At 45.6% G+C, this 122,878-nt stretch overlaps 2 protein-coding genes across 2 annotated transcripts; both read right to left on the reverse strand.

Moving 5' to 3' along the window:
* Positions 1–5,306: 5,306 nt before the first annotated feature.
* Positions 5,307–76,897, reverse strand: LOC120514361. The gene is made up of 18 exons (XM_039734679.1): positions 76,766–76,897; positions 64,192–64,240; positions 63,930–63,974; positions 62,210–62,270; positions 58,238–58,433; positions 53,616–53,771; positions 53,278–53,449; positions 53,022–53,122; positions 52,731–52,953; positions 19,030–19,214; positions 18,261–18,324; positions 13,545–13,605; positions 8,327–8,522; positions 7,969–8,139; positions 6,242–6,397; positions 5,880–6,051; positions 5,618–5,718; positions 5,307–5,540 (listed from the first exon to the last, which is right to left on the reverse strand). The coding sequence occupies exons 2-18, from the start codon at positions 64,232–64,234 to the stop codon at positions 5,322–5,324; spliced, it is 2,322 nt and encodes a 773-aa protein (XP_039590613.1). The 5' UTR covers positions 64,235–64,240; positions 76,766–76,897; the 3' UTR covers positions 5,307–5,321.
* A 13,051-nt stretch (positions 76,898–89,948) lies between these two features.
* pcsk9 (proprotein convertase subtilisin/kexin type 9) lies at positions 89,949–100,184 on the reverse strand. The gene is made up of 12 exons (XM_039735181.1): positions 99,825–100,184; positions 94,186–94,377; positions 93,947–94,070; positions 93,743–93,876; positions 93,516–93,657; positions 93,085–93,281; positions 92,828–93,011; positions 92,574–92,744; positions 90,895–91,043; positions 90,625–90,805; positions 90,369–90,550; positions 89,949–90,283 (listed from the first exon to the last, which is right to left on the reverse strand). Exons 1-12 carry the CDS (start codon positions 99,999–100,001, stop codon positions 90,083–90,085), a joined length of 2,034 nt encoding a protein of 677 aa, XP_039591115.1. The 5' UTR covers positions 100,002–100,184; the 3' UTR covers positions 89,949–90,082.
* Positions 100,185–122,878: the final 22,694 nt, after the last annotated feature.

Consider the following 122,878-nt stretch of genomic DNA (forward strand, 5'->3'; position numbering starts at 1 on the left):
GGCCCACCTGCCAAGTTGTTTGCCTGCCTGTGGTAAAGTCATCCCTGATGGAGGATCACAGGAAGCATGGGAAAGAGGGGTCCTTTCATGAACAAGCGTTTCAGCCGTGGCATGGCCAAATGGGGAGGCAGCTAGATGGATGAGGTCTCAGGACTCTAAAAATATCCAAACCTAATTATGTCATATCATCTACTGTTAAACCGTACTTCTAAAATTTTATTATTATGCTGTCTTAAGGAATTGTTCTGTTCTGTGTATTGTGTTGTATTGACCCCCTTTTTCTTTTTGACACCCACTGCACGCCCCAACCTACCTGGAAAGGGGTCTCTCTTTGAAGTGCCTTTCCTGCGGTTTCTTCCATTTTTTCCCTACTAGGTTTTTATTGGGAGTTTTTCTTTGTCTTCTCAGAGAGTCAAGGCTGGGGGGCTGTCAAAAGGCAGGGCCTGTTAAAGCCCATTGCGGCACTTCCTGTGTGATTTTGGGCTATACAAAAATAAACTGTATTGTATTGTATTGTATTGTATTGTATTGTACAATAAGGTTTGGGATGAAGACAACTTTCTACCTCCGTCTGACTGCACCACAGTAACAAGCAGAGAGTTGTAACCGAGAACTCAAAGAAACAAAACAGAAACAACTTTGTACCCGAGGCTCGACACGTAAGAAACATAACAGTGACGTGGAGATGGCAAACATTTAAAAACCGATAAGCGTGCGCAACTGGAGCCGAAAACGTAAATCTTAAATTGCAGTGAAAAGACAGAGCCACAACTCAATAACCAGACATTTTTCAAAATGACTGCAGAATAAGAGTTTTGATGTTTGAGGTGAATCCAAACGAGGACACCCAGGACGTGCCCTTCACCCCCTTCAGCACTTCTGCTTGACTGGCCCAGCAATGGTGTGGGAGCCGACCACAAAAAGTCCTTCAAATGGTGTTGTGGGTGATTGTCACTGATTTCCAAAGTTGTTAGAATTGTATCAAGCACACAAATAGATGTGGTGACAAGTTTCCCTGACCTCTAAAACTCCTAAATCAGAACAATTTAATTTATTTAATAGAACAATTAAAAGAAGAAAAAAAACAGAAACAAAAGGTGACACTTGTGTCACACTGGGGATGAGCAAGCTGCTGGGTGTGAAATGCGATTTAACAGAATTTTTAGACTTTAAATATGTGCAAAGCTCATGAAGGATACTGGAGCCGATGTGGACAGGAGATGATGACTGATCTGCAGAGTGTGGCGATTGATGTTTTGTGGCCTTTTCCCTTAAGAGAAGCCCTATTGTGTACCATTGTCAGGGTCATGTCCTGCATTTCTAGGGCGTGGTCTCCGGGGTCATGACCATGACTCAATCAGCAGCCAGCCTATCGCTGTGAGCCTTTCCTGATCTTCTAGTGTGATTACCTTTTCTTGGCTCTCATTTTATTGTGTGCTATTTGTCTTTGATTTTTGCCTCTCATCTGCGTTTCGGTCACTTTGGTTTATTTTTCTTTTCTTTTCTTTTGCCTTTTTGCTCACATCTCCCGGTTTTTCTTAAGAAGTCAGTTTTCTATTTTTCGGCCGAGTCAGGACACAAAGGTTTATGTAACTGTACCACAGATTTCAGTTTCAGTTGGTGCTCCAAAACTCCTGCCACTTTTAAAAAGCCTCAAACTCGTGTGGTGCTGAGGTGTCACCCGTGGTCCTAAACTGGGATCCTGAGGTGGGTCGCCATGTGGTGGGTGTGGCATTGCACTGTATTAGTGCATGTTCCCAATCTGCTCCTCCTCCTCCTCCTCCTCCCAAACCAGTCCAGTAAATTGCGTCAGGTCGTACCATCGTGAAGATTTCAGGGCCATCTCTCTGTCTGTGTTCTTAGCCACCATCCACCATGTATTTGTAAAGGTGTTATTTCTGTAGTGCTTATAATCGTGAATTTGTTGTTAATTACTGTGAACTACACGTGAGCTTTGGTTCTGCCTTTGAGAAGATTGAAGCCTTTCTGCCTGTGGACACACACTGAACATGCCACCTGTAAGGTTCCCAGTCTGAACTTTCAATACTGGCGAGTATTCGGTTTGAAGTTAAGTTTTGAATGGCATGTGACGCCCATGAAGCTCCGCTGCCAGGCCTCTGAGGAGCAGTAAGGAGCAGAGCTCGGCCTCTGACGTCGCTCACGTACTAACAAAGCCCCTTAGCCCCTGAGGTTTCATTACAAAGCACACACTACCTGGGTAGACATACAGAAGGTGACTGTCAGCCATCGCCACGCTTCTCTCTAAGGGTACACAAACAATCAACAGTCGATGCAAACTCAGATACTGCAGGAACTTATCATCAATTCATAACTTCCAGTAAAGGTAATCTTTAAATATTTTAAATAGATGGGAGTCAGATTAAAAGATCAGCATCCTTATTCCATTTTTGGTTAAGTGGAGCAACAAGTGGGTGAAATAAACAAGTAAAACAATAGCCGTAAATGCATAGTTCATAGATATATACAAATTAAAAGCCAACTAATAAGGCCATCAAGTCAACCTGCATTAATAACTCAACACAAAGTAAAGCCTGAAGCAGCAATGGCTCTTAACGTCTGTGTATTTCCAAAATGGCCGCCATAACCAGAGGATTGTTGTAAATTTAGTGTAAGAAGAAAGACGAGTCCAAACTGATCCCAAACCGATTTATTTGTTTTCTTGATAGTTGCCAGTCAGGTGTTAGATGTAATCATAGCACAGAAACTCTTTTGATCAAAGGACTTAATGACATGCGGCACATTGTGTGTGCAAATGGGGAATAATAAAATATATTCAAAAACAGAGTCATTAATTGAAGGACTCTCCAGCAACGAAGTCTGCAGCCAGGAACTTGAACATTTATACCAAAAATTAAAATCCTAAATGCCAGCCACAACTGCACTGAGCTTTTCTTTGCTGAGGTTTACAAACTCAGATGACCAGGAAGTTCATGACGGTGACTTTTTATCCCATCACAATGATGAGATCAGTGCCACACACACATCTGGGTGATGTTGTATAGTAATGTTGTGGTCAAAAAATGGTGGTGCCCAGGAACAACAGGATCAGGAAAAGACATAAAATATTCATAACTATCTGAGAACAAAGAGAGAGAGAGGTTGGGAGCACACGTTGATACACCACAATGACGCACCCACCATATGACAAACCACCTCAGGATCCCAGATTAGGCCCTGAGTGCAGCCACATAGTGGGTGACACCTCAGCACCACATTAGTCCAGATGGGATTCAACAGTGGGAGATTTCATGAGGTGGCTGGAGTGCCAGTCCTGCCACCAACACCCATGTTTTCCCTGTAAGTTGGAGGAGCTGCTTGCAGGACTGGATGCAAGTTAATGTCATAACCAGAAGGAAGCAATTGCAGGTTGAGGGCCTTGCTCAAGGGCCCAGCGGAGTGGAATCACTTCTGGCGTTTACAGGATTTGAACCAGCAACCTTCCGATTGCCAGTGCAGATCCCTAGCCTCATAGCCACCATTTTGTCTGCTGAAAAAACACAAAGCCCTGACTAAGAACAATGCTACGAATGTGTTCTGCGACCCAAAAAAAGTACATATTAGGATATAAGATTACAAAAGAGTTCAGGAAAACGTGCAATAAAATAATAACGAACTGGGATGATAAGGATGCCCCTTCTATCCAGTAGTACAGCATCTTCAGGTGTTTCGGTCTTTCAACATCGCCCACTCCTGCCCAGCTGACCCACCGTGTTAAACGCAATCCCAGCAGCAGCCGCCTCACATGAATTGGTTCTCTTGATCCATACAAGTGGCTTTCTCTTACAGCATTACGGCCCTCCTCTTTGTAGACCCTGTTTCTCCCCGGTCAAGATAACACCCTGCATGGTGGCTGCCCTGCAGAGCCCCGACAGCCCACCTAGATCAGCTTACAGAAAGCCCACCAAGCACTAATCTGCCTCTCCTCCACGAGCTCTTGGTATTTCTTTCTTTCATGTGCCTCATCCATGTGTTCATCCCAGGGCGTTGTATTGTAAGTTTAAATCTGATCAACTATTTGGTGGCCTCTGAAAAGATAATCACGTCTGTGGAGTCGTTTGTGTGATGTGGTCTGGAAATCTTAACTGCTTGTCCAGATCTGCTCGGATCTGCCAGTCAGAGGCTGTAGTAAGGAAGCCGGTCATGGATTTTGGCTGAGCGTGGGGTTGGTCTCCTGCTTTGATAAAGTAGGTGATGTGGTGTGTGCTGGTGGTGACTGCAGTTGATACAATGTTGGCGACTGCCATCAGAACTGGGTCATGGCACCAACGGCATCAGAACTCTTCAGGTGCCTTATGGAAGCTACTAAGGAGGTTTTCTAATGGCCCATTCCCAGTGCAATTACAGCAAACAGATGTCTCACCCGTCCCCCAGATAAGGAGGTTTGTAGGACTTGGGTGGACGTTGTAAACAGCTTGGTCAAGGACCTGAATACGATGGGGGTCTGCCTGCCAGATGTTCTCCCAGGTTATCGTGCACTGGAGTGCACCCTCCCACCATCCTACCTGCTTGGAGATCCTCTTTAAGATGGTGTCTCTCTTTACCTTGGTCTGTCCGCCTGGGTTTTGGGGACGAAGCCTAGGCTGGCTGTCCCCCTTGCCACCATTCCCATTGGAGCTTTCTGCCATATGCCGGATTCTGCCAGTTTTAGCGAGTTATGTTCCCTCCATTTCCTCCCAGTTCATACTTCTGCTCCAGCTGTTGATAATAACAGGTGAGTGCTGTTCACTCAGACACAAGCACTGGTTTGGTTACCACAGATCCTCACATTGTCCTTAAACAACACTTGATTGGCCTTTCTGGTTGCACTTCAAACTGGTTTCAGTTCTGCATAACAACGAGGACATTTTTTGTTAACATTGGCACCTGTGCGTCAAACATGGCATGTAGTGGGCCTCACTGATCTTTTCCAGGCTCTTTATTATTTTCACTTTCCAGATTACTGTTAAGAGAGATCATTTCTAAACAGAATGGCTACCATATATTTATTTATTTATTTATTTATTTATTGCACCAGATGACCCCAAGGCTCTTAACCCTTTAAAGTGAGAGTTTGACTAACATTACAGAACAGACAAGCAGAAATTGCACACCATGGCCAAGTTTTTGACACAACTGATAATCAATTCTAAAGCTCAGTAATTGAACGACTACAGAGTCTGCATTTGACACCCAGGGATGTCCTATAATGACCAAAGAATGCCACTTGGGCTCTACTTCTACATTCATAATCTAAATGTTAGGGCCAATTTGCTTTTCTGTGAAGGAAATAAACTGCGATATGAGACCCTAGCTGAAGTGAGTCATGGAAACAGCATGGAGTTCATATCATTAGGTGTCACCGTGAGCCGCTCATTCAAATTCAGATTTTCAAAGTAGGAGTCGGCAGCTCTGAGCATCTGTTGCAGGGCGCCCAGGAGGAGGACGTCAATGGCGTCACTCAGCTCCAGCTCGCTCGAGTAGTTCTTCACTGCAATGATGCGCGCCACTGGGACACCGAGCTCCTTCTCAAGTCGCTCCATCTGGGAAGAGACAGAGACAGTGGGTGCCTGCAGAGACGCCAAATCCAGAACATCACTGTACGGTCATTGTTACTCACCCTCTCTTTAATGTAGCTACTCTTGTACACGTTGTGCACATCTTTCTGTACCTCAATGCAGGCCAAATCCACCTTTGTGAGCAGCACCAGCTGGGGAATCTCTACATATGTCGGACACAAAGGAAGATGACTTCAAACCATTCATTTTTTATACAGTGCTTTTAAGGCACGTTCAAGTCATACTCACAGTCTCCTAACTCTCCTTAACCAGGGTGAAGCGGGCACACGGCTAATCCCCTGTGCAAGGCTTCCCGTGACTTACCCAGCTCATTGACCTTTAAGCGAATGGCATTTAACTTTTTCAGCACACAGGGTTTCATTTCAAGGGGTGATGAGGCATCAATAACGTAGACCACACAGTGCACTTTATCAGCAAGTTTTGGGTTCTTCCGGAAGCGGATATCAAATTTTGATATGGCATTTAAAGGATTAAACTTGAAGAAAGAGAAACAGACAGTAAGACTAGAGAACAACCATCCAAACCCCCAGAAGGTGGGGTCTTCCCCAGCTGTCTCAACACACATCATCAGTAGAGGGCAGCACTTTTGATATTTCAGAGAGTCAGGTTTCCAGCTGAGAGTCTCACCCACCAATGTACCCGCCTCTGAGCCGAGTCAGACTTACTGTATAATCGTGAGTGACGTGCCCCTCTATGACACTAAGAATGTCTTCAGCAAGAATTCCGCTATTTTGAATGCCCTCTTCCAGGCCCATGGTGTCACACAGGATGAGAGGCAACTCCATACCACGTCGTCCATAAAATATGGGATATGACTTGTACTGAAAAGAGAAAGAGCACAAGGCACATCGCGGAGTGTTAGAATGCTTTTCACTCCGCTCACAAACTTGTAGCCATTTAAAGCAGAAATTTGGCGTTTTTCTTCAGTTATTTCTTCACAATTTTGGCATACTCGTATAATAGTTTGTCACCTTCAATTGCATTCTAAAGTGAAGCGTATTTTATACACTTTAAAAATAAATAGCCCACTTTATACTTGATTTATAATGAAAATAAAGGGTACCAGAGTCCTATCATTACGAAAAGCCTTAAAACTTATCAAATGCATCCACTTGGAAGCAGCAAACATTTCGATTTCAAAAAGCATGCCTTCTGTGTTTCTAAGGCATTCTGCTCATAATGAAAGTAATTGGAAAATAGTACAATTGATCAGAGACTCTTGGTCCCATTTCCTCAAGGTAAGGGTACACGTCTTGCTCAGAGATATGACAACCAAATGGCAAGCCCCTGCCAGCCCATTACATTCTGTGTTGTGATTTTAGAGAGTGAGATGCAAGGTGAGTGGTCGCACATTGAAAAGAGCACATGAGAGCTTCATTGTACTTTGTATAAAGAACAATACATAAGAACTGGATTGATTAGTTAAAGTCTTGGACTTCAAAAGCTGAGGCTGTGGGTTCAGATCCTGCTACTGACACCGTGCCAGCTGGAAAAAAAAAACCAAAAGAAATGTAACCAATTGTATCATAAATGTTGTAAGTCACCTTGGAAAAAGAAAAAGCAGAGTGCACAATAAACTGACTGAAGCACCACAAACCAACTGAGAATATGGTAACAATGGAACTGAGCACAACATTTCTAAGAGTAAATTCACTGACCCTCACTGCTTGCAATTAGTCCATAAATACACTGGAAGAGCATGAAAACAGCAGCCCCCATGTCATTTCTTTGTCTTTGTTGTTGTTGTTTGCTATTTTATTGCTATTTTTTGATAATATGGGGTAAAGAGAGACAGAACACAAAGAAAAAGGTTGGAGGATCCTACTCATATATTGTGAGGTTTGTAGGGAAAAACGAGATGCGAGATACTCCGCAGAGTAATCTAAAAAGACTGAGACCAAAACTGGACTGACTGCACAGCAAGGCTGTTGGTTTTTATAACTGAGGAAAGGGAAGAGGCGGGACATCTGGAAAGAAAGAGGTCATCAGAGGGCGTGGTCTGGAGTCAGAGGGGGGAGGAGACTAGGTCTTACTGCTCCTGTAGGGAGGAAAGAAGAGGAATTAGCACACCTGTAGCTAGACACCCTGCTGCCTCCCATTTGCACGTGTGTGATAATGGAAAATGTGAAGATGGTCTCACACTCACATGCGACAGCAGCTGTTGGATTTGAGCCGAAGCACTGGAGTTAATCACGGGGCTGCCAGCAGAGCTACAGTGGAAATGGTGGAGGAAGAGAGCAGGTGCCCGACTTCGCAAAAAAAGAAGGTACAGACCTTAGCTGCCTTTGATTATCATGAGAAGCGTTAGATTGCTGGTGAATAAAATGGATAGGCTCTCGGCACTGATCAGCAGCTAAGGGAGGTACAAACTCAGCAGTCTCCTGTGCTTTACCAAGATGTGGTTTAGAGCAGAAACACTGGACGCTGTGGTTGCGCTGGATGAATTTAAAATCATGCGGGCGGACAGAAGAAGAACAGAAAGAGACCACTTGGATGGCTGACTGTGTGCCGCAGCAATCCAGGTGGCCACCAGGGCCTGTTGCACACCAGATGGTATTTGCATCTAAGGATAAGAGCACATTGAACTGTGCTAGTGACTTTTTCCTCTCATAAAACAAATGGGGTTTTGCCACAAGCAAATTTTGTAACAAGAGCAGATGCATTGTCTTCTTACCTGCTACCTTTTTCTCCAAGCGCAAAAGCATTACATTTTTTCTAGTATAGAAATTGAGGATTTTCTACTTTCTTACCTTTTTGCTCAAGCTGCTGGTTTCCATTCCACTCTCAGCTTGGTGGATCAGGTAGCCTCTGAACACAGAGTTAATGGAGTTGAAGAAGCTGGACTTGCCAGCAGAGATCTGTCCAATGAGCAGGATCCTGGGTTTTGGGACATCTTCTCTCAGGGACTCATAGGTTTGGATGTCCCTCATTATTTGTCCCCTCTTTCTGTTGAGTGACAAATGTAGTAAGAGTAGCGAGAGAAGAGACAAGTGGAAATGGTCAAATAATAGCATGCCATCTCTGCTAAACCATGGGCACAAGTAGACTCTATTACCTAACATATAGGACACTAAGACCATAGACACCCCTTGCAAGCTTTCCCTAGTAACTCTTGCACCTTTCTGCTTTACAGTATTAAAGCAAAACAGAATATGAGAGTGTTTGCGGTATCAGATGTCCAGTACTTCAGACTGTTTGAAATGGATGCGTTTGGAAAGTCACTTTTTGGAATCCTGCAAACAATGTTCAGATATGTAAGCAGGACTTCAGTCATTTAATGCTTTATATGTTAAAAGGAGGATTTTGAAATCTGCCCTAAACTTAACCAGGAGCCAGTGTAAGGATTTAAGAACTGGAGTTATGTGTTCGTATTTTCTAGTTCTTGTAATAATTCTTGCAGCAGCATTTTGGGTTAACTGGAGGCTGAATAAAGAACAGTTTGAACAGCCAGTGAACACCGCATTGCAGGAGTCAATCCTATTAATAAATGCAGCAAATAATTTCTTAGTATCCTGAAAATTCTTTCACTAATGACCATGGACATTTCAATGAGCCTTGGCAGAAGTGTTTTCTTAATGCTAGGAATGTGTTATCAACCTAACTGACAACCTTTCCAGAAGAAGGTGTAACATTCCCTTCTTCTGTTAGAGAACCTTCATCCAGACCCCTTGTCTCACTCAGAGCAGCAATGTTATAGCTCACCTCAGCTGCAACCAGTGGTGTTTGTCAATGAGGCCTACTGGAGCCACCACAGAAGTCCAGGAGATTCTTCACAATCAATGTTATCAGTTTCAAGATATGTATTTTCTTATTTTTATTTTGAATGCATAGACGGAATGACCTGGCAGGTGTGGTAATCTGTCCAGAACTGGGTTAAGAGGGCAAATTTTAAGATACCTTTTCTTGGCCTTCCCTAGCTGGGGTGACCAGTGATATCCCTGAACAGACAGGCTCAGTAATCCTAGCTGTCAGTGACCCAATATACTGTGCCACTGGAATGCAGAGTTCTTACTAGGAGCTCCCTGTTCATTCACACCAACACCCATCACCAGATACCCTATCACTGCCAAGCTTTCACCCAGTGCAAGGTCCAGGTATTGTTTATTGTGGTCAGACGTGGAGACATTAGAAAACATTACAACACTCTAGACGAGAACAGGCCATTCAGCCCAACAAAGCTCGCCAGTCCTCTCCACTTATTTCTTCCAAAAAAACATCAAGTCGAGTTTTGAAAGTCCCTAACGTCTTACTGTCTACCACACGTGAAGGCGCTATATAACCTGACATTTTGTTAGCCTTCTTAATGGCTTCTGAACAATGTCTGCCAGTGAGTCCACTATGACTCCTAAATCCTTCTCATAAGGTGGACTCGATTTTCTGACCACCCATTGTGTATTCAAACCTCACATTTTTACTTCCTATGTGTAATACTTTACATTTACTGACATTAAATTTCATCTGCCACAAATCTGCCCAAGCCTGTTTGCTATCCAAGTCCTTCTGTAATGATATAACGGATTCCAAATTATCTGATAATCCACTTATCTTGGTATCATCTGTGAACTTCACCAGCTTATTACTTATATTCCTATCTAAATCATTTATATATATTAAAAATAGCAGCGGTCCCACACTGCCCCCTGCTGGTCACCACTCTTAACATCGGCCAGTTCTGATGAGGTTCCTCACACCATCACCCTCTGCTTCCTGTGTCTGAGCCAATTCTGCACCCATCTAAAAACATCACCCTGAACTCCCACTTCTTTTAACTTTATGCCCAACCTCTCATGTGGCACCTTATCAAATGCTTTCTGAAAGTCCAGATAAATAATATCATAAGCTCCACTTTGATCGTATGCTTTTGTTGCAACCTCATAGAATTCCAACATGTTAGTAAAACACGACCTCCCTCTTCTGAAGCCATGCTGACTGTTCAGAATAACTCCTGTCCTTGCCATGTGTTGCTCAATCTTATCCTTAATAATCCCTTCCATTAATTTTCCTGTGATGTTTCATGTTAATCTTACTGGCCTATAGTTGCTCTGATCTGCCCAGTCACCCTTTTTATATAATGGGATGATATTTGCCATTTTCCAGTCCTTCAGAATCTCTCCAGTGCTCAGTGACTTCCTAAAAATATGCGTCAAGGGTTTATATCTGAACTCACCCTCCTTCTTAAGAACACGAGGATAAATATTATCTGGGCCTGGTGATTTGTTTGATTTCATCTTATTTAATCTGAGCAGCACTTCTCCCTGTTTATTTTTTAATTTTGTATTAATTCCAAATTTAGGTCTGTATCTGTCCTGCATTACATTTTTAAACCTGTTCCACTGCTCCTCGACTGTCTCCACATTTAAAAGCTTATCCCAGTCGCTGATAACTTCTAAAAACTCCTCTCTTGTGCTCCTCCATCTGCAAGGTTATCCCAGTTAATATTTTCATAATTAAAGACCCCCATGACTATAATATCCCCCTGTAAACTTGCCTTTTTGAATTACTAAAAAGATGTGTGTTTAAATGACTGTCTGAATTGGGTGCTCTATAACACACTCCTAAAATAAGACCTCTTTCCCTAATATTTTCCAGGCGAAGCCACACATCCTCACTAAGATGGGGCTCATCATCCAACTGAAGATGACTTACATTTAAACCCTGTTTGGCATAAACAGCAACCCCACCTCCTTTTCTGTTCTGTCTCTCCTTCCTAATAATGTGTATCCCTCTATGTTACACTCATCCCCATCTTTGTTATTTAGCCAGGTGTCCGTTATTGCTGTAATATCATAATTATGCTCTGCTACATACGACTCCAACTCACTTACGATATTTTTGATACTTCTAGCATTAAGGCAAGCTATTTTTAATGTGTTACTTTTTCTACATTTACGTGTTTGCTAGAATTTACATTACTATGCATTTTTATTTCTACACCATTGTTTGTTCTTCCATGTATAGATCTAAATCTGGCCTGTCCTAAACTCCCTGCCCCCAATCCTCGACTAGCCTACACATACGCCTCCCCAATCCATTGGTGCCCCTCCAGTTCAGATGTAACCCGTCACAGTCTAACAGGTCCCATCTGTTCCAAAAGGAGTCCCAATGCCCCATAAACCAATACCCTTCTAACCTGCACCAAGATTTGAGCCATGCGTTAAGCCTTCTAATCTCCTCAATCTTACCTGGACTGGCGCGTGGCACAACTTTGGAGAAGACTACCTTGTCAGTTCTGCTCTTCAGCTTGGCACCTAACTCTTTGAATTTGGATCGCAGGACTGACAGACTACCCTTATGTATGTCATTTGTTCCAACGTGGACAATGACAACTGGATCCACCCCCGCTCTGGCCAAGCGTCTATCCACCCTTCCAGGGAGGTCTCCCATCTGAACTCCCAGAAGACAACACATCGTGCGAGACTCTCTCTATCTGGAGCACACCTGCGCTTCAATCCCCCTAATGATTGAGTCCCCAACTATCACTACCTCTCTCTTTCTGGGTACTGGTTTTGAGGTGGCCCGTTGGGGATCCTCATCTCTGCCTACCAACTCAGAATTATCAGAGTCACCGTCCAGCTCCGCCAGGACATGATAACGGTTAGACACTTCTAACTCTGGGGTTGATGCCCCCGGACAGTGTGCACCCTTTATCTTATGCCTTGTGACCGTGACCCACCTATTCCTACCTGTCTGGTCTGGAATCTCCTCCTGCGCCACCTTAGGGGTGCACACTATCTCTCTAAAGGACACCTGGGCCAAGTCCGCCAATTCTCTATTACAACGCAGGTCAGCCAACTCCTCCTCCAGTTCAGCGACCCTGAGCTCGAGGTGCTGGATCAGCTGGCATCTCTTGCAGATGTAGCCCTCATAGACAACTGGCTCTTCCAAACCATCATCTAAAAAGTCCAACATCCAACAGGACTTGCATTGCACTGGCCTCATTATTAAAATTTGATTTGGGATTACTACGCTGCCTTAACTTTTTTTTTTCTTAAAATACAATGTCTTCTTCTTTAAGCTACACCTTAACTTAAATGGTAACATTAAGATCTGCTCCAGATATTTTACACCTTCTGCCCCCTTAAGCTCCTGTACTTGCTAAAGTATGTGTGAAGGGTTTATATCTGTACTCATTAGCCTCCTTAAATACTCTGTGGTAAATATTATCTGGGCCTGGTGATTTGATTTCATTTTATTTAATCCCAGCTGCTCTTCTCTCTCTTCAATTTCCAGATCCCTCAGTACCTCCTTAGTAGTCCCTGTTACTGCTCTGAGGTTATCCACTGGCTCACTTGTGAACACCTCAGAAAAATGTAAGTTTAGGGCGTCTGCTATTTCACTGTCTGTGTCTTTTAATTCCCCTTTAATATTCCTGATGAACTTGACCTCCTCCTTAACTGTTCTTTTACTACTAAAATACTGAAAGAATCTCTTAGGGTCGTCTTTCGCCTTATCTGCTATATTCCCCTCCAACTGTCTTTCAGCCTCCCTGATACCCTTCTTAACGGTTGCCCTTTTACCACTGGAAGGCTTCTGTGATGACAGTGAAGCAAATTTACTGTCAAGCCGACTTCTTCTCCAGGCCTTAAAGAAGACACAGGAAGCCACCACATACCATCTGATGAGGTACAGATTGGTCTGACTGAGCTCTGGAGCTTTACAGGGGCTGTGTTTATGTCTGCCTGGAGTTTCTGCTGTCGTGTAGTTGGCACCTTGTGGCTGTTGGTTCATTGACCCTACAGGCAGAACTACGATCAGCTGGTTAAGAACTGGCATTTTGAGCAGCTTCTTTCTACAATTACAAATACTGCTACCCTGAATATGTTTACAGAGACATGGAAATGAGCAAAAAGGATGCATGTGGCTGAATACTGCCAGGTCAACTGAGAGACAAAAGCAGAGAGACACACATTCATCCCTCTCTTACACTTTTTATTACTTTACTCTAAAAGTAAGTAATGAGTGCCTTACTCTCGACTCCAGTCCATTGGCCTCCAAGGCTCCTTTAGGAGTAGTGCAGTGGATTTGTCACCTGAAAAACATGGAAAACACAGGCATTGGATTAATCACAAACTGTATCAGACCCTCGGAATACATTCTAACGAGGTGCTTCTCTTAGCGGTAGCGACCTGTAGCAGATACCATCAGCCATGATATACCGCTGTGAGGCCTTGTCCATTTTTGTTTGTTTCTAGGAACCCAAGGTTGCCCAAACACCATAATTGCCACTTTAGTTATCACTTACATTTCTGGCCCATTCTGCATATTTTTTATTTTCTGTTAAGACTGTTAGTTTTGTCATTCATTATGTGATGTCATTTTGGGTTTGAGATTTCATCATGAGAATTGTGATTCACTAGCAATTTTCCAACCATAGCCATTGTGTTTGTCATGTAACTGCTGTCACTGCAGCACATGATGCCATCCAGTTCAGAGTCGTTATTATGAAGTTTACAGTTTTCCTTGTCTTTTTCAAAACCATTTTGTTTCTCTTCAATGCACTGCTGTGTCAAGGTTAGTGTGTCACCTGTTGTTATGGAAATCCATCCCACTGCCAACTGGGCTTGTGCACCCTAATTGGCACAACTACTTAAAAGTCGACCTGTCCCAGAATATAACCACAGATGCTTAAAGCTGATACTCCTTGGTTATGCCACTCGCCAAGCATTGATGTGTTACTCCCACTGTACTACTTTCTGTTAGAAAGCCCCCTTTTCACTCCTGATTAACCTACTGTTCCCAGCCCACAGCAACCCATAAAAATGATGAAGTCCATTTCTCTGCTAGCATTTTATTCAATTCTTAGTGCCAAAGCCAAAAGCAAATAAAGTACAGCAATCCACATCATACAGCCTCTATCAGCTCTTGGCAGACTTTGACACCGGAGCACCTCCATGTCTATGTGCTCAGGGGGCTGTGACCTTGTGTTTCCATTGTGTTGGTTCAAGTGTGGGCTGACATTGCCTCTGTTTTCCTGTTTGTCTTCTCCTCTCTCTTTCTTCCTGTCAATGCTAGAAGCTACTGACATTTTAAAGTCTGCTAGAGCATGAGGTGAGCACTCCTAGCCCTACTCCGTGTCCAGTGTCATCTTGACAAGCCGTGCCAGCACATGTTGGTGCTGGCTGCATACATGAAAGTGGCTCATGACATGTGGCCTTTGCTTTAGGGCACACATACCCCCATGCTTCACACCTTGAGTAAGTGCAAGACTGTTTTGGCTGCATGGGCTCTTCTTCTCTATATTTAATTTGGAGCATCCCATATTAAGCTTGAAGACAGTTTACATTTGATGTCCAAGCTTAAGGGAAGCATCTCAGGGGTTATTTTTAAGAATGTGAGTGTAGGTGTGTTCTTATTAGCGGAGTTGGCTGATTATTTGTTTTCATGCCTGATAGCAGTCATCACAGCAATCCCTCATTAGTGCTCCAAGGATCATTGAGAGTATCTACAATCAAAATGATATCAATATTCTGAGCAGGTCAGTGAAAAAAGAAAAAACAAGACTAAAGAGAAAACCGAGGAGAACAAAGAGATAACAAGAGCAGGATTGGCAGGTCGCAGCAGAGATGAGGTGAGATGATCACAATATCCAGCAGTGTAGTGAGGAAATCAACGCTGCAATGGCTGATCCCTCCTGCTGAAGAGTGGAGAAGGAGCAATCAAGCACCTTGAGGGATCTGTGGTGACCAACAGAGGTGAGAGGATCAGGCAGTCAGCCTTAGTGGGTTCCAGCAGATATCAAAGGAGGTTGCTGGGACGTACAGTCATATGAGAAAGTTTGGGAACCCCTCTCAGCCTGCGTAATAATTAACTCTCCTTTCAACAATAAAGATAACGGTGGTCTGTCTTTCATTTCCTAGGAACATCTGAGTACTGCTGTGTCTTCTGAACAAAGATTTTTAATGACGCAGTATTTAGTTGTATGAAATTAAATCAAATGTGAAAAACTGGCTGTGCAAAAATGTGGGTCCCCTTGTCATTGTGCTGATTTGAATGCCTGTCGCTGCTAAATGCTGATTACTTGGTATGATGAGCGCGTTAAGCCTTGAACTTCATAGACAGGAGTGTCCAATCATGAGTGGTCAAAGGTATTTAAGGTGGTCAGTTGTAAGTTGTGCTTCCTTCCCTTTGACTCTCCTCTGAAGAGTGACAGACAGCATGGGATCCTCAAAGCAACTCTCCAAAGATCTGAAAACAGAGATTGTTGAGTCTCATGGCTTAGGGGAAGGCTACAAAAAGCCATCTGAAAGGTTTAAACTGTCAGTTTCAAATGTAAGGAATGGCATCAGGAAATGGAAGGCCACAGGCACAGTTGCTGTTAAACCAACTCAGGTCTGGCAGGCCAAGAAAAATACAGGAGTGGCACATGAAGAGGTAGGATTGTGAGAATGGTGACAGACAACCACAGATCACCTCCAGAGACCTGCAAGGACATCTCGCTGCAGATGGTGTATCTGTACATCGTTCTGCAATTCAGCGCAATTTGCACAAAGAACATCTGTATGGCAGGGTGATGAGAAAGAAGCCCTTTCTGCTCTCACCCCACAAACAGAGTCGCTTGTTGTATCAAATGCTCATTTAGATAAATCAGATTAAATTGGGAACAAAGTGCTTTGGACTGATGAGACACAAATGGAGTTATTTGGTCAGAACAAAAAGCGCTTTGCAAGGCAGAAGAAGAACACCGCATTCCAAGAAAAACACCAGCTACCTCCTGTCAAATTTGGTGAGGTCCCATCATGCTGTGGGGCTGTGTGGCTAGCTCAGGGACTGGGGCCCTTGTTAAAGTCGAGGGTCGCATGAATTCAACCCAATATCAACAAATTCTTAAGGATAATGTTCAAGACTCAGTCACAAAGTTGAAGTTACTTAAGCAGGGGTTGGATATTCCAACAAGACGATGACCCAAAACACAGTTGGAAATCTACAAAGGCATTCATGCAGAGGGAGAAGTCCAATGTTCTGGAATGGCCGTCACAGTCCCCTGACTTGAATATCATTGACAATCTATGGGATGATTTGAAGCAGGCTGTCCATCACATTGAACTGAACTGGAGAGATTTTGTATGAAGAATGGTCAGAAATACCTCCATCCAGAATCCAGACACTCGTCACAGGCTATAGGAGGACAGCATTGAGAGGCTCAAAGGAGCAAAAGGAGGCTCAGCTAAGTATTGATGTCATATCTCTGTTGGGTGCCCACATTTATGCACCTGTCTAATTTTGTTATGATTCATATTGAATATTTTCTGTTAATCCAATAAACTTCATGTCACTGCTGAAATCCTACTGTGTCCATAAGGCATGTCAGATATTAAAAGGAAGTTGCTACTTTGAAAGCTCAGCCAATGAGAAACAAAATTCCAAACAATTAAGAGGGGTCCCCAAACTTCTTCATATGACTGTAAGTTGGATGGTTGGCCACATTCGCCAGCATCTCGGCCTTGCTGTGAGACCCAGAAGGTAAGCAGGGGAGAAGAGAGGGAGACACAGGGATGTACTTGGGACTAAAAACCAGGAGGCAATTCAGGTTCTGATTTTATTTTTGGTTTTATCTATTTCTTGGATTTATTTCTTTGTTTTATCTTCACTGCACTATTTTAAAGTTTCCACCACACTTCATGAACACTGCTTGCACTTTGCACCATGATCTTATGGTTCTGTTCACATTCTGCCGTATTCTATCTTGGCTATGACTATTGATGTTCCTGGAAAAGAAGGATGCCCATGGCTGTGGGCACTGAGGGTATCCCACCCAGTTATGACTTTTTGTTTGTTTTTCAGCTCACATCTCTTCTTCCTGTCCTTATTTAAAAAAAAACGTTCTTTCAACCCTTCAGTGGCAGAGTAGAGGCATGAGTTTGGTCCCATCTTAGTGCGCTTCTCAGGCAGGATGATTTTTACAGAAGTAATGTAAGAATAATTTAGCCAAAATAAATGTTTTCAGCATACAACTGGACTTCTCACATACTGTATGAATTATACGATACAAGGAAGTTTACTTTTGTGTTGGTATTTCTTCAGCATTGGTCCCCACTTAAGCTCATTGTGTCAGAAATGTTGTCATCTCCATAAAAACATGAGATTGCACATTTTTCTTAGCTATCATTACAAACAACATGAGGTAAGTAACAGATGAAAAAATGATCATTTTTTGGATGGAGTATTCCTTTAACACCCGGTGCTGCATTCTGATTTTCTTCTTTGTCACTTCTGACGTTGAGACAATTGAGTGGCACATCTGAGCTGTCAGTGTCCGCCCTACCGATCTAGTCATAAATAACTTGGAGACATGCAGAGTGTCAAGATAATCTAAAGGCTGGGATGACCCCTGACCCCATGACACCCTGTACCCATGTGACTTTCACAAAATGAAGACAACTTGCCTACCTGCAGTGATCTGACTCTTCAATTCGCTTGCTGTCAATAGTGGAGCGGCAAGGTAAAAGGTCAAAGGTTATTTATTACCTGTGCATGGTTGGCCTGGCAGGTGACAAACAAAGCTGTAGGACAGAATTGAACACAGCAGGTAACACAAAATCACAAAATTCCAAAGCAAACATCAAGAGCTGAAGTCACCAGAAGAAAAGGCAGAGATGTCCAGAGAGAGCAGACACGGGCCATCCAGCAGAAAGTGAAAGGAGAACAGCTGACGTGAACCTCACCTCCCGTTCAGGACATACTCACTTGCGTCTATAGGCATATTGTATGCAGCTTTAAATAAGTGATTGAGAAATGAAAACACAGTGTCCTATAAAAAAAAAAAGAAACAAACGAGATTTAAAAGAGTTAACCAGGAGGAATTGGAAATTTGCTCAAGAAGCCAGAACTGCTTTGTGGGCCTAGAACGCCTGCTACGAGGTTTGTAATGGCACCTCAGCCGTGTTTTAATATCAGCAAGAGGCTACGTATTCCACAGGGGTCTGCTAGCAGCAGTCTGATTCCAGTGGGAGACAGTCTGTCCAAATTAGCCCACTTTTAATGACTTTGGTTTGGACCATTGGAAAAGGAGTACAGCATCAGCATGCGATTACAGCATTGGCGTGATGGACTTTTATTTTGTGACTCACAATTAACCATGAAAAGGAATGAAATGTCAGTTAAAGTCAAGACGCTGGTCACCAGACCCACAGGCCAAATTACAGCAACCTCTACCTCAAAGTGTGTATCCGCCAGCCACTGAAAGAAAATAAAATACAAAAGTTGAACCCAAACCTCTATCCTCAGCAATGCTCAAATTACCAGCAATGTTTTAGCCTTAATTGAGGACAAATCACAAGAACGTTGACTAAATTGAGTAATATTAAAATAACAAAACTCAAATAAGGTGTGGAGGAAGGCCGGGGCCCTTGCCTGGCCGGGACGCCTCCACGCTGGAAGGACTGGGGGAGCAGCACGCCAGAACGTTACCTCCCCCGGCACGCTAGATGGCAGCCCCACTGGGTTGCAATGGTACCTCAGACTTCCACAAGGCTTCATGGGAGTGGGAGTTTGGTGCTGCCCTGTTGGGATCCGTGGGCACTGACAGGGAGTGCTGCAGCTGAGATAGGTGGTGCTGAGCCTTGGAGAGCAGCTCTTCCACCACACCTAGAAGTGCTGCCAGAAAGAGGTCAGTGAGCACCTGGAGCACTTCTGAGTGACCTGTATCAGGGACCAGAGTCGGGATGAGGAGGAGTGGAGGAGAAAAGAAAGGGACTAAGAGATAAAGAGAAAATAAGAAAGCAAAGATGAAGAGTAAAGAAGATGTGTGTCTGGGCTGTTGCGAACATTGTAAAATAGAATTCATGTGTGCTTTTTGGACTTGTGCCTCTAGCGTCTGTTTGTGTCGGGTTAGTAGCACCATCTGTCTTCCACAAAGGAAAGCTGGAATTTGAGCTCAAAATCCACATAATTAAACACAATTAAAAGACAATGTCCTATTAAACCAAGCAATGCATTCATCTGCACCATCAGGCTCATTGTTTTTTGTTTTTTTTTAGCTAATAGCTCAGCTGTCCCAACATCTCCTCCAGATTCTTCTAAAAGGTTTCAAGGTTTCTGCTTCAACTCTTCGTCTTGGTAGTTTTTTGCAGACTCCCACAGCCCTCTGCAGTCCTAAATGATCCACTGGTCTCCTCCAGACTATAATTCACCCTCGAGCTGAAAGAAAGTCGCTGGATCTGCTGTTTCAATACCTTTGAAGATCTACCTGGAAGAGATCCTCAGGCAGTCTCCTCGGCTTTAATTCTCTGAGTCTTTCACAGTAGGACATGTCTTTCAGTCCCATGATGCACCTGGTTACTCTCCTCTGCACAGCTTCTTTCTTGCACACAATACACCAGATGCAGTCTTACTAGTGCATTATATATTTTGAGCATAACAGCCCTTGACCTAAGAACAACAGTTTTTATGTTCTAACCTAACATTTTTAATTGCTTCTGTGTACTGCTTATTTAATGAAAGTGTCCTATTAACATAAACCCTAAATCCTTTTCAGAAGTCACTTCCTGCAGCTCAGTGTCTTCCACCTTTTGTTGACTAGTAGCACTTTACACTTTTCTTCATTAAACTCCATTTTCCAGACATTAGTCCAGCTCTAAATGTTGTCCAAGTCATTTTGAATTCTTTTTGCTTTTTCTTTTTGCCATTCTTCTAATTTTAGTGTCATCTGCAAACTAACTACAGTAACTGTGACAGTAACCACATCGAAACACCATTATAGCAGCTGTCATTTCAACTTATTTTTCATGCTAACGTGGCACATGTTGCCCACCCTCGGTTGTGAGGTTGGGAATGAAGTTTTCTAACCAATTGGGCAGACAACAGAGGCTGCCAACATCACAGCTAATGCATCTTTCAAACATCTATGAGCGGAGTTTACCTCAGCACTTATCCTGACTGGTGTGACATTTATTATATGAAAGGCCTTTGGCATTTTAGAGGCAGAGATGCAGGAAAGATCCAAAGAAAAAAAATCAATGAGAATCATGACAAGGCCGTGTTAGATGTCAATTTATGGGAAAGTTTTAGCTTTAGCTAAGGATTTAGGAAAACGGTCATTTATGAATAAACTTAAAATTACTTACCATTGTGATGCTTGTAGTAAGCTCACCCCAAATCTTAAAACTCAAGGCTTTATGACTTCCTCAGCAACTGTAAGGAGAGCAAACACAGCTCCTTATTAACAAACAAGCCAAACTTGTATTGTCCATATCCTCAGACCACTGTCTCTCACAAGATGAATGGTCACTGCCAGCAGAGGACATCAACTTTTTTTTTCTTTTTTTTTACCTTTGTTAAAAAAGAGGACAATCTGCTGGTCCACATTGACCTATTCTGACACCATTAACTTTAGTAATCCCAGGATGTGTTTCTGGACCCCAATGTGAATTCTTCCAGCTAGAGTGAGATGAAGGGTTGACCATCTATACAAGCCTTGCTTAATTTTTTCTTGCAAATCTTTCTTGATAAAGAGCTTTATGTTTACTTGTGATGTTTACCCCGAGGTATTTAAACTGTTCTGCAATGATAAAAGGTAGGGTGTCTAATCTAATATTATATGCTTGAGAATTCACTGGAAAGAGTACACTTTTAGTCAAATTAATTGTGAAACCAGAGATCTTTAGAAATTCTGTGAGGTGCTGTTAGGACTGCAGGCACAATATTTTGTGGGTCTGATATCTACGTACCATATCATCTACATAGAGAGAAATATTCTGTTCCAGTCCTTCTCTGATAATCCCCTTTATCTGATAAGCATCTCGACATGAACTGCCAGTGGCTCAATGGTGATTTCAAAAAGTAGTGGTGACAAGGGGCATCCTTATCTGGTACCACGTTGTAGTTTCAAGTAGTCTGAACAAATGTTGTTAATACAAACTGAAGCTTCTGGACTTGTGTACAGTAGTTTGATCCAAGCACAAATGATAGGACCAAACCCAAATTTCCCCAATGTAATGAAAAGAAAGTTCCACTTGACCATATCAGATGCTTTTTCTGCATCCAATGATAATAATATCTCTGGGGTGTTTGACTTTGTGGGTGAATATATCACATTAAACAGGCGTCGTAGATTAGAAGATAAGTGTAGGCCTTTAATAAATCCAGTTTGGTCTTATGATATTACCGAAGGCAGCACTTTCTCAGTCCTTCTAGCTAGGACTTTGGAGAGTATCTTAGCATCATTACTCAGAAGTGACATTGGTCTGCATGACACACATTGTAATAAGTTCTTATTTTGCTCAGGAAAGACAGTGATTTAAAGCTTGGCAAATTTGTTAGAGGTAGAATTTTATAATCTCTAGCTTCTGTGAATGTTACAATCTTAATCAAGTCTCCTGCTTCAATGCTTGTCCCTTGCTGCAAGTGGATGAGCCCCTCGAGCAGCTGGGTAAAGCCCAATATTTGGCCACTCTTGACATGATGAAAAGGTATTGGCGAGTTCCTTTAAACTGATTCTGCCAATATGGTGTCCTCCCGTTTCGGTTACACAGGACACCAGTGACCATCCAGTGTCTGGTGGTCAGAGTGCTGCGGCACCACAACTGTTTCAGTGCTACTTACTTGAATGACATTGTCATCTATTCCAATACTTGGAAGAAACCATTACAGCTTGTATAAACCATGCTTCTGATATTAAGCAAAACCAGACTATGGATAAATCTCAAGAAAAGCTTCTTCGGACTAACAGAGGCCAAGTATTTAGGTTATCTAGTGGACAGGAGTACGGTCCAGACACAGTGCTCCAAAGCTGAGGTCATCCTAAATTGGTCCCATCTGATAACAAAGTGGCAGGTCCATTTTTTTTTTTGTAGCTACCCCCAGTTTGTAACCCATTTCTCCAAGGTCACAGCACCCTTGACAGTCCTGACAAAAAAGTGGGCCCCCAACATGATGTTATGGAACTAAAAAGCAGATACTACATTTCATGAAACAGGCCCTCACGTCAGCAACAGTGTTAAGGGCTACTAACTTCTCTTTACCTTTCATCCTCCAGACCGATGCTTTGGACACAGTTCTTGGTGCCATATTGAGCCAAATCATCAATGGTGTTGAACACTCCATCATGTTCCTGAGCCAGAAACTTCTGGACCTGGAGACCAGATATGTGGCAGTGGAGCAGGGAGCCTTGCCAGTTAAATAAGCCATGAACCAGCTGAAGTTCTACCTCCTGGGCTGCGAGTTCACTCTTATCACCAATCCTGCTCCGCTCCAATGGATGTTGGTGCACAAGCAGTCAAACTCGTGAGTCACTAGATGGTTCTTGGGCCTAACCGATTCAAAGTCCTGCATCACAAGAGTTCTCTTCAAGCCAATGCTAAGGCTCTTTGTTAGGTTTTCAACCCCGTGGTTCAGGCTGCCCATTCTGACGGGTCTGGGCTGATGGGTTGTGTCACACGTGTGTGCATGAGAGACAGTTTAAGGGCCCTACTCCCTAGTCATGGTAATTAGCCACTACACCAGGGGTTGGTGCTGTATTCTAATGTCTTCTTTCTTCCTCCCCCTGCAGAACAGAAGATTGATTTCCGTTCCACCACTGACATCACCTCAATTGTTCACCCTGCTCGACCCACCTCTTCCTGCCTGGCACCCAAATGACTGGAAGTTTGGCCATTTTGAAATCAGTTCTACTTTACAGCTCTTGTCTGAAAAGATGAAACCTGCAATTTGTTGCTTCTGTTTCAAGCTTACAACTATTCTAATCATATGGGATCGCCAGGGTGGTGCCCCAGATCTTTGATATTGTCTTGTCTCCTCTTTACAATCTTTTGCCTACTTTATTCGAAGTGTACAAAACCAACTTGACTTATCAGTCTAGGGTAATTACAGTAAAATCCAGAGGTGGGTAGTAACGAGTCACATTTACTCCGTCACCTTTATTTGAGTAACTTTCTTAAAAAATTGTACTTCTAAGAGTAGTTTTACTGCACCATACTTTTTACTTTTACTTGAGTACATTTGTAAATAATAATAATAATAATAATAATACATTTTATTTATACAAGGCGCCTTTCAGTGAACTCAAGGACACCGAACAAACAATACATAAATAAATAAATAAATAAAAGACACAATTATAAACAACTTAAAACATCAGAAAATCTAAAAATTAAAACCAAACCAATGACTTCTTTTGATTTACGGTTTGAGTGAACGCTGGCGGGACTGGTCGCCGCTGCTCGCCGGTAACTAGAATATTGAGTACATTTGTGAAGAAGAAATGCTGCTCTTACTCCGCTACATTGGGCAACACTCGACTCGTTGCTTTTTTTCCATTATATGTATTCTAACCATGCACAGCAGAAGACGGCCTCTGCGTATTCTTTAGCTAAAACTCCCTAACCGTTTCCCATTCATTCTCTACGGTAGATGCGATCGATTTTCTACCACTTCCGTTTCGAGGGGCACTGTTTTGCGCTTTTCACTGGTCTGCCTGCCTGCAGCGTCTGCCTTCATAGACGTTTTTCTTTTTTTTCTTATGTAAATTGTTAAGTTTAAAATGTTGATTGCGGTTATTTCTATTGATTGATTAATACTTTCAATGTTTATTCCTAATACTGTTATCAAGTGGTCTCTATTTTTGCCTGTTGTATACAGTCTATCGAGCGCCTTTCACATCTATTTCCACTCTCACTGCCCGCTTGCCTGCGTGCAGCATTTGTTGATTGATATATGATTTAATGTATTTCTTTTTGACGTAATTCTCCGAGTTGTAAAATACATTCATCCATTATCCAATCCGCCATATCCTAACTACAGGGTCACGGAGTCCGCTGGAGCCAATCCCAGCCAACATAGGGCACAAGGCAGGAACAAATCCTTGGTCAGGGCGCCAGGCACACACACACACACCAAGCACACACCAAGCACAATTTAGAATCGCCAATCCACCTTACCTGCATGTCTTTGGACTGTGGGAGGAAACTGGAGTACCCAGAAGAAACCCACGCAGACACGGGGAGAGAATGCAAACTCCACGCAGGGAGGTCCCAGGAAGCGAACCCGGGTCTCCAAACTGTGAGGCAGAAGCACTATCCACTGTGCCACCGTGTAAAATACATATACATTATATTTAAAATGAAACTACTATATAGCTAATACAGTTATGTACCCTCTGTCTGCCTATTATATAGTGCCATCCCTAGCTATCCGTTTATCTAGTGCCTTTCACATGTGAATGTACTCTCACTGCCTGCTTGCCTTTCTGCAGCACCTGTCATATAGTGCCTTTCATATCGATCTATCTAGCTAGCTGTTTCTCCTGACAGTTGTATCTCTTCTATTATACAGTGCCTTCCCAGTTTATCTGTCTACTGACTTCTCTGTCTGTGTTTTATTCAGTGATCTGTCTGACAGTGTATGTCTTACAGAACTTAAAAATAAGAACAGTTATAAGGACACTTGTTCATGTTAATTGCAGTCTCAATTTTAAATTTCTTTTAAAAAGAGCATCCTGCATCTACTATATAGCGACTGTGTCGACTATGTCAACTATCTGCGACTGGCCAGTCAAGGTAAAGTGAGACTTCTTGGACACGCACAGGCTGCCTTGTTCTGACGTGATTTTCTATCAGCTGTGCTATTCGGAGGGCGAGTGAATCTGCAGTATCATACTGTCAGTGTACAGGAGATCTCGTCACTGTTCAGACATCCACGTCACCTACTGTAGGTATCGGCATCAAAAGCTTTGTTGTGAAAAACTGAGATTTGGAACTTTGTGTTATTTGTGCATCTTTATTTTGTAAAGATGCTATTTATTTTTACTCATTTTTTTATTTTATTATTTGGAAATAGCAGAATTTGCACATCATTTTATACTTTTGTCTGTCTTATTACATTTCTAAAAAATAAATCATTTATTATGATCAAACAGTTACTTGGTACTCGAGTAGTCTTTACACCAAGTACTTTTTTACTCATTTTTTGGATGACTACTTTTTACTTCTACTTGAGTAATATTATTTTGAAGTAACGCTACTCTTACTCGAGGACAATTTTTGGCTACTCTACCCACCTCTGGTAAAATCAAAATTAGACAATCAGCCCTGAGAAAGAAAAGCACTTTTCATGTCATCATTTTTAAATGTATGAGAAGAGAGTCATTGGAAGTCCTGGGATGCTGGCTGAACAAAGGAAGAACATGAGAGAGAAGATCGCCACCAGACACGATGTCTGCATTCAATAAGAAAGTGGTTAATAAAGACCTCTGTGGAATGAGCAAAATCTGAAGCAGCTTTGCACAGACTTGAAAAGACTCATCCTCATCCTCATCATCTTTATCAGTAGTATATTTCAGTAAAACTCTTTTAAAATTAATTTCCTACTTATGTTACCATTGGTTTTACTGTGTTGTTTATTAACGCTGCTTTATAATCATATTGAATGATAATTTAATGTAATTGTTTGATTAGGTCGACGTATATTGATAAGAGCACCAGGTGTGGGTGATTACCGTATTCGCACTGGCTGAGAAGAGACGCCTTCAATCGAAAGTTAGCAGTGCAGTAAGCGAGCACCTGCTCTGGGGCCTCATGTATAAACAGTGCGTACGCACAATAATGTTGTGTAAGCCAGTTTCCACATTCAAATCACGATGTATAAAACCTAAACTTGGCATAAAGCCACACACATTACCACGGTACCTCATACCCTGGTGTATGCAAGTTCTCCGCTCGGTTTTGCAGACTGGTGGCACCCAGCGTCAAAGCAGTGCTACTGTTCCAGTGTGGTTTCCCTTTCTTTTTCAGATCCACATCCCTGACGTGGCTTTACAAATACACTGAAATTAAATGCATATTGTTTATTAGTGTGATGCATCTGATTGTAATTAACCAGTAACAATATAATGGTCCACAGAATGACCAAACTATTCCAAATATCATAACTGCTTTAGCGTTGTTACTCTCACTGCACCTTCATCTTCTTTCAGTTGCTCCCAACAGGAGTTGCCACAGCGGATCATCTTTTTTCATATTACTCTCACTGCACCACTCGGAGTATTTATATCACTGTGTCTGAGTGTGAATCACAGCTCTACAGCAGCTGATTGGAAAGAGAATTATCGGTATACAGTATCAAGCACACGCTGCCTGAGCCATGCTGCCTGTTGAACTAATCTCATCCGACAAACGTTTCAAAGCCTTTCCTGTACGGACCTCGCGGTTCACAAACAGTTTCATCCCAAGAACTCTAAATGCACTCAATCAGTCCATCGAGTGCTCCTTGTAGATCTGTTAGGACTTATAAGTACAATCACCTCACTGGAAACTGGCAATACAGTTATAATATTACACAACCTGAGCCACTTTATAACGCACGTATTTACATATGATGACGAGATCATTTTTACGATGAAATGTAGCAAAATATGTTTGTTAAATTATACAGATAAAACTTTAATTTCATTTAAATAATCTAAATTGTTAATAATTAAACACGTACTACGAAGATATTTCAATATTCCTTAAAAGTTTTGAAGAATCGTTGTTCTAAGCTTACAGATGGCTTAACGTCTATTACAGAGCTGATTGTGTGGCGATTGGTTACTTGGAGAAAGAAACGGAAGGACAGGAATTGGAGGTTAGTATGTTTGAAAGAGACAGCACTGCTGTAATAAAGTATTTCATCGAAGGTCGCACACGGCGCAGCAAGCATCTTGCGGGAGGAAGGAACAATCACTGTGCCACCGTGTTCCCATGTTTAATAACACGCTTTAATTCTTATCATTGTGAAAATTATGTCACGTATAAATCTCAGTATTTTAATTATTCAGAGAGCTGGAATATTACAAATGTAATGGATTCACTTCAGCAACATTAGGATTTGTTCTGGTGAAAGCAAGGAAAGCAAAATTTACCTTAGACTACCAAAGCTTTGAAAAGCTTCTATTAAAAAGGAAAATCCCTTTTACAATTCTCCTTCAGGTTGCCTTCCTTATTGTCCTGGGAAGCCAAGGAGTTTACATGCAGATTTTTTACTTTTTCTCAGATGCAGACAAGATGAGTAAAGGTTCATGAAATTAACAATGTTGTTAGAAGAAAGAGAGGAAAACTTAAAAGAAGTGGTGAGGCGGGCGGCCTTCTGCCAGGCTGATACAATGGAGCACTTTAAAAAATTGCTATAAACACATTAGTGTAACATGGCCTTCTCATAACTTCACCTTCATTTAATCCTGATACTCTGTATGTTCAATTCATTATCATTACTATTCACGGTGGCTCTAAAATCCGTACTGACCCCGACTCTCTCTTCTGTTTCTTTTCCCGGTTTTCTGTGGTAGCGATCTGCGCCATCACCACCTAATCAAAGCACCGTGATGTCCTACATTAATGGATTAAAAGCCAGAAGTCTACATGACGTCCGTGAGAACCCTAAATCCAAAGAGGACTGTTTCATTTATGTGAGGTAGAATGCCCAGAGGGGGCTGGGTGGTCTCGTGACCTCGGACCCCCTGCAGATTTTATTTTTTTTTCCAGCCGTCTGGAGTTTTTTTTTGTTTTTTCTGCCTGGCCATCGGACCACCTTACTCTTATTCTATGTTAATTAGTGTTGTCTTATTTTAATTCTTATTTTGTCTTTTTTTCTGTTTCTTCAACATGTAATGCACTTTGAGCTCATTATTTGTATGAAAATGTGCTATAGATATAAATGTTGTTGTTAGAAGAAAGAGAGGAAAATTAATTTGATTAAATCACCAAACTTTTGTTACATACATTATACTTCACTAATCGGTCACATTCTCTTTAAAATGTGACATGTGAAATGGAAGAAGTTTGGAACCACCAGGAGACTCTTCCTACAGCTGGCCATCCAATAAAACAGAGTAACTGGGCAAGAAGGGCTTTAAGTCAAGGAGGTGACCAACAACATAATGGCCACTCTTTTTTTGTTGTTGTTCTTTATTTCACCTTATACAATTTAAGAAGATTAAGAGGTGACCTGATTGAAGTGTTTAAAATTATGAAGGGAATTAGTCCAGTGGATCGAGACTTGTATTTTAAAATGAGTTCATCAAGAAACGGGGACACAGTTGGGAACTTGTTAAGGGTAAATTTCGCACAAACATTAGAAAGTTTTTCTTTACAGAAAGAACGATAGACACTTGGAATAAGCGACCAAGTAGTGTGGTGGACAGGAGGACGTTAGGGACTTTCAAAACTCGACTTGATGTTTTCTTGGAGGAAATAAGTGGAGAGGACTGGCGAGCTTTGTTACGCTGAATGGCCTGTTCTCGTCTAGATTGTTCTAATGCTCTAATTTCTTGTATTAGGAATTTGTTAGTTTTCGCATAACCCTTGGGGTCAGAGTGCAGGGTCAGCCATTGTACAGCGAGCGCCTCTGGAACAATTACAGGTTAAGGGTCTTGCTCAAGGGCCCAGCAGAGTAGGACCTCCTTTTGGCAGTGACAGGGATTTGAACCGGCAACCTTCGGGACACCAGTGCAGATCCTTAGGCCTAACAGAGTGCCACAGGTCCTCTGCTCAGACAAAAGAACGAGCATCTCAGCAACACTTCATCAATCAAATGTTTATGGTACAGGGGCTGGAGTCACTCTTGGGTAAAAGGCAGCCCACTTGGACTCTGTGGTCTGACTAGACATGATATTAAACTCTTTGGGCAGAAATCCAACACTCTATGTCTGGTGTAGTGTCATCCCTGTGGTGAAGTATGGTGATGGCAACAGGGAGACTGCTCGGAATTGAGGGGAGGATTAATGCAGCCAGACACAGACAGGTCCTTGAAGGATGTCTGCTACCCTAGTAAATGGCGCCCTGCCACCCGCTTTGCTTTGAGGTGAATCATCACTGCCAGACCTGTGCATTGAGACCTGGAGACAGGACTGGGGACAGTGAAGTATTTAGGACCTCAAATTCACAATTTGAGAATGCTGAGTTATAGCAACGTCTGTTTACAAGACCACCTCAGAAAAATGTGCTCTTGATGGGTGTCATTTCAGAAAATAAGTAGGAATCAGGCTGCATTAGTAGTCTTTATTTATTGCTTTCAACTTTTCTCCTAAAAAGTTAAAGGATATTTCACTTAGTTTATATAGTTTATAAATCAAGATTCTTTATTTAAACTACCAGCAGAATATGTACCTTTGATGATGGTGACATTCACGATATGTATTGATCTTTAATAAGACAGCACTATAACATATACAAGCATTTTAAATTAATTTAAAAAATTACATCTTGCCTGAAGAAGGGGCCTGAGCTGCCTGGAAAGCTTGCATAATTTAAACTTTTTAGTTAGCCAATAAAAGGGGCCATTTTGCTTGACTTCTCACTAAATGAATAAATATACTGTAAATTGAGAACTTGGCATAATAACATTCAGTGAAACTGGTAATATAATGATTATCTTTAAATAGGAATCTTTACCCACAATTCCTATTTACCCTATGCTCGTGTATGCAAATAACACAATCTACCTACCCAATCAATGCACGAGATGGACTGCGCACAACTGCTTTAGCGCACCAGAGCGAATCTCACAAATGGTGGTTACAAAGGTTATTATTATAGTTTTGTCTCTTCATATTAGTTTTCATTTCTAGATTTTTTCTGACCTTACTTGGAAATTCAGTTTAGTTTTATTTTTCCCTCATTGTATGTTTTTAGTTTTAGTTTAGTTTTTATTTCACAAAGACACTTCTATTTTATTTTGATATCTATTAGTTTCAGTTTTAGTGATTATAGTCTGGTTAAAGAGTTACTATGGAGTTTAGTTTTGTGTCACAATCAGACAGGACTGTACACTTAATGGTTTTGGATACAATATGAGTTTGATGTTAGTGGAAGCCGACTACACTCCATGGTTTACTATCTGGTTTTGTTTTTGTCTGATAAAAACAAGCAGAATCAAAAGCAGATACTGATAATGAACAACTTCATACAATTTTATCGTTTTTGATATATTTTCTATGTCATTTGTGCTGAACAAACGTGCACAGACTGTTGACACTTTTCATCTTTTCTTTTTCTTGTCAAGTATGGGCCAATTTGTGATGAAATTTAGTTGAATTTTTAGGTTTGAGGGTTTTTACTCAAAATGTCTACAGTACACAACATATCCTACTCCAAGGCAATATGCTTATAATGAATGCCTTCGGTGTCAGTCAGTCATTTTCCAACCCACTATATCCTAACACAGGGGTCTGCTGGAGCCAATCTCAGGGTACAAGGCAGGAACAAACCCCAGCAGGGCACACACCAAGCACACACTAGGGCCAATTTAGAATCGCCAAGTCACCTAACCTGCATGTCTTTGGACTGTGGGAGGAAACCCACGCAGACACGGAGAGAACACGCAAACTCCAACAGGGAGGACCCGGGAAGCGAACCCAGACGGGTCTCTTAACTGCGAGGCAGCAGCGCTACCACTTCACCACCGTGCTGCTCACCTTCAATTTTGCATTGAAAAATCTCCCATATTGGGCTTTGTTATTCTCTGCCAGCCATATTGATCTCTGATTCCACCTCAGTTCAACTTATAGACAGAATTTTGCCACCTGCTGGCCTGAAAAAAAATCACAAATCAGAAAACAGATTCTACTGTGTTCTGACAGGTGTGATCATGAAAATCATGGGGGCTTAGAAAGAACAGGGGTCTTAGACTTGAATTAGTGTGCAGACCACGCCTAGCTGTATTGAGGGAAACAAAGAAAACTAAGCATGTAGTGTGAAGATTAGGGGCAGTGAGACTTGAATAGCCCACCATAAGAGGAGTAAACCCATAATGAGCAGAGCAAGAGCAGGTAATAAGAGTACGGACGGGAACGAAAACGACAGAGACATTGTCTGAGATTAAGAACTATACACACACACATATATATATATATATATATATATATATATATAATCTAAACATGTTTATGTAGAACAGGATCACAGGAAACCTGGGGCCTACCACAGCAGGTTTAGATGCAAGGCAGGAAAAATCCTTGGTATGCAATATGTTTGATATGGCTGATGTTAAGAACAAAAGAACATGATATTTCAACTATCTACATATTTTAATAGAAAGACAGAAAAATTGAAAAAAATAATTGACAAATATTTTAAAGCAAAATTCAGCTACTGGATCTTTTTCATACTATCAGGTATTTTGAGCTGTGAATCATAAAGTAAAAAAAGGTAAAATAATAAATATAGAATAAATACAAAAACACATATGTTTAGTTTTTCATCAGTTGTCAGACTCTCTTCTCCTACCTACCTGTAGTTGAGTGGAGACGATGCCAGCTCAAGAATTTTACAAGGTTTGGATCACTTTATTGTTAAACGATTTTTTTTTTTTTAAGTAAAAGTGATTGGTCAGCAACAACGTGCCGATCTTGTATGATGCCATAGTCGGTCTCTTCCATTAGTGGCGATTTATTTTCAGATAGGATTTCTTCAGTGGGAAGTGGCAGGTGAGTTATTGTCAGCCAAACGCAGTCACCTGAGAAATAAACTGAAACGTTAGCTAGTCGTGATTTTGCTGTCCATATGGCAAAGGTTTTGTTGAGCAGCATATTCGGAGTTTAGGAGTTTGGGTTACATCTCGACATAGAACAAGTGCAAGGAAAGGAAGCAGTAAATCGCTTTCTATTTCACACGCTTTACACGCCCGTATTCGGCTCCCTAAGTCACCCCAACAGAGTCTGTCCGAACAGCCGCCCTGCGTCACCCGCCGCTGTCCACTGGATGAATATTTGGGGGCGTCTCGTGGTGGAGTACCTTCTGCTTGAGAGTTAAAAGTTACAAGGGTTAAAGACTAACGGCAAGGATATTTGTTCAAAAACGAAAACTAAAAATATTTTTGGTAAATTATTATTTTATTTCAGATAGTTTTTCCAGCTACTTTATTAGCTTCGTTTAGTTTTAGTTTTTCATTTCGGTTATTTATTTTCAGTTTACGAAAATGTTTTTAAACAATAGTTTCAGTTTTGATTTCGTTAACTATAATAACCTTGTAGGCTACTGTATCACATATATGTCCTGCATATTTTAAATAATTATTTTCCTTTTATCGCTTCTGTAGTACTGTTTGGCTCTGTTAATTAAGAAATGTGTTGATGTCTTAAGCAGACGGCTGTTTCGGCCTGCGGACACGTTTCGCACTCTCCCGAGCAGGTGACGTCACACACCGATTGTCCCGCACATTCGCGGATGGCAGGCGTTTCGAGAAAGCCAGTGAGAGACTCGCACGTATGGCGTATAGCGGCCCCTTATACCTGGACAGCATTTTACATTTCTAGGGCGGACTTGCATTAGCCTACGTGTGGCGCCTTGTTCCAGACGTTCCGCTTAACTGCGCGAGGTGACTTTTTTTTTTTTTTGTTTTGTATCAACAATATGTCAACGCAGCATAATGGATGGCAAAATAAGGACACTGCTGCTGCACACGAAAATGAAACTTTTTATTCCGCTTGTCAAACTGGTTTGATTTGAATTGATCTCATATTATTCCTTGCACTTTGAAGAGCTAGTGTGTATATGAAACGATGTGCACAAAGATTCGCGTCAAATCTTGTCCCTTATTTATTCCATATGGCACGCTGTATGTTATGTTCCAATAAGTGACGATCCCGCATTACAAGGGGCGAAAGGCGACTCCGCTGACTCGTGTGCATCTATCAAGAACAACACACGGAAGGATTAAGCGCTATTATTAGACTTGGGTTCATTAAATGTGAAACGCAGCCAAATTGACCGGAGTAAAGCATTTAGGGGTTGTGCAAAAAAAAAATAAAAAAACTGTAATCGTACACGTTAACGGCGATTAAACAACAGCTCTAATATGTATATATTATAAGGTTAACACATTGATGAAGTAAGAAAATAAAAAGACGTCAATATGAAAACAGAACATTTCAGACCGCTTTACCACTTCATAAACCTCTTATTTTTGCGAGTATCGTACCTAATCCAACCAAAATCCCACTTCACATTTTTTCTTATCTACCAGGAAAAGTAATTAAAAATGAGAACCAAAGAGCACGAATTACTAAAGTAACGGAGACAGAGATTAAAAACAGATCGTCTAGATAGAAATATCAGGAAATGTTTTAAACCCATCATATTTAAAACGTGATCTGATATAAAGCAGCAGGTCAATGAAGTAATTTGTTTAATAACAATGCATTTAGGTTCAAATACATGTTTCCTTTAATTGACACATTTTCGATTTGGGCACGTTTTCCAGCTGGCACTGCCAACACTCGCCCAGACACTCTGCTCCTTTTCCTTACAAACTGCCCATTGTTGTTTTATTTCGTGAAGTTACTATGGAGTGTATCTTGTTATGGCTGTTGCTTCATCCATTGTCCCCTGTAGGGTTGGTTCTTACCTTCTGCCCAATGCTGGTGCTCTCCGATTCCTGCTGACACAAGTATATCGATATTAATGCGCAGCTTCAAAGTGGGACTGCTGGTGGATGTTTGACTAAAAGACACAGGAGGAGAAAAAGGAGAAAGAGGAAGTTGTGGTCTTATGTACGTGCAGGTGGGACAGGCAGGCTCAGCACAGGTACGTCACTGAACCCCAATGGCCATTTGTGAATTAGCGTTTCAAGCGTCTGACAGAAATAGAGACATTTCGACTGTGTCCATATTGGCCCAGGCTGCCAAGGTTTACGAGCCTGACAAAGGTGGCAATGGCTCCGAGTCTCATGACGGGCGTTTGGCTGTGATGTTTTGGGTGTTGGACTCACGTACTGCATAAATGTGACGACAGCTGGCCCGAATGCATGCAGACCGCCTGCCCACATCTGCTCCGTCCACTAACGTCATACTGGCTCACATTAACAAGGTGGGACTTCTGTCCTTCTGAGGAGGTCGTCTCAGGTCCTATGTATTGAGAAGAAAGGCAGATCCACCCAGTCCTGACTGACCGACGGTTCATGGTGTGGACCAACTGTCGCACGTGACGAACACTAGATGGACACGTCTTAAGGGTAATTTCAATGATTTGTGTCACAGTTTGATTCCTAATGCAATACGTTTCTCGCTGATGGTATCTCCAAAGACACTTTCTGGCATTTGTCTTCTGGTCCAGACGATCATTTGATGCCACCAGAGAAGTGATGAGTGGCACCTGCTGATCAAGTGGCATCTCGTCCAGCTGCTGGGTGACGTAGCAGTTGAGCCGACTGAGCTGTTGCGGTTCCGCATAGCACAACTAACACCCAACGCCGTAATTCAAAGAGAAATGACCAAATGATATGTAGAGCAGACAGCACCAATCGGGATGTACGTCTCACATTTCAGGATGCAAGAGAACGTGTAGTATTATGGGATATTAGAGAAAGAGATGCACATGCACTAGTCATTTGTAACAACAGAGAGCTAGTCCGCATACCCCGAATCAATAAGAAAGTGTGTGTTTAATGACCAGACGTAACTTCATTACCAATTTGTTAGAGTTAAGATGTGACGCTGTTGAAAGTGTACTGTTCAGTGTTTATGTACTGAGAATGTTTGCCTCAGTGATACTGATATACAGCGATATTTATTTCAGTAATATATTTATCGTACTACTTTGTAGTAAACACTTTGTTTGTTGATGCTTTTTAATGCTAAACTTTATTGCTTTCATTTTCATACTGCAGACAAGTTAGTAATTAAACTCATTTGACAACAACACTGACATCTAGTGGTCATTTTGTGTAAGTTACTAATGACTTTTCCTAACAATAATAATTCTTTGCATTTCTATAGCGCTTATCTCGCCACTCAAAGCACTCAGCAATTGCAGGTTAAGGGCCCAACAGAGCAGAGTCCCTACTGGCATTTATGGGATTCGACCTTCCGATTGCCAGTGCAGATCCCCAGCCTCAGAGCCACCACTCCATTTTGTATTGTAGACCCCCAACCTCCTCGACACACACTCACACATACTCAAATACTTGTATACTTCTTTATATATTGTCCAATAAATTAGCCATAATTTCCTTCTGAGCTGCTGTGTGGAATCCTTTCCTTGTGTTCAGACCAACACTACACATCCTGAACTCCTCATACATGTAAAGTCCTCCTTTGACACATAAATTTGGTCCTCCATGTCAGAAGTGGTTTTACAACAGAAGATGGATGTCAGAGTATCGGTCTTACACTGACCACCCTCAACACTTGACCCGTCCACCAGTCTCTCTTCAAGAATTTGAGGTTCAGTATCCTGGTCATGTTCCTTTCATGCCTGTGGCCCATAATGCACACCCATCACCAGAACGGGAAAGGTATCAATGGCATGCCAATGCATGCTACATCCAGACAAATTAAACAAGTAACCACACCGTATGCCTCATCTCCTGCCAGGCAGTATAGTTTCTGTGGAAGACAGAAGAGATTGCACACTACTGTAGATCAGTGGGGTGTACATGATATGAGAACACCTTCACTTCAACCAGAAGAATCTGACGTATCTCCACTGAGACATGTTAGTTATTCATGACTTTGAAATTGAGGTTCAACAGTTAAGATCGTCTGTTCAGTCCATGAGAGATGAGATTAGACGCTTATGGGAGGTGCAGGCAGGCATTCAAGTGCATTCAAGTGTTCTGTGCATTGTATTGTATTGTATTGTATTGTATTGTATTGTATTGTATTGACCCCCCTTCTTTTTGACACCCACTGCACGCCCAACCTACCCGGTAAGGGGTCTCTCTTTGAACTGCCTTTCCCGAGGTTTCTTCCATTTTTCCCTACAAGGTTTTTTGGGAGTTTTTTCTTGTCTTCTCAGAGACTCAAGGCTGGGGGGCTGTCAAGAGGCAGGACCTGTTAAAGCCCATTGCGGCACTTCTCGTGTGATTTTGGGCTATACAACAAATAAATTGTATTGTAAATAAAAGCAAATCAGCAAGTACCTTCAACTTCCAGGTGGCTGATCCAGAAACAAGTCCCACCAGTGCTGGACCCAGAACTAACATTAGATCATCAGTGAAGACACCCCTAACCTTGATCTTAATACTCTTCCAGTACTCACGCCACAGCACAGACAAGTGGCAGATAGACAGGAAGGTGTCTCTCTTAATGGTGGTGAACCTAATACAGGCCAAAGTTGCATTCATCATAAAGCATCAGGTGAGCAGCAGTTCCAGACCCCCCAGCCATTCAATACCTGTATGAAGCATCTTTCCTTATGTATGGATCACTAGACCATTGCCGTGTTCAACCAAATTCTCTGTTGCGTATGCCTAGTAGAAACTATCAAGATCTCCAGAAATCAGAGCCATGGTCACTGTCCCAAGCCTACTCATTAACTGATGAACAACACTCTTCTGTTCCTCCCATGGTGCCTGCTGCCCAAACTGAACAGCAGAACAGTGTTACTAAGCAAGAAAAAAACCTACAGGGCCCAAAGCCAACAACTCCAAATTTCATCCACTGGGACCCAAGTGAGTCAGCTTGTGTCAAATTAGCTTGGGAAACCTCTGGCCAGGAGATGCCAATGAGCTCTTTAAACAACAGGGGCCTCACGCATAATGCCGTGCGTAGAATTGACACTAAAACATGGCGTAAGCACAAAAGCGGAAATGTGCTTACACACAAAAAAATCCAGATGCATAAATCTGTGCGAATGTCAACTTCCGCGTTCTTCCGCTACATAAATCCCGGTCAGCGTGAAAAGTAACGCTCGTGCACGCGCCTGCTGTCCCGCCCCAACTCCTCCCAGAATTACACCTCTTTGAATATGCAAATCAATATAAATAGCCCTTAAGCTCAGAGTTCTGTGAAAAGACAATGTTCAGCAAATACCAAGTGGAGGCAAAGGAAAAACGTACTGTTTGTTTAATGAAACCGTGGGATAATCAACAAAAGGAAGTTGATCGAGTGACATAGCGTGTTGGAGAAACTCGAAACTTCAAGTTCACAAAGTCGCCTGAAATAAAAAAGAAGTTGTCACATATCAAAGTTGCCGTGAAAAGGCGAGTCGTAGCCCACCGTCTGAGTGTTATATGAAAGCTTATTAGGGTACAGAGAAAAAAAAAATAGGGACACAGTGGGGAAAAAACACAAAATGTCAACTTCAATCTCGAAATTTCCACTTTAATCACGTAGTTTATTTTGTCATTAAAGTAGAACATGTAGAAGGAAAATTTTTTATTAGCATAGGAGAATAGCAAATTAGCATATAGAGCCATAGAAAGTAATTAAAAGCTTCTAAAACATTAGATTAAGCATAAATTAGAATATAAAAGCAAATTACGATAGGTCTAGCAAATGGTTAACTAAAAAATCAGTTATATTGCATTATTGTATAGGCTTACAGCAAATTTTCCAAAGTAATGAAAAGAACAGCTAAAAGATGCAGCGAAATCAGTTTTGGACAGGATAAGAGTGGAGGACATCTGTGAGTCAAGGCTAGGAAGAGATAACATGGAGAGGAGACCTCTAAGAGCAGCTGGACTGATGAATCAACAAAAGGCCTTTTACTACAAACAAGGTCACACTGTAATGCATCTTAGCAAATGCAGGCATTAGTAAAAATATTATAAGAATATATTAGCAATTAACTTTAGTGTAGAAATTAAGACAAATCAAGCATGCCAAGCAATGATCAAATGAAAGCACATACTATACTTCTTTTTAATTAAAGCTTAAGCTTCAGGTTACTATAGTAAAAAGTTTGGAAAACCTAAGAGAGGAAAACCCATATATGGATTTGAAGCCTTGGCCAGTTAGAGAAAATGGGAACAGAATAGAAAGATAACACATTCCATAAGAGGTTCCCATAGAAACTTTGGTCGGATGGGAGTAAAAAGGGAGTCAGTGAAGGTAAGCAAACCAGCTCATTAGAGCAAGGTCAGAAAAGATAGGAAATTACATCAGAAAAGTCCAAAGATGGAAAGAGGAAGCCATCCACCCAGTCTAAGACCAATCAGAATAAGCCAAACAGACGCCAAGAGGAACAATAGACAGTAAGACCAGGGGCCTCATGTATAAACGGTGCGTACGCACAGAAATGTTGTGTAAGAACTTTTCCACGTTCAAATCGCGATGTATAAAACCTACACTTGGCGTAAAGCCGCGCACTTTTCCACGGTACCTCATGCCCTGTCGTACACAAGTTCTCCGCTCGGTTTCGCAGACTGGCGACACCCAGCGTCAAAGCAGTGCTACTGTTCTTGTGTGGTTCCTCATTATTTTCATGACGCGGCTTTATAAATACACTGAAACTAACTGCATATTGTTTATTAGTGTAATGCATCTGATTGTAATTAACTTGTAACAATATAATGGTAGAGGGAACAGCCATAGTATTCCAAATACCAGAACTGCTTTAGCGTTGTTACTCTCACTGCACCTTCTTCTACTTCTTTCAGCTCCTCCCATTAGGAGTTGCCACAGCGGATCATCTTTTTCCATATTACTCTCACTGCAGCACTCGGAGTATTTATATCACTGTATCTGAGTGCGAATCACAGCAGCAGCTGATCGGAAAGAGAATTATCGGTATACAGCTTTATGGACACGCTGTCTCAGCCACTGCAAAACGTTTTAAAGCCTTATCTGTACAGACCTCGCGGTTCACAAACAGTTTCATCCCAAGGACTTTAAATGCACTCAATCAATTGCTCCTTGTAGAACTGTTAGGACTTATAAGTACAATCACCTCACTGTAAACTTGCACTACAGTTATAATATCACACAACTTGATCCACTTTATAAAGTGCGTATTTACATATGATGATGATATCATTTTTAAGGTGAAATGCAGCAAAACATGTTTATTATATTATAAAGGTAAAACTAACTTCATTTAAATAATCTATATTCTTCACTGGGAGTGTCGTTAAGGATAGAATAATTAAACATGTACTACGAAGATATTTCAATGTTCTTTAAACGTTTTGAAGAATCGGCGCTAAGCTTACAGATGGCTTAACGTCTATTACAGAGCTGATTGTGTGGCGATCGGTTACTTGGGGAAAGTAAAGCACTGACTGCAGTGACGGCTACGCCAATATATATTGAATATAAAACAGAAAGAAAAAATAACAGCATAGCTAAAAACGCAACGACATATTTCGGCAAACGTTAAATGCTTGTCATGAGCACGAGGCGGCTATGCAGTGTCTGCAATGGACGTGGCCATCCACCGTGCATAAGCTACCTTACTGACGGGCGGGCAAAGGAGCCACCGATTCTTCCTCTGCCCAGTGCCACCACAAGCCTACAGCCGCCCCTGAGTACTGCTGCAATAAATTATTTCATCGAAGTGAAACACATGTTTAATAACGTGCTTTAACTCCTATCATCATGAAAATGACATCACGTATACATCTCAGTATTTTAGTTATTCAGAGAGCTGTAATATCACGAATGTAATGGACTCTGTGACCAGTTGGAGGAAGAGAGCCGGTTTAAGAAGCAAGTAGTGATTCACACACATAGATCACACACGAGTAGAAGATCAAATACAAAACAAAGCATTTAAAGTGCTACTTAAATTACGATGTGATTTGAGAAACTGGTTAATTAAACAATTTTAAGATGAAGTTTATGATGTTTGTCGTGGTGAAAAATTCATCATCAGAAGGATTGGGACATGGACTTCATTTACAAATAAAAGTGAGACCATTAGGAGTTTTCAATTTTATAAAAAAAATGGGATCAGACAAAACAATCCAATATTTAAAAACTAAAATTTGACCTTAAATAAAATATTCTTTTGTTTTTCTTGTTATCCTTTTGTTGATCAGTCTGTATTAAAATTGATTAAAGCATCAGAATTTAAAGCTATTCAAAATAAGTAAATATTTCAATTGAGGTCAAAATTGAAATCCGTTTTTTTTTGTACACCACTCTATACTTTCATTTGTATTGAATGAGTTTGAATTGTGGAATTGCAACAGCAGATTGAGAACATGTGGAGGATGAGGAGCAAACGCGCTCTCTCCGCTCTCCTTTCTTAGCCAGATATGAACCTTACCTGTGTATGTGTGTGTAAAGAATGCTGATGAGATATGAAACATAACCAGTAGTCAACTGAATAGTGAAAAAGCTGCTCTTTTGGGTTCACAGATTTGTAAATCTGACTCTGAAGGAGTCACCGCACGTCACTGGTCTGAATATGTCATGCTAAATAACAGTCTGCATGGGTCTTGGCTGCTTCAATAGTTGGTAAAAGTAAAGCATAACAGAGGACTGACTTTCGACTCAATCATCCCATAGTGAAGATTAATTCTGAATCTAGAAGATGTAGGCATCAGAGGTGACCTGCAAAACTGAACCTCAAGGTGGTTAACTAGCATTAGACAATGAGTGTAGATTAGAGACAATTGGGGGCATCAGTGGAATCCCTCAGGGGTCTGCCCTCAAATTTTTATATTTTAATTAATGCTATTAACTTCAGTATAGCTATTAAACTTGTGAAATTCTCAGATAATTAATACAAATCAGAGGGATAGCTGGTGTCACAAAACGAGACAAAGACAGAAAAAGGTTTGGGGCAGCCACCCATGTAATTTGGTATCCTGGCTGCAACGTTGTTTTCTTTTCAAATACCAGCACTGAAGTGCTTACAACAGAGTCCAAAACAAGACTGTCAGGGAAGGGAAAAGGGAAGGCTTTTAAAGGGGGAGGCAGGAAGTGAGGTCATAGGGATTGGGCACGTGTTCATCTTTTATTGGATTAGTCCCGGATGTGACATCAGGGGGGCCGGAGCTGGCAAGGTCTGTCTCCATTGGCTCGGTCCCAGAAGTGACGTCCAGAGAGACAGGTGGAACCTCCCGGGTTAGGTCTACAGGGAAGTGAGAAAGAGAGTTAGTGCGCTCTGCCACATCCCGGCATGGCTCAGAACTGCCTTCACTCGAGCCCTTTAGCTGCCTCCCATGCGCGTGTGTGACAAGGCCCCCCCTTCAGCCCAGACCCGTCGGGTCGGGCGACCCTAACCGAGAGGTCGTGAACCCGAGAGAGAGCATCAGCGTTGGCATGGAGAGCACCCCGACGATGAACGAGCGAAAACTTGTACGGCTGCAGGTCAAGAAACCACCGGGTGACCCGTGGATTCGACTCCTTGTGGAGGGCCATCCACTGTAGAGGTGCATGGTCCGTGACAAGGGTGAACTCACGGCCCAACAGGTAGTACCTCAGCTGAGTGATCGCCCATTTAATCGCCAGAGCCTCCCTCTCCACCGCCACATACCTGGTCTCCCGGTCCAACAGTTTCCGGCTCAGGAACATGACGGGTGTTGACACCATCGACACTTTGGCTCAGCACGGCTCCCAGGCCTGTGTCCGAAGCGTCCGTCTGGAGGATGAAAGGCAAAGAAAAGTTAGGTGCCATCAAAATAGGTGCGGACGTAAGGGCCTTCTTCAAGTCACCAAATGCAGTGTCTGTTTTTGCAGTCCATACCACAATGTTCGGGCCCTCTTCTTTGTTAAATCAGTCAAGGCGCGCTTTCTCCGAAAACCGGGTACAAACCGGCGGTAGTACCCGCTAACCCGAAAGGCTTGGACCTGCCGCTTGGTTCATGGACGGGCCATTTCAGAATGGCATCAATTTTGGAGCACTGTGGCCTTACGGTACCCGACCCACCAGGTAGCCTAAATATTTGGCCTCGCTTAATCCAAAGAAACATTTCTTGGGATTAATCCGGAGCCCGGCCTCACCAAGTGTCCGTAATACCGCTTGGACATGCTGTAGGTGTTCCTTCCATGTGCTGGAATAGATGACCACGTCATCTAGGTAGGCAGCACTGTATGAGTTATGAGGCCGAAGCACTTTGTCCACCAGACGCTGAAAGGTTGCTGGAGCCCGTGTAACCCAAATGGAAGGACACGATACTGCCAGTGTCCGCTAGGGGTACTAAAGCGCGTTTTTCCTTCGGAGTCCGTTAAAGGAACCTGCCAGTACCCTTTGTCATGTCAAGTGTGGTCAGGTATTGAGCCTGTCCAAGCCTCTCGAGGAGGTCGCCCACGCGTGGCATTGGATAGGCATCAAATTGGGAGACTTGGTTAAGCCGACGGAAGTCATTGCAGAACCTCCAACTCCGTCAGGCTTACCGACGAGCACAATGGGGCTGGACCAGGGACTATAACTCTCCTCAATACACCTAGTTCCAGCATGCGCTTGATCTCAAGCTCCACTTCAGCCTTTTTGCCTCGGGAAGGCGTGCAGGCGTTCTCGGACAACAACCCACGGCTCTGTCACAATGTTGTGCTCAATCAGAGAGGTCCTTCCGGGGTTCTCACTGACTACCTCCGAACGGTCCGGATAACTGTTTCCAGCTCCTGCCGTTGCCTGGGTCTCAAGTCTGTGCCAAAGTTAAGGTCGTGTGTGTGAGCGAAGAGTGAGCGGGGTGGCGGAGGAGGGATCGGGGTCCCTGTCCTTCCACGGTTTCAGCAGGTTCACATGATAAACCGCTCCTTTGGCCGACGATTGGGTTGACTCACCAAATAGTCGACCAGTCCCTTCCTCTCCTTAACTTCGTAGGGGCCCTGCCAGTGGGCAAGCAACTTAGAGTGGGAGGTAGGCACTAGGACCATGACCCGATCTCCCGGGCGGAACTCCCGAAGAGACGTGCCGCGGTTGTAGTAGCGAACCTGTGCTGCTTGAGCCTCCTCCATGTGACTTTTAAGGACAGGCCGAATCTTTCCAAATCTATCGCGTAACTGCGCGATATACTCCAGTATGTTAGTGGTGGGAAGAGCCTCTTCTTCCCAGCCTTCTTTCAAAATATCCAATATGCCCCGAGGTTGTCGCCCATACAGTAGTTCAAAGGGGGAGAACCCCGTGGAGGCTTGTGGGACTTCCCGATAGGCAAAAAGGACGAGGGGGAGGAGCTGATCCCAGTTCCTTCCATCCTCGCTGACCACCTTACGCAGCATTTGCTTGAGAGTTTGATTAAACCTCTCTACTAATCCGTCGGTTTGAGGATGATACACCGAGGTTTTTAAATGCTTTATTTTCAGTAACCTGGCAGTCTCCTTGAACGTCTCCGAGGTGAAGGGGGTCCCCTGGTCTGTCAAGACTTCTTTGGGGATCCCCACGCGCGCGAATACCCCTAGTAATTCCCGTGCGATGGCTTTAGAGGTAGCTGAGCGCAACGGAACAGCTTCGGGGTATCGTGTAGCATAATCCACGAGGACTAAAATGTACTCCCCCATCATCCCATAGTGAAGATTAATTCTGAATCTAGAAGATGTAGGCATCAGAGGTGACCTGCAAAACTGAACCTCAAGGTGGTTAACTAGCATTAGACAATGAGTGTAGATTAGAGACAATTGGGGGCATCAGTGGAATCCCTCAGGGGTCTGCCCTCAAATTTTTATATTTTAATTAATGCTATTAACTTCAGTATAGCTATTAAACTTGTGAAATTCTCAGATAATTAATACAAATCAGAGGGATAGCTGGTGTCACAAAACGAGACAAAGACAGAAAAAGGTTTGGGGCAGCCACCCATGTAATTTGGTATCCTGGCTGCAACGTTGTTTTCTTTTCAAATACCAGCACTGAAGTGCTTACAACAGAGTCCAAAACAAGACTGTCAGGGAAGGGAAAAGGGAAGGCTTTTAAAGGGGGAGGCAGGAAGTGAAGTCATAGGGATTGGGCACGTGTTCATCTTTTATTGGATTAGTCCCGGATGTGACATCAGGGGGGCCGGAGCTGGCAAGGTCTGTCTCCATTGGCTCGGTCCCAGAAGTGACGTCCAGAGAGACAGGTGGAACTTCCCGGGTTAGGTCTACAGGGAAGTGAGAAAGAGAGTTAGTGCGCTCTGCCACATCCCGGCATGGCTCAGAACTGCCTTCACTCGAGCCCTTTAGCTGCCTCCCATGCGCGCGTGTGTGACACTGGGTAGACACCTGGAAAATGGAGTTGAATGTCAAAAAAGTACAAATTGCTACATGTGGGCAAAAGGAACATCGATTATTAATACAAGACGGGAGACCCGGAACTACAGGAAGAGACTTCTGAAAAGGATTTAGGGTTTATGTTGAGACAATTGAGACAACATCTGACCAACGTGCAGTAGCAACTGCATGGCGTGGGAGAGAAATTCCATGGACCCTTAAACCTTAAATGCCTACATTTTCAGTCTATTTCACATTGACCAATCCACACAGCAAGCGTGTGTGATCAGAATTGTGACTGGCAATTTGAAAACATAGACGTTTCTTAAATTAGGGTTCATTGCACCATGTCTTTGATGGGTCGCCACATGATTGTGCAGTAAATGAGCTCACCTACACCTGAGTTGTGTGATATACAGTATGTGTGATACATCGCACTCAGTTCACCACACCATTTAATGTTTAATGTGCCTTCTCGTCACACTGTGATTAAAGCGCTTTGATAAGTTTTAGTCTACTAGTGAAGGACTTGATTGTTGGACCATTGAGAGCTGTTAGAATAGCAGAAAATATCCAAAGGTTTGAAAACGAGCTGTAGGCGTTTAGCACAATGGCAGCCAGTAGCACTAAGCATTTCAAATGGGACAGGTCACAAGTTATTCATCAAGATTGACTCTGTCACCATATGAAATCCAAATAGTGCCATAGGAATAACTGAGCTACTTTATTAATTGGTTTGTTGAGTTGTTAAATGAAAAGTGGAGCATTATTATTATTATTATTATTATTATCATTATTATTATTATTATTATTATTATTTAGCAAACGCCTTTATCTGAGACGACTTATAAAGCAAGTTATAGTGGAATATATGCAGGAATGATTAGAAGGTATAGACTGCAAAAGCATCACTTGTTGAACTACATGCAGACTCACCTAGTAAACTGTATTAATGCTAGAGCTCATTAAAAACAGTTAGTATTAAAAAAAAATAATGTTATTTATAAGCAAATAAAAATCTTCTTTTGGCTGCTCCTGTAAGAGGTTGCCACAGCAGATCATCTTCTTCCATCTCTTCCTGTCCTCGTCATCTTGCTCTGTCACCCCCATCACCTGCATGTCCTCTCTCACCACATCCATAAACCTTCTCTTAGGCCTTCGTCTTTTTCTCTTCCCTAGGAGCTCTATCCTTAGCATCCTTCTCTCATTCATTCATCAGCCTCTCAAAGTGCGCTTTCCATTTGCTTTGTTGGGCTGAATGGCCTGTTCTCGTCTAGAGCGTTCTAATGTACTCAGGATCTCTCTCCTCTGCACATGTCCAAACCAGTGCAATCTCGCCTCTCTGACTTTGTCTCCAAAATGTCAAACTTGAGCTGACCCTCTAATGTTCTTGTTTCTAATCCTGTCCATCTTCGTCACAGTCAATGCAAATCTTACCATCTTTAACTCCGCCACCTCCAGCTCTGTCCCCTGTGCCACCATCTCCAGCCCATACAACATAGCTGGTCTCACTGCCGTCCTGTAGACCTTCCCTGTCACTCTTGCTGTTACCCGTCTGTCACAAATCACTCCTGTCACTCTTTTCCACCCACTCCACCCTGCCTGCACTCTCTTCTTCACTTCTCTTCCACTAACCCCATTACTCTGTACTGTTGATCCCAAGTATTTAAACTCATCCACCTTCACCAACTCTACTCCTTGCATCCTCACCATTCCATTGACCTCCCTCTCATTCACACACGTGTATTCTGTCGTGGCGGTCCTACTGACCTTCATTCCTCTCCTCTCCAGAGCAGATCTCCACCTCTCCAGGGTCTCCTCAACCTGCTAGTAAGTACTATGTATAACTTCATCCTATGTAAATGTCTTTCAGGGACAGCCACATGGGGCTGGAATAGCTGTAAACCTTTGTTTTCCCTCGAATGTTAGAAATAAGAAATGTCTAATGACACCAGCATGTCACACTGGATCATTAAACTAGTGGCATTTGGAAAAGAAAAAAAACATACTCACTTGATTTTTGGAATAGTTGTGAAAAAAGAAAGTTATAGCAGCTTTGACCCACTAAGTGATTTACTGTATGCCTAGTATTCAAAATATTATGAATCTACAACTTGTGATCTTTATTTACCAGTAATAAAACAGTTATTTTCATACTTTTCTGCTGTACATTCTGTTTTGTAGTTCTAGTAATATGTCTTCAGTGGTCTGAGATAACGAAACAGCAGATTTGTTATATACTGTACTCTATTACCTTGTTTTCTCTTGTCTTTGTGTTTCAAATGTACTTCACACAGCCAGTTTCCTTTCAGTTGTAAAAGGGAAATGGACACTTAGTCAGTAATTATTTTTTTCTCCAGCCTTTGGAGTTTTTTTGTTTTTTGTTTTTTCTGTCCACCCTGGCCATCGGACCTTACTTATTCTATGTTAATTAATGTTGACTTATGTTTATTTTTTATTGTGTCTTCTATTTTTCTATTCTTCATTTTGTAAAGCACTTTGAGCTACATTTTTTGTATGAAAATGTGCTCTATAAATAAATGTTGTTGTTGTTGTTGTTGCTCCCTAATCTCTCTATAGATCACAATCTGCTTGACTATAAGCAAACATTATAGTCCATGGGGACTCCTGTCTAATCTCGTCTGTCATCTTGTCTATCATCACTGCTAATAAGAAAGGGGCTCAGAGCCGATCCCTGATGTAATCCCACCTCCGTCACTCCTACCGCAGACCTCACCACAGTCACACGTCCCTCGTTCATATCCTGTAGAACTCTTATGTACTTCTCTGTCACTCCCGACTTCCTCATACAATACCACAGCTCCTCTCCATCACCCTGCCATTTTCTCCAGATCTACAAAGACACAATGCAACTCCTTCTGTTCTTCTCTCTACTTCTCCTTTAACATCCTCAGAGCAAACATCACATCTGTGGTCCTCTTTCTTGGCATGAAATCACACTGCTGCTCACTAATCATCACCTCACTTCTTAACTGAGCTTCCACCACTCTTTCCCATAACTTCATGCTGTGGGTCATCAGTTTTATCCCCCTGTAGTTACTACAGTCCTGCACATCCCCCTTATTCTTAAATATCGGCCCACCAGTACACTTCTTCTCCTCTCCTCATCATCCTCTCACTTTCCAAGATTCCAGTAAACAATCTGGTGTAAAACTCCACTGCCATCTCTCCTAAACACCTCCACGCTTCCACAGGTATATCATCTGGACCAACAGCCTTTCCATTCTTCATCCTCTTCATCGCTGTCCTTACTTCCTCCTTGCTATTCCATTGCACTTCCTGATTCACTATCTCCACATCATCTAACCTCTTCTCTTTCTCGTTCTCTTCATTTCGTCAGCCTCTCAAAGTACTCTTTCCATCTTCTCAACACACTCTCCTCACTTGTGAGTACAGTGGAACCTCGGTTCACGAACGTCTCTGAACACGTACCACTCGGTTTACGACCAAAAAGTTCGCCAAACTTTTGCATCTGTTCATGACCACAGACTCGTTATTCGAACAGGCCAGTTTCCCTTTACGTTTGTGCGTGCCGATGATTTCTGCACGTGTTCAGTCTCTCCCTGTGCAGCGAGAGAGAGACAGACAGACACACACACACACACACGTGAGAGAGAGACGGCTGGACACATAAGGCTTGTTTTTAAAGAGACAGATCCGAGCATTGTTTTAACCTCATCGTATTTAATGAAGACTTTTTTCTATTGGATTTTAACCCCAACTTCACTTCTGTTTACAGCGATCTGTTCGTAGCGTTGTGAACCTCGCCCCGGACACAGACAGGCAGACATGTTAATGTCACCCACAAACACATGTTTATTCTCCATTTCTCTCATTTACAGTTCCGCTCACCAACCCCAATACCCTTCAGTCCTGGCCAATCCAATGCCTTCTCTTTCTTCTTCTTTCTTTCTCTCTTTCTTTCTCTCTTTTTCCTACCGCCTCCTCCCTTCTCCAGACGTTGCCACTCTTCCACCCGACTCTTGTCAATGACTGCAGGGAGGCGGCCCCTTAAATGGGAACCCGGATGGGCTCCAGCTGCTTCCCGGCAATCAATCCTGGCCACACCCCAGTGTGGCGGAAGTGCCGGCTGCGCACCCGAAAGCCGTCCGGGTGTCCCCCGTTGTCTTCCCCCCAGCACTTCCTGGTGTGGCTGAAGTGCTGGGCTCCCGGGATATTCAGGCATCGGGCGCCGCCTGGCAGTAGCCACGGGTCCCTACAGGGCTGGGCTTCCAAGCCCTTTACCCGAGGCCCCCTACATAACCAGGACGGACGCCCCCTCACGGTCTGGAGGAGGCACAAGCCCTCCTTCGGTCCTCCTGGGCGTCCCGGCCGGGGACCACAGCGTGCATTATTGCAATGTTACTTTTCTTGGGGGTTTATTAGATTACGGATTTTTCAAATGTTCATTTTTTAAAAAAACTCATTTAAAAAAGTGTTTTTAATGAGCGGTTCGTAGCGCTACAGCGCAAACTTTTGTAGTGTTAGTTTTCTCTGTTGTTCAAGATTTTCTCAGTGTTATTCAGTGTTTTTAGATTTAGTTTACTATTACGCTGTGCATTCTATGGTATGATTAACTATATTAAAAAATATATTTACATACAGTTTGTATGGTCTGGAACAGATTAATTGTATTTATGTACAATCCTATGGAGGAAATTACTTCATTTCACGACCAAATTAGTTTACAACAGAGTTTTGGAATGAATTATGGTCGTGAACCGAGGTTCCACTGTACGTTTCCATCTTTATCCTTTATCACCCTAACCTGCTGTTCATCTTTCCCAGCTCAGCCCCTCTCTGTAGCCCACCGGTACTTATCTCCCTCTTTAGTGTCCAACCTCTCATACAACTCATCATACGCCATTTCTTTTGCCTTCACCACCTCTCTCTTCACCTTGCGCCTTATCTCCTTGTACTCTTGTCTACTTTCTGCATCTCTCTGACTATCCCACTTCTTCTTAGCCATCCTCTTCCTCTGTATACTCTCCTGTATTTCTTCATTCCACCACCAGGTTTCTTTTTCCTCCTTCCTCTGCCCAGATGTCACACCAAGCACCCTTCTTGCTGTCACCCTTACTACATCTGCTGTAGTTGCCAGCTGTCTGGTGACTCTTCACTGCCACCCAGTGCCTGTCTCACCTCCTCCCTAAACTTAACCTTGCAGTCTTCCCTTTTCGTCTTCCACCATTTGATCCTTGGCTCTGCCATCACTTTCCTCCTCTTCTTAATCTCCAACGTCATCCTACAGACCACCATCCAATGCTGCTTAACTACACTTTCCTCTGCCACCACTTTTCAGTCTTCGATCTCCTTCAGATGGACTCTTCTGCATAGGATGTCATCTACCTGTGTGTATCTTCCTCCAGTCTTGTACGTCACCCTATGTTTCTCCCTCTTCTTACAATACGTATTCACCACAGCCATGTCTATCCTTTTGGCAAAATCCACTATCATCTGACCTTCTTCATTCCTCTCCTTGACACCATACCTACCCATCACCTCCTCATCTCCACTGTTCCCTTCACCAACATGCCCATTGAAATCTGCTCCAATCACTACTTTCTGTCCCTTGGGTACACTGTTCATCACTTTATCCAACTCACTCCAGAGATCTTCTTTCTCACCCATCGCACACCCATCTTGTGAGGCATATGCACTAACAACATTCATCATCACACCTCCAACTTCCAGCTTCATAATCCTCACTCTGCCTGACACTCTTTTCACCTCCAAACACTCTTTACATGCTGCTCCTTCAGAATAACTCCTACTCCATTTCTCCACCTATCCACAACATGATAGAACAATTTGAATCCCCCTCTGATCCACCCGGCATTACTCCCCTTCCATTTAGTCTCTTCACACACAATATATCAACCTTCCTTCTCTCCATCATATCTGCTAACTCTCTCCCCTTACCAGTCATACTGCCAACATTCAAAGTTCCTATTCTCAGTTCCACTCTCTTTACTTTCCTCCTCTCCTCCTGCCTCCGGACACGTCTCCCCCCTCTTCTTCTCCTTCTTCAGCCATCAGTAGCCCAGTTTCCACCAGCACCCTGTTGGCTAACAGTACTGGTGGCAGTCGTTGTTAACCCGGGGCTCGACAGATCCGGTATGGAAATTTGTATTGTTGTTCACATATTGACTTGGCAAAATTTTACACCGGATGCCCTTCCTGACGTAACCCTCCTTATTTATCCGGGCTTGTGACTGGCACCAAGAAACACACTCGTTTGTGCATCCCCTGTGGCCTGGTTATGAGATTTTTGCCTACTTTACTCCTCATGCAGTGCCATGAATCAAGTCAAGTCAAGTGATTAGTTCATAATATCCTCAATTGTTGTGCTGCTTCAAAAAAATCTCCAAGTATTCAGACTGGCAGTGATGGACCCCAGGGATCTGCCCCCTGTTTTGTATTATGATTGTTGTTTTATTAGCAATACATTTGCTTTCCATCCATCCATCCATCCATCCATTTTCTAACCCGCTGAATCCGAACACAGGGTCACGGGGGTCTGCTGGAGCCAATCCCAGCCAACACAGGGCACAAGGCAGGAACCAATCCCGGGCAGGGTGCCAACCCACCGCAGCATTTGCTTTCCATGTTTCTCTTTTAGTAATATTCATGTAAGATATCTGCTTGAAAGGAAACAAAAGCCCTTAGTTTTTATTATTATTGTTATTAGATTTGATTTGATAAACTTCATTAATCCCAATGCATACAGCAGAAAAAAATGTAAAAAGGATCTAGACTCACAGGACAAATAACACAGTCAATCAATCAATCAATCAATCAATCAATCAATACATGTATATTTTGCAGAAATTCCAATATATACTTAATGAGTACATTGGGAAGAAGCATTGAATTTCCTGACAGCAATGGGCAGAAAAGATCACCAGAGGCACTTCTTAGCACACTGCGGTGGAATGAAGGATGCCTGATGGAGGGGATTTTTCATGATGACATCCAATTTTTCCACCATCCTCTTTTCCACCACATCTTCCAGTGTGTCCAGGATTCACCCTGTGATGGAGCAGGCTTTCCTTATAAGTATGTCCAGGAATTGTGTTTCTTTTAAACTCAGGTTGCTTCCCAGGAGACCCCAGTGTAGAACACCACACTGGCTACTATGGACTAGTAGGACATTCCCAGCAGCCTGCTGAACACATCAAAAGACCTCCTTAGCAAGTCCAGTCTGCTGGTGCCCTTCTTGTCCAGCGCCACTGTCTTGTCAGACCAGTCCAGTCTGCTGGTCCTTGTAGCTCCTCAACACCTCCATGTGCTCCCCCTGACTGGTCTCAGGGGCTTCTTGGCACGTCAGATGTCCACCAGCAACTCTTCTGTCTTGCTGATGTTGAGTTGTAAGTTGTTGTCCCAGCACCACAAGACAAAGTCCTCCACAGCCTTCCTGTACTCTGACTGGTCTCCATTATTAATGCAGCCTACAATGGAGGAGTTATCTGAACATTTCTGTAGATGGCAGACACTGGTATTGTGCTGGAGGTCTGCTGTGTGGAGGGTGAACAGGAAGGGAGACAGGACAATTCAGCGAGGGCACTGCTCCAGTGTGACACACCCCCATGTCTGTCTATTTATTTATGGCTCATACTCTAACACTAAGATAATAACCCTCCTCTTGAGTTCCAGCCTCGTATTCATTTATTTATTTGAGTCCTCTGAGTATTCACAAACGAGGAGAGTGTGATGAGCAGAGTTATTTTTATTTGTATTCATGGAGACGTTAAAAAAAATATCATTAGAATGTTTCCATTGCATCACATTTAAGTACAGCATTGAAATGGATTTTAATTAAAATTGAGCAAAAGATACAATTTATTAATGCAAATGATATTGTTCTGAATCACATTAACGACAATATTTTGAATTTGTAAATGCATGCAGTGTGTAAAAAAAACAAAAAAACAACCATCTGAATTCATTGACCAGCATTTAATGGACTGGCGGCCTGTCCAGGTGTTGCTCTTGTTTCACGCCTGATCTTCTGGCCCCCCGTGACCCCGCTCAGGATTAAATGAGTTTAGAAGATGCTATGATAATGAATTATCGTGTGAAAACATTACAAGAAACTGAAATTGACAGGTAAAAACTGTGTTTAGTGAAAACAAAAGTTACACAATACAGAAAGTGGCTTTTACTTTTTAATTCAACCCCCTCGAAAATTTAAAATCCAAACCCTGTGTTAACTACAGTCCTGTGTAATCAGTTCTAATTCAGCGATTACCAAGTCGGCATTTCCCTCCCAGGGACGTCCTATAATGAGCAAAGAATTCTGACCAGGCCTCTTCTCCTACATTTTAAATTTAAAGGCCTGGACCAGTATGCTTTCTATACTGGAGTTCAACTGGGATATGAATCATACCTGGAGTTCATATCATTAGATGTCACCATAAACCGCTCATTCAGATTCAGATTTTCAAAGTAGGAGTCGGCAGCTCTGAGCATCTGTTGCAGGGCGCCCAGGAGGAGGATGTCGATGGCGTCACTCAGCTCCAGCTCGCTCGAGTAGTTCTTCACCGCAATGATGCGCGCCAATGGGACACCGAGCTCCTTCTCAAGTCGCTCCATCTGTGAAGAGACAGAGACAGTGGGTGCCTGCAGAGACCCCAAAGTGACCATGTAGTAGTATCACTCACCTTTTCCTTCAGGTATCTGCTCTGGTACACGTTGTGCACATCTCGCCGTACTTCATTGCAGGCCAAATCCACCTTTGTGACCAGCACCAACTGGGGAATCTCTGCACATTAAAGGAAGACAACTTCAAACCACTCGTTCTTTACACGGGCCCTTCATTAAGAAGTCAAATCATTAGGAGTGGTGGAGCGAGTGGTCCTGTACGGTGACCGACTCTTAGCTCTCCATGACAAGTCTGACCCCATCGACGTGACTTACCCAGCTCATTGACTTTTGAGCGAATGTCATTCAACGTTTTTAGAAAACTGGGGTTCAATTCAAGGGGAGATGAGATGTCAATCACGTAGACCACACAGTGCACTTTGTCTGCAAGGGTTGGATTAGTCCTGTAATGGGGATTAGATCTTGATATGGCAACCCAAGGGTTAAACTAGAAGAGAGAAAAACAGACACTCATTAGTGGGACTGGAAGGACCCCAAACCTCCAGAAGGAGGCGTAATCGTCTGCCATCGAAACCCAAGAGGCCAACTCTTGATGGCGCTCAGAGAGTCAGGCTCCTCTGTGCCCATTAAAGTACCCGCCAAGTCAGACTTACTGTGTACTGGTGATGAACATGCCCCTCTATGACACTCAGAATGTCTTCAACACGAATGCCTCCTTCTCCATCGCTCCTCTCCAGGCCCATGGTGTCACACAGGATGAAAGGCAACTCCGGGCCACCTCGTCCATCAGAAATGGGATAAGACTTGTACTGGAAAGAGAAAGAGCACAAGGCGCGTCACGGAGCATTAGAAACCAACCTCCATGGACATGGTGGCAGCGGCAGGTCCAGTGGAATGCCAGGTTTGGCCACGCGCCGTTCCCTGCCAATGGTGTTTTTGTTGCTAAGCAACACTGCACTCAGCTTAGGGAGTTAAGCCGCTTATGTTCCGATTCTCATGTGCACCCCTGGTGTTTCGTTCTCAGCATGATCTTGTGTTTTCTGAACTTCTTCTGCTTCGCATTTTCATGACCTTACATCTCCTCTTCTCGATGATTAGTTGCTTCATTTCTTGTTCTGCTCTTCTCTGATTAGACCACCACACTCATCTCTCAGTTGTCTGTCAGCTGAATTCTCATCCACATCCATCACCTCCTACTGTAGAAGCCACCACTGCTTGACTCCCCCAAATGACCAATGAGTCAGTAGAGCTTCACTTCATGACTCGGCAGTGCGGAGTTACTGTGCCACCCTGGCAGCCCACCAGTCTGTGTTACACTCTGATCAGACCCTAACGACTGGGGGTTGGCAGTAAAGTCTGCCGATGGCTCACACGGTTCAGGCTCTTCGGTCAGTTCAGCTCCCTGTCTCTACAGCACTCTCCTCTCATGTTATGGAGATTATGTTCAGAAATGAACGGCGTCACGAGGACAGAACAACGTGATGTTCTTTAACTTGGGGAGAGAACAGTCTGGACCCCCTTTTCACAAACTCTATCGTTGTCCACAAAGTCATACTTCGCCCACATCTCGGCTTTTCTGATCGCATTTCCACGATGCCACTGCCTGCATGGAGAACGCTGCTGAAACAGTCCACACCAACTCTCAAAGGGAGATGTTTCAGCCCTGAAGGACTGTTAGTCCCTGTTTAAATCAGCTTCCACCCACGGCCATCTGATCAACTATGAGGATCAGGTGTCATCAGTCACAGGCTACGTTAACAAGTGCATAGCTGATGTGACTGTCTCAAAGACCACCAGAACGTGCAAATCAGAAGCCATGGGTGACATTGGAGATACACGCACTGTTAAAAACCCTGTAGTGCTGCCTTTAGATCAGGTAATAAGGTGGTCCTCAGGACATCAAGGCAAATCTGTCTTGGGGAATCAAAGCAGCTAAGCAAGAGCATGGCAAGAAAATCAACGGCTGCTTTCAGGACACCAGGCATACACAGCACATGTGACAGGAAATCCAAGCCATCACAGACTCTAAGACCACACCGCCTGTCTATAGTGCTGATGGCTTCTCCTCCAGAGGTTCTAAATAATTTCTGCATGACCTGAACAACACACCTGCGAAGAAGTCCATCCCTCCTCAGGAGGGACAGCTACTCTGTTTGCCCACTGTGGATGTGAAACCCACGCAAAGCTGCTGGACCAGACAGCAAACCTGGTAAAGTGCTCATGGAATGTGCAGACAAGCTAGCTGATGGATATCTTTTCAGACATCTTCAATATCTCCTGATGAAGGCAGTCATGCTCAAGAGCTTCCAAACCAGAAGTCCTCTGCCTTTTGCCTCAATGACTATCACACCAGTCATCATGGAGCGCTTTGAGGGGTTAGTCTTGGGCCACTTGACTTCCACATCACATGAGATTCACTGGTTTGCCTCACCTGAAGTGTTCCACTAAAGATGTCATATCATCTGCACTTCATCTGGCCCTGGCCCATCTGGAGCATAGAAACACTTAAGCTGGGATGTTTTCATTGTCTTCAGTTCAGCTTTCAGCACCATCATACCCTCCAAGCTCATGGGGAAGTTGAGTTTGCTAGACTGCAACAAAGAGACCCCAGACAGTCCATGTCCGAAACACCATCTCCCACACCATCACACTGAGTGCTGGTGTCCCCCAGGAGTGTGCACTCAGCCCATCTCTAGTCACTCTGCTCACCTTAAGGTTGCATAAAAGTTTAACACCCTGTCATTAAGTTTCAAGTCAGGTCAGATTGGAGAGCCTGCACTGGTACAGCGTGTTGCCACACCCACCACACAACAAATCAGCTTAGGATTCTGGTTGGCAGCCCCCCAGGAAGACATGTGGTCCAGTCCCACCCTCAGGAAATGGCCCTCTCTCTACCGCAGCCAGGTGTCACGTTGGCATCCCTTTGGCCTGATCCAGGCACTCGGGCCCTTAACAATGAGGATCACCCTTGGGTAATCTCGCCACATGGCCGTAGTGCCGTTACTGACGCTCCCTCACAATTCAGGTCATGTGCCTCATTCAGGACTCCATGAGCAACACAAAGTCAAACCAGCGGTACCCAAGGATTCTCTGAAGGTGTCCAGTCCATGTCTCACAACCATATAGCAAGACAGGAAGCATCAGGACTCTAAAGACTTGGACCTTCGTCCTTTTGCCAAAATATCAGGAGCGCCACACACCCCTTTATGACCTCATGACCCCCCCCCATGCTCTCCCAAACCGTCTACTGACTTCATAGGAAGAGTCACCAGAGTCACATGAATGTCACTGCTGAGGTAAGTAAACCTCTCGATGAGGTCGACATTCTCTCTGCTGATGGCTTCAATTAAAGAAGTCATTAAAGGCCTTTATCTTGGTTTTATCAGGACCCTCACAAGCCCAGACACTCAGACTCCTCACTCAGTCTCTCGAGAGCCCCATTGACTCTGCGAAGATCACAGCATTGTTGGCAAAGTGAAGATCAGTAAATCTCTCTTCGCCAACAGATGTCCCACAGCCGCTGGACCCAATGACCCTTTCAATGCCAGGAGGGCAGCCTTACTACCAGCCTGGAAAAGTTCACCTTGGATACCACAGATCCCTGCTGCCTTCCCTACCCTAAGCTGGTTCACCACCTGTGCAATGTAAGTGAGACTGGGGGATTCACAGCTAATTGGAGGATCAGTCTCAAGAACCATGGACCAGAGATATCCAATGTATTCACCGTAGGGTCAGCTTTAAACAGCTGCTCAAAGTACCCAGTCCAGCGGGTCACAACAGTAGTGACATCCGTAAGGACCGTTCCATCACCCAGCCTGACTGCGACTCTCTGAGGAACAGATACGGATGAGCATAATGCTTTAGTTCCTCTGTAAGCAGGACATGGGTCGCTAGACCACAGATGGTGTGTCACGCTCACAGATTCTTCTGGGAACACTGGTAACATCAACACAACACTCAGCAACCTTCAGGGTCTTGTCACAGATCACTTTAGGATCAGTAGTCGCACCCAAGCCTGTAAATTCCCCACACAAACTGTGAGCAGACTCATTAGAAACAGCCTGATCTTGGAGTCTGGCCAGGTCCAGCATCAAGTTTGCAGGTGACAAAATGGTGGCCTGTCATATTGACAATGGGGATAAGTCAGCTTTCAAAATGGAGATACAACGATTAGCAGGCCAGTGCAAGTGCAACAATCTGCCTCTAAATGTGAAGATGCGGACAAGACAAACTGTTGACTTCACTGAGACCCATGCTGTCCACACCCCACTGCACATCAAGGGTTCTGTGGTGGAATTGGTCAAGAGCAACAAATTCCCTGGTGTGTACCTGGCAGCTGACCTCACGTGGTCAATGAAGAGCACTCCCATTGTCAAGAAGGTGCACCAGCATCGCCACCTCTGCCTGAACAAGTCACACCTACATTCTCGCGACATTGTAACAGGTGCATCATTGAGAGCGTTCTGACCAGCTGCATCACTGTCTGGTTTGGGAACTGCAGGTGTAAGGTCCTACACAGTAGAAAAGATCCTTAGAGACATCTTCATCAATGGAGATCAGTGTAGGAAAGTGTAAAAGTTCTACATGTACAACAGGTAAGAAGAAGGTTGATGTTAATACAAAATGGGTGACGCTTGGCCTACAAGATATGACCTCTAATAAGGATTTGGGGGTCTCTGTTGGTAAAACACTCTCCTCATCATGTCAATGTGCAGGAGTAATTGAAAATGAACACAAAATGAAAGACTTGTGTTCTAGAATTGTATACAAGTTAAGCAGCATTATGCTCCGATTATAGGTGGCGCTAGTGAGATCCTGTTGGCAGGCCTGTGGGCAGCTTTGGTCACCACAACACAAAAATCACAGGGCAGCATTGGGACATATAAAAGGAAAAGCAACCACCTGGGACTCCTGTGACAACCCAAGAAAGTACCGGTCTTCAAACTCAAGCATGGAGGGCCGTGGGGGGATCTAATGGCGGTCTTCAAAATATACAAAGGCTTCAACAAAATGGATGGTAGAAGTGCATGTCGGACTGAGGCCCAGTGCCACTTCTTTACACAAAGTATTGTGGGAAACAAGAGCCAGCCATGAGTGAGAAGTGAAGTGAAGTGGGAAGCTGGACAACTTTTATGAAATATTTGGATGAGTTATGGAGAAAACGGAGCCATTAGCAAGCCAAGTTAGCATGAAATGGACTCAACGTCCTCCTCTTTTCTGATGTTCTCAATGGTAAGAAGGTTCTGTAAGTGAGGGTTTTCTGCCATGTTCTTACCTTTTTGCTCAAGCTGTTGGCTTCAAAGCCACTCTCAGCCTGGTGGATCGGGTAGCCTCTGAACACGGCATTGATGGAGTTGAAGAAGGTGGACTTGCCGGCGCTGATCTGACCGATGAGAACAATCCTGGGCTTTGGGACGTCCTCTCTCAGGGGCTTGTAGGCTCGGATGTTCTCCTTTAGATGTTCCCTGTTTCTGGTGAGTGAAAAAATGTGCTGAGTAAGACTCAGGGCAGCCAGACACACACAGAAGTGGTCAGATAAGAAGCCATGGGCTCAGGTTAATGGACATGTAGGACACAAAGACCATGGACACCCCTTACACCTGTTAAGTGTTACTGCTTTATAGAAATACGGAATATCAGCCATGAGGCATTACAGTACTTGGTCTGCCACAGAAACAACTGAGGTGGATATTTAGTGGGTAAGAATCAGGAGAGGATCAAGTCTACAGCAAAGCCTGCAAAGTCCAAATCGAGGAAATCTGAACTCACCTGTCATCAGGCCTAATCAAACTACCAGCAACCAAAGTCAAAGAAACAGTCGAAACCAGAAAATCACTAAACAAAATGCACTTCTACCCAGGACTCAGATACGCGAGATGTCTTTGAGCTGACCTTTATACCCTCTTGTCAGTGACGTCACAGGTCGCATCCCACCACTTGTCTCGCGTAGCAACGTGACTGGCAACAGTACACAAACAGAGTCCAAAATGGTGGCACATACACAAACCAAAATGGCATCGTGGAAAGAGAGTAAAATATATCTTCTACAAAAAAACCTACAAAGCAACTTCAGAAATGATTAAATATACCAAAACGTACAAAAAAACCTAAAGAAGCAATGAAAACCGTGTGATGAAATTCAAATCAGAACATCACTAAAGTGCACTCAGGATTCTGAGCATTTACAGTAGCAGACGTCCGGTACTGAGGACTGTAACATCTCAGCATTTCCTCTAATTGAAGGATTTTCATCTCAAGGTGGATGTTAGCCCACCTTAACTCAAGGCAGACCCCCCCAAGCCTGGTGTCGACTTAAACTTGTGATTTCCCAGCTGACTCTCCACTTATTAGTGTAAGTAGGTGGGTCGCTGATGACCAACTGCTCCGCCACACAGTTCATATCATCGCCTTTTTACATTGATATTTACATTTGTTTCCTTAGTTGTCACTTTTATCCAAATCAACTTCTACATAATTAAATAAACTTCAGTGTTGGGAACAAATGTGACAGGATAAGGTGACAAAAGTGACCAACACAAGTGAAGAGCTCAGAACAGAACACACGCTCGTTACACTTCCTTCATCAACTAGACAGACGTTTACCAAACAAGAGGGTCTTAAAAGGCTTCTTAAACACTTCGAGGGTGGTGGGTGGCTCTTTGCACCAGTTAGGTGGGACACATGGAGCATCTGGACTAAGATTTGATGTCATGCAGAGGAGGCATCACCAGACGCCATTCACTAGTAGAAGAAGTAAGTGGTCATGAAAGAGCGGAGGACCTCACGAGAGTCCCCAAATACGTGGGTGCTGACCCACCTGTTGCTCTGTACTCAAGCATTGAGGATATGAACTTTATAAGTCTCGCTACAGGAAGCTGTTTAGTGATCTGAAAAGCGGAGTGACTTTTTGGTCAGCAACTTGGTGAACCCCAAACACAAATGGAGGGGAAAGCCACAAAATGCTCTTCCATTGCGTACTTCTGTATGTGTTCTGCTGCTTGTGGGTTGTCACACAGATAATGACATCCATGAAGAACAGCAGGGCTGGCAGCTATGACCCTGAATTTAGGGACAGGCAGCAACTCTTCTGCTCCTACATCTCAATATGTTCACACAGTTGGAGTCCATTGTGCTTCTCGAAGCCCTGGGTGACGACACAGAAATCTCCTCTTAGGTCGTGGGGAGCGACTGCTCCTTCATCCCGATGGCCTGTTTGTAGCTATCACTCGTTCCTGTTTACCAAACTGCTCATTGCAAACAGACAGACAAGAAAGTTACATGACTCTCTATGTGGGCCTCCTTCAGTTTCTGTGTTCTTCTTCTTAAGTATAAAGTTTAGAACCTCCCAAACTAATTCACGTTACCAAGTTGTTATTCGGGTGCACCTGCCAGCTGACATTACTGGGTCAATGACCATCACCTCCATAACCATGAAGGTGCAGCAGCGTCTCCACTTTGTCCCTCCACTCTTGTCATATTCTACAGGGGCACCACTGAGGGCATTCTGACTGTAATGTCCTAGAATGGATCGTGAACACAGAAGAAAAGACCCTTGGGACCTCCCCTAAGACAGCCCTTCACCCTTGGTCTCAGAACATCTGAGGCTGCCTTAATAATGGAGACCAGTCAGAGTACTGGGATTTGTGGAGGACTTTGTCTTGTGGTGCAGAGAGAACAACCTGCAACTCAACATCAGCAAGACAGAAAAGCTGCTGGTGGACCAGTCACCATTCAGGCAGAGGGTGTGGAGGTGGTGCACAGCTACAAGGACCAGCAGACTGGACTGGTGTGACAACACAGTGGCACTGGATAAGAAGGGCACCAGCAGACTGGACTTGCTAAGGAGACTCAGAGGTCTTCTGATGTGTGCATCAGGCTGTTGGGAATGTCCTACTTGAATAAACTCATCAGGAAAGCCTCCTTCATCACAAGAGGAGCCCTGGATACACCAGAATATGCCAGAATACACTATTATGTTTTATTTTTTCTCAATTTAGACTCTAGTGAAGTTCTTCACCCGTCTTGCACTTGTCCTGTGCTTATGTATATGTCGCACTGCGGTGGTCCTGTGACGCTGTACGCTGCAATATTGTGCATGGATGGTGCAGTTCTCCTCAGTTCAGTCCCCAGTCACGCCCCACTCAAATAAGCCACGTCTCTTCCAGTTGGGTCAGTATAAATTTAAGGGCTACCAGGAGATGGTACAGCACAGGACTCCTCATAGGCAGGTGCCAGTGTCTCGATGCGCCAGGTGGGACGGACACTGAAATACCAGCCAAAGGGGCCTGTGGCATTGTGACAATCATATTGTTATGCATGGGTGTCTGTGAATCACCTTCCAGGCTCTGATAAGGTATACGAATAACCACCAGGACAAGAGGGGGCACCAACACTAACCAGATCATTTCAGTTCTCCTCCTCAGCTCAGTCCCCAGTCACGCCCCACCTCTTCCAGTTGGGACAGTATAAATCCAACAGGGTACAGGAACATGGCGACTCAGTTGGAGGAACAACATCCCATGTGAATGTACTCCCAGACGTAGACCCCCTCAAGAGAGATGAATATTTTGAGAAGCCGTTGAGGCTAAGGTGGCAGTTGTTAGACTTGTTTTCTTTTGTGCCACCACGTGCCCACTTTTGTTGTTTTTTTGTTTTTTGGACACTTGCAGTGAACGGGATGACCTGGTGGGCCCCCCAGATTTTCTATGGTTCTCCAATTCCTTATTTACATTCCATAATCGTGTGAGATTCATTAGCATAGCCCATATATGGCCATTTCTGGGTGCCAGACCTTTCAGGGCACGTTCACCTATGCAGATTAACAAGATCATTCTGATTGAAATGGTGAATTGTGCAGATGGTGCCTATGCCAGGTTTCCTAATTCTGATTTTTGGTGTGCACATAATTTCACACTCAAACCCATGCAAGGTTTTATAAATGAGACCCCCAGCCTCCAAGGTGACACAAGAACCCAACCATCTGCCAAGTCACAGAGAGGCCCAGCTGACTTCAGAGGTGCCACCTGGAGTTGCTGTTGTCCTCCTGTCCACCACCTGCTGCACTTTGTTGCTCTTGTGTGCATTTGGGGTGGCAGGCCTGTTAGCAGAAGTGCAAGTAAAGGGACTCAGAGTTTGAGTACAGGGGCCTGGAAATGAGCGGTCAAGTGCCAGGTGAGCACAGAGAGACAGAGGAGAGCCACTCGTTCATTACGGGACACTGAAAGGAAGGAAGTAACGAGTGCCTTACTCTCGACTCCAGTCCATCGGCCTCCAAGGCTGCTCCAGGAGCGGTGCAGGGGCTTCATTACCTGAAAAACATGACACAGAAAATGAACAAAGGAGACATCAAACAGGAACCCTGGCTGCGACAGGACAATAGGCAGCATGTGACATTTTTAAAAAAACGTTCTGCATGCTTCATAGTAAAGTGAAAGGCAGGCTTATGAGGGGGGAATCGTCCAATAGCACGAGAGAAGGGAGTAGTTGTGGAATACGCCGCTCGGCATCACAGGCCTTCGGTCTTGTTAATCCGTCCGCCGAGCAGCGCAGTGCTGACCTGATCGAGTGCGCACTGCTGACGTTTATTCTACAATCCTGTGTGCGACTTCTGTGATTAAAGAGCACGTCGGGTCAGATCGAATATCAAGACAACGGCGATTGTACTTTTCGACGTCAATGGACTTAAATAAAGACACAAAATGACTGAGGTGTTCACGGGAAAACATCAGATAAAAACGTCGGGCAGGGGCGGCACACGCAAAACGACATTTCACACCCTGATGCCACACACCGAATGGTCGGTCGGAGATTTTTTAACCAAAGCAATCAGGCTGTTGCTTTGCACCCCTCAAATTCAGCAGATCTCGCCCCATGTGACTTCTTATTGATCCCGAAATTAAAATGGAGACTGAAGGGAAGAAATCCAAAAAAGAAAATTGCAGCAGGCTCTGGACTCGGTAACAAAACATGGAAATGTGCAGAGGAATGGAAGAAGCACTGGGACAAGCATCTCAAGGTGGGATTTTGACAGTGTGGCGGACCGCCAGGGACCTTACTTGGCTGGGACACCCCAATAACAGAAGAACCGGGCGAGAGAGCATCTGCAGGGCACTACCTCCCTTAGGATGCTAGAGGGCAGCTCTGATGGGCAGCTGTGCCCCCATGCAGGGCACACTGGGACTTGGAGTTTGGCACAGCCCTGTTGGGTCCCATGGGGGTCGCCAGGGGGTGCTGCAGAGCCCTCCTTTGGGCTTCCCCTACCCCTCTGGCGAATCCAGGTTTGATTAATGAGCCACCTGGGACACTCCCAGGGCTAACATAAAAGGGGCCACCTCATGCCATTCGAGGAGCCAGAGTCGGGAGGAGGAAGAGGAAGGTCAACTGTGGAAGAGCAGAACTGGGAAGTGGAAGACGACAACAGAAGAGACAGAGTATTCTGTGCTTTATGTACTGAACTGAGGTGGGGAGCAAAGGAAAAGTGCTGCCCCCAGAAATATACGTGTGCTGTCCTAGACTTGTGCCTCTGTGCCTGTCTGTGTCTGAATTTGGGGAGCCGTATGCCCGCTGATATTCCACAATGGTGACAGAATTGCTTATATGTTGTACAATAAAGGGTTTTGTTTAAACAATTCCAGGAATTTTTTGCGGACCTGCACAGTACATAGAATTGATTTGACTGTTGTGGGACAGATGACCTGCTCCACGTGACTGCAGAAGAGGACGCAGCTGAACATGGCAGCCTGCACAAGCCTTTAAGGATAAACCATTAAGACCCCAAAGAAACATTTGAATGTGTTTCGCATTTTGGAATTTCAAAATCTCCTGCAAAATTCCTTTCAGTGTCAATTTTGTGAAACTTGTTACTCATCACTATAAAGCAGGATAATCTGACAAAGGCTGGGGTGACTCCTGACCCCCTGACACCCTCGGCCCACGTGAGTTACATCAAATGAAGACGACTTGCCTACCTGTCCCCTGGTCGGCCTGGCCAGTGTCTCCTTTGCAATATTGATCTGTAAGTTAAAAGGTCAAAGGTTATTATCTCTGCAAGGATGGCCTTCCAGGTAACAAACAAAGCAGGAGGACAGACTCGAACACAGCAGGTGAAACAAAGTCTCTCATCACAAAAGTCCAAAATCTGAACTCACCAGAAAAAAAGGCAGAGAGAGAACAGAAAGTGAAAGGAGGGCCGCCGACGTGAAGCTCACCTCACGTTCAGGACGTACTTACATGTGGCTTTCGCCATGTTGACAGGATTGAGCTTTGACCACATTGTGAGCTGTAAAAGAAAATAAACAAAATATAAAAGGGTCTCCTGGGGCCTCATGTACAGTATAAATGGTGTGTACACACAAAAATATTGGTTACGCCCGTTTCCACACTCACATCGCTAAACCAGGCGTAAAGCCACGCACATTCTCACGCCAGCTCCATCCTTTGTGTACACAAGTTCTCCGCTCAGTTTTGCAAACTGGTGGCACCCAGCATCAAAGCAGCGCTACTGTTCCTGTGTAGATTCCCTTTATTTATTTGATTCACATCCCTGACGCGGCTTTATCAAATACATTGAAATTAACCGCATATTGTTTAAGGCATCTGATTGTAATTAACCAGTAACAATATAATGGTGCACAGAATGGCCAAATTATTCCAAATACCATAGCTGCTTTACTCTTAGTGCACCACTCAGAATACTTGACACGGGCTGTGTCAAAAGCGGAAAGAAATATTGGGATACAGCATCAAGCACACGCTGCCTCAGCCATGCACACAGTCTATCTGAACTCCTTCCAGACGACAAACGCTTCAGAGCCTTTCCATACGGACCTCGCGGTTCAGAAAGAGTTTCATCCCAAGAACTGTAAACGCACTCAATCAGTCCATCATGTGCTCCTGGTAGAACTTCTGGGACTTATAAGGACAATCACCTCACTGTAAACTGGTGATACAGTTATAATATTGCACAACCTGGGCCACTTATGCTTTCATATTGTATATTTTCACTGTTTTTTATCCTATTATTATTATTATTATTATTATTATTATTATTATTATTATTATTGTTGTTGTTGTTGTTGTTGTTATTTTAACCATTTTATAGGAAAATAAGTTTATGAGGATTTGCATATTGAATCTCATTGTACCATACAATAACAATAAAGGAATTCAATTCAATTGAACAGAAGAGAGTGCCTCGTATTTACAGATGATGACAACTGGCTTCTAATTCGATTTAGATTTCCAGGCGCTATCTTCCTGGAGCTCTTGATATCATTTTTAAGATGAATTCCAGTAAAGCATGTTTATTACATTATGCAGATACGTTTTCAACTTCATTTAAATAGTCTACATTGTTAATAATTAAACATGTGAGGATTCGGTGGCGCTGCAGTAGCAATGCGCTGGCGCCCGTTCAGGGATTGTTCCTGACTTACGCTGTATTCTTGCTGGGACTGGCGTGACACTGGAAGGATAGATGGAATAATTAAACATGTAATACGAAGATATTTCATTGTTCCTTAAAAGTTTTGAAGAATCATCATTGTAAGCTTACAGATGGCTTAACGTCTGTTACAGAACTGATCGTGTGGCGATTGGGTATTTAGAGAAAGAAAAGGAAGGACAGGAATTGGGGGTCAGTACGTTTGAAAGAGACAGCACTGCTGCAATAAAGTATTTCATCGATGGTCGCGCATGGCACAGCAAGCATCTTGCGTGAGGCAGGAAGAAACTCTGGATGGGGCGCCAGCTCATTGCTACCACTGTGCCACCGTGCCCCCATGTTTAATAACATGCTTTAATTCATTTCATCATGAAAATGATATCAAGTTTACATCTTACTATTTAATTTGTTCAGAGGGCTGTAATATCATGAATGTAATGTATTCTGTGTCCTGTCGGTGTAAAATCAAAAGATTTTAAGATGAAGTTTGTGACGTTCAACTTTAATGATAAAATAAACTACGTGATTAAATGTGGAAATTTCGAGACTGAAGTTGACATTTCGAGCTTTTTCCCACTGTGCCCTTATTTTTTTCATTTCACTGTACCCTAATACGCTTCCATAGATGGTGGGCTACGACTCACCTTTTCACAGCAACTTTGATATCTGACAACTTCTCTTTTATTTCAGGCACTGTGTGACTTTCTGAACTTGAACTTTCAATTAACTTCCTTTTGTTTTTTATTCCACTGTTTAAACCAACAAATAGTACGTTTTTCTTTGCCTCCACTTGGTATTCGCTGATATTCTTTTATTTACCCCGTGCTTTTGTCATTGTCTTTTCACAGAACGCTGAACTTAAGGAATATTTATATTAATTTGCATATTCAAAGAGGGGTAATTCTGGGAGGAGTCTGGGGGGGTGCGGTAGGTGTGTGCACATGCGTTACACTTCACACAGACCAGGATTTCTGTAGCGGAAGTGCATGGAAGTTGGCTTATGCACGGTTTTCTGCATCTGAATTTTTTTGTGCATACGCCATGTTTTAGTGTGAATTCTGTGCATGCCGTTATGCATGAGGCCCTTGGTGTTTACTTGAGGGGCCTCAACCACTTTGTGTGGCACCTCACGCCTGCCTACTGCTCAGCTGGAGCTGCATTATTCCACTGGGATCCACAAGGGGCAGCCTGCTGGGAGAAAGTCCTTCCAGATTAGCCCACCTTTGATGACCTGGCAGTGGAGACTTCTAGAGTTTGACATTACAGGGACAGTATGAATGGCTTTTGTTTCAAACCTCGCAATTAACCGTTAAAGGGAGTAAAATGTCAGGTAAGGCCCGGTCACATTAGACGACTTTTCCTGCGATTTTCTGTCATGGCTTTCATTTTTTTAATGTTAGAAGACATCTAAGAGAGAATACTTCTCAATTCAACTGTGTTTAATCTCTCTTTGTCTTTTCAGAGTAGCAGCGAGCGGAAGCACAGCACAGAATGGCGGCGTCTCCCACAGGCATGTAGCCCTTCACAAACACCCAAGTAAGTGAAACTGAAGTAAAGCCGACAGCTGACCAGGAGAAATAACCATCAGTGAGAAATCAAAGTCAAACGCTCAGCACGTGGTGGAAACTGAAAGCTTTTCAGCTCCCACAGAAAGGCCTGTTTTTTGGCAACAAAAGGATCTGATCAAAGTGGAGCTTATGAGATTATTATTATTTTTTTTTTTTTTATAAGACAGAAATACATTAAAATTAAAAATTAGAACAATCTAGACGAGAACAGGCCATTCAGCCCAACAAAGCTCGCCAGTCCTATCCACTTGCTTCCTCCAAGAAAACATCAAGTCGAGTTTTGAAAGTCCCTAACGTCTTACTGTCTACCACACTACTTGGTAACTTATTCCAAGTGTCTATCGTTCTTTGTGTAAAGAAAAACTTCCTAATGTTTGTGCGAAATTTACCCTTAACAAGTTTCCAACTGTGTCCCCGTGTTCTTGATGAGCTCATTTTAAAATACAAGTCTCGATCCACTGTACTAATTCCCTTCATAATTTTAAACACTTCAATCATGTCACCTCTTAATCTTCTTTTGCTTAAACTGTAAAGGCCCAGCTCTTTTAATCTTTCCTCATAATTCAACCCCTGTAGACCTGGAATCAGCCTAGTCGCTCTTCTCTGGACCTTTTCTAGTGCTGCTATGTCCTTTTTGTAGCCTGGAGACCAAAACTGCACACAGTACTCAAGATGAGACCTCACCAGTGCATTATAAAGGTTGAGCATAACCTCCTTGGACTTGTACTCCACAGATCGTGCTATATAACCTAACATTCTGTTAGCCTTCTTAATGGCTTCTGAACACTGTTGGTAAGTTGATAGCTTAGAGTCCACTATGACTCCTAAATCCTTCTCATAAGGTGTACTCTCGATTTTTCGACCGCCCATTGTGTATTCAAACCTAATATTTTTACTTCCTATGTGTAATACTTTACATTTACTGACATTAAATTTCATCTGCCACAAATCTGCCCAAGCCTGTATGCTATCCAAGTCCTTCTGTAATGATATAACGGATTCCAAATTATCTGCTAATCCACCTATCTTGGTATCATCTGCAAACTTAACCAGCTTGTTACTTATATTCCTATCTAAATCATTTATAGATATATTAATTAACTGTTCTGCGCGTGGCACAGGCAGAACTTTGGAGAAGACTACCTTGTCAGTTCTGCTCCTCAGCTTGGCACCTAACTCTTTGAATTTGGATCGCAGAACTGACAGACTACCCTTAGTTATTTATTACTAAATGCCGATCAGCGGACCCCAAGCCGATCATCATCCGGGCCAGACAGCCTGGGGGCCTGCATCAATAGACGAGATCCCACTGAAGACCCCCACCCCGGGGGCCCAAGCACTGCCCCCTGTTGGTCACCACTCTTAACATCGGCCAGTTCTGATGAGGTTCCTCACACCATCACCCTCTGCTTCCTGTGTCTGAGCCAATTCTGCACCCATCTAAAAACATCACCCTGAACTCCCACTTCTTTTAACTTGATGCCCAACCTCTCATGTGGCACCTTATCAAATGCTTTCTGAAAGTCCAGATAAATAATATCATAAGCTCCACTTTGATCGTATCCTTTTGTTGCCTCCTCATAGAATTCCAACATGTTAGTAAAACACGACCTCCCCTTCTGAACCCATGCTGACTGTTCAGAATAACTCCTGTCCTTGCATGTGTTGCTCAATCTTATCCTTAATAATTCCTTCCATTAATTTTCCTGTGATGCTTGTTAAGCTTACTGGCCTATAGTTGCTTGGATCTGCCCTGTCACCCTTTTTATATAATGGGATGATATTTGCCATTTTCCAGTCCTTTGGAATCTCTCCAGTGCACAGTGACTTCCTAAAAATATGTGTCAAGGGTTTATATATGTACTCACTAGCCTCCTTAAGAACACGAGGATAAATATTATCTGGGCCTGGTGATTTGTTTGATTTCATCTTATTTAATCTGAGCAGCACTTCTCCCTCTACAATTTCCAAATCCCTCAGTACCTCCTTAGTAGTTGTTTACCTCTGGCAGGTTATCCACTTGCTCACTTGTAAACACCTCAGAAAAATGTAAGTTTAGGGCATCTGCTATTTCATTGTCTGTATCTTTTAATTCCCTTTACTATTCCTGATGAACTTGACCTCCTCCTTAACTGTTCTTTTACTACTAAAATACTGAAAGAATCTCTTGGGGTCTTCTTTCGCCTTATCTGCTATATTCCTCTCCAACTGTCTTTTAGCCTCTCTGATATCCTTCTTAATGGTTGCCCTCATGTTCTCATATGCTACGGTTCTCTTTGCAGTCATTAGTCTTATATGCCTTATACAGCAGTTTTTCCTTTGCAACTTCTTTTTAAATCTTTATTAATCCATCGTGGAGATTTTTTAGTTTCCTATTACTTCCAAATTTAGGTATGTATCTGTCCTGCATTACATGTAAAACATTTTAAACCTGTTCCACTGCTCCTCGACTGTCTCCACATTTAAAAGCTTATCCCAGTCTATCCTACTTAGACTTTGTCATCTGCTCAAAATTAGCCCTACTAAAGTTCAACTTAACAATTTTAGTCTTTGCATCTGTACTCTTACAAAATACTGAGAATTGTATTACATTATGGTCACTTGACCCTAGTGGTTCAATCACCTCTACACCCTCAATTCTATCCTGATTATTACAGAATACTAAATCCAGACAGGCTTCACCCCTTGTTGGTGCTTTAACATGCTGTGTTAAAAACAGTCGCTGATTACTTCTAAAACTCCTGCTCTTGTGCTCCTCCATCTGTAAGGTTATCCCAGTTAATATTTGGATAATTAAAGTCCCCATGACTATAATATCCCCTGTAAACTTGCCTTTTGATATTACTAAAAGATGTGTGTTGAAATTACTGTCTGAATTGGGTGGTCTATAACACACTCCTAAAATGAGACCTTTTCCCTAATATTTTCCAGGCGAAGCCACATGTCCTCACTAAGATGGGGCTCATCATCCAACTGAAGATGACTTACATTTAATTCCTGTTTGGCATAAACAGCAACCCCACCTCCTTTTCTGTTCTGTCTATCCTTCCTAAAAAATGTGTATCCCTCTATGTTACACTCATCCCCATCTTTGTTATTTAGCCAGGTTTCCGTTATTGCTATAATATCATAATTGTGCTCTGCTACATACAACTCCAACTCACTTACCTTATTTTTGATACTTCTAGCATTAAGGCAAGCTATTTTTAATGTGTTAATCCTTCTATCTTTACGTGTTTGCTTAAAATTTACATTACTATGCATTTTTATTTCTACACCATTGTTTGTTCTTCCATGTATAGATCTAAATCTGGCCTGTCCTAAACTCCCTGCCCAACCCATTCCCTAGTTTAAACAATCCTCGACTAGCCTACACATACGCCTCCCCAATACATTGGTGCCCCTCCGGTTCAGATGTAAGGAACAGGTCCCATCTGTTCCAAAAGGAGTCCCAATGCCCCATAAACCTATACCCTTCTACCCTGCACCAAGATTTGAGCCACGCGTTAAGCCTTCTAATCTCCTCAATCTTACCTGGACTGGGCGTGGCACAGGCAGAACTTCGGAGAAGACTACCTTGTCAGTTCTGCTCCTCAGCTTGGTACCTAACTCTTTGAATTTGGATCGCAGAACTGACAGACTACCCTTATGTATGTCATTTGTTCCAACGTGGACAATGACAACTGGATCCACCCGCTCTGGCCAAGAGCCTATCCACCCTTCCAGGAGGTCTCCCACCTGTGCTCCCGAAAGGCAGACACACCGTGCTGAGACTCTCTCTCTCTGGAGCACACCTGCGCTTCAATCCCCCTAATGATTGAGTCCCCAACTATCACTACCTCTCTCTTTTTGGGAACTGGTTTTGAGGTGGCCCGTTGGGGCTCCTCAACCCTGCCTACCACCTCAGAATTATCAGAGTCACCGTCCAGCTCCGCCAGGACATGATAACGGTTAGACACTTCTAATTCTGGGGTTGATGCCCCCGGACAGTGTGCACCCTTTACCTTACGCCTTGCGACCGTGACCCACCTATTCCTACCTGTCTGGTCTGGAATCTCCTCCCGCCACCTTAGGGGTGCACACTATCTCTAAAGGACACCTGGGCCAAGTCCGCCAATTCTCTATTACAACGCAGGTCAGCCAACTCCTCCTCCAGTTCAGCGACCCTGAGCTCGAGGTGCTGGATCAGCTGGCATCTCTTGCAGATGTAGCCCTCATAGACAACTGGCTCTTCCAAACCATCATCTAAAAGTCCAACATCCAACAGGACTTGCATTGCACTGGCCTCATTATTAAAATTTGATTTGGGATTACTAAGCTGCCTTAACTATATATATATTTTTTTTTTCTTAAAATTAAATTTCTTCTTCTTTCAGCTGCTCCTTAACTTAAATGGTAACACTAAGATCTGCTACAGATATTTTACACCTTTTCCCCCTTAAGCTCCTGTACTGTTCTCCCTCTCAGCTGCCTGCCTTTCTATGAGGTTAACTTTACTTTTCTCTGTCTCTTCTAACTTTGCGCTCTTCTTACTTATAAGCTCTTCACTCGCACTGTTTGTATTCCCCCGTATTAATGAACCAATACGCTGTCGCCCACTTAACTGTTCTGCCTCTGGACCGCTAAGGACTGTTTAATCTAAAATAAACAAATAAATAAAACTTTACTACCTTATTTGCTCCTACTGCTCTTTGTGCTGATCGACGTCATAACGCTGGCTGCTTACCTGAGCACTACTGAGTTTCCACCTTTTACTGCTTTGAAGTCAGCCGCGGCCTTTTTTTCTTTTCCTTTAAACTAAGGAATCGCTGTTACGACGACGCGGTTATTTATTTACAAATGCCGATATCAGTTACTGCTGCTTTCTACCCTGCCGCCTCGATGCTAATTCAAATACAGATAACAAGAAAAAGAACAAGTACAAGTACAAATAACTTTTCCAAGCGCACTTCCAAACACCCAGCTACCCAGCTATTGATCTGGACTTTCAGAAAGCATTTGATAAGGTGCCACATGAGAGGGTGGGCATCAAACTAAAAGAAGTGGGAGTTCAGGGTGATGTTTTTAGATGGGTGCAGAATTGGCTCAGACACAGGAAGCAGAGGGTGATGGTGTGAGGAACATCATCAGAACTGGCCGATGTTAAGAGTGGTGACCAGCAGGGGGCAGAGCAGGAACGCTGCTTTCTTTAATATCTATAAATGATTTAGATAGGAATATAAGGAACAAGCTGGTGAAGTTCACAGATGATACCAAGATAGGTGGATTAGCAGATCATTTGGAATCTGTTATATCATCACAGAAGGACTTGGACAGCAGACAGGATTGGGCAGATTTGTGGCAGATGGAATTTAATGTCAGGAAATGTGAAGAATTACACATAGGAAGTAAAAATATTAGGTTTGAATACACAATGGGTGGTCGGAAAATCGAGAGTCCACCTTATAAGAAGGATTTAGGAGTCACAGTGGACTCTAAGCTATCAACTTCCCAACAGTGTTCAGAAGCCATTAAGAAGTCTAACAGAATGTCAGGTTATATAGCGCCTTGACGTGTGGAGTACAAGTCACAGGAGGTTCTGCTCAGCTTCATAACACACTGGTGGGGCCTCATCTGGAGTATGGGGGGCAGTTGGGGTCTCCATAAAGACACAGCAGCACAAGAGAAGGTCCAGAGAAGAGCGACTAGGCTGATTCAGGTCTACAGGGGATGAGTGATGAGAGAAGATTTAAAGAGCTGAGCCTTTACAGTTTAAGTAAAAGGAGATTAAGAGGTGACATGATTGAAGTGTTTAAAATGATGAAGGGAATTAGTGCAGGGGATCGAGACTTGTATTTTAAAATGAGTTCCTCAAGAACACGGGAACACAGTTGGAAACTTGTTACGGGTAAATTTCACACAAACATTAGGAAGTTTTTCTTTACACAAAGAACGATAGACACTTGGAATAAGCGACCAAGTAGTGTGGTGGACAGTAAGACGTTAGGGACTTTCAAAATTTGAATTGATGTTTTTTTAGAAGAAATAAGTGGAGAGGAGTGGTGAGCTTTGTTGGACTGAATGGCCTGTTCTCGTCTCGAGTGTTCTAATGTTCTAGTGAGTGCGACTGGGCTGGATGGTGGGCACACTGTCACCAAATTTGACTTTCCCTGTGATTTTCAGTCTGTAGATTAACACGGTCCTGTGACAAGATAAGCAATGACAGTCGGCAACCCTGACACACCATAAGACTAGGAGTCATGTAACGCACAATCGGCTTTAAAGCCACAAGATGAGCAGGACACAGTGTGCCAACTTCAATTCCAAAGTGCCAACACAACAAAATTAAATGCAAAAAGGGGGAAAATTACAATCCACACCTGGAACCTCAGCTATGCTTAAATTACAGGGCTGTGGGGTCGGCACATAAAAACCTCGATTAATCGGACCACCGACATACAGGAACATTCAAGACCTCATCACTGCCATTGGGAATCATCAGGCCGCGTTTTAGCAGCCCAACCTGTTAAAGTAGCGATGCTGTTGTGTTTTTTTTATATTATTTATTAATATTAATATTATTTATTTAAAAAATGATTTGTAAAAAGCTTAACATAAAAACCTGAAAAATGATTAAAGAGCCTGTGCTCTAATCTAAGGGCTACAAGAACAAAATCTGACAATCCCTCGCTAGCCCCACTTCACGATTATAAACCTGCACAGTCAGACTTCAATACAATAAAAGCTTTTATAAGACAAATATGACTGATCTGGGTGGGCTGCGATCAGAGCCGACATCGGACATTGATGTGTTAGCACAAGAGCCAAAGACGCAGAACAAGTCACTCAAATGAGAGCCCAGCGGGCAGAGAAGAGAAATATAAAAAACAGAAGAGATCAGAGCACAAGACGTCATCATCCTGCTGAAAACCACGGCGGACATTTTCACAAATAAACTAAGACGGTGACTTGAGGAGGCGCACTGAGCAGTCGAGACCAATGAGACCAACGGTCAGGCCGGGGGGGGAGATGATCTGCACCCTCACTTCAATGGTGGCGCTGGCCCTGGCTCCAATTCTGTGCCAAGCTTATTGTCGTGCCAACCGACTGCTCAGTAGCTAACCCATGTGGCTGGGCAACTCCCCTTATGATCTGCACCCTCACTTCAATGGTGGCGCCAGCCCTGGGTCTGAGTCTGTGCCATCAAAAGTGTTTTGTGGACGCTCCTGAAAGGAGGCGCCACACTCTGGGAAGACCAGACCACCGGATGGCGCTCTGCAGAGTTTGACCCGCCCTTATGTTGGAGGGGCTCCAGCCGATTGGCCGTTTTCTTTATGTTTTACGCCCCCCATGTGCCTGTTTATTCTGCCTGTCCACACTGTTGTTAAAAGGGGCAATCCGGCTGGCACCTCAACATTACTTTTTTCGACTTATGTGTTTCCTCTGTCAATATTATTATTAATTATTATTATTCTCTATTAACAAGAATAATTATATAAACTGTATACAATTATATGAAGGGGACACTTAAATCACACATTGGATCTCAATGAACAAAACATTCAAATGTTAAAGTTTTACTGAGTAATCCTGTGGAATTCTACGCGGAGAACCAGAGACCAAGTAGTGTGGTGGACAGGAGGACTTCAGGGACTTTCAAAACTCGACTTGATGTTATTTTAGAAGATTAAGTGGACAGGACTGACGAGCTTTGGTGGGTTTAATGGCCTGTCCTCGTCTGGATTGTTCTAATGTTCTACTTTATCGAGAAGAAAATGACGAGCGCCAAAGATCAATAACCCATGGAGGGCTGATTCACCATCACACTGAAAACCAAAGAAGTCCCAAGCTGCTCCAACTTGTGGGAATTTCATCACAGGAACTCCAACAACAAGACAGCGCATGGAGTCCTGGGGGTCAGGGCACCAGTGAGCTCCTGGACAGTCTGTGGCACTACTTGGTGGCATGAGATGCCTCGATACACAACATCCTAGGGCTTCTCAGTTGGATTCAGGAAATGTGCCACTCAGTCAATGGCATCAATGCCTTCGTCATCCATGAACTGCCGCACACTCTATGGCCACATTAGGAACCCACTGCACCAGTGTAAGGTCCAACGATTGCTCTGAGGCTTCCATTAAGGTGGCGTTGCGTAGCACATAGAGGTCTGGGTGACTGTCCAAGGATATGCCTTTCCAGATCATCACTGACCCACCACCAAACTGGTCGTGCTGGCTGCATAATGTTCACCTTGGCATCTCCAGACTGTTTCAGGTGTGTCATTGTGACCCTGGTGTCATCTGTGAAGAGAATGGGGTGCCGATGGCGGAGCTGCCAGTTGTACTCTGGTGAATGCCAGTCGAGCTTCACGGTGATGAGATGTGAGGACATCTGTCGCCAGCTAGAGGTCATTGTGTGGGCTCCAGCGGTGCTCCTCCTGGTCCTCCTCATACAAACGAGCAGATGGAAGTCAAAAAGAGCAAATCGCTCCCAAAGGCGCAGCCAATGGAAGAGAAACCGCATGTTCACCCGTCACGACGGCGCGGCGTATGAATCACTAGATAGGCTTACAGGTACTGTCGTAATCCACACATGACAGACGTTGTTCAAAGGTCACGTTCACATTTCAGTGACGTTTGGCGCACTAATTATGATGCCTGAAATTCCGATTTGTGTCACCTGACTGACTGAGTCTCCTCACAAGGTGCGCCATGATGGAGGCTTCAGGTCGGGTTTGTAGCTGCGGTGGTGTGAGAGCGCGTGGACAGAGTCCGCTATTCTCCTCACCTGAATTCGGCGTTGGTTCTTCTCGGCTTGCAGATGACCTCGCGCTGAGTCCTCGATGTGCTGGGGGGGCACTCAGAGATGGTCACCCCAGTTTGTGGACTACTTACCAATTGTATTTTTATTTCATCATTTTATTGTGATTTTAACCCCAGCGTGTCCAATGCTCTTCTTTAGAGGCCCAGAGAGTCGCCACCATTTTGTAAAGGCAGACTTTAAACGGATTTGTTTTCTAAGTCGCGTGTCTAATCTGTTTTGTTATCTTATTTTAAATATTTGAACTGTTTTGCTCTGCTTTGGACCGCGCCCTCGGGTTATGCAAGACGTGACTGAAATAAAACCACACTTTAGCACCCTTAAGGGGATTTGCTGTAAAACATAACTGATGTTTAAAAATCAGCCGGTGTGGGCTTGAAATTCAAGGTGGGCCATTGGCCTGTCAGGTGCCAAGATGGAGCTGCAATGGCCGGAACGCCTGTCAGGCTGCCCTTAGGCTTCGTTACGAGACCTTTGATGACATTTGCCTTCTCAGTCGTCTTTCAGGGCGCTCTGTAATGTCACCTGTCGGACCGGACCGACACCCGCGCTGCTGTTCTCGCCTTTCCTGTGAACCTCCTCGTCCGCGTCTCAGGGCTCCTTACGGTGATCAGAGACCCTCGAACAACACCGGGACCCCCACCGCTACTGCCTGTGCCGTAAGTAATAGGATGTGATAAAAAAAAAAAAAAGATTCTCAAGAATCAGCCTGACAAAGACCAGAGGAGCCCCGGGTGAGCGCACGAGTGACAAAACACCGCAGTGACACCGGAGAGTCCCCCGAGCAGCCCCACCGGACAACAACGGATATTATTCACGGATAAAACAATAATATACAGACACGGACCAACAGAGTTCAAATGAGTAAACCAGAATTGTACATCCGCGCAAATCAATTAAATATGCGCGCAAACCGTAAATATTCATAAACCAATAGAGTTTTCATGGACAACGACAGATTATGCTCAAAAATATATCATTTATGGGCACTCACAGCTGCTCGAAGTGCGCGTCGTCTCAACGAAAGTGCGAATGCAGCGCTCGGACGTCGGGCTGGGATGAGGAACTCCGCTCGTCTCGGCTCCACTCCGCGCTGTCCAACTCTTCACTTTCGTTTTCCTGACTGTGAGCTCACAGCGGCGCGAGTCGCCAGAATCAGGCCAGTCCTGGAAAATCTCCACGCAGGACCCGAGGGGAGCCCGAAATCAATAAACGGGGCAAATGACGGGCGGTACTGAGGAATCTTTAAGTGCCATCGGCTGGCGAACACCATGAAATTTTACACGCTTGAAATAAACCACCGGATTGCATGTATAGTTAAAACTTTATTACAAAGGCTGTAAAAGGAAAAACAAATTCACAACACACACATACCGTGAGACAGAAAATAAAAATGCTAAACGGCATAAAATGTGAACAAAACAAAATTAAAGAAGAAAAAAAAAACATTTCCGATTCTCCACGACAGAGCAGATCTTTAGAGAGAAGCCATGAAGGAGCCGTTTTAGTTCCTAAAAGAACAAAACACAGCATGAAAGAACCGCTCATTTACTCCACAAAATAAACATGAATCTGAAAGACACTATATAAGTGATAGATAGATAGATGTGCAAGGCACTATATAATAGATAGATAGATAGATAGATAGATAGATAGATAGATAGATAGATAGATGTGCAAGGCACTATATAATAGATAGATGTGAAGGGCAGGCACTGTATCATATATCAGATATGAAAGGCACTATATAATGGACAGATAGATAGATGTGCAAGGCACTATATAATAGATAGATAGATGTGCAATGCACTATATAATAGATAGATAGATAGATAGATAGATAGATAGATGTGAAAGGCGATAGATAGATAGATAGATAGATAGATAGATAGATAGATAGATAGATAGATAGATAGATGTGAAAGGCACTATATAATAGATAGAGAGATTATAATCTTCACATGCCGCGTGCCCCTAACCCTGGATAATCATGTTGGATGGATGATAACAAACTCGTGAGATGCCAATGGCTTTGTGATTTTTAAAGGACTTGTACTCCACACTGACACTGGCCCAGCTCTGATGTCCCCATGCCATCAGTACCGTGCACAGCAGCCCACTAGATGGTAAAGGTTTCTACTTTGTCGACATCTTCAGACCTTTTTCAAACCCCTAAGCACCAACTTCACATATAAAGAAGCCTTCCCAGAATGCAACGGTTCGTTGTCAAGCACTAATTCCGCAAGGACCCACACAACCCCGTGGAGAGCCCGTGTTAAAGGAGCAGCACTTTAACAACAACAACAACAACAACATTTATTTCTATAGCACATTTTCATACAAACAGTAGCTCAAAGTGATTTACATAATAAAGAATAGAAAAATAAAAGACACAATTATAAAACAAAATAAGTCAACATTAATTAACATAGAATAAGAGTAAGGTTCAATGGCCAGGGAGGACAGAAAAAACAAAAAAACTCCAGACGGCTGGAGAAAAAATAAAATCTGTAGGGATTCCAGACCATTAGACCACCCAGTCCCCTCTGGGCTTTCTACCTAACATAAGTCAAACAGTCCTCTTTGGATTTAGGGTTCTCACGGAAGGACTTGATGATGATGGTCACGTAGACTTCTGGCTTTTAATCCATCCATCATTGTTGGAGCATCATGAAGCTTTGAGTAGGTGGTGGTGGCGCAGGCCACCACCACAAAGAAACCGGAAAAAGAAACAGAAGAGAGAGTAGGGGTATTAAGAGGGTATTAACAATAAAATGACCAATTGAGAAGCAGTTGAAGGTCCTCTTTAAAACCATTGATGCCCACCTCAGGTGACCAGCAGAAGGGAGGTCCGCTTCATTTAAAAGAATCAACACTTAAAATCCGAAGCAAACAGCGGTCAAGAGGCAGAGCGGGCCGTACGTGTCAATGATCGCAGCGGCTGCTTAGGACCCCCGCGGCCGCCAGAGGGCGCCCCAGGCCGTTCCGTTCAGTTTGCTCGTGCGCGGGCGCGCTGCAGTCCGCGAGTTGTTTTTGTGATGTCGCTGAAAGGAGCTTACGTGTCAGAAGCAGAGGAGAGGAAGACGAAGTAATCCGCAGAGAGCGACGTGTTGGGATTTTCTTTCCACTTTTAAAGTAAAGCTACTGATAAACGAAAGTGAAATGAAAGTGAGGCTTGGAGCCGCTGTGGATGTGGGAATCCCGGCTGTAAAATGACACCTCCTGTAGATGGCATTAACCTGTCCACCTGCCAGTGTTACTTGACAAGTTCTTGACGCCCTTAGCCAGTTAGAGACTTCTGTCTTTTATATAAATGTTTCTTATGCTGAAGTTCTTTCTTTATTGTATCCTGTAATTCAGTAGTCATACTGCTGCTGTATGTCCAGGACAGCCATGACGACAACGGTGACAAAGAGCAGGACCGGCTTGACAGAAGGTGAGCTGTACGAACAGACACAATGGCCGTTCATCAGTTAACCTCCCCAGTCGTGTCATGGCCAGAATTCCCAGTTAGTATACTCTGATAACGCAGTTGTGATGTTGAGACTGCAGCCATTTTAGTTCATCTTCCTACACTCTTAAAAATCATAGGGTATCGGATGACTGGGTTGAGGTGACATTGGTGGGTGTGTAGGGTGCGGACCTGGCGTGTGTTGTGTGTGAAGGGAGCAGCAAGTGGAGCTCCGGCGCAGTCCCGTTTGCTTTGTGACTCGGTACGTCTGATCCTTGTGTCTGGGGCACCAAACTTCTGTACTCGGTGTGACGCCAGCGGTCAGTCATGGCGGCCTGGCTCTCGCCCACCTATTTTCCTGGATCTTTGTGCTCCGTCCACTTTTTATCGCAGACTCTTAGGGTTTTATTTCTTGTTATGTTTCCCGTTTGCTGAACTTTGACGTTTCCACAGGCAGGCCATCAATCCGCTGTTGTCATGAGCCTCGTCGTCGCTTCAGGCTGCGTATTCTCCTGCGTTCATCACTCCAATTGTGTTTCATAAGTGATTATGTCCTGCCATGGCACGTACCCAATGAAGCTTTGCCCAAAAATGTCTCATATGGTGGCAAAGTCAGTGGGTCCTGTGCAACCTTCTACTGCCCTGGAGGAAATTTCCGGTCCTTCATCACGTAATGTGACACTCAGGGCTCGGCGGTCCCACTCACAAAGAAAACAACAGTACTCGGTGTGTCTCAAATGCAGACCAAGTGGCACTGACAGGGCCGGATTTAGACTTGATAAGGCCCTAAGCTATTTGAGACATGGGGCCCTTTATAAGTATATATGACAATTGCTCACTCGGACGATTTGTTTTGGGGGGCCCTAAGCTATAGCTTGTGTAGCTTATACGTAAATCCTGCACTGGTCACTGAAATCACCTGCAGATATTCCAGTTGTAACTCGAGTACTGACTGTGTGTCCTCCTACGTTTCCTTCATATGAGTGGCGTGCCCAACTGGTATGGAAGGGCAGATATGGCCACTGTGCAGCAAAACGGCCTTCCAACTTAACAAGGAACAGTCGCCATCCTGTTGTCTCACGTTCACCTCTGAGAGCAGAGAGCCATCCATCAACGTCACTGCCAAAGGTCAGACTGTCAACCTGTCTGAAGAGTGTTGTCAAATCTTCAATACGGAAATGTCTCTACCCAGTGACAACACGTTCCATCCTTGCCAACAAGCCGTTCTGCCTGACTCTTGGATGAATCCAAATCTGTGACAAGATCGCTGAGCTCTGCCTGAGAAATGAAATGAGGACCTCTGGATGTCAATGGCTCAGAATCGGGAATGTCAGCATCGGCTCGTCCATCTCTGTCTCCTTGTCCTCATCCTCCAGCAGCCACACCTGTGACGGTTTTAGACTTTTGTCATATGGCGCTGGTTCATTGCAAAGGCAAACGTCGGGGAATCAATGAGCTTCCTGTCCCTTGAAAAACATCCTGTGACGTTCGTCATGCAGAAGTAACAATCAGTCATGTGATCCTGCTGCTCCCTCCATGTCACTGGGATTACGAAGAAAGTTTAAGAGAGCTGAGCCTTTACAGTTTGAGCAAAAGAAGATGAAGAGGAGACCTGAGTGAAGTGTTCAAAATGATGAAGGGCATTAGTCCAGTGGATCGAGACGGTGACTTTAAAACGAATTCATCAAGAATACGGGGACACCGTTGGAAACTTGTGAAGGGTGAATGTCAGACAAACATCAGGAAACGTATCCTTACACAGACACATGGAATAAGCAGTGTGGTGGACAGGAGGACTTCAGGGACTTGATGTTATTTATAGGAGATTTAGGTGGACAGGACTGGCGAGTTTTGTTGGGCTGAATGGCCTCTTCTCGTCCAGATTGTCCTTCAGCCGAGCGCTCAGACTGGTAGCACAGGAGTCACAACACATATGAGGAGCCCATACATTGTCCTGGTCACCAACTCACATGCCTTCTTTATGAGGGCTGTCCATCTCCACTTCTGTGCTTTCAAAGTGACCTCGCCACAGATGTAACCAAAGGTGTCACGGCTATTGTGACAATGGAGTGGCATTTCAGAAATGATATGAAGTTCAATTCACGGCCTTTGAGCTCAACAAGTTCATTTCTGACGTAATACTCGTTGACGCTGACGTCACTTACAAAGACTGCGGCTGCCAGGTATATGATGGGCTGTGTTGCCATAGTGTGACTGAGCGCGCCCGAGCACACACACACACACGATCAGAGCGGTCTGCTTGCAGTATTTCAGCTAAGTGGCTCTCTGGTAGAAATCACATCCGTTATGGCTGGAAAATCCAATGACTTTGACCTAAGAAGATCGGGCGCTGCTGCCAGGCAGCTAAACCTGAGCACCCTCACCCTCACCCTCACCCTCACCCTACACTCCGATTTGAACATTTCATAATTTATATTACAAAAGTAGGCGTTTCTCAAAAACCTTGCATGATGGGAAAATGTTAAAGTTATTTCTGTAAAGAGCGTTTTAAAATCTATCTGGCACACAAGAAATTATGCAGGAAACAAAAACCTCGTAAAGCTGTCAGTTAAGAGGGTCTCTCAGTGGCTTGGACGACAATCAGATGATGAGGTAAAGAAGAAAATGAGGTAAATTAGGGTTAAAGGTAAATTAACAGTCAACAGTTGAGGGGGATTCACCTTGGAAGTCTGACGTACAAAAAAGACTGGGGGGCTCGCAATGGACTCCCCTTTGTCAACAGCCTACGGCTCTAGGAAGGTGAAAGAGAAAAGACCAAATTCAGCCTCTTGTTATGTAATAATTTAATTTATTGAGCACAGGCTCAGAGCATTTACACCTTTACTATAATACTTTAACAGTAAATTGCTAAATGAATACATTTACATATATATATATATATACTGTACATTGTGAACTTGACCCGGACACAGACAGACGGACATCGTTTCTTCACCCAACACACTTTTATTTACACTAATTATATACAAGAGTCAGTGCACAAACCCAGTGCCTCCAGCACCGATCACCCAAAGTCCGGGCCTCTCCCAATCTCTCTTGCCCTTCTTCTGGCCGCCTCCAGTCCCCTCTCCAGCTCCATCCTCTTCCACCCGACTTCCGCCACTGAATGAAGGGAGGCGGCCCCTTAAATAGGAACCCGGATGGGCTCCAGCTGCTTCCCGGCATTCCTCCGCAGACACGCCCCAGTGTGGCGGAAGTGCCGGCTGCGCACCCGGAAGCCCTGCGGGTGTCCCCTGTCTTCTCCCCCCCCAGCACTTCCTGGTGTGGCGGAAGTTTCTTCAGGCACTGGGGCGCCGCCTGGCGGTGGCCACAGGCCCCTACAGGGCTGGGCTTCCAAGCCCTCTACCCGTGGCCCCCAATACAACCAGGGCGGTCGCCCACTCGCGGTCTGGAGGAGGTACAAGCCACACAGGAAGGGCTGCATTAACAGACCCTTGTGTCTTGACAGCCCCCCAGTCTTGACTCTCTAAGAAGACAAAGAAAAACTCCCAAAAAAAACCCTTATAGGGAAAAATGGGAGAAACCTTGGGAAAGGCAGTTCAAAGAGAGACCCCTTGCCAGGTAGGCAGGGCGTGCAGTGGGTGTCACAAACAAAAGAAGGGGGTCAATACAACACAATACACAGAACAGAACAAATCCTTAATACAGCATAAAAATAAAAATTTTAGAAGTACGGAGCAGAATTTAACAGTAGATGATATCACATAATAAGATTTGGATATTTTTAGAGTCCTGAGACCTCATCCATCAAGCTGCCTCCCCACTTGGCCATTCCACAGCTGAAACAGTGCTGGGCCAGCCAATCCAATGAAAGGACCCCTCTTTCCCATGATTCCTGCGATCCTCCATCAGGGATGACTTTACCATAGGCAGGCAAACAACTTGGCACATTTGAGTACCGAGAACAGAAACAGAACAGGAGAGGGTTAGTATTCAAATATAATTATCATGTTACTTATGTTATAGTGCTGATGACTAACAACAGAGATGCAGTCTGTACAGTTAATCAGCAGCTCTAGTCAGGATATGCTAAACTGAAGTAGTGAGTCTTCAGCCGGGATTTAAAGCTGAGACCGAAGGGGCATCTCTTATGGAAGCAGGAAGACCATTCCACAGTTTAGGGGTCCTGTAACTAAAAGCTCGACCTCCCACTGTTATTTTATTAATCCTTGGAATCCTAAGCAGACCGGCATCTTGAGATCTTAATGTGCGCTCAGGTTTGTAAGTCATGATAAGTTCAGACAAGTAAGCCGGACCTCCGCCATTTAATGCTTTATATGTTAAAAGGAGGATTTTGAAATCTGCCCTAAACTTAACCGGGAGCTCAGTGTAAGGATTTAAGAACTGGAGTTATGTGTTCATATTTTCTAGTTCTTGTAATAATTCTTGCAGCCGCATTTTGGATTAACTGGAGGCTGAATAAAGAACAGTTTGAACAGCCAGTGAACACCACATTGCAGGAGTCAATCCTACTAGAGATAAATGCAGGAATTAATTTCTCAGAATCCTGTTTATTTAGAAAGCGCCTTAATTTCCTAACATTTTTAAGATGGAAAAAACATGATTTGGACGACTTTGTAATATGTGCTTTAAATGACATGCTAGAATCAAAGAGAACTCCTAGATTGCGGGCTGATTCAGTAAAATTAATTGGGATTCCAACTGAGTTAAATGACGACAAAATATTGTTGTGATCAGCGTCATTCCCTCCAACAATTAACATCTCTGTTTTATCTGTATTTAAAGACAAGTAGTTCTCATTCATCCATTCCTTTAATTCACTAACACAACTAATTAAAGACAACATCGGAGAAACTTCATTTGATTTAAATGAAAGGTATAACTGGGTGTCTTCTGCATACGAGTGAAAATTAACATTATGTTTCCTAATGAGAGATCCCAGTGGAAGCATGTAAAGTGAAAACAGTAAAGGTCCGAGTACTGAGCCCTGCAGGGACACCATATTGAACTTCTGTGTATAATGATGGAGTACTGTCTGCACATTTCTGTACATATTGGAATCGATTTGATAAATAAGAACTGAACCAAGCGAGCACGGGGCCTGTAAGCCCAACATCGTTTTCTAGCCTGTGCAGTAAAATCGAATGGTCAGTGGTGTCAAACGCTGCACTTAAGTCTAACAACATAATCACAGTGGAGTTTCCTTCATCAGAGGATATCAGAATGTCATTTACAACCCGTGTTAGTGCCGTTTCTGTACTATGACCAGTGCGAAAGCCAGACTGGAATTTCTCAAATAAATTGTAATGTGTAAGGTGTGACTGAAGCTGACTGGCGACTACTTTTTCTTGTATTTTAGAGAGAAATGGTAAATTTGAAATAGGCCTATAATTATTAAGTATGTGTGGGTCTAGGTCTGACTTTTTAAGTAAAGGTTTAATGACTGACACTTTTAGTGCATCAGGTACGGTGCCATGCAGTAATGAACTATTGATAACAGTTAGAATAGGCGCTGCAAGAACATCCATGGCACTTTTTACTAATAGTAGTAAGTACTGCCTCGCAGTAATTCGGTTCGCCTCCCGTGTCCCCCCTGCGTTGACTTTGCTTGTTCTCCCCGTGTCTGCGTGGGTTTCCTCCCACAGTCCAAAGACATGCAGGTCAGGTGGATTGGCGATTCTAAATTGTCCCTAGTGTGTGTGTGTGTGTGTGTGTGTGTGTGTGTGTGTGTGTGTGTCTGTCCGTGCCCTGCGGTGGGCTGGCGCCCTGCCTGGGGTTTGTTTCCTGCCTTGCGCCCTGTGTTGGCTGGGATTGGCTCCAGCAGACCCCCGTGACCCTGTAGTTAGGATATAGCGGGTTGGACAATGGATGGATTATAATTGTATTGTATTGTATACCTTTGAATATTATGTCCAGCTCCACACCGGTCAGAGAGTCCCTGGACCTGCACAAGTCCCTCTGCACTCTGACTTCTCCAGCCAGTGGCGGTGTCAGAGGTTTGGGGTGCTTTTGACGTTTAGTAGCCCACCAGTGTCTTGTGCTCCCACCGGCCTCATTTCAGCAGACGTTCCCACTGAGCAGTGGTCTCCTTCCCCTTCACCACGATGTCGAAGTGGCACTTTTCAAGGTTGTGTGAGAACCCTGCTTAATGGAGGCACAGGTGTCATGTCCTGCTGGAGTGGCTGGCTGGGTCTCCATGTTGTGCTGAGAGTGGGCATTAACTTCTGGACTCTCCTGGGGTGACATCAGCCTTACGAGAGCCCACCTCCATACCTGCTAGGAATGGTCACGGGGTCCTGCTATTGTGACCAGCGTTTTTTCATACGTGTACTGCAGCACGTCCAGCTGTGCATGAAACTCCAATTATTTTTATGGTTCTCTGTTTTAGCCGCCTTTTGCTTCCATGAGCTGCAGGACGTCTTTCAGATGCTGCTGGAGATTACGGTGACATGCCTGGCAGGATAGGGAAAGGGGGCTTAGCTTGTCCGCTCTGTGAGTGTCACTGGTGGGCTGCAGTTGCTAGGTCTGCCACAAGGGGGGGACCAGAAACTCTTCAGCGGTGCTGGAGACCCTTACTGGTGACTGCCCTGTCCTTGTGCGGCCGCCTCAACTGACTGCCAGCCTTAGTTTGTTTCTTGCACAGGGTGGAAGACTCTTCACAGCCTCAATGTCTAAAGTGGACCTTTGAATCTGATAAAGGACTGCCAGGTGAGTACGCTGCCAGGCGTGGGCATTGACCCGTCACCATGTCTCGTCACTTGGCTCAGTTTGCCTTCTCTTTGTCCGTAGCCCTCGGGCACCAAAGCATCAACATGGACAGCAGTGACTGGTACCAGTGCATCATATTTCTGGTCAACCTGGCCCAGACATAAGTGCCAGCAGATGCCACCTTTGGTGACAGCTACTTGAGACCTGAGTTGTTGCATCGTAAGATTTTCTCTCTGGAGCTCATCTGCCAAGGCCTGCTTCAAAGAGTAGAGCTGGGCAGTGCAGTGGCTTCAGAAAAACAGGCCTTGCCCCCACTTGCAGGACTTCATGCCAGGGCAGGTGGGCTGAGAGCTGGTTGAGTGCCTTCTGACATCTTTTGTCTTTTCTCTTCGCAGATGTCAGAGCAATATGTCTGATGAGACGTCCACAGCCAAAACCTTCAGCTTCTGGGGGTCTGCCTCTCTCATTTACGACATTGCCAAACTGCCCCCTTCTGCGTTTGGACCCTCCAATGATGCCACCTCCAGCCCTCCTACCCCTCATAACCCAACTCATAAACTGCATGTTGTGCTCATAAGAGTTACTTCTGAATGTTCTCAGATCACTTTTTATTTTTTTATCCGGTGCCCCCTGACTCGCCTGTATAAGAAAGACCCTTATATTGCGGTTAGGACGTGTGCATCCACAGCGGTGGAAAGAACATTAAAAGAGGAGACTACGAGACTGAAGAACTCCAGGTGTGACCTTGGACAGTCGTTTTCAGTTGTTATCGATGGCGATGGCATCCAAGTTCTATTGGCTTCCTGCGAAAAATGTGCTACCGTACAGCGGGCACGAGTGCGGCACGTCAGGTTTAAAGCGCCACGCATGCGCAGTAGTGAAGGGTCAGACTAAAGTGACATTCGTGCCAAACGCGTCAAAAGTGACAACTACCGATAAAAGCGAAGCGCTGGATAAATGTGCGGATTTCGTTTGAAGAGATGTTGGGCTTTACGACACGATGGCTGATGTCAGTGGTCGGCATGGCTGCCAAAACTGGAAAGTCAGAAGTTTAAAGAGGGTCTGCCCATCCGACGACTGTCTCGCGACACGCTGCTAGAAAAAGCCTGAAAATGATGACATGCTAGAGACCGTCAGTAATGAGGGCTGATGGTTGGAACGAAAACGTGTTTCTTATCTGCTACCGTCCGTTATAATAATGAGAGCTCCAATCTTCTGCCCAGGGTGCTTTTTGTGCCCGTTTAAAGGAGGTTCGATTAAAAACGGGTGAACACATTCGCGCTTTACTGTTCGAAAAACTTAAAATTTGAGTTTTCAGAATTGCCGGTTACTGACCGAGGAGCAAACACCAAACAGGCTAATCACGCGTGACCTTTTTGATTAATGGAAGTAATGTGTTTCTGCGGGCTGGAGCGAAACAAATAACGCCAAGTGTGTGCGGGAGCGGGTTTAAAACTTCTATATTGTACCTAAAAACAAAAAAAAAAAGCTTCATGCGAGCACTACAGTCTAACAAGGTGGGCGGTGCGAGGGGCGGGGCTTACTGTCTCCATGGAGATGGGCGTAGGCACTTGGCATCCCTAAATGTGGAATTGGCCCCGCCGCGGGAGTCAGTGCAGCGTTCTCGGCAGACGCTCGAGCTCTCAGGCGGTCCATCCCGGCCCGGTGCTCCGGTGACCGCTCTTTGCGCGCTCCTTGTGTTTCTCTTCACGTTTGACTTTTTTCTGCCTTGTCCCATGCCCACCCGCATGCCATGCGAAGAGGCGCAGCTAACCACACGTGTCTTCAGATTCTCTTTGCTGTCCACGGCTCTCAGTTTCAGTTCTGGTGTCAAAGAGCCTGAACCCGAGTCTTTCCTGACACCTTTACGCTGTTGGACTTTTTATTTGATGGTGTTTTGTTTGTTCAGTCCTGGCCGGTTGGTGTCCTGCATGGGAATTAACATGGGGCAGTGAGGCGCTCGAGGCTGCACTGGGAGCACTGGTTTTGAGGAAGATGAGCCTCTGAGATTTTCAGCAGTGCCCGATGTGTGCCCGAGTTTACTTCCAGGGAGCACCGCTACCAGCCTGGGTGCCCCTCAGAACTGTACTAGTGTAGCAAAGTGTAATATGTTATTTATAATTTCGCTTTATTTTAGTTATGAAAGACCCCCGTGACCCTGTAGTTAGGATATAGCGGGTTGGATAATGGATGGACTTGCCCAAAATGTGTTGATCCCTAAATAGTTAATAGACAATCTAATCTGTTGTAGTACGGCCGTTAATTAGCGTCACACCTCACAACACGTTTTTTTGGCTCTAGCGCAGAAGCGCGGTGGACGCTGTTGAGGTAGGTTGTGGTTTTTTGTATTAATAATTTGTAATTGACTTACTTTATTATTTAACTAGTTGAAATACCCAGCGTTGCCCGGGAGGAAAATAAAGTGTTTTTTTATTGTTTGAGAAAAACATAATTTAATAAAACAACTTTAAAAATACACTAACAAAAAATAAAGAGTCACTAATGTCCTTGTCTAGCGGTCTTGTGTGTTATCATCCAGTTGACGCTCTGAACCGGCCAACTCAATTGAATTTGAAAAGCAACAGCTAGGGGCGCGCTGCTGCTCCAACATAAAGAATGCTGGCAGTATATTAACTGTGCAGATCCTAGAAAGGATTGAAGTCGTCAGAACTACTCTGGGCATCGCTCTGCTAGGAGGATTCCTGTTGCCGATGGGCTGGCATCGTTTGTGCATCAGCAGCTAAGCGACTGTCTTTATTCGGAGGTGTCCTTTAGCCGATGCGCTGGCCTCGCTTGCGTATCCTCGGAGATGGACTCAACTTCTCACTTCTGGGCCGGGCAGACACACACACACACACACACACCTGCACAGGTAGAACTCGATGTCATTTCAAAAGCAACAGATGGGCGCGGTGGTGGCGCTCAAACATAAAGAACGCAGGCAGTCGCCTCCAGTTCGCCCTCTGGTGGGCGTTTCGAGTGTCAACTGGAGGATAAGATGCATACAAGACCGTAAGATCAAACCCCACCCTACCCACAAGGGGGCGGATTAGGGCTGATTTCACCCTACAATATTTTCAGTCGACCGATGAGGAACATGTGTACCAAGTTTCATGAAAATCACTCCAGCCGTTCGGACGTGATGCTGGAACACACACACACACACACAGACTGACTTTTATATAGGCATAGGGGGGAAGCCGTTTATGTGACGCCCTGTCGATTTTTCCCTTTTGTTTTGGAAAGTTTCTTGGAGAGGAAAATAAAAGTTTCTGTTTTGGTCCTGCGTGCCTCTGATTTGACGTTCATTTACACGGCGCAGAGACAGGCGGATTGCAGTCGGTTACACTAGGCCTTTTAGAGGCTCTCGAGATTCCAAAGTGAAGACTCCTGGTGTTTTGAGTGAGACCTCGGACCCCTATTGAGGTGATGGGTTTCCAGGGGATCCTGAGGGTCCACACTTCGTTATTCAAACCCTGCATTAGCCAGTTCAGGATGAGGAATTCCCAGTATGCTCTCAATCTTTATGTTACAAGCATCGCTTTTCTAGGGTTTTGCCACCTGGATCTGTGAGATGTGCCCATGTGAGGCCTCGGGGTGACAATGGCTTTAGTTTATTCACGTGGGGTCTCATCTGCCGGTTTGGTCCAATGGCGACATTTTATCTGTTTGCATAGTTTGGGTCCAAGTCAGAGAGAATCGACGGGAGTGTTGAGACTTGTAAGGGACGGGACGCCCATGCGAGATCCCTGGAATCACACGACCTTTGCTTTTATTTTATTTACGTGCCCCGAGAGCCTGCACTGGCGAGTGCCACACACCCGAGCGTCTCTTTTGTAACGTGGCACGATGCACTTTTATTCCTGCCGGTCTTCTCTGCTGTGAATGTGGTGGTGACGTGACAGGCAGACGGCGAGTTTTTACTTTTCATTTCTTCCTGCAGTTTGATAAGCCGACTTTTTCCTGACTTACCTGGAATGCACAGCCTGTGTGCCGCTGCCGCCTCTTCTTCAAATACACACACGCACACACACACTTCTTTCAAAAATACAATTTATTATAAAAACTGCATCAATAAATATAGATAGGAGTCTGTAGCAGATGGCGCGGGCAGGGGGTCAGTCAGGTCCTCGGCGGCGGAGTGTCTGGGCTCACCTGGTGGGCGTGGCTTCACTTGTGGTTGCTGGCGGAGGTACTGAGCTCCGATTGGCTGTCACGGCAGCAGATGGCGACGGCCGCCGCCCCCTTGCCGCCCCCCGAGCTGTGCACCACGCAGGTGTCGTCCAGGGCGTAGGCGCCATGCGTGTCAGAGCCCCGGGAGTAAGCGTTGCAGCCGGTCAGCGTCCAGCCCTCCTCGCAGGACACGAGCACCTGCACCCCAATGAAGAAGCAGAACGGGGTCAAGCCTTCATGGCACCACCAAGACCTCCCACCTGCCGGACGGCCCTCACTGTACCTTCTCTGTGAATCCTATGGAGCCGTTCTCCTTCACTTTGCATTCCAAGCTGGGCGCGTGGCAGCAGGTGGCATGTACGTCGGTGCCCTCTCGGCCAGAGCACTCCCAGGGCTTGTCATTGTGAGCGCGCTGGGGCTTCATGCTGTCACTCAGCCGTCCTGCAGTGGACCGGGAGCCGCAGCCTGTGGAGGGGCAGAGAGAGCAGACAGTGCCACCTGCGGGCTTCTCCATCACACGCCACCTGGCAGCTGCTTACCTGTCAGCACGTGGTCCTCCTTCAGGCAGCCCACCGCCCTCTTGTCTGCCTTGGTCTTGGTGCCCACACTGCTGTGGGTGAGACATGTGGCCTTCTGCCAGGTACAGCACCTGGCCACCGCATACACTCCCTGTCCTCCAAAAGCATTATGGGCGACGCATTCCTTTCGACCCTCGTGGTCCTGCAGGGAGATGGCAGGTGTTTGGAAAAGTAACAATTGGGGAAGGGGGCCGCAAGTTGGAGACGTAACCAGCAGTGAAGTCCACGCACCTGCATGTGATCACCTTGCCGGTTTCCATTTGTGGAGAAGCTGGAACAGCTGAACATCTCCTCACCTCTCCTGCAGTGTGCGACCGCCGTGGCCAAACGGGAAAATCCCGACTTCTCGGACCACACGGAGCGACAGAGCAGCCGCTCTCCTGGGGGACGAGAGAGAGAGAGAGAAGTGACGGCAGGGTTCATTCTAGAATGTGACTGGACTGACATGGCAGGAGTGAGGTGGGGCCAGGGGAGGGGCCTGACAGCAGTGTGTTTGGGGCGTGGTCTAAACTAGTAGTGAGCTCTGTCAGTCTTGGGCTGGAGGTGGGACTTGAGCTGACCTTGTCCTTATATTTCATTGTGGAGTGTTGCTGTGATCAGAGGGATGGCCCGAGCGAAGTGTGCCTTTGTCTTCAGAGCTCAGTTTAAGGGTGTCAGGAGTCACTCTGAGTCCGCTCTTCAGGGTGGCTGTTTTAGGAGCAGGTCTGTTATGGGGTGGAGCCATTTTACTTATTTGGTTGACACCTTTATGATACAATTGGTTCCATTTTATTTTGTTTTTCCAACTGGAGCCCAGGCAGGTGACATGACTTGCTCAGGGTCACACACTGGTGTCAGCAGTGGGATCTGAACCCACAAGCTCAGGGTTTGAAGTCCAAAGCCTTAACCACTACAGCACAGTGCCACGGTATAGGGGGAGGTGGGGTGCGAGAGGGCCGGAGCTTGTATTCTGTGGGCGGGGCCTGGGCACAGTCCATCTTAGGGGTGGGACTTGAGCTCATCCCATAGTTATAATTCTCTCCGGATTATTGCAAGACTGGTGCCGGTGCTCTGTGGAGTTTGTTTTACAGTTGCCTGCGTTTCACAGGGTGGGACTTGGAGAACAAAGGAGGACATGTTCAACGGGTAGAACGCGAGACCAGGCACTACCAGTTTGTGTGGGTGGAGTCTGAGACCAATGAGGGCTGGACACTCTGTGTAAGGGGTGGGGCCTGCACATAGTCCCTGCCAATCTGGGGTGGGTCTTCACTTACTATGTGATGTGACTGGCTACTGAGTGTAGTCAGTGCTAGTCTGTGGGGGTGGGGCCTGAGTACAGTGAGTTTTAGGGGCGGGTCTTGAACACTTCACTTACTGTGCAGTGTGATTGGGCTGGATCTGATTTTCTAGGGGTGGAGCCTGACATCAGGGGGTTTAAGAGGCAGGACTTGAGCTCCTCACTTACTGGCCAGTGTGAATGGACTGGACTGAACTGGAGAGGACTGGACTGCAGTCTGAGTATAGCTGGTGCTGGTCTGTGTAGAGGGTGGAGCCCGACATCAGTGAATTCTAGGGTGGGGTTTTGAACTCATTATTTATACTAGAGCGTGACTGGGGTGGAGTCTGTTGTGTGGGCGGAGCCTGAGTACAGTCGGCATCGGTCTGTGTGGGTGGAGCCCGACATCAGTCAGTTCTAGGGTGGGGTCTTGAACTCATTATTTATACTAGAGCATGACATGGGTGGAGTCTGTTGTGGGTCTGTGTGGGTGTGGCCTGACAATGGTGGGTGTTGAACACTTCCGCCATTGGCCGTATTGTGGGTCCTGGGGCTTTAGTTCAGTTTGATCAGCTGAAGGGTCTTGTGTGACTGACTGTTCTGTGTGGGGCCGTCTGATTCCAAGTGCAGCCCCCTGCTTGCGTGGGCCGTTTACCTGCTGTGACCTCAGTGGGGAGGCGAGCCACCATGTTGGGAGTGACCATTCGATGACCCTCGGGGAACTCAGCCTCATTGATGGCCCCCTTGGCCGAGTAGTGCAGCAGCTCCTGCAGTAGCGCGGACGCCGTGAGGTTCGGGCTGGCATTGAGGATGACAGCAGCGATCCCTGAAAGCCGATAAAGAGAAGCGTGTCAGGCAAGCAGCGTCCACACGTCCAGCACGAGGACACCGTCCGTCACCCACACCCACCTGCGACGTGAGCAGCAGCCTGGGACGTGCCGCTCTTGGCTGTGAAGCAGGTGGTGCAGTCGCTGGACGCGCTCACTATGTTGTCCCCGGGGGCGAAAATGTCAACGCAGCGGCCAAAGTTGGACCCCAAGGTCCCCACATTCATCAGCTGGTCCTGGTAGTTTGTGGCCCCCACCGTTATGACCTGTGAGAGATGAACCCTGAGTGACCGGGACATCCTAAAGCTTTGACCCCCCCACCGGTGTCGATGGCAGTACCTCCGGCTCTGACGCAGGCGAGTACAGGCAGGCATCCTCTCTGTAGTTCCCTGCGGCGGCGATGAGCACCACGCCAGTTCGGACCATCAGGCTGCAGACGGCATTGAGCGTTCGGCTGTAACCCCCCGTAAAGGGCAGCAGAGTGACCATGGGGCTGTAGGGCTGGACAATCAAAGTGCTGCGGATGAACTCCAGAGCTGCAAGACAGACCGAGAGGTGGTGGGTCAGGAGTGACCACTAGGTGGCGGTTGACATGTCCACAAATAACAAAGAGCTGACTGGCAGATTAAAGCGAGGAAGAGTGTGATGGGCATCTCCTTCCATGGCACATCCAAGGATGCATTAAATGGCTGGACTATTGGGACTGGCACCCACTAAGGAGGACGTTGTCACTCGTCAATAGAACTGAAGCACACGACTTTAGTTCTCACCTGCCAGGACGCTGCTCATTGTCCCTTTGCCCTGGCAGTTCAGGACCCTCAGGCTTCGCACAGAACTTCCCTTTGCCACTCCAGAGTCCCGCCCACTCACGATGCCAGCCATGTGGGTGCCATGACTGTCACATTTGCTAGCCTATGAAAGAAAGAGATGTTGGGAGATTTGTATAGACCCCCGCATGGCGGTGGTCTGAGTGACTGCCAGGGGTCGATGAGCTCACCTGTCGATGTTGCCGGGTGCTGTCCTCTTCGGGGACGTTGTCAAAGTCTGTGACCAGAATCCGACCGTCGATCTCACGGTGGTCACTCTGAACGCTGGTATCAAGCAAGTAGACCTCCACTTGCTCTCCGTCATCTGGTGAAAAAGAAGGTGCCATCAATTGGGGCCTGGTGCCACCCTGCCGGGCACACCTGGCATTACCTACTTGGAGGACTGTACTTCCCAGCTCCATGCTGCGTCTGCACGATCCTGTCCAGGTTCCAGGGGATGCTCTGCGCAAACACCAGTGAGTCTTCCTCGATGTAGTGGACGTGGGGCAGCTTGAGGGCCTGTGACAAAAGGACGGCGGGGAGCGTGAGTGACTTGCCAGCCTACTCTGAGCGGGCTGCTGCCAACGGGTACAAGCTGGTACTCCCCAGCCGCTGGTCTCATTGGACATCTTACCAGGTGGAGGACGTCGCTGCTCATCTTGACAATGAAGCCTCTGAAGGTGTGGACAAACACGTGGACCACCTCCACCAGGTAGCCCCTCCTGGCAGCCTTCGCCTCCAGCCGCTGGATTGTCCGCTCCACATGCGACTTGTGCGTCTCGTCCTTCAGCACCACCACGTAGTGGCCAGGCAGGCGCCAGTCTTCCTGTGAAGGAGAAGAAGAAACTGTGACAAAGAAGTGGTCAGTCGGAGGGCCTGCACTAATGACCCTGACGGCACCGGCCAGTATCGGTCACCAAATGCTGACCACCATCAACTTGACATGTTGTGGGCATTGAGCTTTTGATGTTTTGTTCCTTCTCATGCCTCTGACTGGGTGACCTCAAGACCCCCGTGGTCCTGACTGGCAGGTTTTGCTGACCCTGTACCCTCCAGGCTAAGTAAAGGAATGCTGGACACTGCACGGTGTCCCTGTGTGTGTGTGCCAACTCGGCCACCACTAGTCAGGGAGTCTATGGGCGGTCTGGTGACGAGAAGGTGGCTGGCATCATTGGGAGCGGAGCACATCAGTCGTCATTCACCGCCACGAATGGCACAAATGTTACGTTTGACTTGTGGCCACAGTGGTTCATAACGAGAAACAATCGACACACACCTGGTTAGTCGGGTCCTCGAAACTTTTATCTGGGGTTGCTCTTTAATCCTGAAGTGAAGATGTCACCACGTCATCTGTCATCTTCTAAACCCCAAGGCTATTTGAGTTACCACCACGATGGCTTACAGGCCAGTGAAGTCCGTTTACTTCTGAACCCGCTGGAGCGCAAATATGCAGCGGCAATCCAGAATGGCACGCCTGGCACACGCCCGCCAGCAAAGGCCTGCTGAACCGGTGAAGTTACGGAGAACACACGGCACCTTGTGTTGGAGTCAAATTACAACAGCAGCTCGCTTTGTGTCTCCACGTCTTTAATGTGAAGACAAGCCAGCCAAGTGACCCGGCGTGAACATCTTTGGCACCTCCTGCCCTGCGTGTACCTTCAGTGCCTGTCCTCGGGATCCACGTGGGTCTGGACCTCTCTTGAGCAGCGGCCCACCATCACGAATGTGGCACCGTACCGTCCACTTCTCAGACTCAGCTACTGTCTGCTTTTACACTTGCTATCTTTGGAGGTGACTCTCAGCGTGCCTCCTACACCTTCACTCCTCCTCACTCTGAGCCAAACTGACCAATCAGAGTGCTCGGAGGAACCACACCCCCACACCCAACCACCACACACACACACACACACACACACACACACAGACCTCAGTGCTTTCTCATATAGCAGAGAGATGCTGTTGGCTGTGGCTTTCACTAACGCCATCCATTTCCTAACCTGCTTATCCAGGGCAGCAACACAAGGAAGCTGGAGCCTCTCCTGCCAATCATGGGCATAAAGTGGGAACACCACCAGGATGGGATGCCAGTCCATTACATAGATGGGCCAATTTAGCATCACCAGACCACCTAACCTGCATGTCTTTGGGAGGAAACCCTGGAACACACGGGGAGAACATGCAAAGTGAAGCCTGGCACTACCAATGTACCACCATGCCATAATAATACACGGGTGTTGTAAGCTGATGTGACTTTTTCATTCTCTTTATATATATAGTATATACACAATATATGTTTTATATTCTTTATTCTACAAGATGTCTGCCCCCTCTGTAAAGGGGGCTAACCTTGAAAATCCAGAAGTGGTCTTTCTCCAGTGATGCCCACTGCTGATGACCGGTGGGGTTCAGAGATTTCTCAGGTAAGACAGGCTGAAGTGTTGAGGTGAGTGGCATCCATGCAAATTAGAAAATGCCACTAATCAATAAAGACCCCCTAAACTGGGAGGGGTGGTCAAATTTAGTTTTATATTTAACATGGGCCAGAACACCTGACTCACACTGACTGCCACATTTTCCTTAGACATGATGCCTGTGGGTTCCTCTCTGCCCATTACAATTTGGCCTCACGACTCTCTTGAGACCCCCCCCTGCCATCTTTCTTAGCTTCTCCTTCTTGGATGCCAGGGGCTGCAGGACTGAAGTCAGCGCTGGGTAGAAGAAAAAGTGAATTGGCTCATACAGTAAAGTGGGCTGAGAGTGCCAGTCAGCATGCCAGCCAGCTTCTGCAGCACAACTCTGTGAATGTGTGCCACATGTGGCTGGCACTCGACCACATTAAACTGGGATAAACACGCAGGCGATGACAACGCAGATGACATTCAGAGTTGGTCAGAACCAAGCAGCGGTCCCACTGCACACCAGTGAAGGTGCAAATGCGGAAAAGACAAAGAATAGCGCAGGGGGTGGCAGCACTCAGGCCAGCCACTGAAGGGGGGCAGCCTCAGAAAGTGAGCCACTCCCACCTTCACCATCATGTTTATTGGCAGGGTGGCACACAGCCTGCTTTTTACTTCCATTCCAGGTGCAGGTCAGTAGCAGTGGCCACTCAGAACATTTTATTAATGCCAAGTGTGAATGCAATCTGGCAAGATTATATGGGGATACCCTCAGCGTGATCAAACGCATGTTAAAGGGGGTCATTAAGAAAACTGACCATCACCACGGGCACCGTGAAACTTGTTCTGAATATTAGTGAAGTGGGCTGCGCTAAAAATGGCCAAGGCTCAGATTGACTCATATTTGACACCCATCATCATCAATGAAAAGTGGCACCACAGACTGAAGTAGGACACGGGCATCAGTTGGTTTGTCCTGGCACTTCACTGACTGACACAAGAGCCTGCTGTCATTTATAATGGGCATGCAGGGTTTAAGCCAATCACATAAAGGGGCATGGGCGGTGATCCTTTGTGTCACCACCTGTCCAACTGACTTAGGGGGGACGTGTGTGACCCCAATTCACGTCTCAGATGGCCACTGGACTGCTCACAGGATTAAAAATAAAAATGGCAGACACGGGAGGATTTCGCTACGCAGCTCACTGTCCCCAAATAAGTGACACAGACAACGTCATTCCTTTAAGGGCTCATGGGTTTATCCAGAGAAAGCCTTTCCCGTAGATGGTATCCATTTTCAACTTTGTGTTACATGATGTTCTGTGTACCTCTGAAACTGTCAGCATGGACAGGTTGGGGGCACTAGGGGGGTCTTTCTTACTTTTTCCACCCTTTATCAGGGTGGCCCCAGTATCTCCTGCTCCAAATTCTCCATCCCTGCAGGAAGACCGCTGTGAAAAGCTGGACGAGACCCCACATGACGTTTTCACAACTAGACATCGACCTCAGTCAACCCAAAGATGGACCTCCACTCAGATATCAATGGCTGACATGCCAATTCTGTCCATCCATTGTTGTCTTTGTTGATGGAGATGCAGAACCTACACTGGCAGCAGATGGGCACATGGTGCCACACCAGGACTTGCATGCATCCCTGGAGATGTGACGCAGTCGCGCTGCTATAAAATCATCTCCATCCATCCATTTTAATAATCCGCCTATATATCTAGGGTGGGGTTCCGGGGCAAATGGGGCCCATCCCAGCAAGCACAAGCTTAGGGGTCTCACACACACACAGAACGCCAATCCACCTGACCTGCATGTCTTTGGGCAGTGGAAGCAAACTGGAGCACCTGGAGGGACCCCACACGCACACGGCGAGAACACCTCAACTCCACACAGGGACCACCCCGGGCGTGAACCCCGACCTCCGACAGCAGCAGCGCTCTCACTACGCCACCGTGCCGAATACAATGAAATATGTGATATGCGGCGACCCTCAAGGTCGATTTAGGGTGATAAGGTTACTGTATAATTAATTTATGATATTGTGCCGCAGTTTTATTTTATTATTTTATCAAAACCGACTGGAAAAAGTGTTGCCCACGACCCACTCGCAAACGCGCACGCGCACACACGGCCAATTATAACTCGCCGGTCAACAAACCCAGCGGGTCTTTCGGCAAGAAACGGGGCAAGAAATGATGCGCCTCGTCAGCTTTAGGCTGCCTTCGGGCTGCAGACGGCGCCTGTGCGCAGCGAGGTTTGCTGGGTCCGATTTGGGGAGAGCCTGGTGATTACGTCACAGATCCAACACAACTAAAAGGAAAGCCCCACGAGCGACTGGGCGGGGCGAGTCCGTTCGGCTCGAGACGGCTGTGAAGACTTTAGAGGATCTTCGGGAACAGAAAGGGTCCGCATCGCTACACTTTTTACGTGTTTGTCTATCATATAGCGCCTTTCCCATAGCTACATGTTATGTGGAGTGTTTCATACCCAGTTAAATGTCACCTTTTATATAGCATCTTCCACATCCATCTCTATTATATAGTGCCTTTCACATGTCTTTCATAACCAATTCTTTGTTTTCCTTTTACATAGCGCCTTCCATATCTATCAACTCTATAGTGAATTTCACACGTGATTGGATTTTTACGTAACACCTTCCAACATCTATCAATTATATAGCGTCTTTCTTGCCTATCTATTATATTGTGTCTTTCCAACGTAATTTTTTTTTCATACAACACCTTCCATGTCGCCCTATTACATCAATCAATTATATAGTGTCTTTTATGTCTAATTGAGTTTTTATATAGAACCCTCCATATTTATCTATTACAGGGTGTCTTTCCCCTCTATCTGCTATATAGCGCCTTTCATGCCTAGTTGAATGTTCTTTTTTTCTATTTAACACCTTCCATATCTATCTCGCGCCTGTTCAGGATTTGTTTTTGCCTTGCGCCCTGTGTCAGCTGTGATAGGCTCCAGCACCCCCGCCGCCCTGCACTGGATTAAGCTGGTTAGAAAATAACACCTCCATCTATTATATAGCGCCTTTCTCATCTACCTGTATATAGTGCCTTTCATATCTGACTGATTTTCAACACCCTTCGATGTCCAGTTCTCTATCTGTTTATAGCGCCTTTCACATCTATCTGTCTTTCGAAGCGGCTGCAGTCGCTGCCCTGCGCTGCCCTCGCGATCACTAACCGCCAAACAAGCCGGGCCGAGCCTAGCGGAGCTCTCGACACCGATCGCAAGGGACAGACAAGTCGAGTCGACAAGGCAGGAGTCGCAGCGCGGGCACCGGACGGGGTGAGGAGCGGGCATCGGGCTGGCCTGTGGTTGCTGGGGGCTCAGCTGCTTGTCGCCTGTTATTTAGCTCCTATCTACTGTAGTGCAGCTCCTCTTATACTTATCTATGATTGGCGCTCTTCACATCTGTCTTTCTCTCTACTATATAGTGCCTTCTCCCCCTCTATCATAATATCGCACCTTTCATCCCTATTAATTATTTTTTTTATTATTATAGCTGAAATTGCACTTGAGTTCCGCAGATACAAGAAATGCCCCGAAGTCAACGGACTTTAACACCAAGTTACGCGATCGCAGCGGAGCCGGCCGTGTCCAGTGCAGCAGGCTCTCTGGTGGGTGGGCGTTTTCTCTACGCTTCTAGCGCTCTGAGGGTCTTTTTCTATATTTTATTTCGCGTATTTCCCCTGTGCTGCCCGCCTTTCCCCGTGTTAGCCTATCATACGCTGTACTGGGACTCCCCTGGGCTTACCGTGACAGGCGCTATATTCTCTAGAAATTCACGTCATCTCCCGGCCGGGACACTCGGTTTAGCCCCCCCACCCCACCTCCCATTACTTACCTTGTTCGTCCGGTAGAAGTCGGCAGGCTGCTCCGCCCCCGACTCCTGGCCAGAATCCTCCTGGTTGATGAGGGACAGGACCATCTGGTGGTCGTCCTCGTCAACTTCGAGCGCCGGACATGTCGTCAGGAGCCACAAAACAAGCAAGCGGCCGCAGCGCCGTGCAGTCAGCCACATCTCTAAACGGCCATCCCGCCGCCGGCCGCCCGTCACTCCTTTATTGTTGGGGGGCCGCGCTCGAGGCGGGATTTGTGACGTTTCGGGGGGATCACGCCACTGCACCTGTATCGGACCATCTCGTTTTGTTAATGAGTACCTGGCGGCGCCAATACGAGCGGCATCGGATTTCAGGGAAGGGAGAAAAAAAAACAAAAAAACATAAAACCAAAACACCGTGACGTCACGGCCACCCGCGCACCAGCCTCATGCCAGCGGTGTAGGTGGCACTCGAGGGCCTCCGTCCGGACCCTTGGTCGTTTATATTGCCCCCACCCTTCTCTCTTTTAAATTCCTAACTTCTTCATTTTTAAGTCTTCACCTTCCAGATAGTTTTAATTCTTATAGCGCCTTTAACCACGAGCACAATCACAACACACAAGATGAGTGGGCAGCGAGTATGTCAGTCTTTATATAGCGCCTGTCATAGGGTGGGAGGTCCTGTCTCCTTCACCGCTCGCCCCCCCATTGTGAATCAGGCACACATTGACCAGTCAGCCGTTGAGTTTTTATATAGCGCCTTTCACTCGGGCTCTGGACATCTGAGACTCACCCACCTTGAGGTGTGCTATATAGCGCCCTGCTCACCCCCTTGTCTCACTTGTACCACCTGACACTTCTCCAGGCTAGTTGGTGGGCCTGTCTGGCCATGCTGATGGTGGAGAAGAGCAGACCACCGGCCGTTCAGGTCAGCCCAGGCTGGTGTGAGTGGACATCCCGGTGGGCCGCTCTGCCTTCCCATATAAGAGGGTGTCGAGGTCCACGTGACAGAGCGCGTGCAGAATACGAACACGACATGCGGCAGCTCGTTGGACGCCCCATGCTGGCCCGATTTTTCCCAGCCAATTAGATTGCGTCCCGGTGGGGAGATGTGTGGGCCGACGAAACTCCTGGGCAGGTCGGTGCTCGTCGCTTAGCCGTGGGAAGACGCAAGGAGGGAATGGGGAAGGCCTCAGTGTGGATTACCTGCCCCCTTGGAGGGGCGCGCTGGGGTGGGCAGAGCTCACAGTTTACACAGATGTGACGTCGACTCGGGCAGGGGGTCTCAGACTTGCAGCCGCAGAGGGTGGTCCACTCGTCAATCGGTGTGTGCAGTGAGTTGTCTCAGTGCTCTACTGGGCCTGGTAAACAAGTGAATTGATCAGCATGTGCTTCATATAGCGCCTTTCAATCCCAGGAACGCCAAACTCCATCCACTTTCTGCTTCAGGTTTCTTTATTCCTGTATAGCGCCTTTCTCTGGCGACAGGGCCGACGCGAGAGTCTCCACCATTCAGGCACCCCACTTGCCTGCCCACCCACAAACTCAAGTCCTGTCTTCTACGTTTACGTCACGTGGTCATCGGTTAAAGACAGCGACAGACATATGAAGATGGACGTCATCCGTGTGTGAGGAGCAGCCAGTCTTATGTTTCTTGACGATAAGCCCTAGTGGCAACGTGTTAAGTGAAGACCAGCAGGGGTCCCAGTGACGCACCGTTAGGGACACCTTGTGTGACAGGGCCACCTTAATGAAAAGGACGTGATAACCGGCGAGGGTCCAGAGGCTCAACAGGAGTGGACCAGCAGGGGGCATCCTGCCATCAAATCACAACGTCACAATGGAGAGGGGGATGGGCCTGAATGGGCACAGTGGTCAGCTAGGGGGCACCACTGAGGATGGCATCAGCGCATTTGAGTCTGTTTGACTCTTCCATAATTTAGGCAAAGAGAACATCAAGAAGAGGATGATGGTGACGCAGGACCCGACGGGTCAGCTAGTGGCCCAAATGACAGAAGGACGTCAAGAGTGCGGCTTAACGGCAGGAGGTGGTGGACGTTTGGGCTCATTTCATAGGAGCTGAAGTTCTGTGAAGAACAGTCAGAAATCTGGGGGTACTGAGAAAAGTGGGTGGCCATATAGTCAAGTCCTGTAGGCTTGGAATCCAGGGGACAGAGTGTCACCATCCAAATTGACCAACAGCAGGTGGCAGGAGAACTCAGGGAATCTGAAAATGACAAGGGGGTCAAGTGAGAGCCAGCAAAGCCAGCATTAGTGCTTCAGAGGTCAATACAGTGGTCTTTATTTTATATAGCGCCTCTCCATAACGAGTTCAGCGCGATTGCTTCTCTCCTTAGGGCACATGCTGGCACAGACTGATGTGACGAGTCACCAGCCAGCCGACCACATGGGAGACACCTCAGATGCCACCACTGAAATGCTAAAAAAGCCACAAGAAAATGAAATGAATGCACACGTTAGGTAGGAACAAAAGTCTGGACATGAGACAAGAAGTGGGCCACCTTCAGTGCAGGGACTACCATGGTGACAGGAGCACCTGGAGAGCAAGGATGGCGAGGGGCATTTATACAATAGTGAGACCCTGCACTGAGATGACCCCTGTGCTGTCTGTTCAGCAAGTGTCCCAGCAATGGCCATGTTAATGGACCCCCCACTCCGAGCTTCATTTTAGGACTGTTAAATGTTGGTCCCCTTGTAGGAGACCCCAAAAAGCCTGCATGTCATGACATCATCTCACAATATGCAAACCAGAACAGCTGTGCCCAAAACCAGCAGGCTGCCCTGCCCAGGTTTGTAGTCCCATGCCATACACCCACCAGTGCTGCCACACAATCTTCTCAAATGACAATCCAGCTGTGAAGAAGACCCCTGTGCCACTTCTCTGAGCACAACACAATCAATTGCACTTTTGTTTTTCATTCAGCTTTAACCCGCCTGGCACAGCAGGCTTAGGGGCAACCGATCAACCTGAGCGAACCCAGAAAATGGCCATTAAGAGAGAAAGTGGATGCTGTCCAGACCCCTCCTGCCAAGTCGACGTGCCCGTGGAGCCTCGCCTACTCCTGTGCCTGGCACTGCAGCTGAAGGCGGGCACATCAGACACACACAAACACAGGCGGGAGGTCAAAGGGTCTCCTCTGATGACTCGTTTATCAGCAACCAGCTGAATGGAATCCAGAAAGAGGTCAACAGTGGCACAGAGAAGAGCGCGTGGGACCCGCAGGCACCTTATGGGGGTGCGTTGGGGGGTGTGGACACCTCACACTCACGGCTGTCAGGCTACAAGACGGCCGTCTGGGTGGGCCGCACTGAATGTGTGCTCCTTTGCCCGAGGACTGCAATTTGATACGTGAATGCAAACCCAACACGTCAATAAAAGACACACAAGATGGAGTCTGACGCTGTTGTCACGTGATGTCCATCGGGTCTTAATGACGTCACACAACTCGACAAGACAAACCACTGCAGCTGAAAGGTCAACCATCCCACCACGAGGGTCACGGCACACCAAGAACCAAAAGCACATCAAGTCCTCCTCCTTGGGGTCTCCGTCATCCTGCCTCTTCACTTTCCTTTCCTTATCAGCGAGTCCCACCGCACAACACCAGCAGTGAGTCGGGGGCTTCGCTAGCAGGGCACCAAAGGAGCACACGGCCGACACGCAGCGCCACGTCTCCTGCTCGAGGTCCATTCTAAGGGGACTCCAAGAGTTTAGGACAGCCAGCCTGACGAGGCATTCAAGGACTAAGACCCCCAACTTCTCCAAGAATGACACACAAAGCCAGTGGCCATTAGGGGGAGCTGGAGAGCCGTTAGTGGAGCCACGTGGTGACCGACAACAATAGAAAGAGCAGGGAAAGGAAACAATAGAAAAGACTTCTGACTGCAATCACACACACACACACTCACACTCACACTCACACACACTCACAATCAAACACACACTCACAATCACACTCACACACACACACTCACAAACACAATCACACACACACTCACACTCACACACACTCACAATCAAACACACATTCACAATTACACTCACACACACACACTCACAATCACACTCACACACACACTTACTCACACACACACACACACACTCACAATCACACTCACACACACACACACACAATCACACTCACACACACACATACACACACCCGCACTCACACGCACACACACCCACACACAATGTCACGCACACTCACACACTCACACTCACACAATGTCACGCACACTCACACACACACAGCACGGCTGGCTGAGACCGGTCCACAGCCCCACTTCTCTCTTCATATTTTAATTCACTTTTCTCTCCCTACGTGTGTCTCCCCTCGTGCCGCCTATTGAGCCCCCGTCCCTCGCGGCCTCCCACTGATTTTACTGTTTTGCTTGTGCGACTCCACCAGGGGGCAGCGATCTTTACGTGTGTGGGCCGATTTGCTTTAAGTCTGTGTGTTACCTCAGATGTTGTAAGGTTTGGTGCCAAGTCTGAGAAGTGCTTGGTTGTGACCGCCAGGTGACCGCCGTCGCTCTCTATGGTTGGATTTTAGGCGTCATGTTAACAGCACTTTCACTTCGGCTGACAGCGCATGGCCTCTCCGCGTAGACGGACGTACGAGATTTGTCAGGAGTGTCAGATCGACATCTTTTCACAAGTTCACTGCTGTCCAGAGTTTCCTCCAATGCTGTGTGTGTGCCAATCTCTGCCTGAGTGCCACCTGCTGGCAGCTCCTAGAGTGTTAGGAGGTTAGGAGCCCTCGCTGATCCAGCGCATTGCCACATCCACCACATGACGAGCCTCCCAGATTGGGACCCGTGTGCAGCCATGCGACAGGTGACACCTCAGCACCACACCAGTTCAGATGGAATAGAAGCAGTGGGAGGCTTTTTTATGGTGGCTGGAGTGCCAGTTCAGGGGTGGACCTCATAGCCAGGACGGAGGGTCTTGCTCAGGGTCCCAACAGAGCAGAGTCGCTTTTGGTGTTTACAGAATTTGAACTGGCAACCTTCCGATTACCAGTGCCGATCCCTCAGAGCCACCACTCCGCCCAGTGTCAGGATGCCTCCGAAGTTCTCCTGAATCCTGGGGAAGTCAGCTGACGTTTCCTAAATTAGGGGCACTGATCCAATGCTTTCACTCCTACTCCTTACTTAAGACCAAATTTGCATGACTCAGATTTTTGAGCCATTGTGGGCCGTTTTTCTATTCTGAGACGGGCATCGGTGCCCTTGCTGTGAGGCAGCAGCGATGCTAAGAACTACGAGATCCTAAAGCAAAAATCAGAAAACCAACCAAAAGGTCAAAATCTGAAAGGACCAAAATAAATCACCAAAGAGTAGGGGGCTGAAAGGGCAGAGCGACACAAGAACAACGTCAAGAGCTCCACTGCAGGCCCATCCCAGGCTGGGGGCTCACAGAGGACTAGCAGATCAAGTGAGGGTCTTATCCCACCAGCAGTCACATCGTCAGGCTGACATCTTTACTCATTCGACAGCCACAAGTGGTATCTGCTAAAAACTCATTCTGTTGTCAGAGCTTCATTTGAGTGTCGCCCTGATGCTCTGCATATTCACTGAATTATCCTCAGCGTTCCTGGTGGCTCCACACTCCGCAGTAACCCCGACTGTCCCTGCTCTTCTTTTTCCAGTTTTCTGTTGGATCGGCGCCGTCACCACCTCATCAAAGCACCGTGATGTCCCGCCACTGATGGATTGAAGGCCAGAAGTCCACGTGACCGTCATCATCAAGTTCTTCCAATGGCTGAGATCAGTTATGTCAGGTAGAATGCCTAGAGGGGGCTGGGCGGGTGGACTCGTGGCCTCGGACCCCCTGCAGATTTTGTTTTGGTTTTTTTTTCTCCAACCATCTGGAGGGTTTTTTTTTTTTTTTTCGGTCTTTACTTTTATTCTCTGTTAATTAGTATTGCCTAACTTTGTTTAACTTTTATTTAATTTTAAAATCTAATTTAATTTCTGTATTTCGTTTTTTTCTCTTTCTTGTCCTGTAAGGCACTTTGAGCTCCAGCATTTATATGAAAATGTGCTCGAAAAATAAATGTTGTTGTTGCTGTTCCATTTTATTTTCCTTGTTGTTTTTCCAGCCAGGTGAAGTGACTCGCTCAGGGTGACACTGTGGGGTCCAAAGCCGTCACCACAAGGCCACACGGCCTGCTCAACGGGCACCAACTAAGTAACGAGATGGATGAGCACCACGTAACTGTGCCCAGAAGAATTCCCTCTTCTTCTCCTGGCTCACAGCTATGAGTAACCCCCCATATGACGTACCGTTTGACTCGCCTGCTCTCTTGTCACGTAAAGCGCCGAGTGTTTTAGTGTCCCCCCCCCCACTGTATTTCTGAAATACCCCCATCTTTAGACTATTTTATGGATGACATCCTGTGCAGGAATTGACCCCCCAGTGTAAACCAATAGGCGTCTTCAGCAGAACGGACTTGAAGTGGTGCAACCACACCAGCCGACCCCCGGGGGTTCACCCCCTAATGGGGCACGAGGGGTCAAAAAGGGGAGTACAGGCACGTGGGATGTCATCTGAAGTCACTTTGAGCTCGCTGATCATATTTTTGATTTCCGATTCTTTGCTGGTGGTCCTGGCCTTCTAAGAGCTGCGTCCAGAAGGCCCAAAGTGGCACATTTCTAATATAAGCAGGTGGGGTCTCCTTTTAGACTATTTCAAGGTCTGTGATTATGAATAGGGCAGCATGGTGGCACAGTGGGTAGCGCTGCTGCCTCGCAGTTAGGAGACCCATCTGGGTTCGCTTCCCTGGCGTGGGTTTCCTCCCACAGTCCAAAGACATGCAGGTTAGGTGCATTGGTGGTCCTAAATTGTCCCTAGTGTGTGTGTGTGTGCCCTGCGGTGGGCTGGCACCCTGCCCGGGGTTTGTTTCCTGCCTTCCGCCCTGTGCTGGCTGGGATTGGCTCCAGCAGACCCCCGTGACCCTGTACTTAGGACGATGACTAACTGACTGACGGATTATGAATGTGATGATATTTTTTAACTAGGAATCAAATCCCTTATGGATGTTGTAATGAAATAAAGACTCTGGAAGTCTCCAAACAGAGTTAGGGAATGACCCGTATAAAGTCCGTCAGACACAATGAAAAAACAGCACAAAAAGTGATCAGAAACAAGAGCGTGTGACAATGGGGTACCGAATACAGGGAGCTTTTATAGAAAGTGGTGGCAGGAAATGACATCAAATGCAGGGAGACAGAAATGACATTGAATCTCAGGAACCGGAAGTGACGTCATTATGTCGGAGCCAATGGTGACGTCATCTCGGGAGAGCCAGAAGTGACGTCATTGATGGATTTCGGAGATGGGATTGTTGGATGGATGCCATTTTGGATGACTGGAAGTATTGCGGATGGGATATGATTTGTCTCGTTATTAGTCGTTATCAACAATCAACCCTTCGTGTCCCTGGTAATATCACTCACCTCAGGGTTTGTCGGCTGCCTCCTAAGCGCACGTGTGTGACAACGTCTATCAGAGGATGAAAAATGACAAATTTCTACCACAGTCGAGACTATTTAGACTTTAAACATTTAAACTGAAGCACACACTTTAAATATCCGTCGCCACCATTCTTATTTATTACGTTACGTTTCTTATGTACACCTTAAATTAGGACGGCTTACGCTAATTTTACACGTTTTTGCTTCTTCTTTATGAGTTAACATAGAAAGTAAGAAATGGAGAAGAAGAAACTGAAGAGGAGAGCAGAAGACAAAGTGTGACAAAGGGGTGACAGTCACAGCTGACCATAACACCGAGCGGGGTGCTGACCTCGATGTGAAGGAGGCTTTTGAGAAGACAGAAAAAAAAAGAAGATGCAGCTGGGGGCGCAGGGTGGGCATTGATGAGGGTGACAGATTTGACTGGCGGTGGGGTGGCAGAAGTGGCTTCACACAGGGACGTCCAGCTCCAATCCTGGAGGGCTGCACTGGCTGCGTTTTCAGTCAAACCCCATCCATATCTTAATTCGTCGCTAATTCCCTTCGCCTCTCAGACCTCTTAGTCGTTTCTTTTTTCCTTAATGAGGTACAAAGTGAGCCGACACCTGACATGACCATCATACGATATTTAAAAATGAACAAAGCTGACGCTGCTCTTAGAAAACAGCAGAGATGGAGAAACGCTACCGAAGCGTCGAAGCCTGCGTCAGTCAATCTGAAGCGTAGCGAGTCGACTCACTGGGTCGGAGCGGAAACACCGCTGTCATGTGACCCGTGACGTCTGAAGCTTCGAGCGTCATCAGCGCTCCACCGCGCACTTCATTGGTTTGGCAGCTTTGGCGCTCAATTAGCAGGTAGCCACTCTGTATAAAACGCATCCTCATTCAGCAATGTTGGCTTGTGAGGATAGAAAGAGAGACTTGGAGAGCTTTGGTGACAGATGGCGACTCACAGCGGAAAACGGCGTTTAAAAGTCAAACTGTACAAATGGACAAAGACGTTAACAGAATAAACGGAACACAGACTTATCTGGACCTGATCTGCACTTCTGGACTCTCTGTTGTCATCATCTACAGCACTGATTTCTGACCATCAAGCAGTGCTTTTCACTGCCTTTCTGTCCTCTTACCTGTAAACGACAAATCTCTTACCGAAACCTCATAAATATCTGTCCCTCTATCCTTTCTGGATCCATTTCTGATCTTTTACTGTCTGCACCTACTCTGTCAACACTAAATAGTCTGGTTGACCACCATAACTCAGCCCTTCATTCAGCTCCTTTGAAACATAAGGAGGTTTCCTTTAAACGTTCATCTCCCTGGTATAACTCAGAATTGTGATCTATGAAAGCAGCTGGCCGACATCTTGAGAGAATGTCACGTAAGACTGGCCTCACCGGGCACATCCAGGCTTTCTGACCACCAAAGAGCTCACAGAGAAGCACTGACTGCTGCCAAGAACACCCACTATGGCAGAATAATAGAAAGTGGCCACCATAACCCAAGGTTTTTGTTCTCTGTAGTTAATAATCTACTCAAACCCGCATCTCGCTCACTGAAGCCTGTGAGGAATTCCTGCACTTTTTCTGTAACAAAATTAAAGATCTCAATAATTCAACTAACACAAATACATCGTCTGTTTATCTCTCTCCCTGTTCTCCCACTCCATCCAGCTCCTTCTCTAAGTTCTCACCAGTCACACCTGCTTTGTAAGATGAGGCCGACTACTTGTATACTGGACCCCATCACCAGCACACTTCTTAAATCTGCCTTCATGCCATAATCCTGACTGTTACAACAATAATAAACTCATCCCTTGACACTCGCTCTGTGCCGCTCACTTTTAAAATCGTTTCTGTGACCCCCATGTTAAAGTCTGGTCTTGATGTTGATGATCCTAACAATTTCCAGCCTATTTCCCATTTATCTTTCCTGTCAAAAGTTCTTGAGCGTGTCGTAGCCTCCCAGCTCACCAACTACTTAACCTCTAATAATTTGATGGCACCCTTTCACTCTGGTGTGAGGGCACAGCACAGATTTGAACTGCTCTGCTACGGGTAACCAGTGATTTACTTATGGCAGCAGACTCTGTTAGACGTCAGTGCGGCATTTGACACTCGGGTCAGACATGACATTCGACTGTCCAGAATGATGGAGAACATGCCACTGGGTATCTCTGGCACTGCCCTCCACTGGTTCAAGTCCTATCTGACTGATAGGCACGAGTTTGTTAGTCTTGGCAACAGCAGCTCAGCGCCAGTCACTCAAGGAGCTCCTCAGGGCTCTGTCCTCAGCCCTCTTCTCTTCTGTATTTCTATTCTTCCCCTTGGCCATATTATTCGTAGCTATGGACTGGGCTATCATTTTTATGCAGACGACACTCAACTCTACTTCAATGTTAAAAGTGGAACTTCATCAGAGCTTTCTCAGCTCACAACCTCCTCAGTGAAATTAAAACCTGGATGGAGCAGAACTCTTTAAAATTAAACTGCAACAAAACTGAACTCCTGCAAATTGGGACTAAAGCACAACTTAATGAAATGAGCTCCTTCTCAGTCCATCTTGGCGGTGATCTCGTCAGACCTTCCTCTACTGCAAAGAACCTCGGTGCCATTTTTGATTTCTCCCTCTCTTATTCCTCCCACATAAATCACATTAAGAAACTTTCTTACTTTCACCTCCGTCACGTATCCCGTGTTCGCTCCTTCCTCTCCTTCTCTAATACTGAGAAACTTGTCCTGCTTTTATCACATTGATTATTGTAACTCGCTGCTGGCAGGTGGCCCTTCTAATCTTATATCTCAGCTCCAGCTTATTCAAAACTCAGCTGTAAGAGTCCTGACTCAAACCAGCAGCAGTGAGCACATCACACCATCCTGCTCCGTCTTCACTGACTCCCTGTGTCTTACAGAATCAAATATAAAATCCTACTAATAACCTACAAAGCCTTAAACTACATCAGTGACCTTCTCCATCACGATGTGCCTGTCTGTCCACTAAGGTCCTCTGATTCTGTGCCCCCCACTAATCTACACTCCATGGGTGACAGCAGGGCCTTCAGCTGTATGGCGAGTGCCAGACTCTGGAATGACATCCCAAAATAATCAGGTCAGCGGACTCCATGAATTCTTTTAAAACTCATCTGTTCAGGGAGGCTGTCAGCTCAACTTGACTTTATTACCTTCTGTCAGTTTACCTCCATGTCAAGATGTTCATGTCACCTGTGTGTGTGTGTGTGTGTGTTGGACCATCAATGATGTTGTCTGTTAGACTTACTGTCTTAATCTTCTTTATTTATCTGATTTAGTACAATACTATATACTGGATAACCTGCTGTTCTTTCTTAAATTCTGTGCCTTGAGCATGGGAAAGGCGCTACATGAGTAAAATGTATTATTATTATTATTATTATTATTATTATTATTATTATGCGGTGTGTTGGCGCCCTGCCCGGGGTTTGTTTCCTGCCTTGTTCCTTGTGTTGGCTGGGATTGGCTCCAGCAGACCCTCGTGACCCTGTAGTTTGGATATAGTGGGTTGGATAATGGATGGATGGATTATTATTATTATTATTATTATTATTATTATTATTATTATTATTTATTGTTGTTGTTGTTGTTGTTATTACAGTATTATTAACTGACCTTTTACTGGTGACGTCAGGCTGAAACGCCGAGTGCTGCTTCACTTGCGCTCTCCACAGCCTGCCTTGACCTCAGTTAACCACCAGAGGTCGCTGTTTATCCTTCGGCTGAGGCTTCAAAGCTTCGAATCTTTTTCGGCACAAATTGAAAGAAAGCCCCAGAGCTTCACAAGGCTTCATTTTCCCATCACTAGAAAACAGAAAATCAACCGTCGTGCAAATGTCTGATGTGACAGAATGAGAACAGCAACAAGCCAAGGGTTTAAATAACGTGTTTAATTAACGGCAGGACTCGACTTCTGATTACGAAAGTGCTTGGAGTGAAGCCGGTTGAAGTTTGAGTTCATCTGTTGGCTCACTTCACATCTCATTTTTCTTTGACTGGTAAAAAAAGTAATTTCATGTTATTTAAATTAAAAAAAAGCGATGCAAATAAAGAGAAAACAAGTTGACTAAATGCAGAAATGAATAACCGATTAAGAAAGAGGCAGGCAGATCAGCCACAAGGGGGCGTCAGGACTGAGTCCCAACTCAGAATCAGGTGACATTACAAGTGATGTCCAGCAGGGGTCAGTGTGAAGGCAGCTGCTGTTTTTAATAAACATAAAAGATCTGAGAAGAATTCAAACAACACACCGGGTAAGGCAGGCGACACAGAAGAGCAGGTAATGGAGAATCAGCTGAATTGTCACAGAATGCTGGCTGAATGTGAAATGTGATAATAAACGGGAGGTGTTAAGATATAGAAATGAAAAAAAAAGAAAGATCTGAAGGGCTGGACTTCAGTGTACGCCTCATGAGAAGAACCTGGCGGTCGTAGTAAAGCACTTTCATTATTAACAAGCTGAATAGAATGGTAGGTTTATATAGCGCCCTGATGTGTGGAGGACAATTCAAAGGAGGTCACGCTTAAGCTGGCAGCAGAGTGGCACACTGGCAGTGCTGCCGCCTTGCAGTAAGGAGACTGGGGTTCACATCTCAGGTCATCCCGGTGTGGAGTCTGCATGTCCTCCCCGTGTCTGCGTGGATTTCAAACGACGTGCAGGTGACATGAACTGGCGATCCTAAGCTGGCCTGTGTGTCTTTGTGTGTGTTTGCCCTGCGATAGACTGGCACCCTATGCTGGCTGAGGAAGACCCCTGGACCCCAGTTTAGGACCATGCAGGTTAGAAAATGGCTGACTGACTAATGCTGAAGCCACGTAATCAGTGGAGTGTGCGGATCTGCTAATCCACTTATTTTGGTATCATCTGTGAACTTCACCAGCTTGTTCCTTATATTCCTATCTAAATCATTTATATATATATATATATATTAACACTGCCCCCTGCTGGTCACCACTCTTAACTTCACCCCAGTTCTGATGAGGTTCTTCACATCATCACCCTCTGCTTCCTGTGTTTCAGCCAATTCTACTCCCATCTACAAACATCACCCTGAACTGCCACTTCTTTTAGTTTGAAATAATTAGAACAAGAAAGCATGTGATGAAATAAAGTCACTTCAACTCCAGGGTTAATTAGAATTAGAATTAGAACACTCTAGACGAGAACAGGCCATTCAGCCCAACAAAGCTCGCCAGTCCTATCCACTTTTTTCCTCCAAGAAAACATCAAGTCGAGTTTTGAAAGTCCCTAACATCTTACTGTCTACCACACTACTTGGTAGCTTATTCCAAGTGTCTATCGTTCTTTGTGTAAAGAAAAACTTCCTAATGTTTGTGCGAAATTTACCCTTAACAAGTTTCCAACTGTGTCCCCGTTTCTTGATGAGCTCATTTTAAAATACAAGTCTCGATCCACTGTACTAATTCCCTTCATAATTTTAAACACTTCAATCATGTCACCTCTTAATCTTCTTTTGCTTAAACTGTAAAGGCCCAGCTCTTTTAATCTTTCCTCATAATTCAACCCCTGTAGACCTGGAATCAGCCTAGTCGCTCTTCTCTGGACCTTTTCTAGTGCTGCTATGTCCTTTTTGTAGCCTTGAGACCAAAACTGCACACAGTACTCAAGATGAGGCCTCACCAGTGCATTATAAAGGTTGAGCATAACCTCCTGTGACTTGAACTCCACACATCAAGGCGCTATATAACCTGACATTCTGTTAGCCTTCTTAATGGCTTCTGAACACTGTTTGGAAGTTGATAGCTTGGAGTCCACTATGACTCCTAAATCCTTCTCATGAGGTGTACTCTCGATTTTCTGACCACCCATTGTGTATTCAAACCTCACATTTTTACTTCCTATGTGTAATTCTTTACATTTACTGACATTAAATTTCATCTGCTACAAATCTGCCCAAGCCTGTCTGCTATCCAAGTCCTTCTGTAATGATATAACGGATTCCAAATTATCTGCTAATCCACCTATCTTGGTATCATCTGCAAACTTAACCAGCTTGTTCCTTATATTCCTATCTAAATCATTTATATATATTAAAAATAGCAGCGGCCCTAGCACTGACCCCTGTGGAACACCACTCTTAACATCGGCCAGTTCTGATGAGGTTCCTCGCACCATCACCCTCTGCTTCCTGTGTCTGAGCCAATTCTGCACCCATCTAAAAACATCACCCTGAATTCCCACTTCTTTTAACTTGATGCCCAACCTCTCATGTGGCACCTTATCAAATGCTTTCTGAAAGTCCAGATAAATAATATCATCTGCTCCACTTTGATTGTCTCCTTTTGTTGCCTCCTCATAGAATTCCAGCCTGTTAGTAAAACACGACCTCCCTCTTCTGAACCCACGCTGACTGTCCTGTCCTTGTCATGTGTTGCTCAATCTTATCCTTAATAATTCCTTCCATTAATTTTCCTGTGATGCTTGTTAAGCTTACTGGCCTATAGTTGCTCTGATCTGCCCTGTCACCCTTTTTATATAATGGGATGATATTTGCCATTTTCCAGTCCTTTGGAATCTCTCCAGTGCACAGTGACTTCCTAAAAATATGTGTCAAGGGATTATATATGTACTCACTAGCCTCCTTAAGAACACGAGGATTAATATTATCTGGGCCTGGTGATTTGTTTGATTTCATCTTATTTAATCTGAGCAGCACTTCTCCCTCTACAATTTCCAAATCCCTCAGTACCTCCTTAGTAGTTGTGTTTACCTCTGGCAGGTTATCCACTTGCTCACTTGTAAACACCTCAGAAAAAGTTAGTTTGATGCCCACCTCTCAGGTGCCAGCTCATCAAATGCTTTCTGAAAGTCCAGATCACTAATTTCATCTCCTCCTTTCTCCTCGTATCCTTGTGTTCCTCCTCATTGAATTCCAGGCTGTTAGTAAACCTCGACCTCCTTCTTCTGACCCCACGCTGACTGTCCTGTCCTTGCCAGGTGTTGCTCCATCTTTTCCTTAATAATTCCTTCCATTAATTTTCTTGTGATGCCCAGTAAGCTTATTGTCATCTAGTTGCTCTGATCTGCCCTGTCACCCTTTTTATATAATGGGATGATATTTGCCAGGTGGCACGGTGGCGCAGTGGGTAGCGCTACTGCCTCACAGTTTGGAGACCCGTCTGGGTTCGCTTCCCGGTTCCTCCCTGTTGGAGTTTGCGTGTTCTCCCTGTGTCTGCATGGGTTTCCTTCCAGTCCAAAGACATGCCAATGAGGTGCACTGGTGATTCTAAATTGCCCCTAGTGTGTGTGCTTGGTGTGTGTGTGTGCCCTGTGGTGGGCTGGCACCCTGCCTGGGGTTTGTTTCCTGCCTTGTGCCCTGTGTTGGCTGGGATTGGCTCCAGCAGACCCCCGTGACCCTGTAGTTAGGATATAGCAGGTTGGATATTGGATGGATGATATTTGCCATTTTCTAGTCCATCGGAGTCTCTCCAGTGCGCTGTGACTTCCTAGCAATACGTGTCACGGGTTCCTATCTGCACTCGCTGGCCTCTTTAAGAAGTCGAAGGTAAATATGATCTGGTCCTGGTGATGTAACGGACGGCCAGCAGCTCAACTCGGCCAGGACGCCCAGAGAATGAAAGGATACTTTAGGACAGTGCCTACCCCAAGACACTAGATGGCAGCCTCTATACACCTTAGTGGTGTCCCAGATTCCCACAGGGCACCATGAGATTTGGATTTTGGAATCACAGCCCTGCTGGGTACCGTGGGCACCGCCAGGGGATGCTGTGAGAGGACTTTGGGACTTTTTACATAGCCCAGAAGTATAATCGAGTCACAGGGACAGAAGCCCAGAAGTACTTCCGGGTCGGGCTGCAGAACACCCAGCCAGCGAGCTGAAGTCGGGTGGTTGATGGACGAAGCTTTGCTGGGAAAGCGAGAGGATTGTATTGTAGTTATTGTGCTTATCGTATTACTGGCCTGTTTATTGTGGCTGTGGTGCTTGGAGGGCGCAGTTACGAGAAGAAAAGGATGAAGGGATACTTCTTAGTACTTTAAGCTGGTGTCCTGCGTGTCTGTCTGTTGGGTTTAAGGGGCAACAGTGACCCCTAGGGTCCACACTGACTGATCCAATTAAAACGTCTCTGAGGTCCACCATGGCAGGAGCCAACACCGGATGGTAACGTCAGTCCTGAACTGAGGGTCGTATGAAATCACTAACTGAATAAAGGAGACTTATTGTTAATTCTGTGAGTGCAGATCAGAGGGTAACTGATGAAGAATGTGCCACCGACATGCATGGCATTGTAAATTCAGCTGTCACGGCGGAATATTAAAGACTTCTCGTGTGAATGTGACCAATCGGAGGGCTGCACTCACATACAGAGCCCTTTGAGATGGTAATGAGGGTGCCAAGGGTGAAAGGTGCTATACAAAGCAAAGAATGGGGGGCTCCTCAAAGCACTCGGGCCTCTGATGGATTCCTGCTCTGAATGCCCACTGCACAGAAGGTGCCCGTCATCTCACGACACTCTGCCCGTGTGGAATTTCTCCCCCAAATAAACCAGAGCCAGACTGCCTGGTGCCTGCCATGCATGAGGGTCCCGTGTGGTCGACTAGCCCCCCCTGCTGGGCACTTCTTACCACACCTCAGCTAAAACAGCAGATGAATGGCTGGTCAGCGTGTACTCCATACTGCATAGTAGGCTTCATAGAACATTCTCTCCAAAATTGGAAACACGGCTGGGAGTTATTAAAAAAATATTTAAAGAAAAGAAAAAGCTGTTTGGAAAAAATGAACTCCATATGAAGAATCAGAGGGTTTATTATCAGTGGATTTATGAGGCCTGCCAAGTGCGTTACCAGGTTGGTCTTCTCTGGCACATGAAGATTAACCAACACAGATACACACAAATATGGATGCCAGCCAGACAGGAGTGATGCCCAGTTTTGCCAGTCAACATGTGACATTTCACACATCAGGATTCCCTTCCCTTAAGTTCATTCTAAGAGTTCTGCCAACTGCCTGTCACTATCAGCACACCACAGAGGGGTGAACATGCGGGTCTCCTCTCGCCACGTGACGTCTCAGCACTTCTGTGGGCTATAAGTCACCTACCAGCCAAACGTCTTCTCAGCCTTGGTAACCCACTGGGCAAGAAAGCAGCCATCTTTCTGCAGCAGGTGTCCCAAAGTTTAGTCACTCAAGCTGCATGTGAAGACAAAGTATAGAAATATAAAATAAATGTGGCATTAATGAAAGTACAAGAAGAAGATGTTGGGCGAGAAGCTCAGTCATCTGAGAGGAGTTCAGAGTAGAGGAGTCAGATGAGGTGGAGCGGGCATCTGATCAGGATGCCTCCCAGACGCCTCCCTGGCAAGGTGTTCTGGGCACGTCCAAATGGGAGGTGGCCCTGGGGAAGACCAAGGACATGCTGGAGGGACTATGTCTCCCGGCTAGCCTGGGAACGCCTCGGGATTCCCCCAGAAGAGCTAGAAGTGGCCGTGGAAAGGGAAGTCTGGGCATCTCTGCTCAAGCTGCTGCCCCCACGACCCGACCTTGGATAAGTGGAAGAGGATGGATGGATAAGAAGAAGATAGAGTAGAAAACAGCAAAGTCTGGGTGTGCATACTGGAGTCTTAGAAAAGCTTAGAGAAAAATGAGCCACGTCAGGAGTGGACGCTGAACTGAGCAGATTGTCATGTTACCTTCAGTGAGGTGCGCTGGGGTTCATGGCTGCAGGGCGACTCCTTCACAGTCCGATTTACAAACCCCAAAGAGTCGCTTATTGACTGTTCAGTTGGCAGCCGGCATGTGCATTGACCGCTGGTTAGGTTTCATATCTCATCTCGTTCTTTACACACATAGGTAAGGCGCATATTGGGCTAAGAAAGAACGGAGAGAGAAAGAGAGAGAATGGAGAGAGAGAAAGAGAGAGAGAGAGAGCGGATTGGGTGCATTTGCTCCTCCCCTTCCACGTATTCCCAGTCTGCCGTTGTGATTCCACAATTCAAACTCATTCAATACAAATAAAAGTAAAAAATGGTGTACAATAAAAACGGATTTCAATTTTGACCTCAATTGAAATATTTACTTACTAGCCAACCCGAGTCGTACCATACGCCACATAATCAGGCCGTTTTTTTAATAATTTTTAAGCACAGGGAGAAAATTAACATTTGAAAAATCTGTAATGTAATAAATCAGCGAGAAAAGCAGCATTGTAACAATGCACGGAACGAAGCAACACCCAATGGTCCGTGCGGCGCTCAGGGTGGAACGGGAGGAGAGGAGAAGGACGTCCACTCCGCTCCCTCCGTCATGCTGGTCTGCTGATTTCTCGTCCAGTATGCGCTGCCTGCTCATCTCGTCACTCGAGTCGTCTTTGCACAGTTCAGATGCCCCTGTGACTCACGTAGACGTCTCATTGCTCGGTGCGGTTTTGGCTGCCTTTCTATATATAATCCACCAAGACACCCGATCACGGTGGTAGCGAGGTAGGAGGGCGGTGTGTACAAAGTGCAGGAGTATCTAAGAAGACGCGTGTTTGCCGCGGATGTGAATCGCTGTATGTAGCGTGTAAAACAGTTTGCTATGGTGCACGCGGTCGTGTGTCGTAACCGAAAACTCATTTTTTAAAGACCGCTCACTTCATTGTGTTTTAACCTCAGTTGTAAAGGAATGTTTTAAGGATCCCCCTCGCAAACCGTTTTACACGCCGCATGTGGCGATTCACCTGCACGAGAAACACGCCTCTATGAACAGTCAGCGTGGGGCGGAGCTGCATGTGACCTCTACGACAGACGAATATAAATGACGCCGTTTTTTCTTTGTCGTCGCGTCCAAGTTGGTGGGCGTGGCCCTGCAAGTTGTCGTCGTATCCAATGGTCTTGGAGTTGGTGGGCGTGGCTCCTTCCTGCGTGCGCCATAGGTGTCTCACTTGTCGGCGGCTTAGTGAATCCACGCCTCTTCCAGCGTGCTTTCCATGGTTGTCTTGCCTTAGTGAATTATATATATCGATTTTTAATAGCTTTTAATTCTGCTGCTTTAATCAATTTTAATACAGACTGATCAACAAAAGAATATTTTATTTCAGGTCAAATTTTAGTTTTTAAATATTGGATTGTTTTTTTCTTAGTCTGATCCCATTTTTTATAAAATTGAAAACCGTTTCTGGTCTTTACCTCTATATGTAAATGAAGTCCATGTGCCTGTCCTTCTCCATGGTAATCTCAGGTCATTTTCTTGTAAAAGTCCTCCGTATTTTCCTTTAGTTTTCCATCCATCCATCCATCCATCCATCATCCACCCCACATTATCCTAACTACAGGGTCACGGGGGTCTGCTGGAGCCAACACAGGATCAAATCCCGGGCAGGGCGCCAGCCCACCGCAGGGCACACGTACCTACACTCCAACACACCAGACACACACTAGGGACAGTTTCGGATCGCCAATCCACCTGACCTGCATGTCTTGGACTGTGGGAGGCAACCGGAGCCCCGGAGGAAACCCACGCAGACACGGGGAGAACATGCAAAGTCCACGCAGGGAGGACCCAGGAAGCGATCCCGGGTCTCCTAACTGTGAGGCAGCAGTGCTACCCACTGTGCCACCATGCCGTCCTCGTTTAGTTTTAAAAATCTTAAATCTTCCATTTTGGCAGTCAGTCGGAACAAAAAATAAAACTAAACACCCCGCCGCCGTGCACTTGACTTTCTGGTGTCGCTGCCTTGTTGGCGCCTCTGCGTGGAAGAACAGCAGCAACGAGCACCCATTGGGCTCACATGCGCCCCCTTCAGGGCAGCACGGTACTGTCCGCCTCACTCACCCTGTGCGTTTTCACTGCGGTTTTAGGTCCGATCAGCAAGACTAAACATGTCACACACATTCATGAACGATATTAGCCAGACTGTGGAGAGTCAGGGTGTGTAATTAAGGTGTCTGCACTCCTTATATTGGCGACATACAGAGGGACAGCGACGGGCACGTGCCAATCAACCCGGTCAGTGCGTGAGGAGAGCGCAGTCCGAGGGGAGGTGAGACTCGTTGCTGCCACACCTCACGTTTCTCTCCTGTACTTGAACAGGAAATGCGCCAGTTCAGCGATTTTAACTATAAAAATGATCAAAGTTATCGGAATCGTACAGAAAACACATTTACAGCACAGACCAGTGGAGACATTAATTTATTTGATGTTATCATTATTAGTTTTCTGTGGTGGGCTGGCGCCCTGCCCGGGGTTTGTTTCCTGCCTTGCGCCCTGTGTTGGCTGGGATTGGCTCCAGCAGACCCCCGTGACCCTGTGGTAGGATAGAGCGAGATGGATGGATGATTCGTTTTTTTTTACTTTTCATGATGACCTCACCTGCCTCCCCTGACCGCACGTCCCTGGGGTTACCATCACTGTCGTGCAGATGAGAGGGTCTCATGTCTCGATCTTTGATGCCACTTCTTCTGCCATTCTGCTTTCGTCGTGTCCTCTGGTCCCTCAGACGAGCCACAGTTCTGTTAAAACTTCACCAGGGGCTTTGGGACGTGTGACACGGCGCACCTCTGATTGGCTGGCTGGCTGGCTGTCCTTATGCTGAATGGCTGAGCTCAAAGCCTTTGATCTTTTTACGCACCTCGTGCCGCCCTCCTTCCCCAAACTATAAAGTAACTGAGACGACTTGTAATCCTGCGGTACGAGCACCCTTTTCTGTTCTCAAGTTATAAACTCATTAAAAAAGCTGCAGGTATAAACCGTTCACAAGCGTTAAAGTTCTAAATCACTGGCGCCATGCAGGAGGAATGAGCAGGACAGGGTGCTGGCAAAGCTGCTCGCCCTTGTAGGTGAAGTCCTGTAAATTCAGTCAATCCGCACTTGTTTGGGGAAAATTAAAACTTAATTGAAGCAAAGTGTCGTTTAAAAAAAAAATGAAGACGGAGAGAGAAATGAAGACACAAAGGAACTTCCAAAGAGAATGGCAACGAAGACACAACCCTGCCCTGGTTAAGATGGACAGAAGGACGAACTGCACCTGACATACTGAAGACAAAGCAAAACGTATCAAAAAAACAACACGAGGTGCCGAGTGTAAAACTACCAAAGACAGAAGGCTGCAGGACACGACACTTGGGGAAATTCCAGGGCCAAATCGGACAAATAAAACTCTGTTAAATATCAGTTCTGTGACTCATGTCAGAGGTGGACGCGGGGCGGCACGGTGGCATCAACAAGGAGGCCGGGCTTCGTGCCCTGGTGTGACGTCCGCATGTTCTCCTCGCACCCTGCGGGTTTCCGTTCGGAGCTCCAGTGTCCTCCCGCAGCTGTCGCTGCGTTGGCTCCCGATGTGTTTTTGGGTGTCTGTTTGCCCTCTGGTGGGCTGGCACCCTGCCTTACACCCAGTGATCGCTGGCATAGGCTCCAGCTGCCCTGCAACTCAGCTTTCAGAAAACGGATGGACGGACAAACATAATTAAAAAACAAAAAACAGATCAGCTGTCTGCCGGTGTTTATCAGAATTCCCAAAGAAAATAAAAGGACATGAAATGCGCACAAAAGGCAATAAGGAGACCCAGATGTGTAACAGAACAGAAAGGACGACACATTTGGCAAACGCCACCCTTTGTCTTAAATGAAAACAGAGATCCTGGAGCGACGGAGGAGAACAGTCAGGCCGAGGATTAAAGAGACTTGAAATGTGCAGCCTGCTGGCACCACGTGAAACGTGCATAACGGAGGATGGCATCTGTCTGACAGACACACTCAGAGTCAGAATGATGGTAACCTTTGAATGGCAGAAACAATTCATTCACAAAACATCTTGATGTGTGTGAGACGATTTACAGGAATGTCTGCGCCATCACATTCAACACGTGGACTGTTGGCAAGTGGCACATAAATCCATCCATCCATTATCCAACCCACTATATCCTAACTATGAGATCATGGGGGTCTGCTGGAGCCAATCGCAGCCAACACAGGGTGCAAGGCAGGAACAAACCCCGGGCAGGGCGCCAGCCCACCGCAGGGCACACACACACGGGACAATTTACGATCGCCAATGCACCTCATTGGCACGTCTTTGGACTGTGGGAGGAAACCCACGCAGACACGAGGAGAACACGCAGACTCCAACAGGGAGGACTCAAGAAGCGAACTGCGGGTCTCCTAACTACGAGGCAGCAGCGCTACCCACTGCGCCACCGTGCCACCCCAGCACATAAACTGTCCACAAAACTTCTCTCTAAGTAAATACATAGCAGCAGTCCCATGAGTGTTAACATCATCTTGACTCGCCCTGTCTTTATATTTATATATACACAGATATAAATGATATCAACAGTCGAGTCAGCAAGTATTCCAACCCCTTCACTCTCTGCACACTTTACTGTGTCGGAGATTTCATTTCAAGTTGACCAAAGTGCCATTTTTCCTCATTGATCTCCACTCAGTAACCCAGAATGACAAACTCAAACTTGTGTCCAGAAAGATCTGCAGATGCGTTCAAAATTAAAACCTGAAGCCCCTCATTCATTGAAGTATTCAGACCCTCCATTCAGTATTTTGTAGGAGTCCCATTGGCAGTCCTCGCAGGGAAGTCTCTATAAGTTTTGTGCCCCTGGATTGAGGCACGCGATTCCATTCCTCCTGGCAGATCCTCTCAAGCTCCATTAGACTAATGGGAAGTGCCCACAATCTGCCATCTTCAGGTCTCTCCACACTGGCTCTGCGGGGTTTGGACTTTGGCAGGACCATTCAAGGACATTCAGACATTCCGGCGTTCTCTCTTTGGCAGTATGCCCCGGGTCATTGAACTGTCACCCCGGTCTGAGGTGGCAGGTTTTCTTCAAGGTCCTCTCTGTATTGGGCTGCGCTCATCCTACCCCCAATTCTGAGCAGTCTCACTGTCCTGCCACCACCAGCACCACCCACGTCTCTGTAGGGTTGGCATTAGGCAGGTAATGAGCAGCGCTTGGAGTTCTGCTGAAAGAGATTCAGTTTCTGTCTCTTCAGACCACTCGGTCTTCTTTCTTATGTTCTCAGAGTCTTTCAAATGCCACGTGCCTTTAATTGAAGAGTCGCTTCCTTCTGATTGATGGAGTGTTGCTGAGAAGTCGCCCTTCCACCTCAGCAGAGCTCTGTTAGAGTAACCATTGGGCTCTTGGCCCACCTCCCTGGCCAAGGCCCTTGCTGCCCACTTACTCAGATTGGACGGCTGAATCCTGGTGTTTGCAAACTTCTTCTTCCATTTCACGATTCTTGAGGTCCTGGGAGATTCACGAATGACTTCACCCCCTTGGCCTGACCTGCTCCTCGGCACAGTTGGACCACGGAGGTCTACAGAGAGTTCACGGCTCGATTTTTGTCCTGACATGCAGTGTGAATTGTGGGCCCTGCGGTGCACAGTGTGATGGACGGCTGGCACACCCAAAGAATGGAAGGAGGGGGGAAGGCGATTTCCCTGCAGCACAGCAGTGCCCCAGATTCCAACAGGGCACCGTGGGATTTGGAGTTCGGCTTCACAGTCCTGCTGGGTACCATGGGCGCCGCCAGGAGACGCTGCTAGGAGACCAGGGAATTTTTGCTTCCCTTACAGC

The sequence above is a fragment of the Polypterus senegalus genome, chromosome 14 (assembly GCF_016835505.1).
Source record: "Polypterus senegalus isolate Bchr_013 chromosome 14, ASM1683550v1, whole genome shotgun sequence".
Classification (NCBI taxonomy): Eukaryota; Metazoa; Chordata; class Cladistia; order Polypteriformes; family Polypteridae; genus Polypterus; species Polypterus senegalus.

Coding starts and splice junctions, on each gene's coding strand:
- LOC120514361 (XM_039734679.1), bottom strand. CDS start 64,234: ATGTGGTCAAAGCTCAATCCTGTCAACATGGCGAAAGCCACAT. Junction 53,772..58,237: donor CCAACAGCTTGAGCAAAAAG/GTAAGAACATGG, acceptor TTCTCTTTCCAG/TACAAGTCTTATCCCATTTC. Junction 53,450..53,615: donor ATGTTCATCACCAGTACACA/GTAAGTCTGACT, acceptor TCTCTCTTCTAG/TTTAACCCTTGGGTTGCCAT.
- pcsk9 (XM_039735181.1), bottom strand. CDS start 100,001: ATGTGGCTGACTGCACGGCGCTGCGGCCGCTTGCTTGTTTTGTGGCTC. Junction 93,658..93,742: donor GCACCCGGCAACATCGACAG/GTGAGCTCATCG, acceptor TTTCTTTCATAG/GCTAGCAAATGTGACAGTCA. Junction 91,044..92,573: donor CCCCACTGAGGTCACAGCAG/GTAAACGGCCCA, acceptor CTCGTCCCCCAG/GAGAGCGGCTGCTCTGTCGC.